The 130,364-nt window shown below is 44.0% G+C and overlaps 1 protein-coding gene across 1 annotated transcript; it reads right to left on the reverse strand.

The window, feature by feature from the left end:
* Positions 1-38,151: 38,151 nt before the first annotated feature.
* PLB1 (phospholipase B1) lies at positions 38,152-117,403 on the reverse strand. The gene is made up of 57 exons (XM_069955085.1): positions 117,258-117,403; positions 106,860-106,906; positions 103,278-103,338; positions 103,019-103,077; positions 101,832-101,872; positions 101,602-101,645; positions 99,852-99,906; positions 99,705-99,756; positions 99,047-99,124; positions 96,753-96,815; positions 94,609-94,691; positions 93,731-93,797; positions 91,928-92,011; positions 91,474-91,539; positions 90,855-90,938; positions 90,518-90,584; positions 88,570-88,628; positions 88,364-88,437; positions 87,603-87,646; positions 86,821-86,929; positions 86,309-86,369; positions 85,097-85,177; positions 83,618-83,683; positions 82,181-82,281; positions 80,534-80,615; positions 80,248-80,352; positions 80,027-80,122; positions 76,429-76,500; positions 76,138-76,203; positions 75,754-75,814; positions 75,597-75,655; positions 75,319-75,392; positions 74,674-74,717; positions 73,935-74,043; positions 71,182-71,233; positions 69,921-70,001; positions 69,332-69,397; positions 68,331-68,431; positions 66,091-66,172; positions 63,628-63,732; positions 62,886-62,981; positions 62,691-62,762; positions 62,198-62,275; positions 61,418-61,481; positions 61,276-61,334; positions 60,943-61,010; positions 59,752-59,795; positions 58,269-58,368; positions 57,596-57,647; positions 57,245-57,325; positions 53,063-53,128; positions 52,754-52,848; positions 49,693-49,774; positions 41,393-41,491; positions 40,109-40,204; positions 39,917-39,991; positions 38,152-39,169 (listed from the first exon to the last, which is right to left on the reverse strand). The coding sequence occupies exons 1-57, from the start codon at positions 117,388-117,390 to the stop codon at positions 38,945-38,947; spliced, it is 4,386 nt and encodes a 1,461-aa protein (XP_069811186.1). The 5' UTR covers positions 117,391-117,403; the 3' UTR covers positions 38,152-38,944.
* Positions 117,404-130,364: the final 12,961 nt, after the last annotated feature.

Genomic DNA, 130,364 nt, shown 5'->3' on the forward strand with positions numbered 1-130,364 from the left:
GCTGCCCATTTCTAGACAGATGACTTGTCTGGGATAACCAATTAAATTGCCATGGAGGCTGGTACTGCTATGGGGTCACTGTGCTGGCATTATGAGGAGGACACTGTGCTAGTACTGTTATGAGGACATTATGCTTGTAGTCTTATTGACCAACTGTGCTGGTTCAGCTATGGGTACACTGATGGTGTTATTGATGCACTGTGTTGGTACTGTTATGGGTGCACTGTGCTAGTACTGGTATCGGGGTGCTGTGCTAGTACTGGTATGGGGGCATTGTGCTTGTACTGGTATGGGGGCACTGTGCCTGTACAGCTATGGGTGCATTGGGCAAGTAGTGTTACGGATGCACTGTGCTGGTAAGGCTATGGTGCACTATGCTGGTACTGAGTGATGCAGACTTTGTTGGTAGGGTTATTGATGTGTTGGTGCGGCTGTAGGTGCATTGTGCTAGTACTTTTATAAGTGCACTGTACTGGTACAGCTATGGGTGCACTGTGCTGGTACTGTTAAAGGTTCACTGTTCTGGTAGTGTTATGAATGTACTGTGCTGGTACAGCTATGGGTGCACTATACCGGCTAGCACAGTGCACTGTGCTAGTACTGTTATTGAGGAACTGTACTGGAAAAGTCTATGGGTGCACTGTGCTGGTACTGTTATGGATGCACTGTGCTATATAGCTATTGGTGCACTGTGCTTTTACTGGTATGGGTGCACTGTGCTGGTACAGTCTATGGGTGCACTGTGCTGGTACAGTCTATGGTTGCACTGTGCTGGTACTGTTATGGGTGCACTGTGCTGGTACTGCCATGGATGCACTGTGCTGGTACAGCTATTGGTGCACTGTGCTTTTATTGTTATGGGTGCACTGTGCTGGTACTGTTATGGGTGCACTGTGCTGGTACTGTTATGGATGCACTGTGCTGATACTGTTATGGATGCACTGTGCTGGTACTGTTATGGGTGCACTGTGCTGGTACTGTTATGGGTGCACTGTGCTGGTACTGTTATGGATGCACTGTGCTGGTACTGTTATGGATGCACTGTGCTGGTACTGTTATGGATGCACTGTGCTGGTACTGTTATGGATGCACTGTGCTGGTACTGTTATGGATGCACTGTGCTGGTACAGCTATTGGTGCACTGTGCTTTTACTGTTATGGATGCACTGTGCTGGTACTGTTATGGATGCACTGTGCTGGTACTGTTATGGGTGCACTGTGCTGGTACTGTTATGGGTGCACTGTGCTGGTACTGTTATGGATGCACTGTGCTGGTACTGTTATGGATGCACTGTGCTGGTACTGTTATGGATGCACTGTGCTGGTACTGTTATGGATGCACTGTGCTGGTACAGCTATTGGTGCACTGTGCTTTTACTCTTATGGATGCACTGTGCTGGTACTGTTATGGATGCACTGTGCTGGTACTGTTATGGATGCACTGTGCTGGTACTGTTATGGGTGCACTGTGCTGGTACTGTTATGGGTGCACTGTGCTGGTACTGTTATGGGTGCACTGTGCTGGTACTGTTATGGATGCACTGTGCTGGTACAGCTATTGGTGCACTGTGCTTTTACTGTTATGGGTGCACTCTGCTGGTGCTGGTATGGGTGCACTGTGCTGGTACTGTTATGGATGCACTGTGCTGGTATACAGCTATTGGTGCACTGTGCTTTTACTGTTATGGGTCCACTCTGCTGGTGCTGTTATGGGTGCATTGTGCTGGTACTCCTATGTGTGCACTGTTCTGGTAGTGTTATTGATGCACTGTACTGATACAGCTGTGGGTGTACTGTGCTGATACTGTTATTGGTGCACTGTGCTGGTGCTGTTATGGGTGCACTGTGCTGGTACACCTATGAGTGCATTCTGCTGGTACTGTCATTAGAACACTGTGCTGGTACTGTCATTGGAACACTGTGCTGGTGCTGTTATGGGTGTACTGTGCTGGTACGCCTATGAGTACAATGTGCTGGTACTGTCATTGGAGCACTGTGCTGGTACGGCTATGGGTGCACTGGTAACACCATATGAACTAATACTATTATTGGTAAGCTGTAGCTGGTATTGCTATGGAGACTTTGTTTCTGGTAATGCTACACTTTTTTGGCCACTATTCTTGTGTCATGTGCACAGTTAGTATGGGTAAACTGTAAATGCTGCCTCTTAGCAGTACCATTCAGAGTAACTATATCCTGCCGCATGAAGTCTTCACTGTACTGAGATCCTATTCACGAAGATCAGGACCGACCATCTATTGCTTTGTGCAGCCAGTGCGGGGACTGAATGCTATATAGACTGTGTGGAGGATGGATGAGTAAATGTCATGAAGCTAAATCCACCCACACTATATCTCCTTTATGAGGTGATGTATTGTTTACAGAGATATCCTTGTGTACATCATGTCCTTTATTGGGGACATGTTGTATATTCGCCTACATGTATAAAGAGGAAAGTTTACGTTGTGTGGCTGATGCATCCAATAGGCAGTGACAGTCCATTATCAGTATTAAAGGTCCACATCAAACCCACTCAGCGTCACATACAGCCTGGGGCGGAGGTGACAACCTTTACTGCACCACAGTCTTGAAACTATAGTAAGTATAGTTTATTACTATGCAGGGGCGAGGCTGTAAAAACCACTCAGAAAGGAGAGGAGTGTCTGCTACCATTACTGTTGGGCGCGTGGTTGTATCTCCCAACAGCGATAAGACAACTAAGAGGCGGGGCTTTTATATTATGATAAAAGAGGCGTTACTGTTTTCAGGAGTGTTGGTGGGCGGTGTATTGCAGGGCTTAACTAGCTTCAAGGAGTTTATAGTAAAATAGTTCAGTGTACAGTATTAGTAAATGCACTCACAGGCCCTACTGCCAGCAGCTCCCTGTGTACCTCATAGAGCTAAAATCAGACTCCCCTCCTCCAAGCTGTGCTGCCCTGCATTGTGGTGAGTCTGTCCATAAGATGGCCGACGTAGAGGTGCATGTAACCATGCCCCGCCCTCTGTGTCCTCCATAGGAATATAAAGGTTTAGTGGGGGGACACTGGGGGAGGGGCATGGTCACATCTTCTTGCAGAATCTACACCTGTATTGGAGCTGGTTTCGATTTATGCCATAATTTACGCCTGCTAGCCTGCAAATCATGATAAATCAGGTGCGAGAGGAGGCCACAGCACTGGGATTAACAAAAAGAGGATCCATTGGCACCCTGCCCTGCCAAATACTCTTGTGGCCACAGGCAGTATTATACCTCTGGCCACAAGAGGCCACTTTTACCTCCAGCGAGGGGGTGGCGCTAACTATCAGGAGAGGGGGTGGCGCTAACTACCAGGATGATGGAAAATGGGGGGGGGGAACTACCAGGGAGATGCCTACATAGTGAAATACTACATACTAGGGGGATACTACCTACTGCTGTGGAATTATCTACAAGTGGGATGCTACATGGAGGGGCCTGAATACTATAAAGATCACAGCAGGGAACTTAACTTCTATTTAGGGCACGTAGGGTCTTAACTACAATATTGGGACAGTGGGTCATAACTACTATATTGGGGCACAGAGGGAGTGTAACTACTGTAGGAGGGCACAGGGGGGAGTCGTAATATGTGAGATCACAAGGGTCGCCTGTATTATATGGAGGCAAAGTGAGGCTTAACTACTATATGGATGCACAGAGGAGGCCTAAATACTATATAGGGGCACGAAGGGGTATAACTACTATATGGAGACAGAGGAGTGTAACTACTATATGGAGCCAAAGGGGCCTTAGTATTATATGGGAAGAAATAGGAGACTAACTACTGTATAAGGCACAGAGATGGCCTAACTACTATATGAAGGCAGAGAGGTGCCCGATTATGTTGGCACAGAGGGGGTCTATCTTCTATATGAAGACATGGGGGAGCTGGGGCTTAACCACAAACACGGGTTGTGTGTGGCATTAAAACTTGGCTCCATTTAATACAGTGGAATTAAGCTTCAATACCACAAACAAACGTGGAAGAAAAAAAAAGTGGGGCGACATAGACGTACATTATGAGCCTGACTTTTTCCTAAAACACAGCTGGGAAAGGACTGTGCTGCAGTGCGTTTCCTCTAGCTCATTCTCCCGAACACTCAGACCCGGACCAATCAAAACTTTTGACATTCAAAAGTTTTCCAAAATGACAGGTACACTTTAAGATTCTTCATGTTGTAGTGCTGCCCATTATGTCCAAACACCAAGGTCATCAAGTCCCCTGTAAGACGGAGGCTGCTGCTGCAGGAGCCCACAGCAGGGTCTTTCATCCTCCTCGCAAACCAACAAGTATACGGACGGACCACAGTCTGACTGCTATAGGACAGGACCCTCAGCTCAGTAACATCCTGAACCCTGGGCCGGCGCCTGGCAGTAGGAATCCTTTGTCTGCGGCTTATTACATAATCCATGCTATCATCTATTTCAGGAAATTGGCTCATTCATTACGTTCACGCAGAGCTAATCTCCTGCACGCCAATAAGAGAATGACCCCCATCATGTATCATGTTAATGCTGCACCCCCCACTAATATACAGAGCAATGTGAGGAGGGTGAGGGGCCGGCGGTATTACAGAATATTATATCATCTTTCATGTGGAATGTTCTGTCTACACACTATAACCCAAGGCAAAACCTGTAGAGATATAAACAGCTTCCATTTCCTGCACTAAAGCTACTCCATTATATATGCACAGCTGGTATAACATAAGCAGTGGTTATATGTAGTGATATGGAGCATGCTGGTATAACCTGGATATCTGCTGTATATAATTATATATGTACAGCTGTTATAACCTGGGTATCTGCTGTATAAAATTATATATGTACAGCTGGTATAACCTGGGTATCTCCTGTATATAATATATATATTTACAGCTGGTATAACCTGGGTATCTCCTGTATATAATTATATATGTACAGCTACTATAACCTGGGTATCTCCTGTATATAATTATATATGTACAGCTGGTATAACCTGGGTATCTGCTGTATAAAATTATATAAGTACAGCTGGTATAACCTGGGTATCTCCTGTATATAATTATATATGTACAGCTCGTATAACCTGGGTATCTCCTGTATATAATATATATTTACAGCTGGTATAACCTGGGTATCTCCTGTATATAATTATATATGTACAGCTACTATAACCTGGGTATCTCCTGTATATAATTATATATGTACAACTGGTATAGGTTATATATCTCCTGTATATAATTATATATGTACAGCTACTATAACCTGGGTATCTCCTGTATATAATTATATATGTACAACTGGTATAACCTGGGTATCTCCTGTATATAATTATATATGTACAGCTGGTATAGGTTATACATCCACTGTATATAGTGATATGGAGAATGCTGGTATAACCTGGGTATCTCCTGTATATAATTATATATGTACAGCTGGTATAGGTTATACATCTCCTGTATATAGTGATACGGAGCATGCTGATATAACCTAGGTATCTTCTGTATATAATTACGCATGTACAGCTGGTATAACCTGGGTATCTCCTGTATATAATTATATATGTACAGCTGGTATAACCTGGGTATCTCCTGTATATAATTATATGTGTACAGCTGGTATAAGTTATACATCTCCTGTATATATTGATAGGGAACATGCTGGTAATATGAACGCTTAGCCTATGACCTTCTATACTGTATGGTCTATAAGAAAACCTTTCCAAGGAGGGCAGCACTATCCAACATAATGACGAGGTGATGGGGTACAAGGTGTATGGCAAAATTTACTGATCCAACCAATAATATATAAAGGAGTTCTCAGCACACAACTTAAAGTGAATATTAAATGTTTTATTCAAACATCCAAAAAAGGTGTAAAATACATCCAAATGTTAGGTAAGGTTCCAGTCCTTACAACGGGACCATATTCAGGCTTAAGAATGGTCCCACTGTGAGGACTGAAATCTTCCATCACATGTGGATATATTTTTCACCTTTTTTGGATATTTGAATAAAACACTTCCTATTCACTTGAAGTTTATATTATCTATATGGAGCTTTACTGCATTATCATGTTCTTCAGCATCTCGGATTCTGAGATGTCATTGAACGTTGTCAGGTCTCCAGCCCAAGAAGAAACAACATGTGCCATAGTACTTAGCTGCCTGTCATATGGAAAATGTGAATGGTAGAAACTTAGGCCTTATTCACACGTTCCGTAATTTACGGATCCGTATTTCCGTATCCGAGTTAGTGCACATTGAAGTCTATTGGGCTATTCACACGATCAGTAGCAGAAATGGATGAAAATCAATCCGTAAAAAAAAAAGGACATGTCCTAGTGCGGACCGGGTGCGGACCCAGATTTTTTCACGGATGCTCTCATTGACATCAATTGTCTACGGATTGTTTGCGGATTGCAACATGTTTGGCATCCGTATTTCCGTAGAAAAATATGGATAACTCATGCTCCTATTGTGCACAGCAGTATATAGAAGTGCTGGGATCTATAGTTCTCCGGATCTCCGGGCGGACAGCTGACGGAATTCCGCGGACATTTTCCGCGAGAATTCCTCAGTCTGAACCTGCGGCTGCATCAGACCCCCTCCTGCGGCTGCTTCAGACCCCCTCCTGCGGCTGCATCAGACCCCCTCCTGCGGCGGCATCAGACCCCCTCTGCGGCATCATCAGACCTCCTCTGCGGCGGCATCAGACCCCCTCCTGCATCATCAGACCCCCTCTGCGGCATCAGACCCCCTCCGGCGGCATCAGACCCCCTCCGGCGGCATCAGACCCCCTCCTGCGGCATCATCAGACCCCTCCTGCGTTAAGGATGCGATCTCCTATGCGATCCTCCTGTGCCGTTCTGCCTTCAGTGCTCTTAATTGATTCATTGATACTTTCCTAACCACATAGTAAACACCAATTTATTGAGCTAATTGGTAATGATGATTGGCAGCTGGGCTACAAAGGTACAAGTACCAATTACCTCAATAAATTGGGGTGTTTACAATCAACACCCCAATTTATTGAGGTAATTGGTACTTGTACCTTTGTAGCCCAGCTGCCAATCATTATTACCAATTAGCTCAATAAATTGGTGTTTACTATGTGGTTAGGAAAGTATCAATGAATCAATTAAGAGCACTGAAGGCAGAACGGCACAGGAGGATCGCATAGGAGATCGCATCCTTACCGCAGGAGGGGTCTGATGATGCCGCAGGAGGGGGTCTGATGCCGCCGGAGGGGGTCTGATGCCGCCAGAGGGGGTCTGATGCCGCAGAGGGGGTCTGATCATGCAGGAGGGGGTCTGATGCCGCCGCAGAGGAGGTCCGATGCCGCCGCAGGAGGGGGTCTGATGCAGCCGCAGGAGGGGGTCTGATGCAGCCGCAGGAGGGGGTCTGATGCAGCCGCAGGAGGGGGTCTGTTGCAGCCGCAGAGGGGGTCTGATGCCACAGAGGGGGTCTGCCATTCATTCACTGCTCAGTTGAAGTCTGGTCCAGCAACGGATGGAATACGGATGGAATACGGATGTCCAATCCGCAATTTCTCACGGGTTGTTTCAGGACCAGAAAAAAATACTGAACGTGTGCATAAGGCCTTAGAGCAGAAGGAAATCGGCTTATACCAGAGATTATAAAGATGACATTTATAGAGACATGTCACCTGCATGTGACCGGAGAGGTAATCATATCGGGATGGATACAGAGATGACAAATGACAGACAGATAGCTGAGATATAGAGAGAAAATAAATATGAGAGCGATCAGGTGGGTGGATAGATAGAAGATACATAAATAGCTGCTCTCATCCTTTGGATAGATAGATTAGAGTTTAGATGAATAAATCGTTAGAAAATTCGTAAGAAAAAATTGTTATTGCGATCATTTTTAAGATCACTGAAGCCCATCCCACACATAGGGTGAATCTTTGAAAGACTGTTTATACAAAGCGATCTGCGAATTTTTCACGAACAACTATTTGAGAACATGTTGAAAGATCAAAATGAACTATTTCTTGCTGGTCGCTTGATCGTTTGCTGTGTTTACACGGAACGATTATGGCTCCAATGCAATCGTTATTACGAAAATTTGAACGATAATGATTCCGTGTAGACGCAGCAATAGATTAATAGATAGATATGATATAGATAGATATTAAATAGATGATAGATGTGAAAGGAAACACGCACAGGTACATACTGAGTACATCTCGGCACTGACAGCCCGATCAGCCTATCATTGGTCACGGTGCTCTCCCATCTAAGGGGCCTCTTAGACAAAGCGATTTTTAACGATAAATGATCGCAAACAAGATTATTTATTGTTAACCTGAAATTGTTCCCCATATTACATGATCATTCCTTCGATCCCTTATTCCATCTGATCCCAGCAAAAGAATGAACGATGTGCAATTACACTGAATGATTGGTGAATGAATGCAGAATTACAACAAACGAATGAGGAATGACAGCAAACGTTTAACAATGATTTTAGGGTCAGATCTAATAGGACCCTAAATCAACGACATATAAATGATTTTTTAATCCTTGCCTGCAATTACACAGAATGATTATCGTTTAAATTTGACCTATATAACGATTTTCCGCACGATAATCATCCTGTGTAAAAGGGCCCCAACTCAGTGATTGGCTGAGTGAGCTGTCACTGCCAAAACTGCAGAGTCCGCCTCAGAAGTAACAGCCAGTGTCTAGTGGGGTCCAGAAGATATCACAGGGGGAGCCTTAAAGAGCGAGGTGGGTAAGTATGGATTTTTTCCCCAGCATAGTGTAAACTACGTTTACTACCTGGAATGCTCCTTTAAGAAATTAGCCCAGGACAGTGAGAAGGCCTACTCCTATGTATGTGCAAGAAGAGAGGAGAAGTTTAGCCTGTGGGGGTAAGATGAACAAGGACCCCATAACGTCTTACTAGGACCTGTATGGTGCTGTATAGGCTACCAGATCATGAGCTCTACAGATCTGCACCCCGCAGGTGGGAATTACTGTACCAGTGAGATGGTCCTTGATACAAGCAGATGTGTATCCCTGCTTCGAAGCTACACCATGATGATGGACAGAGGACTGTGAGCTGGAGGCAAGGGACTAGTAACCAGCACTGTGACCTGCAGGACTCCCTGTGCTCAAAGCTACAACTACCACAGTCTGGTGAATGGACCTTATTTACAGCCGCAGAGATTCCTGCAAGAAATATGCAGCGTGTGAATGTTCCCTTAGTCTCTCTGATGACACAGACATAGACGGCCTGCAGCAGCTGTGGAGGGAAAAACCATTTCACACCACGTTTCCAATGGATTCTGTGCGAGGCCCCCTGTGCCAGATACAGGGAGCCGAGACTGGTATAGTGTGACGCAAAGCGATGCAGCCGAGAACATTGCATTTTACAGTCCCTAATACCATGTCCAGCCCTTAGTCTCCTTATAATATGTATTTTCGGTTGAACTTTAAAGTTTACCTGTCGTTTAATTTTTTTATGCAGAAATCAATAGTACAGGCGATTTTAAGAAACTTTGTAATTGGGTTTGTTCACACTACGTTGCTGATGGCAACAACGGCCGTAGTTTTTGTGCAGTGCAACACAGCCTATTGAGCAATGTAATCCCGGCCGGAGCGTACACACATCGTGTGCGCTCCGGCCAGGATCTGTGTGGGCCGGAAAATAACTGACAGGTCAGTTTTCTGCGGCCGGAATTTAGTGAATTCTGACCGCAGAAAGACCTGTCAGTTCACACAGTGAAGCGAGCGGCTCCAGCTCTGATGCGGTGCACGCTGAAAGAGCTCTGTGGCCGGAAAGATCATCCGGCAGGTACTTAAGTACCGGCTGAGATGATCCGGCCAGAGACCGGCCGTTCCGTAGTGTGAACATAGCCTTATCATGAAAAAGCATTTTAAATCTCTCCCCCCTGTCTTCATTGTTCTCTATGGAGAGGTAAGGGGTGGAGGGAGATGAGGAAGCAAAAAAAGACAACAAAGAGTTGTCTCCTTTCAGTACTTATCAGCTACTGTACGTCCTTCAGGAAATTGTGTTTTCTTTTCAGTCTGACACTGTGCTCTCTGCTTCCACCTCTGTCCATGACAGGAACTATTCAGACCTGAAGCAAATCCCCTTAGAAAACAGTTCCTGTCTCGAACAGGGGTGGCAGCAGAGAGGACAGTGTCAGACTGAAAAGAAAACAACATTTCCTGCAGGACATATAGTAGCTGATAAGTGTGGGAAGACTTGAGATTTTTAAACAGAATTAAATTACAAACTTATATAGCTTTCTGAAACCAGTTGATTTGTAAGAAAAAGATTTTCTCTGGATAACCCCTTTAAATGCTGGTATGTGTGTGATGGTCAATGCTGATCTCTATTGGGAAATCCTGAAGGCAATTCCTGATAATTTCCTGAAAGTAAAAACAAATTTGTCAGGAAATCCTGATGGTTTCCTAAAGCCTTTTGATGCGTTCTGATCAGGATTTCCTGAAACTGAAGGTGTGCCTAAAGCAGCGACTTAGTACATCCCTGGTAGGCTAGGGTGGAATAGCACCCACACTGGTTGTCGCCAAGCTCTTCCAGGAATGCATACAATTCAGAAGGTACTCAAGAAGGAACTTTATTAGGATTTTTTGGGTACATTATTGCGATAAGAGGTGCAGCACTGCAGGGGTTAAAGCTGGCACTGCGGCAGCGGCCAGCTGATTCCAGCAGTCACCGTGTCAGATATTTCCAGCCGCTCAGGGCCCAGGTTGCTTCAAAGGCCGAAAGCAAAACAAATCAATATGTCAGATTGAGCCAAGTCATTAATTAAAGCCTATGTAATTCCCAGGCCAACAGTGAGGTCAGGGGCCCGGGGCCCCCGGTGCACACAGCCTGCTACTTGTAATTAGGAGACTTGATGGAATTTGTAATGCATTGACTCTGTGGATGGGGAAAGGCGCACAAGGGGGGGGGGGGTGTCACTACAGGAGGCGAAGCACAATCTTGTTACAGGAAAATCAATGCTTTGAATAGTAGAGAAGCGACGTGAGGATTGTTAAGGAGCAGCCCCTGGAATCCATCTTGTCTCATAGAGGAGCAGAGGATGGAGGGGCTGCAGCTTCCCCCCACCTCTAAGACACCTGGGAAGTCTCTGTTCTAAGAAGTAAATAGACATTGTCTGTAGGGCGGTGCTTACTCAACAATAGTACACATAATAATGAACATGGGATATAATACAGGCGTCTATGAGAAACTATACGTGAGAACAGAGGAGGTGTATGTTTACTACTGGCCCATATACCCATAGGGCCCATATACTAATGAAAATGTAACCAGAAAATAGGCGCTGTGAACTAATATAAATTATTTAATGGTGCATTGACAGTTAAGTACCCGGGTCCCAATACCACCAGGGAATGTAAACTGTATTCTGCAATCTATCACTGACCACCAGGGAATATAAACTGTATTCTGCAATCTATCACTGACCACCAGGGAATATAAACTGTATTCTGCAATCTATCACTGACCACCAGGGAATGTTAACTGTATACTGCCATCTATCACTGACCACCTGTGTCTGGTCATCACTGACCACCAGGAAATAGAAGCTGTATTCTGTGATCTGCTACTGACCACCAGGGAATATAAACTGTATTCTGCCATCTACCTGTGTCTGTCATCACTGAACACCAGGGAACAGAAGCTGTATTCTGCCATCTACCACTGACCACCAGGGAATATAAGCTGTATTCTGCCACCTACCACTGACCACCTGTGTCTTGTTACTGCTGAGCAAGATACATACTGCCATCTACCAGGTCATATAAGCTATTGAATCCCTGTATCATGCTCCACCCCTTCCTGCACTAAGCATAAGACAGGGCCTAGGAAATGTCCTCAGGCAGGGCAGTGTTATCAGAATCGGTGCTCCACACACAGTATAATGCCCAAAAAGTGCCCCCACACAGTATCAAGAGCCCCAATACATACGGTAGTTATCTTATAACACTCTTACCACCATACAGTGATTACATATGGCCTCAAAAATGCTCTAAACAAAACAGAAATGTATTACCAATGATACCACTACATAATACCTAAATAATAGCGCTACACCATGACCACTATCACTACAGACCCTATAAGAGTGAAAACAGCTGGGTGTGTACTCGAGCGCTGTCTGTGTGAACTAGCTGCGTACTAAGGACAGATGGGATAACCTGAATATCCCAATAGCCTTCCCCTGGCTGTGAATCTTCTCTTCAGAATCTGCCAGCGAAACATTTTAGGCTCCAGCACATACAGTAGTTAGGTCCCCTGTATCCCTATATAGTAGTTAGACCCCTCTGTGCCCCCATAGTTTTAAAGTGCCCCTGGGCCCCCACATAATAATTAGGTATATTCTATGCCCCAATATAGCTGTAAGGTCCTTATATAATATAGGCCCTTTGTGCAGTTCCCACATAGTATATGCCCTTTCTGAAGTCCCCATATAGCAGGGGTGGGGAACCTTTTCCATGTCAAGGGCCAGTCGGGCATTATTAAAATCATTTGAGGGCCGCATGCTGTGCGCGGCAGTTAGTAGCATGGGTTTGCAGCACCCAGGGCAAGGCAAAGTATTGTTTCCCTAGTGTCCCTGCTATTGTAGTTAACCCCCAGTGATGTTCCTTGTAGTGTAGTTAACCCCCAAGTCATGCCCCTTGTAGCCTAGTTAACCCCCCAGTCATGTCCCTGGTAGCCTAGTTAACCCCTCCAGTCATGTCCCTGGTAGCCTAATTAACCCCCCCCCCCAGTCATGTCCCTGGTAGCCTAGTAAACCCCCTCCCCCCCAGTCATGTCCCAGGTAGCCTAGTTACCCCCCCCCCCCCTCCCCGGCAGTCATGTCCCTGGTAGCCTAATGTCTAATTAACCCCCCCCCAGTCATGTCCCTGGTAGCCTAGTTACCCCCCCCCCTCCCCGGCAGTCATGTCCCTGGTAGCCTAATGTCTAATTAACCCCCCCCCCAGTCATGTCCCTGGTAGCCTAGTTAACCCCCCCCCCCCAGGCATGTCCCTGGTAGCCTAGTTAACCCCCCAAGTCATGTCCCTGGTAGCCTAGTTAACCCCACATTGCCTGTCCCAAATAAAAAAAATAAACATCCCACATCCCACTCCCTGGTGGGGAAGAGAACGGCACTCACAACATCCGTCTGTGTCCGGCAGCTGTCACAGACACAGGAAGATGCTGTGAATGCTGGCTCCTACCCCACCAGAGCGGCGCTCACATCACAGGGGAGCCGCGGGCCGCATCGGGGGGTCTCATGGGCCGGATGCGGCCCCCCACCGCTGCCATATAGTATCAGGGCCCATTGTGCAGTCCCCATAAAGTATCAGGCCCCTGTGTGCTGCCCACAGTGGTATATACCCCTTGTGTGCTAGTCCACCTACCATATCCCCATGGTAGGCATCCTCCATAACAAAAAAAACCTAACACATTTATATTCACCTGATGTCCACGCATCTCCTCTTCTTTGCAAGCGGCGTTCAAGTGGCATCATGGGGCAGCAGGGAGAGAGCTGTGTTTTTTGACTGGAGGCAAAACACTGCCTGCAGCCACATGAGTGACTGAAGGTTGAAGGAACCAATGACTCCCGCTCTGTCTGTGTTGCTGCATTCGATATAAGCACTCACAGTTATAGTGCCAGGTGCAGCAGTGGGGATGCTGATGTTGGCCCTGTAGGGGGCGGCATTGATGGGTAAATAGATTGGCTTAAGAAGTTGGATGCAGTGGGCGTGACCTGGCTGCTGAGGTGGATGGACGTGTAGTCCCTGTGCTCCGCTTCAAGCTCTGTTTCTAGCAACAGTAACAAGCAGTTACCGGACAAATTTGGTCCTCAACTATCTCTCCCGACATCATGCCGATGTGCAAGAGGAGACAGATCAGGTCGAATAAACCGATGAAATTCTACTTTGTCCGAGATATGGCACATATTTAAGATGGTGGTCGCGCAACTCAGAGACCTGCTTCCCCTGCTACTGAGCCTGGCAGCCCAAGCCTCCACAAAGACACTCGCCCGCTAGATAGTAGACGTTCTACTTTGGACCTTGCTTTACAAATAATCAGGTCAAACCGTAGCCCTTCAGGCGATGAAATAGACTTACCTTCCTCCTCAGCCACAGCCGCCATGTCACCATGCAGCCCTTGTATTACAAGCTGCGCCACAGCTCATACCAACCCAGCTCTGATACAATCGCCATCTAAAAGCCCAGCTAAACAGAGGCTTAGACTATCCTCAGATATTCAGGCTTAGACTATCCTCAGATATAACAGGTTATTCAGCCCGAGACCTACAATCTGAAGGCTGTAACCGGGACTTAGATGCCTTATCGTCCATGGCAATATCTGATAAACCACCAACAGGCACAGAAATATGGCAGATGTTTCTGGCATAACGGCAATCTGTACAAAGAGACGTGAAAGAGCTAATTAACCCCTTAAGCTCCACAGTGGATAATCTAGGGTCAAGAGTAGACTACATAGAGACAAAATTTGAGGAATTTGCTGATTCCCACAACAAACTAATAGACACACAACCAACTGGAAAACAAAGTCAAGGCACTAAAAAATAAAATGGTGGAACTTGAGCAATGCAGCCACCAAAATAACGTTAAGATCAGAGGTGTCCCTGAGTCGGTCATGCTACAGGATATTCCTGCCAGGGGCGGATTTACTCTACTATAGGCCCCCGGCTGTTCACCAAGCCTGAGTCCCCCAACCCACTGTAACTATGTCAGCACAAGCGTGGTGCTCATAGTACAGCATAGATAATGTCATGATGCCCTGAATTGTAAAAAAAATTGCTGTAGAAAAGCCACATTTTTTTGCAAATCATGGCAGAACTGTAGCCAGGAGGCATTCCACCACTAAAAGCATCAGTATCTTTGGGGGGCCATGGGCCCCCCAGGAGCTCAGGGCCCCGGGCTGCCGCCCGTAACGGACCTATTATGATCCGCTACTGATTCCTGCCTATTTTTAAGAATTAGGCAGCACTCCTATAATCTTCTGAACAAGAATTGGAAGTGGACCGTGCCCACAGGGTACTGAAACCAAAGCACCTTGCTGATTCCATACCTTGTGATACTCTGACCAGGGTAGATTTTTTCAAAATCAAGGAGAAGCTCATGGAATACTCAAGGAAAAACGATGGACTTTCAGCACCATACCATTATATTACTATTTTTGCAGACCTTTCAGCGACAACTATGCAAATGCGTAGGAAACTCCTGGCTATAACTGTTGCACTGCGGCAACACAACATTCCATACCGCTGGGGCTTCCCAGTGAAACTCTTGATCCGTAAAGATAACACCACCACTGTGATCCACTCACTGGAAGACGGTCAATCCATATTGGCCAAATGGAATATTGACCTGGCAGTGCTGAAGAATACTAAGACAACCCCGCAACATTATATCGAAAAAGAATGGTCTGTGGCTCGTTAGATCTGGTAACATGAAAAAAGAATGGCCACAATTATTTCACACTATATAGCGCTATACTGTGTTATGTTAACAATTCTAAATACTTCTGTAGGTCCAAGTTGGATCCACTTCTTTTCCCCCTTTATTGAATGGTTCTTTAACAATACCATGTTTTACTTGTTTGTTTTTTCTATGCTTTTCTGTTACTGTTAATGCTACAATCCAGGTGCATTGCCCAGATTTCTTGTTGTTGCATTAGATATTACATAAGTGGAGTTGTCCTGCTGGGAGACAACAAAAGCCACGATGTGAATATAAACCTGCGATACTATTGGCAACAAAGGTTGTATATTTTGTATGGTTATGAAATTTATGAGCATTAATGTTAAGGGTCTAAACAGTCCTCAGAAAAGATCTCATTTGTGGAGGGAAGCGAAATCGCTAAGTAGTGAAGTGATTTATGTACAAGAGACACACTCCAAAAAGATGCATTTCACTTGAAACACCCTAATTATCCCCATGTTTTTCACTCTCACTATACCTCAAAAACAAGAGGTGTCTCAATAGTTGTTAAGCATTTACCCACACAAAATCTATATGTGATACCACGGGGAGGTTTATTATTTTACTATGTACCATTAATAATGTTCCGTTAACTCCGCCATATACTCCTTGGAGGGGATTTTAATATTGTTGCAGATAGGAATATAGATTCCACTTCTAGGAGTAACAGAACACCCCATTATAGAACATTCACGTCTATTTTGGTACATCTTTGTTCCTTTTTTAAAGAAGCCATAAAAACTGGCTCATTTCATAAAGAAAACCTATAGGCATTAATAATAACATTACCGAAATCGGGCAAGCCTACTGATGAGACAAAGAATTTTAGGCCCATATCGCTACTAAATGGAGCCTTGTCTGGAGAGCTGAACAATACTAATGGCACCAAACAAGGTTGTCCATTGTATCCCCTATATTTATACTAACAATTGAACCATTACAGGGGTTACTATTAATGGAAAAGAACATGTCATCTGGCTGTATACGGATGACATTATTTTAACCCTCACTAACCCTTCCAGTTCAATACCAAAAGTTATGTCATTAATAAAGCTATTTGGAAATTTTTCATACTATGATTTGAATACACAAAAGACACAAGCACTCCCTATTATTATACCCCCTAGGGATATTGCTTTGTTGAGGAGACTGGGGTGGTTTAATTGGCAAACAAGACAAATTAATTATTTAGGTTTACAACTTAGTGTGCCATACTTATCTTTATATAAGACTAACTATGTACCTTTTCTATCAAACCTGTCTTTAAATTCTTGGGTACAACAGGGGATTAATACTGTTAGTGAGCTAAGAAAATGGAATTTTACAACAATTTAATACGCTAACTAAATACATACTTCCCGATTCTGAATTTCATAAATATTTACAAATACGTAATTTACTCTCACACCTGGTACCGTCAGGCCTACAATGAAATAAGTTAATATTCCTATATATGTCTAATAAAACCAAAGGTCTGAAACCAGTTTACATAACTTATAGAGCATTTAATAGCTTTGAGAAACCTGTTATTGTTGTTATCGTGGGAGAAAGACTTGAACCTTTGTTTTTCAGCTGAAGACTGGACAGTGGCTTTTAAAGCCTTACATTCTAATTTATGCTGTAGCTCCCATGTGGAAGCTGCACTAAAAATAATTTTACGTTGGTACTATACCCCCAACCGTATAGCATCCATATACCTCACCTTGTCCGATAGATGTTGGAGAAAATGTAATAATAGAGATAATATCCTCCATATTCTATGGGATTGTCCCGTTATTCTCCCATATTGGACAGCATTTCGCATCATTTACAAAGCCTTATTCCCTTTATACAGGACATGGTCTTCCCAACTAGTATTATTGTTTATTGGAATAAACCATTTACCGTACAAAGATTCACACCTTATATGTATCATCTTTATAATCATGATAAATGATAACTAGACACTGGAAAGATTATACCACTCCCACAACTGTTGAGGTTTTACAAGCAATTAACCAAACATATGCCTATGAAAGTGTAATAGCCAAAGGGAAAGTGGAATATGAGGCATCAAAAAATTGATAACTTGGAGGAATTCCCCATATTTTAAAGCTTAAGCTGATACAATACTCTCACCCCCTCTTACTCGCTGAAGATTGACTTACTTATTATCTGTATAGAGGTATATCACAAGGATAATCTATCCTAATAAACCAATAGATCCTAATACGACCAAAAATTTTGTTATTGATATTGGTTATTGCATTACCAATATTGCACTGACAAGCTTATATGTTTCTTCTCATTATAGACTTTGTAGTCTGATAGAATTTATGTGTTTTTTGATTGTGATTCCCACAATTTGATTGTACTCTACTTCCTTATGCTTTCTAATGTTCGCTCAGAAGATACTTTGTTTATGTTATTGTGCCCGCTAGGCGCTGTTTTTTTGTGTAAAAAAAATTTAAATACCAATAAAAGCTATTGAACCAGTTGGATGCAGCACTAAGGCTGCCTGGAAAACATGGAAACAACTTTTTTTTTTAAGTATGAAATAATATATAAAATCTGCACAAAATAAGTAATGTGTAAAAAAGTAACAGGAAATAATGTATAAAAAATAATGAAATAATAAATATTAATAAAATAGTAAAATAAAAAGATAGATATAAAACCAAAAGTGAAGACAACAGCTAGGTACGGCGCCTCCTGCTGTCTTCTTACAATTTATCACTTAACAGTAATAAAAAGTATAAATAAAAGTGAGAGAAAAAAAGACAAAGAAAATTGGATTTCTTCTTTTATCTGCTGTTTGGATGTAATTCGTTTTCGCTGCCTGATCCAATATAAACAACGTCAGCGCCAGATTGGCAGATGGGGCAGCGGGCGGCTGGCACCGGCCTGGGAGATGGATTCTGTGTTCTGGGTTAAAGTGAAGACATCGATGTGGAGATTAGTAATGGTGGTGTTATAAATCTCAGCAGCGGGGCACCATGATGCCTCCTGAAGAATCAGTAATAAAACGTCCACAGAGGTCAGGATGGCGGCAAACGGTGAGGTTGTGCTTGTTTACCAGAGGCTGAGAAATATTATATGTCACCTTGAGCAATGTTTATATGGTTTGTGGCTCTCAGACTGTTAGACCCTGAACGGTTTATAAATGAATACTATCTAAGTGTCAGGTCTTACTGTCATTCTGGAATTTTTTTCCCTGAACTTGGACTCTTAAAGATGACCAGAGCTCCACATGCCACCAGTGATGCTGCCAGTGCCACCACCGGGTATTTAGTATCTTGTCTTGTCACCCATTTACCACAGGCTATTAAACAACAAATTTACTATGTAGGGATCAGAGCCTGCAGTAATGTCCTGTACAGCCCTTGCTGTGTGCTTCCACATGGTGAAAGTGCCTTTTCCGTAATACGGCATTGGATGGAGCGTGCTGTACTATAGATCTGTACAATACACATCCATAACATGCTCATGTGCAAAAGGTCTTACACAGCGTCAGATTCAGGGGAGACAAACTGGGCAGCTAGGGCATCTCTGAAGATGAGAAAACATGTAGCAAACTGAGATCAACCATAGTTACATATAGTGGTTTTATATAGGAAGCTGAATTGCAGTATTATGTGGGATTTGTGAAAGGGTATGAACAGAATGCTGCATATAATTTGAATACCTTATGGTGGTATTACAGGGACCTTCTAGGAAGTATTATTTGCAAACTGCATGTTATTTGCATACTATACGGAAGTATTCTATGGGCAGGGGCGGAACTACCACCATAGCAGCTGTAGCCGCTGCTACAGGACCCTTAGCCTCAGGGGCCCTCAGAGCTTACTGCCTGCAGCACGCGGCAGCCGGTGGCCCGGTAGTTCAGTGTTCTGATTGACAGCGCGAGAAGCTATAGGCTTCCCGCCCTGCCTATCACTCTTGTGACGGCAAGCAGCGTTTTGCTTGCAATGACAAGTGTCGGCCCCACCCGATGAGCAGCTCCTTGGTGGATTCCCGGGCAGCGCTATCACTGAGCTTAGTGTGCACCGCGGCGGCTAAGACTTTCAGTACAGGGAGCCTTCTACACGCGCTCCCTGTACCAGAAGTCCCAGCTGCCGCGGCGCACATTGAGCTCAGTGACAGCGCTGCCCAGGACTCCACCAGGGAGCTGCTCATCAGGCAGGTAAGAGAGAAGAAGAGACCCACGACAGGGGAGTGTGTTGTTAGGCGAGTTGTGTTGTGTTTTGTTTGTTTTTTCTTTTTACACTGGGGGCTACCTATATGGGGATGCACAACATTGGGGGCTACCTATAGGAGGATGCACAACACTGGAGGCTACCTATATGGGGGATGGACAACATTGGGGGCTACCTATATGGGGATGGACAACATTGGGGGCTACCTATATGGGGGATGAAAAACACTGGGGGCTGCCTATAGGGCGATGGACAACACTGGGGGCTATCTATAGGAGGATGGACAACACGGGGGCTACCTATAGGGGAATGGACAACACTGGGGGCTACCTATAGGGGAATGGACAACACTGGGGGCTATCTATAGGAGGATGGACTACACAGGGGGCTACCTATATGGGGGATGGGGATCAACAACACTGGGGGCTACCTATAGGGGGATGAACAACACTCTGGGCTACTTATAGGGGGATGGACAACACTGGGGGCTACCTCTAGTGGGAGGGGCAACACTGGGGGGCTACCTATATGGAGGATGGACAACACTGGGGGGGCTACCTAGATGGGGGAGGATGGACAACATAAGGGTTCTACCTAAATGGGGGATGGGGATGGACAACACTGGGGACTACCTATATGGGGGATGGACAACATAAGGGGGCTACCTAAATGGGGGATGGACAACATAAGGGGCTACCTATATGGGGGATGGACAACATAAGGGTGCTACCTGTATGGGGAATGGACAACACTGGGGGCTACTTATATGGGGGATGGATAATATAAGGGGCTATCTATATGGGGGATGGACAAAATAAGGGGGCTATCTATATGTGGTGTCCCATCATGGGTGTTTCTACTTTGAACACCCCTCGCAAAAACCTGGTATCCAAAAGTGAAGTGGTAATGAAGTCATATAAGTTTTGCCACTAGATGTCAGTAGTATGTGTATTCAGGTATATATGTTGCACAGCTGTAGTCATGAAAGGGTTATTGTTGTGTTTGTGATCTGTACACCAGTGAGAGTTGTTGCTTTTTTCTACTTATCTCTATCCTCCTTTCTTCTGGCACTCTCTTCTCCACCATTCACAGGAGCTGTTACACACACCCTGTAGGAAGTTGTCACATGGGGAGAGGAAGTGTAGACCCACACTTAGGTTAGTTCCTTTTAGTTTCTCAGTGGAGCAAGACACACAGATCAGGCTTCCCTGCTGAGTTAGCCAGGAGCCTGGCTCTGCCAGGTTCCCTGTCCAGGACAGACCAGCTGTAGTGTACCGTTATGAAGAACACAGACTTTCTTTTCTAAAACAACACTTCTACCTACGATGCAGTGCTAAACATCTACAGAGAGGACAAGTCAGGGATCACCCCAACCGACGCCGTGAACTCTAAAAGTGCAGGACAGTATCCTAGACAGAGGAACTGATCCAGATAGAGTACGTAGGCTCTTGGCTGCTTTACTCTATCTCGTAGTGGGCTACCTATATGGGGGGTGGACAACACTGGGGGCTATCTATATGGGGGATAATTAACACTGGGGGCTATATATATGGGGGATGGGCAACATAAGGGGGCAATCAAAGTTTGATATGGGGCCCAGCCATTTCTAGTTACACCCCTGTCTATGGGCTCTATACGGGGTATTAATTAGATGCTGCATATTATTTGGGCACTGTATGACAATATATTATTATAGACTCTCTGGGGGGTATTATTTAGATGCTGCATATTATTTGTGCTCTATATGGTGGCATTTTGCAAGCTCTGTGAGGGGGTCATGCATATTATGGGTGCTGTACTGGGTGGGATGGGGAGTGGGGCAGGGGCATGGTCTGCATAGCATGGTCTACAGCACTGAACTCTGACCCAGGAAGTCTCCCTCACCTTCCAAATCATAGCAGATCCACTTAAGGCTAGGGCTTGCATCAGGGGACCAGACTGTGCAGGTAATCTCTTCATAGCTGTAACCCCTCTCTCCCCGGACAGAGAGCGCTGCTATACTGTGCTCACCCTATACCCTGCTCATTCCTTCCTGCAGTCTCTGTAAGCCCTTGTGTTTCCCATCCTCTCTTTTCCTGCTATAATGTGCCTGCACTTACACTCAGTCATTCACACTGCTGGATAGAGAAGTTTCTGTCACTGGTCTCCTGCACAGCTATGTGATTCTTACTTCCCGATTGGTCCATGCTTAACACACACCCCTTCCCCAGCCCACCTCTGACAGCAGCCCTGTGTCTCTATTCTAGCCTGTTGTACTACGCTACTACATTATGGGGATCTGCAGTTCCATCCTGTATTTACAAACTGCTGCTGTTTTTCAGGTTTATGCCATTACTATACATTATACTCCACATGCTGACTGCTATACTGTACAGTAACTTATAAAATCACATATTTCGCTGTTTCTAAATGTTTGTTTCATTTGCTTTAACTGTTATTAAGAATAAAAAATCATTATTTTTGGGGTGTGGAACCAGTTGTCTGCATTTCACTGATTTCTTATGGGAAAATTTGCTTTGGTTTAAGAGTGGATTTGGATTACAAGAATGGTCCCTGAACGAGTTATGCTTGTAATCCAAGGCACCACTGTGTATGTATATAATTATTATTATTATTTTTTTATTTTATTTTATTTTTTTAGATTACTTGGATCCTACATATTATTTGGGCATTATATGTGTGTATTATGTAGGCGTAACAAGAACTTGTTTGGATGCTGCATGTTATTTGAGAATGATATGGCAGTATTATTAGGGCTTCTTAACATGTGGCCCTACTACGTGGTGGTATATTGTGGGCTCTACAAAGTGTACTTAAATTCTGCATATTATTTGGGCATTACACGGCAGTATTATGTGGGTTCTCAAGAAGAAAATTATAAGATCCTGCAGATTATTTGGACATCATATAGTGAATGCAAGTGGTCTCTCTAGGGGGGTATTATTTGGATTTTGCACATTATATGGGTACTTTTTGTCAGCATTATATGGCAGCATTCTCTTGTACTATATGGCAGTACTGTACCTCAATGTGTTGTTATCTGAAATTAAAGTGTCACTGTCGTGAAATTTTTTTTTTGCAGAAATCAATAGTCCAGGCGATTTTAAGAAACTTTGTAATTAGGTTTATTATCCGAAAAATGCGTTTTTATCATGAAAAAGCAGTTTGAAGCTCTCCCCCTTGTCTTCATTGTTCTCCTATGGAGAGAGCTAAAGAAAAGACCAAAACAGGACAACAAAGAGTTAATCTACAAATCCCTCACGGGATATCTCCTGTGACAGTCACCAGTGACCTGTCTGAGCTTGGATTACAGCTGTCACCCAGCTCCGTGCCTGTAATCCTCTGTTATCTGCTTTCTGCTGCCGGCTAACTCCCTCCTTCCTCCTCCCCCCTCCCCTCTCCCTAGAACAGACAGGGTACGTCTCCTGCAACAAGTCACAATTTTCAGATTTTTCAGAGTGGATGAAAAAGAGGAAGGAGGGGGGGACCTGGGAAAAGGCTTTTTACATGCAGATAATGGCAGATTTGGCTAATAAACCCAATTACAAAGTTTCTTAAAATCGCCTGGACTATTGATTTCTGCAAAAAAAAAAAAAAAAAATACGACAGTGACTCTTTAAATATCTTACATGTTGAGCAGAGGGCCCCCCCCTTTACCTGTTATTCTGTTATTTGTATAGGACAAGACCTATTCTTGATTCTCTTTTCCTCCCTAACTAATTGATTTAACCTTGTGTGAGTCTTCACCACCACCTCTGGCATTCTGTTTATGAATCCACTTTGTTCCTCTACACATTTCTATATGTATTCCCTCTGATAGCTGCAGGTGAAGTATCTGATCTGGAAACAGGAACATTGTATATATATATAAATAAATTATATATATATATATATATATATATATATATATATATATATATATATATACATATACACTCACCGGCCACTTTATTAGGTACACCTGTCCAACTGCACGTTACCACTTAATTTCTAATCAGCCAATCACATGGCGGCAACTCAGTGCATTTAGGCATGTAGACATGGTCAAGACAATCTCCTAGGGACTTCCAGTTCCGGCGCATATGGGATGGCAGCATTGTGAGTGAGCTCCTCCACCCTCCGCTCATAATATCGCTCCCCGCTCTGACTCCTGACATTACCCGCCCTGCCGGACCACATCTCTGACTTCTCTAAGAGCCGGGGAGTCGGAGGCACCACTTCATTAAGCGGGGAACCAGTTATACACCTCCCCATAAGCCCTCCTTCATTTACCTCACAGCTCTGTCACAGGGACACCTAAGATGGCGCCGACACGAGGTGCTGCTGCTGAGGCACACACAGAGGAAACACATACCTCACAAACCCCAGTGCCGGACCTCTGTGACACCATAATACCAGGACTAAATATGTCCTGCAAGGCACTGGCAATTCAAGTGTCCAAAATGATATTAAATTACATAAAATCCTCTCTTGAGGCCACTATAGTTTCCTCCCTAGCAACCATACAGGGAGATATAGCAACGCATACCTCACAGATTACTGAACTTCAGGAGAGAGTCAGCCTGTTAGAAGATGAAATACATTCTACAAAAATAAAACTACAACAGAATATGAATGTCACAGCTTCATTACAAACTAAGACTGATGATCTAGAGAACCGCTCTAGGCGCAACAATTTACGTATTATAGGTTTACCTGAATCCATTCCAGCCATGCAATTATATGCTATATGTTCTCTAGAAATTCCCCAAGCCTTGGGTATCCCCGGTCACATTACTGTGGAAAGAGCTCACTGTGTGGGACCCCCACCAGCGAAACAAAAGCAAGATGCAAATAAAAAAGAACAGAAACCCAGACAAGTGATTGTCAAGTATCTGAATTATAATGATAAAAACAACATTTTACAAAGCTTTAAAAAATCTACAGTTGATGTTGCAATTCGTGGCCACAAAATCCTCATGTTTAATGACTACTCCGCAGCAGTGGTTCAAAAACGTAAAGCTTTTGCACACATTTACTCAACATTGGTGAAAAATCAGATACGATTTGCTCTTCTTTATCCTGCCATACTGAAAGTTTTCAAATCGGATGGTTCAGCCTCTCTTTACAGTTCTCCTGAGGAAGCCATTTCTTCCCTTAAAGATGTAAAGGGTCTCACTCCACCTATTCAAGACAAGCACAAGAGACGACGTTTGGATTGTCCTACTGACAGAAAAATGGAATGATTATGAACTCTGTCTCTATTCTGTTGGACGCTATGCTGCTCATTAAAACTGAGTATTTTTTCTCTATTTAGCCCTATATATGTTGACTAAATACTATATTAGGGACACCTTGTTACTACATTATTATTTTCTTTAGTCTAGGTAGTAATGCATTTGGTGGTGTGTGTGTGTGTGTGTGTGTGTAAGTATGTATTTATGTATGTATGTATATGTATATATATGTATATGTATATGTGTGTGTGCATGTATATGTATGTATATGTATAATTCCACCTTGTATGGTTTTAGGTTTAAGTACAACTTCTTTAAGTACTAATCATTATATACTGGCTCTCCCTTTTATTTTATTTTATTTATTTGCTTCCCTGTGACAACTCACACATTTCTCAGGAGGGTAGGGATGTGTATGTCTTTAATTTTAATATATACTCATTTAGTGGAGCGGAGGTTGATGTGACCTCTCCACCAGTTATTCCTTTCTCTTTATTTCTTCTCGATAATGCGGAGTTTGCGAATGCTCCGAACATTGGACAATACAAAAAAGTGAAGTCCACATCTCACTTTATTCGCTTAGTTTATATTGTTAACTGTTTTATTCTTAGGTATATCACCTTTAGTTGTCTGAAAATGCTACATGCTATCCTCTGTTTCTGCCTGAAAGGGTTACCCACTATGTTATTGTGCTTCCAGGGTCTCTTCTTAACACCTCCTCTTCTATTAATATTTTATGAAATTAATCACTTGGAATGTTAAGGGACTACGTTCCCCATCTAAGAGGACTTCTATACTTAAACATCTTAAGAGACTTAGGGCCGATATAGTATTATTGCAAGAAACATTCCCCTGACGTCCTCAGCAGCAGCACGAATGGGGAGGATCCTATCTCCCTGCAATGGTAGGAAAGATGGTACCAATAAAACCTTTAATTGGGTAGCCTATAATAGCCGGGTCCAACCCCCTTCACATTGTGTTTTTTTCTGTCCTCCTGTGGGACAGGTGGTATGAAGAGGATAGAAGATACGGTGATGTATTTTTTTGTTTATTCTATTATGTTGCCTCCTCTCTGCGCGGTCGCGCAGGGTTGGGGGTAATTTATTCATTGATGGTAGGAGGTTTCTCCTCCAGTATTTTATTGCCAGTTGGAAGAGTATGTAATATCATACCTTATGATTTTCATGTTTTTTTTGCGCGATAATCAGGCATCAGCTGGGCTCCTGGGCTACCGAACAGCGCATGGCGAAAGTCTGCGCTGGGTAGTGACGTCACTAGTTACGTCCGCTGATTGAGTCTCGGGTAGCATAGCTACGCGCGACGCTGAAGCGCCAGGTGACTGGGTGCGCGTGCGCACCACAGACGCGACGCCATGACGTTACGACGTCATGTGGCGTCCGACGCCTCGTGGGCACGCGCAGATGACGCACGGCGCAATTACGTCAGGGAATGCGCCCTTCATTCCCATTTAAACCAGGCTTAGGCACGGTCATCATGGGCTCCTCGGCGCTCTGGTCTCTATTCCTTCTAAAAGTAAGTTATCCTTATTGCTCAGATCTCTCTGATCAATTTTTTCAGGAGGGTCGATTGGCTCAGGTTTTATGCCTGGTGTTATTTAACTGAATCGGATTATTTTAGACTGAAACGTTTTTGGGTGGGTGCTGTTTATGGTTCACCAGCTATTAACCGTAAAGGCGGGGTAGTTATTCTTACATTATCTCAATATCAAGATGATGAAGGCAGGATATGTCATCTTCTTATTGACACTCCAGCGGGCAAATATAGCATATATAACGTTTATGGTCCCAACACTCAGAGACCTGATTTTTTAAAACAATTGGAAAACCTCATTCTGCAAGATGACAATAATCTTAAAATAGTTGGTGGAGATCTAAATACTGTTCTTAATACAACTGAAGATAGAAAAAGAACTAAGACCCCTACTGTATATACTTCATCAGATAATATTTTATCCAACTTCCTTAATTCTACCTCCCTATCTGATTCTTGGCGTCATCTACACCCAGATGGTAGAGAATACTCTTTTTACTCTCACTCCCAAACGGCCTGGTCAAGAATAGACTACTGTTTAGTGTCACCGGACTCTCTTGGCAGAGTAGAAGACTCTGAAATTCATGATATAGTAATTTCGGATCACTCCCCTGTTAGTTTACAATTAAGAGACATTTTTCAGAAGGGATCCAATATTATTTGGAGATTTCCTTCTCATTTAGCTAGTGATGAATTATTTATCAAACTATTAAAAAATGGTGGTCAGACTTTTATTCTAACAATGCTCAACATACACAATCCCCAATACTTTTCTGGGAGACTGCAAAAGCAGTTCTAAGGGGCCAAATAATTTCTTATGTGGCTGCCCAGAAACGTGAAGCACGTAAAAACTATCTTCAACTTTCCCAAGATCTGCGCTCTACATACATTCTTTTCCTGTCTTCCCCTACAGATGACAATAAATCTAAATGGACAGCAGCTAGACAAGCTTTCGAAATTGCACAGGAAAAACTCAATGCTATATATAGAGATCAATACATATCCCGTTTATTCCGCTATGGTAATAAATCAGGGAAAATGTTAGCTAACCTTGCTAAAGGACGTAGACCTACTACACATATCCCTGCTCTCAAAGATACAGCGGGTAATATACAAAAAGATCCTAAAGTCATATCACAACTTTTACAACAATTTTACCGCTCACTATATTCCAAAGATAGGCTTGATCTAGCTGCTGGTAAGAACTTTTTAGAGTCATTAACTCTACCGTCTCTTGATACCCCCTTCTCTTGATTCTCTCAACGCCCCAGTCACATTGGAGGAAATTACTGCCGCTATCTCTACACTTAAAAATAACAAAGCTCCAGGCCCTGACGGCTATAGTGCGGAATTTTATAAATCTATGTCTTCTGTCATCTCCCCCACTCTTCTTTCTACTTTCCAAACTATTCTGACTGACCATCACATGCTCCCCTCGGGAGATTGTGCATATATCAAAATACTACACAAACAGGGGAAGGATCCGACATCTCCTAATTCGTACAGGCCAATCTCTTTAATAAATGTAGACCTAAAATTGTTGGCAAAGATTATGACCAATAGATTGGCAGACATCCTACCATCACTAATAGGCAGCCATCAAGTTGGCTTTATAAAAGGACGTTCTGGTGTCACTAATATAAGAACGGTACTAGCGGCCCAGTCTGGTGTCCAATCTGGGGGTCGTTCCAGCCACTCTCCAGGTCTGTTGGCAATTGACGCCGAAAAGGCTTTTGATAATATCAGCTGGGAGTGGCTGGACACGACCTTAACAAAATTTGGTATCACAGGTCAATTCAAAGATTTTATTTCCACAATTTACACATCTCCAAAAGCTAGAATTCATACCCCGGGTTTCCTTTCAGATAGCTTTCCCTTACAAAAAGGTACCAGACAGGGTTGCCCCCTATCCCCTCTATTGTTTAATTTGGCGATGGAGCCTCTTGCTAGATATCTTATTTCTTCTGACTTTTTCTCAGGCATACGGGTTGGTTCCCAAGTCATCAAAGTTACATGCTTTGCTGATGATACTTTAATATATTTAGATAACCCAGATCTACATGTTCCGGCAGTATTAGATGCCTTAAAATTTTTGGGTTCCTTCTCTGGGTATAGAATCAATATACATAAAAGTCAACTTCTTTACCTAACTCCACATAAGAGGTCTACTTCGGGTCCTGCGGGGGTCTCCATCGCTAAATCCTATATTACTTATCTTGGAATCCAGATTGGCAGAACTCCCTCCTCACTATATTCCCTTAACTATCGCCCTATAATTAAGAGAATAAAACAAGATCTCCAGAGATGGGAATCTTTACCATTGTCAATTCTAGGCCGTACCCACTTAATCACAATGATGTGTTTTGGAAAACTGTTATATCCAATGCAAACAATACCCCCTTTACTCAAACATTCTGACGTTTCCCTACTCCAAACATATTTCACTAAATTTATTTGGCAATCAAAGAGACCTCGTATTGCCTATTCCACTTTCTGTCTCCCTATTTCTAAAGGTGGCGCTCTCTTTCGCCGCTCTCTTTCGCCATGCTAAAGATTGGATTATGGACACGTCATATTTCTCCAATATTTTAATTGCGAAAGCTTTAGCAGCACCTTGGCCTTTACCCACCCTGCTACATGCTAAATTACCAGAACTCCCCCCAGAAATTAAGAGCAGTGTTATCTTTAAAGACACCATTGCCACATGGAAGGCGATACGAAAATTATATGGTTTACCCTTTTGCCTATCGAAAAGATTTCCTCTGTGGCATTCACCACTTTACCCACCTGACTCAGACAAATTGGACTACTCAGAGTGGCAGAGTGCACATGTTTCTTCTGTTGGGGATCTGCTGGATACTAATTCCAACACTTTCTTATCATGGGATATCGTCAACACGATTTAAATTGTCTTCATTTAATTTACCTCAATACGATTCTATAATTGAATTTCTTACTTCCAGAGTATGGGACATAGCAGAAGCAGAAAGTGATATAGAATTTGATAATCTATTCCCAACACCACCGCTACATAATTCTTTATCACATACATATGGAGAACTTAGATCACGCTCTCAAAAGAATTTATCTAGACAATTTTTTTTTTAAAAATGGTCCTCCGTGATTTTTTCAGAGGATCTGACCCAACAAATATTGAGAGGATCTCAACTAGTGCATTCTGCCACTCCCAATGTGGTTCTACGTGAAATACATTTCCGCTTTATACACAAGGCTATATATGCCTTTAATATTCCTTTTTGCAACTCCCACACTTCTCACATAAACAGTTGCCCGAAATGTTCACTTCCTAAAGCAGACTTGTTTCATTGTGCCTGGGCCTGCACGTGAGTGCAGGAATTTTGGGACTCTGTGCGGCTCTATCTTTTGTCCACTTGGGGCCATGCCATACCACTTCTCCCTCTTAGTTATCTTTTTCATTTTATTGATATAGACTCTACTACTCCCTCTCCTAAATTACTTACTTCTAATTCATTTAACTCTATTAGTTTCCCTGAAATGTTTATTAAGACACTGGATACTGGATACTCTACCAGACATTTCTGAGGTAATCTCCGCTCTGAAGGAGATCTTTCATTGGGAACTTTTGGATGTATTGCGCACCAAAGAAAAATCAACAAAAACATTTATGTCCAAATGGACACAATTTCTAATTCATGATTTTACTATAGAAGAGAGAGACTCTGTCATTAATCAATTTAAGGACACTGATTGGTATTGCATGGCCGCCCAAAAGGGAACTCTGGGAGCACTCCAAATATCTTAAGCTTTTCCCTTTCTCTGACAATTCTCTCCATTCTATTGGTAGCATATTTGAATATCTGACATCTATACCATGTTTTAAGGTGATATTATAGGTTACTGTTTTTCTAACTATGTTTTTGGTAAGACTACCTTGTATTGTATATGATAATATGTCTTTTAAGGTTATTACAAAGGCTCATAGTATCTGTATGATATTGTAAACATACAATCCTTTGTTGCCTGTGAGCGACTTTCTTTTTGAATATGTAATGAATTTTCAATATGTATGTTCAAATATTACATAAGCCACTAATAAAATATCGTTAAAAAAAAAAAAAAAGACAATCTCCTGCATTTCAAACCGAGCATCAGTATGGGGAAGAAAGGTGATTTGAGGGCCTTTGAACGTGGCATGGTTGTTGGTGCCAGAAGGGCTGGTCTGAGTATTTCAGAAACTGCTGATCTACTGGGATTTTCACGCACAACCATCTCAAGGGTTTACAGAGAATGGTCGAAAAAGAAAAACCATCCAATGAGCGACAGTTCTGTGGGCGGAAATGCCTTGTTGATGCCAGAGGTCAGAGGAGAATGGGCAGACTGGTTCGAGCTGATAGAAAGGCAACAGTGACTCAAATAGCAACCATTAGAACCAAGGTAGGCAGAAGAGCATCTCTGAACGCACAGTACGTCGAATTTTGAGGCAGATGGGCTACAGCAGCAGAAGACCACACCGGGTGCCACTCCTTTCAGCTAAGAACAGGAAACTGAGGCTACAATTTGCACAAGCTCATCGAAATTGGACAGTAGAAGATTGGAAAAACGTTGCCTGGTCTGATGAGTCTCGATTTCTGCTGCGACATTCGGATGGTAGGGTCAGAATTTGGCGTCAACAACATGAAAGCATGGATCCATCCTGCCTTGTATCAACGGTTCAGGCTGGTGGTGGTGGTGTCATGGTGTGGGGAATATTTTCTTGGCACTCTTTGGGCCCCTTGGTACCAATTGAGCATCGTTGCAACGCCACAGCCTACCTGAGTATTGTTGCTGACCATGTCCATCCCTTTATGACCACAATGTACCCAACATCTGATGGCTACTTTCAGCAGGATAATGCGCCATGTCATAAAGCTAGAATCATCTCAGACTGGTTTCTTGAACATGACAATGAGTTCACTGTACTCAAATGGCCTCCACAGTCACCAGATCTCAATCCAATAGAGCATCTTTGGGATGTGGTGGAACGGGAGATTCGCATCATGGATGTGCAGCCGACAAATCTGCAGCAACTGTGTGATGCCATCATGTCAATATGGACCAAAATCTCTGAGGAATGCTTCCAGCACCTTGTTGAATCTATGCCACAAAGAATTGAGGCAGTTCTGAAGGCAAAAGGGGGTCCAACCCGTTACTAGCATGGTGTACCTAATAAAGTGGCCGGTGAGTGTATATATATATATATATATATATATATATATATATAATGTTCCTGTTTCCAGATCAGATACTTCACCTGCAGCTATCAGAGGGAATACATATAGAAATGTGTAGAGGAACAAAGTGGATTCATAAACAGAATGCCAGAGGTGGCATATATATATATATATATATATATATATATATATATATATATATATATATATATATAGTGACAATCTGGGGGTTACTCACTTGCTGGGATCGCCATCTCCCGAGCCTGAGACGGTTGGCACATCACAAATTGCAGTCCAGTCAGTGCTGTATGCTTTATACTGACCTCAGTCAGCTTTATTTATCCGTTCAAAAAACACAAGACATAGGCAACACTGCCAATAAAATAAAACCTAGGCCGTCTAGCCACTGACTAACACCACAGCTTCCCTAGCTGTCACTTATGAGCCTAATGCTCAATATCACCAGCTCCACTGGTCTTACCCAGACTTCTTGTCTGCAGCTCCCACAGGCCTAGCACTGCCTGTGTTCTCCCACACTGGGAGTCTTCACCTGGGAGCCATCACCTGGGAAGCTTTGGAGTCTCTAATAGAACTCCACCAGGTGGTTTCAGAGCCTCATTAGCTCTTGGGCTGGAGTGGAGTACCTGGACCAGGAGCTCCACCTGAACTCCAATTCCCACTCCAGAGGCATAGAACTGCCTCTTACAGCCCCACCATGCCACATATCCTCCCCCCCTGACAAAGGCCATAGGACTTGTCACTTTATTAACACCCCCTCCTGGGTCAAAGGTCCTACATTGGGGTAAGATGTGACACCATTCATGCCTCATTTTCTTTTTCTGGGGACACACATCACACTTTTCATGAGGTTTTTGTTTTCCCCGCATTTTCCATAACACAGAACCACCGTACCCCACTTTCTCACTTTGCCGTTCATTTCTTTCATGACCACGTCCATAAGTGGAGACATACATAGGACGGCTGTACTGAGAACCACTCTCAGCGTGCACACAGTCCTTGTTCTCATATGTAATTTGGGTTCCCTTATTGGTAACATCCAGGCTGTTACCCTTGGCAACATGAAACCTCTCACTTCCAGCTACATTGGATGGGACTGTATGAGTGACACTTGGCTCAGACATTGACTGACAGTTCTCACTACCTCTCACTTCAGACAGGGCAACATACAGACTGCATTCACTTTCAGTCTCCAAAGTGAAAGTCTTCATACCAGCTCCTTCATGCACATCTTGGTACTGAGGACATGATTCCTCCAAAGTTACCTCTTCATTATCCACATCAGCCTCAGTAACTTCAAGACTCCCTGTAAGAGGTAATGTGTGAGCCAACACAAGCTCTTCATCCTGACCTTCTCTGGCCACCATCTCATCACCTGCTACTTGAGGCATGTTCACATTAGCCACAGGAACAGCTTCTGGGACCTGACAAAGAAGAGATTCTATAACAATAAGCGGTGGCTGTTCTACTACTGTGTGACCACCACTAACATCACTGGATGCTGCTACTGTGTGACCCTCACTAACATCACTGGATGCTACTGTGTGACCACCACTAACCTCACTGGATGCTACTGTGTGACCACCACTCAGGTCTATCTGGCTCTGCATTCACTGGAACTAACGCTGTAGTACACCCATCATTTACCTGCTTAGGTTGTGGGACATAGTTATGGGTTAAATGCATGTTAGGCAGCAAATCTGACATTACCTTACTGCTATCACACAACTGCTGGGTGACATTTTCAATAAACATTGCATGCAATACATTATCATTAAGTTCATCTGACTTTTCAAGTCCATGTTCAGACTGTGCAATAATCTCATCAGACATCAGGATGGTCTTGTCAGCCACAGAATTCTTCTCCTCACTTGGTAGCATTGCTGAACATTTGGACTTATTTTGGTCACAGTTCACACAGTAAGACAGTGAGGCTCCACCCACTGGTAACTCTGGGACGTGTGTATATGGTTCTCCTGGCTTCTGGCCCTTTAAATCCAGCTGAAACACAGTCTCTGTATATCTCTCTTGCTCCACAGAGACACAACCTCTTATAAGGCTTCAGGCTCTTTAAATCCAGCCACAAACTTCATGTGCCATTTTCTTGCCCACAGCAATCCTCCACCATATGTGACAATCTGGGGGTTACTCACTTGCTGGGATCGCCATCTCCTGGGCCTGAGACGGTTGGCACATCACAAATTGCAGTCCAGTCAGCGCTGTATGCTTTATACGGACCTCAGTCAGCTTTATTTATCCGTTCAAAAAACACCAGACATAGGCAACACTGCCAATAAAATAAAACCTAGGCCGTCTAGCCACTGACTAACACCACAGCTTCCCTAGCTGTCACTTATGAGCCTAATGCTCAATATCACCAGCTCCACTGGTCTTACCCAGACTTCTTGTCTGCAGCTCCCACAGGCCTAGCACTGCCTGTGTTCTTCCACACTGGGAGTCTTCACCTGGGAGCCATCACCTGGGAAGCTCTGGAGTCTTTAATAGAGCTTCACCAGGTGGTTTCAGAGCCTCATTAGCTCTTGGACTGGAGTGGAGTACCTGGACCAGGAGCTCCACCTGAACTCCAATTCCCACTCCAGAGGCATAGAACTGCCTCTTACAGCCCCACCATGCCACATATCCTCCCCCCCTGACAAAGGCCATAGGACTTGTCACTTTATTAACACCCCCTCCTGGGTCAAAGGTCCTACATTGGGGTAAGATGTGACACCATTCATGCCTCATTTTCTTTTTCTGGGGACACACATCACACTTTTCATGAGGTTTTTGTTTTCCCCGCATTTTCCATAACACAGAACCACCGTACCCCACTTTCTCACTTTGCCGTTCATTTCTTTCATGACCACGTCCATAAGTGGAGACATGCATCGGACGGCTGTACTGAGAACCACTCTCAGCGTGCACACAGTCCTTGTTCTCATATGCAGTTTGGTTTCCCTTATTGGTAACATCCAGGCTGTTACCCTTGGCAACATGAAACCTCTCACTTCCAGCTACATTGGATGGGACTGTATGAGTGACACTCGGCTCAGACATTGACTGACAGTTCTCACTACCTCTCACTTCAGACAGGGCAACATACAGACTGCAGACACTTTCAGTCTCCAAAGTGAAAGTCTTCATACCAGCTCCTTCATGCACATCTTGGTACTGAGGACATGATTCCTCCAAAGTTACCTCTTCATTATTCACATCAGCCTCAGTAACTTCAAGACTCCCTGTAAGAGGTAATGTGTGAGCCAACACAAGCTCTTCAGCCGGACCTTCTCTGGCCACCATCTCATCACCTGCTACTTGAGGCATGTTCACATTAGCCACAGGAACAGCTTCTGGGACCTGACAAAGAAGAGATTCTATAACAATAAGCGGTGGCTGTTCTACTACTGTGTGACCCTCACTAACATCACTGGATGCTGCTACTGTGTGACCCTCACTAACATCACTGGATGCTACTGTGTGACCACCACTAACCTCACTGGATGCTGCTACTGTGTGACCCTCACTAACCCTACTGGATGCACCACTCAGGTCTATCTGGCTCTGCATTGTAACACGGTCACCCACACCAGGCTTACTGTCATAGACACAGGGGGCGCTCTCAGATAAACCACGTGCATACGGCTTCCTACCAGGCCAAGCACATCTGGCTATCTCCATGCAACATTTCAGTCTACAACCATATTCACACTGGTCACTTTTTCCCCTTCTTTTATTTCGGAGATACCTATTGGGCACAGCACAGCTGTTGTAGGAACATAGTTTAGGTGTGAGAATACACAACACATTTTCACTATGTTTCCTCACCACATGCATTCTCACTGTACCACGCTGGGAAAAACGCGCCCCACAAACCCAGCATACATACCGCTTACTGCCACAGTCACTTCTCACATGCTGTTTGACTTTGTAGGTCACTCTCTTGGCATAATATGAACCCATGGGCTTGTGAGTCGGCTTACCCTCCTTGTTATCTTCAGCAGATATTTGGTTGCCACTAGCAACCACATTGGCCTCACTTGACTCAGTAAAGGCCACCAAACTCTCTGTTTTGCTCTCAACCACAGCACATGCATCCCATGCAATACTCTGGTCCTTACACACCATGACCTCTAGGGGCAGCACTGCACCTTCATCACATGCAATCATCTGGTCATTATACACCATGACCTCTAGGGGCAGCACAGCACATTCATCACATGCAATCTTCTCGTCATTACACATCATGACCTTTAGGGGCACACTAGAGCGAATCCCCTCTGCTGCTTTTTCTGCTTAAGAGGTTAGTTCACACTCTGCATTCATTGGAACTAACGCTGTAGTACACCCATCATTTACCTGCTTAGGTTGTGGGACATAGTTATGGGTTAAATGCATGTTAGGCAGCAAATCTGACATTGCCTTACTGCTATCACATAACTGCGGGGTGACATTTTCAATAAACATTGCATGCAATACATTATCATTAATTTCATCTGACTTTTCAAGTCCATGTTCAGACTGTGCAATAATCTCATCAGACATCAGGATGGTCTTGTCAGCCACAGGATTCTTCTCCTCACTTGGTAGCATTGCTGAACATTTGGAATTATTTTGGTCACAGTTCACACAGTAAGACAGTAAGGCTCCACCCACTGGTAACTCTGGGACTTTTGTATATGGTTCTCCTGGCTCCTCCCCCTTAGGCAGTGGTACAGTACACTTTACTGGGGACTCTCCCTCCCACAACTGCCAGAAATAAGGAAAGTCTCTGCCAAGTATGAACTCCACCTGAAGCTCCGCACAGACCTCCAGCACATGATTTACTGTCCCATAACAAGTTTTAAAGTCAATTAGAATAGTCTTACCATACGGCTCTGGTCGACTTTTCACAAACAGTATAATATCCGGGTGGACCCTGGACACCTCCTGGCGACAATCCAGGTCAACCAGCAGTGGGATTCCACCCACCAGCAATTCACAGGTTTTTGGTTTAAATTTCTCTGATCTCCTGACCAGAGGACAATAAGATGCACAGACCCCCGCTCCCCTGCACCTCCAACATGGCTCCCATTGCTCAGTGACTGCCGCTTGCTGTTGGGGTTGGTTGCTCTTAGCAACAACATCATGGCGCCTCTGCAGAAGTGACTTTTTAACACTTGGGCACTGGGCAAAAGCACATCCAATTACACAACAGTCCATTCTCATACATCCCCAGCGCGGCTCTGGCTGGTTGGCTTTAGGGACGGCACCCTCACGCTTTTTATCTGGAGAATCAGACCAGGATGCAACTGGGACCTTGGTACAGCAACCACTGGGCTTGGACCCCTGTGCTTTCTGGTTAGCAGCCCCCTGCAGTGCAGTGCGGGGTGTAGCAGTACATGCACTTTGTACAGACGCTCGCTTATCCAATGTCCTTTGCAGTTGGACCTCAACAGCCTCCCGCTCTGCTTCAAACTGCGCAAGGTTATAACCCATTTGTTTGGCCATGTCTTCACGGCGCTGTATGTCCCATATGCGTCTGACATAGTCCTCTGCTAGACCCATGGCAACTATATTCTTTATGCAGCAGAAACACCAGCTTCAAACATAAGCAATACTGGCCTTATCCAGACAAGACAGTCTCTGTATGTCTCTCTCCACAGCAACACAGTCTCTGTATGTCTCTCTCCACAGAGACTCAATCTCTGTAAGGCTTCAGGCTCTTTAAATTCAGCCACAAACTTCATGTGCCATTTTTCTGCCCACAGCAATCCTCCACCATATGTGACAATCTGGGGGTTACTCACTCGCTGGGATCGCCATCTCCTGGGCCTGAGACGGTTGGCACATCACAAATTGCAGTCCAGTCAGTGCTGTAGGCTTTATACGGACCTCAGTCAGCTTTATTTATCCGTTCAAAAAACACCAGACATAGGCAACACTGCCAATAAAATAAAACCTAGGCCGTCTAGCCACTGACTAACATCACAGCTTCCCTAGCTGTCACTTATGAGCCTAATGCTCAATATCACCAGCTCCACTGGTCTCACCCAGACTTGTCTGCAGCTCCCACAGGCCTAGCACTGCCTGTGTTCTCCCACCCTGGAAAGCTCTGGAGTCTCTAATAGAGCTTCACCAGGTGGTTTCAGAGCCTCATTAGCTCTTGGACTGGAGTGGAGTACCTGGACCAGGAGCTCCACCTGAACTCCAATTCCCACTCCAGAGGCATAGAACTGCCTCTTACAGCCCCACCATGCCACAATATATATATACACTGGTTATAATGGATCCTATTAACATCTTGATCAATAGCTGGTATATAACGCCTAAGAAAACTGCGATTGGCTATATACATGTCATGTACAGTGAGCACCCCCTAGAGGTGACATGGATATCTGCACTACCTGTGGGCTGTAAAGACAACATAGCTTACTAGGTAAGTTGGTGGCACAAGGCATGCTGGGAATTTTAGTTTCACAACAGCTGAAGAACCACAGGTTGGAGACCATCAGTAAGTAGACAATAAAAATTTTATTATTTTGCTGCACAGAACATCACAATATTATACAGGATCCTTAATCATGTGATCTATTCTCTATATACAAATTGATTTCATTGCAGACCATTGGAGTGATCAGACTAGGTGTGACCTGGAGGTGCTGTGCACCCACAAATGGGCCCACAAGGGGTTCTGAGGGGCAGGCATAGACTCCCAGCTCACTCCTTCACTGGGTACGGTTGGTAAGGAGATGTGTCCTGGGTCATCTGCTTCCTTGTGGGCAGTTTTGTTGAGGCAGAGCTGCTGTTAGGTCATTGTGCAGCTCTGTCATCCCCAACCTGTTGCACAACAACTCCCAGCATACTGAGGGCTGTAGGTTGGTTACACTGATATAGCTTAAATAAAATTGTATGGATTATCTTATGTTGATGGTTGATATAAATTATAGCAAAAAATTGAGACTGCGTCTCCTGTAAGGCTGGAAAGCTGCAAGCCCCACAATGCAGCGCAGTACAGTACAGCATAATAAGTGTTTAGTGTCTCATTACAGCTCTAATGTACAGATTTAATGTACTAACCAGCAGAATTGTGAGTGCAGCTCTGGAGGCGGCCAGAGTATAAGACCTGATACATAGATAAATGGTGTCCTGTGAATGGTATAACATATCTCCGTGAGTGAATTAGTCAGGAGATTGCGATGAAGCTCCTGATCACGAGATTTGTCATTCAGGATCTCATTGAATATTATATACAGAAGTTTTCGGAATAAGTTCTCGATCTCGTGGATGTCACATGACCCTTTCCACTCAAAAGGAGGAGCCGCTTTCACTCATCCGCTTTTTCTTTTTAGATCTTCTGCGGTTTTTTAGAGACATTGCAATCCCGACTACGGCGCATCCCAGAGCCACGCCCCCGATGGAAGCCACAATCACCGACCACATTGGCACCTGACTGCTGTCATCTTCAGAGGGCGACGGCACCTCAACCTGTGGAAGCCCGCTGTTCTTCAGGGTGAAGAGGTACGGGTGATCCTGAGGGACAGATACAACATGCCAATCGATTAGATCTGTAACTTTCTGATCTGTTTTGCAACATCTGCAGGACCCCAAGTCTGTTATTTAAAGTGATCGCATGAACCAGTTAAAGTGATAAAACTTACGGATTTAGCTGAGCTGGAATGAAAGAGTTGGCACTGCTGGGCTAGTGATGATGTGTGTGCATGATCAATCAATTAGATCCGTGTATGTCTAATCTGGGTTTTAATTCTTCATCACTTTCGCAATCTCTGCTTTTTTAAGTTAATGGAAACATTTTTTTTTTTAAATCGCAAGGTCTCATTTACACTTGAGTATTTAAATCACAGGTGTCAAATCTGCAGCCCCCCAGCTGTTGCAAAATTACAATTTCCATCATGTCTGGACAGTCGCCCAGGTATAATGGGAATTGCAGTTTTGCAACAGGAGGAGAGCTGCAAATTTGACACCTGTTTAAAGTGATCACATGACCTAGTTACAGGAATAAAACAAAAGGATTGAGCTGAGCTGGGATTAAACAGATGGCACTGCTGAACTAGTAATGATGGGTGTGCATGATATAGGAAGAAAAAAGCATAGAAAGCTTCCCTAGGATTCGTATTTGTTCTAAATATTGGAGTCAATGCATTTAAGTGGTTTTATTCATTTTTTTTAAGCGCATATAATTTCTTCCCAATACACAGCATTCTGGTACAATTTCAAGCCCATAGAACTCAATGGGTTGAATTTAATAGCAATACTTACGTTGGTCGGACACTTTAGTTTGCTGCGGCTGTGGGTGAAGTTGTTGTAGTTCAGCTTCTGGCTGACTGGTTCTATCTGAGGATGAAACAGAGAAGGATACGATTTAGCAGATGTCTAGGCAGATATTTATTATTACTTATCAGAGAAGGTTATCAGACATAAGCCACTTTGTGCGCCCCCTGCTGATCTCACCATATTGTTCCACAGGGCAATGGCCATCTCAGCGTGTCCTCTCTCTGAGAAATGAAAGCAATCGACAGCGAAGAAACTTATGTCCGGCAACCCGTCCTGTGGTAAGGAGAAAGAGGTCACATGTTATTGTGCTCTATACCACTGCACCAAAACTAATCCAGAGCTCAACACCACTGCACCAGGACTAATCCAGAGTTCTACACCACTGCACCAGGACTAATCCAGAGCTCTACACCACTGCACCGAGACTAATCCAGAGCTCTACACCACTGCCCCGAGACTAATCCAGAGCTCTACACCACTGCCCCAAGACTAATTCAGAGCTCTACACCACTGCACCAAGACTAATCCAGAGTTCTACACCAATGCACCAAGACTAATCCAGAGCTCTACACCACTGCACCAGGACTAATCCAGAGTTCTATACCACTACACTAGGACTAATCTAGAGCTCTGCACCACTGCACCAGGACTAATCCAGAGCTCTACCCTACTGCACCAGGGCTAAACCAGAGCTCTACACCACTGCACCAAGACTAATTCACATCTCTACACTACTGCACTGGGGATAATCCAGAGCTTTATTGCACAGAACAACCTCAGTTCTTAAAGGGGTTGTCCGGCGATAAAAAATTATTCACAGAATAACACACATTACAAAGTTATACAACTTTGTAATGTATGTTATGTCTGTGAATGTCCCCCTTCCCCGTGTCCCACCCCCCCCACCCGTGTACCCGGAAGTGTGGTGCGCTATACATTACCTGTCACGTGCCGACCACGGTCTCCGATCCTCAGCAGTGACGTCTTCTTCGGGAGGCCGGCGGATCTTCCCGAGTGCCGGCCGCCCTCTGCAGCGTCATCCGAAGCTCAGCCGCGATTGGCTGAGCATAACTGTGCTCAGCCAATCGCGGCTGAGCGGCTGATGACGCGGCCACAGTTATGCTCAGCCGATTGCGGCTGAGCGGCTGATGACACTGCAGAGGGCGGACGGCATTCGGGACAGTCGGAGCTGTTCGCCGGCCGCCCGAAGAAGACGTCACTTGCTGAAGATCTGAGACTGGTGTCGGCACGTGACAAGTGAGTATAGCGCACCACACTTCCGGGTACACGGTTGGGGGTGGTGGGACACAGGGAAGGGGGCCCTTCACAGACATAACATACATTACAAAGTTGTATAACTTTGTAATGTGTGTTAGTCTGTGAATAATTCTTTACCGCCGCACTACCCCTTTAACTGTATTGTCACTCTATGATCCCTACTGCTCCAATAAATTTACTTACCCCGTCCACAGGGACTGCAGTGCTGGTGAAGAATGGCTGAGCCACTACAGCAAAGTCCTCCCGGTCTTGGAACTTCTCGGCCAGCGCACCCACATGCACCTGTATGGAAGAAGAGTGTAACATATTATATATAATATATATGTAACACCCCCTAATGGAGCTTCCAGTGTAAGGAGGGGGGTTTTGGTTTGTTTCACCTTCTCACTCAGCGCAGTGCCTCCACCTGAGTCTTGACAAGAGCTTGCTTGGTATGCAGGAGGTTGTCACTCTTCTGCCAGGGGTTGACTCAGGAAACCCCCACCTAGCTCGGTACACACTCAATACACTATAAGTGATATACTCACAGAGAGAAGTAACATGGAAACAGGAACCAATTTAATGCTTGGTAAAATCAATACTGGGCTTGACAATGGGGTATGAATAAACAGGGAATGGATATGATATAAAAATAAATGTGGCAACACAGAACTCTCCCCCTGAAAGTGAAACACTTCAGCAGCAGGAAGGGGGGTTGTTTGGTAAACAGGGTGACTAGTGTGAGCACTCTGACAATTTAGACTCTAGGAGGTGACTCTCATCACACACAGTCACTGCACACCAAGCCGGCACATACATCCACACTGACTATATGTAATAAATGAGGCTGCAGCCATATAGTAAGATAAATGTCTATACGCTGGGGCCCAGTTGCCGCGGACGTTGGCGCGCTTTAGAAGTTGTTGGTGCACTTAATAACAAAGGAGTTGCAACTTGAACAATCCACCAGGTCACAGCTCTTGTGAACAGAACAGATCCAACAAGGTCTAAGCTGTGATTCTTTAATTGTCACTGTCCAGCCACAGCTTCACCAGCCAGGATACAAAGGGTTACTCACTCTTTTGCTGCTGATCTACACCCCAGGCTCAGTCCAGGTTTCCAACATGGAGCAGCAGCATTTAGGAAGGATCTCACAGAGGGAGTGGGTGGCAGGATTCTCCTCACTGGACACACAGGAGCTGGGGGGTCCTGTCTGGGCTCAGTCCTTCCTCTCTCAGCTGTCAGGTCTCTCTCTGTTACCCCTGACACAGCCAGCACAGGAGGTGGTCTCCTCTCCTCAGACCATGCTGCCCACCATGCACTGTCTCTCTCTGTCTCTCCCCTTCTTCCTCCCAGCGCAGCATCACTTCCTGCTCCCCTCAGCTCACTGTCCCAGGGAGAGATGGGAAATGTAGTTTGTGTGCCTTTCTCATAAGCTGCACCTGCTGTTCTCCCTAAATCCTCTCCGGGGGTTACATCCTCCCCCTGGGGAGCCAGCGTGGGTGCAGAAGCACTAAAAGTTGGCTCACCACCTGAAAAGTGAAATAGAGTTAAAGCATCCTGACCAACTCTACACTCAGGCACACCCCAATCACTGCCACGCCACACATGGTTGCAGTTGGACCCTATGCTATTTGAGTGTAATGATGTAATTCTAGGGACCTCGATAGCATGACCCATATCATCATAAGTTAGCATCATGGGGGGTCTAATATCTCTCTTGGGGCGAGTGTGTACTGTGGGGGTCCCTTCCTCCACCCCTGACTCTTGGACTTCGTGCTGTGGGTCAAGTTCTACTTCATTGGCTTCTTCATCAGGCAACCTTTCTTCCACAGTCTCCCCCAATGTAAGATGGGAACAGTCAGGGGAGTATTCCATTGGTTCATCCCCATCTGGTGACCAATCTTCAGCATCTTCCACAACAGTAGAAGGGCCATCGACCCAGCTGTAATCCAGTCCCCAGTCATCAGTAGACTCACTTTCACTGTCCTCAGGGTTTATCACTGGGCTGACTGGTTGACACAGCCGATTACTCCTTCTTGGAGGCTTAGCTTTACCCCGTACTTCCTCAGTCACAGGACTTCTGGAACAGACATTTTCTCCAATAGGTAACAGATGCTGGCGGTGGTAAGTCTTGGTAGTCCCTTTATTTCGCTCTGGTTTCACTCGATAAGCAGGGATGCCTGACAATTTCTCCACTACAATAAAGGGTTCTGAGCGCCATCGATCAGCTAATTTGTGTTTCCCATGCAGACCCAATTGTTGAATGAGGACTCTGTCTCCAGGCTGCAAAATGTGCTCTCGAACTCTTCTATCATACCGAGCTTTGTTCCTTTGGCCTGAGCGATTTGAGGCCTGTTCAGCCAGCTGGTAAGCGCTCTTCAACTCTTCTCAAAGTTGTGACACATACCTAAGGTATGTCCTTCCTGATGTCTGATCAGTAGACACCCCAAAGCAGACATCTACAGGAAGTCTGGCCTCTCTGCCAAACATGAGGAAATAAGGAGAGTATCCTGTGGACTCATTCTTGGTGCAGTTGTAGGCGTGGACCAGCTGACTTATATGCCGGCTCCACTGCCCTTTCTTTTGCTGGTCCAGAGTACCCAGCATATTGAGTAGGGTGCGATTAAACCTTTCAGGCTGTGGGTCCCCCTGAGGATGAAAAGGAGTTGTTCTGGACTTTTTGATTCCACATATTTCACATAACTCCCGAATCAGCCGACTCTCAAAGTCTCTTCCTTGATCAGAGTGGATGCGTGCTGGCAGCCCGTAATGCACAAAGAATTTCTCCCACAGAGTCTTGGCTACCGTAGTAGCTCTTTGATCTTTAGTGGGGTATGCTTGAGCATATCGGGTGAAATGATCAGTAACCACTAGTACGTTGCTCACGTTTCCTTCATCCGGTTCAATGGACAGGAAGTCGATACACACCAACTCGAGTGGGCCATCACTGGTAAGATTGACAAGGGGAGCTGATCGAGTGGGCAGAGTCTTCCTCATTATGCACCGCTCACAATGCTTGCAATACCTCTCGATGTCAGCCTCCATTTTCGGCCAGTAAAATCGATCAGTAATGAGACTAGTTGTCTTTTCTATGCCCAAGTGCCCATGATCGTCATGCAAAGCCCTTAAGGCCAGTTCTCTGAATTGAGTGGGTAACACCAGCTGTTGAGGAACTTTTCCTTGTTTACGTGGAGACTTCCGATATAGCAGTCCTTTTCTCACAACTAAGGACTCTATCTGACGAGCAAGCAGCATTGATTCTTCTGTCTTGAGAGCACTTCGTTCTGGCCTCAATCCCCGTTTCACTGACCAACGCACCACCCCTACAGAAGGGTCCTCTTGTTGTGCCTTCTCAATCTGATCCCGTGTCAGCTGCGGTAGGGAATCAGTCTTGACCCTGGTCAAATGACAAAACATGGGGGGAAGGGCTTCCTCTGGAGCTCCCAAAAAATGAACACAGCCTTGCGCTGGAACAGTCTTGGCAGTCTGAAAGTGACACATAGCCTTAACCTCTGGGGCAGGAACTTCAATCCAAACGTCTTCTCCAGATCCTGGAGGTTGGCCAGGCAAGCGAGATAAGGCGTCGGCATCTACATTCGTGCTGCCAGGACGATACTTCAAGCTGAAGTCATATATTGCCAAAGCAGCAAGCCACCTGTGCCCTGTTGCATCAAGTTTGGCTGTAGTCCTTACATAGGTCAGAGGGTTGTTGTCAGTGTGAACTTCAAAGTGGACACCATAAAGGTAGTCATGCAGTTTGTCCACTACTGCCCACTTTAGCGCCAGAAATTCCAATTTGTGGACTGGGTAGTTGCGTTCACTGGGAGTCAATCCTCTGCTGACGTAATAAACTGGGCGTAGAGTGCCTTCATAATCTTGGTACAATACTGCTCCTAGTCCCTCAAATGAAGCATCTACATGTAGCACATAGGGCCGACTGGGATCCACATAGGCTAGCACAGGAGCTTGTGTTAAACAAGCTTTTAGCTTCTTGAACGCTTCTTCACACGCCGGGGTCCACCTTTCTCGAAAAGGTTCACTGACTCGGAAGTATGTTTTTCTTTCTGATTTCTTTGATTTTGCTTGGCCACGTGGAGGGGGATACCCTTGAGTGAGGGCTGTTAAAGGCTTGGCAACCTTTGAGTACTGTGGTACAAATCTCCGATAATATCCACAAAATCCCAAGAAGGACCGAAGCTCCCCAAGCTTGGTGGGCCTGGGCCAGTTGACTACCACTTCCACTTTAGCTGGGTCAGTAGAAATCCCATCTCGACTCACAATGTGTCCGACATACTTAACAGAAGTCTGACAAAGTCGGCACTTTTCCAACGACAGCTTCAGCCCATTGACCATCAGACGATCAAGTACCTTAAACAGTCTCTGGTTATGTTCTTCAAGTGAACGCCCAAATATGATCAAATCATCTAGGTAGACCAAAACTTCACGGAAGTTCATATCTCCCACCACCTTGTCCATACATCTCTGGAATGTTGCTGGAGCACTGGAGACTCCCTGAGGCATTCTCTGGAACTGGTAGAAGCCGATGGGGCAGATAAAGGCTGTTTTTTCTTGATCTTCCTCACTCATGGGGATCTGGTAATAACCACTCCGCAGATCCAACACAGAAAACCACTGGCTCCCCTGAAGACAGTCTAATGCTTCGTCAATTCTGGGTACAGTGTATTGATCAGGGACAGTACGGCTGTTCAAAGTGCGGTAGTCCACGCACATTCGAATATCTCCATTTTTCTTTCTCGCTATTACAATAGGTGAAGCATAGGGACTGTTAGACTCTATGATTACTCCTGTCCCTAGTAAGCCATACAGGTGCCGTCGGACATCTTCAAAATCTGCAGGGGCTAATCTTCGTGACCTCTCACGGAAAGGCTTCTCATCTGTCAGCCTAATGTGATGCTGCACTCCTCGAGCCAATCCAAGATCCCAATCCCCTAAGGAAAAGGCAGCCGCTCTTTCCATCATTCCTTGTATCACCAATTTACGCTCTTCTGTCTTCAAATTGCTGCCTTCGAAGCATGAGTCAAAACATTCAGCACAAAGCTCCTTCTTTTCTTCTTTCTCTTTCTTTACATATGCTTCCAAGCAGATCGGGTGGATCGTAAGGGTCTGTGAGTAATTCTCTCCCCCAACTTCTCGGCACCACTGTGCTAGGGTACGGAAGATGTTGGCATTGGTCCCCACTATGATTGGTATCTCTTTTGAATCAGCTTCTGCTTCAGGGCACACCAAGGCCACAATGGGTATTTCTTTCTCCACTCCCACTATGGCTTTAGGGAACCGAAGGGAGACTGTTACATATCCCCGATAGGGGTAGCTTTGCTCGCTGAGTCCCCAGACAACTAATCCAGATAGTGGTTGCAGTGGCACATCAGGCAGATATCTTTGGTACCATTTCTCAAATATAATGGAGACCTGAGACCCACTATCCAGTAAGACTGTGCACGGGTGTCCATTGATATAGGCCGGGACATGGGGAGCAGGTCCCATTAGGCCTCCTGGGAGTAGTCTGTGATTATGGACTTCTGGAGTGGCTGAGCAAACCTGGGTGACTAAATGGGGGTCAGTACTGCACTCTACTGACCCCCTTCCCCGTTTTTTGACTGATAATTTTTCTTTGTGAGGGGGGAGGGTGACCTCTTGGAAGACCACTTCATAGAGCAGTGACGAGCCATGTGATCAAAACTTCCGCACACAAAGCATCCCTCTGGATTCTTATCTCCACGTCTGGTAGAGCTACTGCTAGCCCTCTGTTGGGGACTTTGTTGTCTCTCAGAGACCTTGTGGGTAGCCTGCTTCAACCGTTCAACGTCTTTTGTATGAACATTTAAGAGCTGAGCAATCTGCTCCCCTTGTTTCTCAACAATTTTTAACAGCTCTTCTTCACGTTGACTTAATTGAGGTTTGGGAGCAATGGCTGCTACTTTTTTCACTGTTTGCTCTCTGGCCATTAAAGTAGCTTCTTCTTGCCGAACTTGCTTAAGCAGCTGATGGAAAGAGATTGGAATCTTGTCCCGGTCAGTGCATCTCAGCCTCTGAGCAATCGGATCATTAGTCAAAGCACCCCGGAGCATTTGATCAAGACGGCAGTTGTCCACTTCCTTAGAGTCAAGTCCGCCTTTGGACACTACTCTGTAGATCAGCTTGTCCAACCTATAGAGGTAATCAGACATCTTTTCCCCTGCCTCTTGATACGTGATCCGAAGCTTGTAGAGGAGGTCTGTGGCATCCTCAGGTGACCCAAAAGCATCTTCAAGAGCAGTCATGTAGTCCTGAGATGTCACTTGGGGTTTACCTCGCCAAGCAGCTTGCACTATTTCCATTGCTGGTCCTTTCAGGCTTTCTACTATCCTTTGCCTCTTTACTGCATCAGAGCACTGCCATTCTTCCAAGTACTGCAAAGCAACATCCCTCCAAGTTTCATATCCCTCTTCCCCAGCTGGGGTGGGAACTAAGCCGGAGAATGTCCTCAACCTCCTGTAATTTCCTTCTGGGTTCATTTTTGCAAACTGACCCACTAGTCTCTCCATGGCGGCAACCAGCACATTAGTAGTGGGAGTTTCTTCAGCCGTGACTCTGGGAGGAGTGGGGGGCAAGCATCTACCAGACCCTCTCCGCTGTGGGCTCAGCACTGGAGGTATGCCTTCTGCGGTGGGCTCCAGTGGCCAGACAATCCTCCATCGTCCACCATATTCTTGTGGAACAGCAATAATGGCAGGGAAGTACGCTCTCTCTAATAACCTCTCAGTTGTGATAAGAGCTGTAGAGATTACACTTCTACTGGTACTACGACGATCAACAACTCTGGGTTGGATAACTTCCTGCAGTCTGCTTGCTATTCGTAATATATTATCATCTGAAGCGCCATTAAGCTCTCCATCGATGGCAAAGCTATGTTCTATTGTTGTATTAGTTTCTATACACCATGTTAACACATCTTTTGCAGTAATAAAGTCTGTGGCAGCTGTACTTGACTGGGCTTTCTCAGCCATGTTCGATCTCAGCAGTGCCTCCAATGTAACACCCCCTAATGGAGCTTCCAGTGTAAGGAGGGGGGTTTTGGTTTGTTTCACCTTCTCACTCAGCGCAGTGCCTCCACCTGAGTCTTGACAAGAGCTTGCTTGGTATGCAGGAGGTTGTCACTCTTCTGCCAGGGGTTGACTCAGGAAACCCCCACCTAGCTCGGTACACACTCAATACACTATAAGTGATATACTCACAGAGAGAAGTAACATGGAAACAGGAACCAATTTAATGCTTGGTAAAATCAATACTGGGCTTGACAATGGGGTATGAATAAACAGGGAATGGATATGATATAAAAATAAATGTGGCAACACAGAACTCTCCCCCTGAAAGTGAAACACTTCAGCAGCAGGAAGGGGGGTTGTTTGGTAAACAGGGTGACTAGTGTGGGCACTCTGACAATTTAGACTCTAGGAGGTGACTCTCATCACACACAGTCACTGCACACCAAGCCGGCACATACATCCACACTGACTATATGTAATAAATGAGGCTGCAGCCATATAGTAAGATAAATGTCTATACGCTGGGGCCCAGTTGCCGCGGACGTTGGCGCGCTTTAGAAGTTGTTGGTGCACTTAATAACAAAGGAGTTGCAACTTGAACAATCCACCAGGTCACAGCTCTTGTGAACAGAACAGATCCAACAAGGTCTAAGCTGTGATTCTTTAATTGTCACTGTCCAGCCACAGCTTCACCAGCCAGGATACAAAGGGTTACTCACTCTTTTGCTGCTGATCTACACCCCAGGCTCAGTCCAGGTTTCCAACATGGAGCAGCAGCATTTAGGAAGGATCTCACAGAGGGAGTGGGTGGCAGGATTCTCCTCACTGGACACACAGGAGCTGGGGGGTCCTGTCTGGGCTCAGTCCTTCCTCTCTCAGCTGTCAGGTCTCTCTCTGTTACCCCTGACACAGCCAGCACAGGAGGTGGTCTCCTCTCCTCAGACCATGCTGCCCACCATGCACTGTCTCTCTCTGTCTCTCCCCTTCTTCCTCCCAGCGCAGCATCACTTCCTGCTCCCCTCAGCTCACTGTCCCAGGGAGAGATGGGAAATGTAGTTTGTGTGCCTTTCTCATAAGCTGCACCTGCTGTTCTCCCTAAATCCTCTCCGGGGGTTACATATATATATATATATACATATATACACACACACCCCAGTGAATATGTCACATTATCTGACTACAGATTACACATCCTATTATCTGACCAAAGAGTACACGTCACATTGTATGACCACAGAGTACAATTAACATTGCATGACTGCAGAGTACACGTCACATTGTATGACCGCAGAGTACAATTTACATTGCATGACTGCAGAGTACACGTCACATTGTATGACCGCAGAGTACACGTCACATTGTATGACAGCAAAGTACACGTCACATTGTATGACCGCAGAGTACACGTCACATTGTATGACCGCAGAGTACACGTCACATTGGGTGACCGCTCACCTGCAGATCTCTATTGAATTTCTTGATCTCGTTCAGTTCGGGGGATCCATCAGGGGGGTTGATGAAGCAGGGGCAGGCGTTCCTAGCAGTAGAGTGATTCAATGTTTAGTGCAAACTGATGATAAAGGACATTCTCATACTTTAAAATATACACAGTCCAGTCAGAGATGAAAAAAAAGATATGATTACCAGCTTTTCAGGCGTGACGGTCAGCATGGCTCCAGATATTTGTGCCACCTACTACCTAGCTGCTGTCGATGTTGCACACGCCGGTTACTCTATATATTAGATGATGGTCATAACAATAGGACCCCAGAGTGTATGCACAGCAACCCTCTAAGCAGCACAGAACATTGTCTATATGCCAGGTATCCATTTCCTTAGCTTTGTCCTTGTGGTGCCGACGCTCCAGTGACATCACTGGAGCATCGGCACCAGGACAAGGGGAGTGCGGCCTCTTTTGATCGCAGAGAAAACCCTTCCTGTGGCCACAAGAGTGAAGAGAAGAGGAGACGCCCGGACCCAGGTGAGTATAAGTGTTTGTTTTATTGTGTTATATACTATATGGGAGGGGGAGCACACAGGGGTCTGTTTAACTGGGGAGCGCACATCGGGGGTCTATATAACTGGGGGGAGCACACAGGGGGGCTATATAACAGGGGGAGCACACAGGGGGGCTATAGACTACTGGGGCTTCACATAGGGGTCTATATACTACTGGGGGCAGCACACAGGGGTCTATATACTACTTGGGGCAGCAGAATGGGGTCTATATACAACAACTTGGAGAGCACACAGGAGATCTATATCCAAGTGGGAGAGCACACAGGGGGGCTATATACTACTGGGGGAGCACACAGGGGTCTATATACTACTGGTGGGGCACACAGGGGGTCTATATACTACTGGGGGAACATACAGGGGATCTATATACTACTTGTGAGGCACACAGGCAGGGCCGGGACAAAGGGTAGGCAGGCATAGGCGATGGCCTAGGGCACCATCTAGTGGTAAATTACAGGGGGCGCAATTTGAATGTCTTTAAAAAATTTTTTTACTAGGCTACTATACTTCTGATGGTCGCCCCTCCGCTCACATTCCTCCAGCACCTGTCCTCACTCTCTCTCCCTCCCCCCGGGCAGATAGTGATCGCTCCTCCGCTCTGCCCTAAAGCAGCTGCAGGCTCCAGCCCTGCGCTGCCGAGCGCTGCCCCTCCACCTCACATTGCATCAGCCCCTGTCGTCACTCTCTCTCCCTCCCCCTCCCCCGGCAGACAGTAAATCCCCCCACCCGACCTCACCCGTGGCACTGCATCCCTTCTCTGCTACTGAGGACTCTAGTCCCGCGGCGGCAGACATCTACCCACACTCCTCCTCCCTCTGCCTGGCTCTGGACCTTCTGACCAATGAGCTTCTTACTAATATGTCACATGGTGTCTGGAGCCAAGGAGGAGAGAAGTGGAGTGTGGCAGGGGGAAGTAACCTGGTAAGCTGCTTCCAGATCAGGCAGTGGGGGCTACACTAAGGGGGTGTATGAAGACTATATACACTGGCTATACACTGTGGGGCTATAATATGTGAGGGGGTATATGGAGATGTATATACACTGTGGGCTATACTATGTGAGGGGGTGTATGGAGATGTATATACACTGGGGGCTATACTATGTGAGGGGGTGTATGGAGATGTATATACACTGGGGGCTATACTATGTGAGGGGGTATATATAGATGTATATACACTGGGGGCTATACTATGTGAGGGGGTATATAGAGATGTATATACACTGGGGGCTATACTATGTGAGGGGGTGTATGGAGACTGTATATACACTGGCTATTCACTGTGGGGGATATACTATGTGAGGAGGTGTATGGAGTTTGATAATTTCCCCCCTAGGTGTATAATATATATATATATATATATATATATATATATAATTATTTTTATTTTGTTTGGGGGGGGGGGCGCCATTTGCCTTCTCTGCCTAGGGCACCAAAACTCCTTGTCCCGGCCCTGCACACAGGTGGTCTATATATAACTGGGGGAGCACACAGGAGTCTGTATACAACTGGGGCAGCACACAAGGGGTCTATATAATACTGGTGGGGCACACAGGGGGTCTATATACTACTGGGGGAACCACACAGGGGGTTTATATACTACTGGAGGAGCACACAGGGGTCTATATCCAAGTGGGGGAGCACAGAGGAGGCCTATATCCAAGTGGGGAAGCACACAGGGGGGCTAAATACCCCTGAGGGAGCACAAAGGGGGCCTATATACTAGTGGGGGAGCACACAGGGGTATATACAGCTGGGGGCAGCACACAGGGGGTCTATATACAACTGGGGCAGCACACAGGAGGTCTATATACTTCTGGGCGGGAGCACACGGGGGGGCTATATATAACTGGGGGAACACACAAGGGTCTATATACTACTGGGGGAAGCAAACAAGGTATATACTATTGGGGCAGCACACAAGGAGTATATATTACTGGCGGTAGCGCACAAGGGGTATATACTACTGGGGGCAACACACAGCGGTCTATTGTTTTGGAACACGTGTGGAGGGGGGGCCCCAGACATAACTTCGCTTGGGGCCCCAGAAATGCCAAGACCACCCCTGATCACAGGGGGAGTAATACTATATGGGGCTGATCACAGGGGGACTCATTTTATATGGGGCTGCACAGAGGGGCCTAATACTATATGTGGGTTGCACAGAGGGGGCCCAATACTATATAAGGCTGCACTAAAGGGGTCAAATACTATATGGGGGCTGCACAAAGGGGGCTTAATAAAATAAAGGGGGCTGCACAGAGGGGCCTAACATTATCGGGGAGATTTATCAAAGGGTATAAAATTTAGACTAGTGCAAACTGGCTACAGCAACCAATCACAGCTCCTCTTTTCTTTCAGCAGAGCTGGAAGCTAAGCTGTAGTTGGTTGCTGTGGCCAGTTGGCACCAGTCTAAATTTTCCACCCTTTGATAAATCTCCCCCTATATGTGTATGGCCAACTTCCAGATAAAGGTAAAATTGTGTTATGGACACTTACGGCTTCAAGATGCTGCAGCCAAAGGTCTCTGCGTTTACTGTACGCAGCCCCTCGACCTCCATAATTTGCACTAGGTTAATGAAAACACGAGGAATCTAAAAAGCCAAAAAGAAATAAAGGGCATCATAGGAGAATAGCAGTGTACATTGGATGTCATCACCCAATATCCTATCAGTGGTCTCCAATTTCCAGAATTCCTGGAAAGCGGGAGGTCCACAGATTGCAGACCACTACTCTATATCATCCTCATTGTGCATCTGCGATAGAGAATATATGACATGTTTTCAGACATGACTCTATAGGCCACACCTCTTTGTAGAATGTATTCAGCGCGGTCTCGATATGCTTCACATGATTGGTCAGAGAATAGCGCTCCTGGAAGACAAATGTATTATGATTACTACAGTAAAATATTCCCATCAGAGTTCCATATAATCTGGCATTCGTTTCCCCACAATGTGAACAATTTCTGCAATTCTACACAGTCTGACACATAGGGGCAGGCCACACAGGTAACAACCAATTGTCAATTTGTTAATACAGAGAACAGAACAATAAAAAGACCTTGTTGTATACAGACAAATATCACTAAATCACAAACTGATATCAATTGATACGGCAACATGTGAATACAAAGCACTGTAGCATGTCACTAAAACATAACTCTTATTGGAGGAATTATAAAAAGAAATATGTGGCCCCAAATCGATGTGGATTCAAAACCAATGCACTTATAGATACCAGACCGTTATACTATATTTTTGTCTGTAACTAATCAATTAAATCAACCGGTGTAGCCCAGATAATATCCAACATTAGCTGGGTTCACACTACGTATATTTCAGTCAGTATTGCAACCAAAACCAGGAGTGGATTAAAAACACAGAAAGGCTCTGTTCACACAATGTTGAAATTGAGTGGATGGCTGCCATATAACAGTAAATAACGGCCATTATTTCAATATAACAGCCAATGTTCTAAAATAACAGCAAATATTTGCCATTATATGGCGGCCATCCACTCAATTTCAACATTGTGTGAACAGATCCTTTCTGTGTTTTTAATCCACTCCTGGTTTTGGTTGCAATACTGACTGAAATATACGTAGTGTGAACGCAGCCTCAGGCTAGGTTCACACTCTTTATCTGTGCGGCTGTATTTCGGGCGGTAAATCATCGGCCGGATTTTTCCGGTGCATGCGTACGCTGGAAAGTATACGATATACGGCTGCACAGTGCACACTATGTATGAATCTACGGCCCTATCGTAAACGGACCCGTAAAAAATGAACAAGACCATTGTTTGCGGCTGGAAATGCGGCCGTGGATTGACAGGCGGTCCGTGCGGAGTACTTTAAAAATAGCCGGCAATGATGCCGATGCCGATGCCTCTAATAGTTAATATATTAAATTAATAAAACACATTTTCTTTGTAATAAAGTCCCTTTCGTTGTTTAATAATTTAATTCTAACGAATCCATCATTTTGCAATTAAATATACTGTTAAAATAAATATATATATAAATAAATGTATATTTATATATATATTTATTTTTTGACAGTATATTTAATTGCACAATGATGGATTCGTTTAAATTAAATTATTGAACAACAAAACTGATTTTATTTAAATGAAAATGTGTTTTATTAATTAAATATTAATTAGTACAGGAAGCTCCAGTAAGCCGTTAATTCATATGCCGGCAATAGAGCATTCTGTACTAATCATCACTTTACTTTAATTAAAACATCAAATGTTTCTTCTAATTATGTTATCACAATAGCATTATTAGAAGAAACATTTAGAATTATATGTGCGCTCAGCTGATTGGCTGATCGGCTCAGCGTACATATAATTAGCGGGTCCGCAGTACAGTGACTTCATTGTGCTGCGGACCAGCGAAGAGGACACATCGGGGTGAGTATACAGTTCTCCCCACCCCCTCCCCAGCACTGCACCCCTCCCAGCAAGGAAGGGGGGTCACTTAACCCCTTCCTTGCTGGGATGGGTGCAGTCTGACATCAGTCTGGCCCCCAAGGGGTTAAGGGGGGATGCAATACATCCTCCCTTAACCCCTTGGGGGCCAGACTATAAGCAGCGATCTGTAAAGATGCTGCATACTGTAAGGTGCACAACACCGCTCACAATGATGGGTGTTGTGCTCCTGTTTGTGTGTTTTTTGTGTGTTTCTCCCTTTTTGTTTTTCAGATATCGGTATCCTGTGGATTACGTCAGATTCCGTGGACTACGTCGATGACCAGCGGTTGTTTGTTGTTGTTTTTTTTATAAAATGGTCAATGAGGGGTGTGGGGGTGTTTTTATTTGAATAAAATTTTTTTTTAACTTGTGTCTTGTCTTTATTTCTTTACTTTATAGACTTAGTAGTGGAAGCCGTCTTATAGACGGAATCTATTACTAAGTCGGGGCCTAGTGTTAGCCAGGATAAAATGGCTAACACTAACCCCCCATTATTACCCCAGTACCCAATGCCACCAGGGGTACTGGGAAGAGCCGGGTGCCAGTGGTCCCGGAGCGTCAAAATTGGCGCTCCTGGACTGGGCGGCAGCAGGCTGGTTAAATTTAGGCTGGGGAGGGCCTAAACCAATGGCTCTTCCCACCCTGGTGTTACCAGGCTGCTGTCGTTTGGTTTTTAACCCGGCTGGTTATAAAAATAGGGGGGACCCTATGCGGTTTTTTTTTAAATAAATAAATAATTAAAAAAAAAACGCATAGGGTCCCCCCTATTTTTATAACCAGCCGGGTTAAAAACCAAACGACAGCAGCCTGGTAACACCAGGGTGGGAAGAGAACAAAAAGGGAGAAACACACAAAAAACACACAAACAGGAGCACAACACCCATCATTGTGAGCGGTGTTGTGCTCCTTACAGTATGCAGCATCTTTACAGATCGCTGCTTACAGTCTGGCCCCCAAGGGGTTAAGGGGGATGCAATACATCCTCCCTTAACCCCTTGGGGGCCAGACTGATGTCAGACTGCACCCATCCCAGCAAGGAAGGGGTTAAGTGACCCCCCTTCCTTGCTGGGAGGGGTGCAGTGCAGGGGAGGGGGTGGGGAGAGCTGTATACTCACCCCGATGTGTCCTCTTCGCTGGTCCGCAGCACAATGAAGTCACTGTGCTGCGGACCCGCTAATTATATGTGCGCTCAGCCGATCAGCCAATCAGCTGAGCGCACATATAATTCTAAATGTTTCTTCTAATAATGCTATTGTGATAACATAATTAGAAGAAACATTTGATGTTTTAATTAAAGTAAAGTGATGATTAGTACAGAAAGCTCTATTGCCGGCAATATGAATTAACGGTTTACTGGAGCTTCCTGTACTAATTAATATTTAATTAATAAAACACATTTTTGTTGTAATAAAATCAGTTTCGTTGTTCAATAATTTAATTTAAACAAATCCATTATTGTGCAATTAAATATACTGTCAAAAAATATATATATAAATATACATTTATTTATATATATATATATATTTATTTTAACAGTATATTTAATTGCAAAATGATGGATTCGTTTAAATTGAATTATTGAACAATGAAAGGTAGTTTATTACAAGGAAAATGTGTTTTATTAATTCAATATATTAACCATGAGAGGCATCGGCATCGGCATACTGCAGAGGATCGCAAACCCCGGTAATAGTAATTCATGTAAACTGTTTCCCTGCTTTCCCAGAGGTGTTTGCATCAATTTCTTAAGATTTTATTTGTTATTTTTAGTTGAACCAGATTTCCAAGTAAATGACCGTATGTTTTTAGCCGCATGTCTATTTTTTCCCACGGCCGTAGTTTTAGCCGCACATTTCCAGCCGCATAAAAAATACAGCCGCACACATACATAGTGTGAACATAGCCTCAAGGTGGAAAAAGGGGTCTTGACGTGTTTCCCCACAACAATCCTGGTTCATCAGGAGACCCAATACAGCCAGCAAAGGCAATCAGCCCAGACATAAACTGGTTGGCAAACTAACCATACATGGGTCCACGAAAAAAAAAAAAAAAACAGAAAATGCCAACCATATAGATTTAATAGTACTAATCACAAGGCAGTATTGATACATCAGCCCAGTGGAGATGAAAAAAGAAAAGGTTGACATAGTCCTGGCTCGTTGGAGCCATTTACTGCGCCCTTTTTCCCCTTTCAGAAGATGTCGGACCCTTTAAGGGTCTCTTGATGAACCAGGATTGTTGTGGAGAAATGTGTCGACCCCCCCCTTTCCACTCATATCATTGGATATTATCCAGTCTACACCGGTTGGTTTTATTGGTTAGTTACGGACATATTTATAATATCACTGTCAGATGATTATAAGTGCATTGGTTTTGATTCCATTATCAAGTTGTGTACAGACAACCGTAAATTTGCTCTACAGTTTTCTAAAGAAGCAGTTCTTAAAGGGTTACTGCCGATGGTGCTACGAACCAGAGGAGGTCACTAAATATATATTGCCCCGTTTTACCTACCCGATTCCTGCAGTACTGACACAGGTCATTGCCACCAATAAAAATTGTGACCAGCTTCCAGTCCTCCTCAAAGTTAATGTCCTAACAGGAAGAAAAGAAAGAAATATGGACAAACTCCATGTGTAAGGTGCCGCACAGGGGTCAGGGGAGCTGTATGCAGGGTCCACAAATTGCAAAGCTGTATTAGTGGCTCCTGTATTGAATGAGAACTGAACAGGAAAAAGTTCCCATAGCGATCAGTTGACAGGATCCCCCATAATAAGTGACACAAGCAACAACTCTCTAAATTTCCCCATCACTATCTATAGCCATTTGTAAAATAGCAAGTCTTATTAAGCTAAAAATACTCACTTTGCTTTCTTTCATCTTCTTTACTAGATTCTCAGCTTGGCTTGGGATATTTCTATATTAAAAAAGGAAATAATTATTCACAACAACGTAAGCATCATACAGGCAGTAACTATCGAATAAAGATTATATAGGAATTCATCCAGATCCAGCAGTATTATAGTAGTATATTATTATACATAGGAGCAGTATTATAGTAGTTATATTCTTGTACATAGGGGCAGTATTATAGTAGTTATGATGTAGATAGAAGAAACAATTCCAGCACTCACCAGGTACTTAATAGCAGGTTTATTCTTTCTTTATTTCATGCACATATGGCATCGAGGAGGGAATAGGTGCATGGCGTGTCTCTAATGGCGACGGCTGTTTCTGGCCACAAGGGCCTATCGTCTAGCTCTCGGCTAGACAACAGGCCCTTGTGGCCAGAAACAGCCGTCGCCATTAGAGACACGCCATGCACCTATTCCCTCACCGATGCCATATGTGCATGTAATAAAGAAAGAATAAACCTACTATTAAATACCTGGTGAGTGCTGGAATTGTTTCTTCTCTCTACATTATAACTACTATAATACTGCCCCTATGTACAAGAATACTACTACTACAATACTGCTCCTATGCACAAGAATATTTCTACAGTACAAAATAGTAGATTTAGATGTGTTATACTTACTCAGCTTTTGCCCCACCAACTGCTACATTGAACATTTGATTTTGGGTGCCAGTTCCAGTGGAGAATCCCTTTATATTTGGATTGAACTTCTTCAAAATGTCTGTAAAGAATATGGAGATTAATATAATATAATATAATATAATATAACATAATATTAATACAGGATATCAGCAATAATGATCTACATTTTATTATCAGTAGAGATGAGTGAACTCTGAGTATGCTTGGGTTCATCTGAACCTGAACCCTCAGCACTTGATGTTTTCCAGGCAGCCTTAAAGTGACTCTGTACCCACAATCTGTCCCCCCCCCCCCCAAACCACTTGTACCTTCGGATAGCTGCTTTTAATCCAAGATCTGTCCTGTGGTTCATTTGGCAGGTGATGCAGTTATTGTCATAAAACAAAATTGCAGCTCCGTGCCCTACGGGCGTATCTGTGCCCTAACTTTGCACCACCCCTCCGTCCCTCCTCCCCGCCCTCCTCATCGTTAGGAATGCTCCAGGCACATTGTTTCCTATTCCCCACCTGTGTTACCACAGCACATGGGCTGGATCATTAAGACACCTGTGCAATGTTCAAACAGAAGTAAATGTTCCAGCGGCATTCCTAATGATGAAGAGGGTGGGGAGGAGGGACGGAGGGGGTGGTGCAAAGTTAGGGCACAGATACGCCCGTAGGGCACAGTGCTGCAATTTTAAAATTAATTTTTTATGACAATAACTGCATCACCTGCCAAACGGACCCCAGGACAGATCTTGGATTAAAAGCAGCTATCCGAAGGTACAAGTGGTTTGTGGGGGTCAGATTGTGGGTACAGAGTCGCTTTGAGGCTGCATCCAACTTCATCAGCCACCAGTAATCAAATACCGATAGTTTGGGTTCGGACAACCCAAACGTACTTAGTGTTCGCTCATCTCTAATTATCAGTATTCCTCTATATTTTTATTCAACTCATGTCTATCACATAGTTTATATGTGATAGTCATGATCTCCAAGAACACAAAAACTAGAAGTGTTATCATGGGGACACCCGTTGTAGATTAAGGCTATGGTCACACGTAGTATGAGTCTCAGAAAAGATCATCCCGGAATGATCTTTAGCACCACTGAGTTCTGATGCGGGCGCATCAGTGCACGCCAGCATCAGAACTCCCCAAAGCACACAATGGAGCGTGCGGCCTGAGCCGCTCGCTCCATTGTGTGAACTGAAAGGGTTTTCTGCGGCCGCTATTCCCTGAATAGCGGCTGCAGAAAACTGACATGTCAGTTTTCTATAGCGCCGCAAGGGATCCCGGCCGGAGTGTCTGCAGAACTATGTAAGTACCGCAGAAATAACAATGGCCGTGATCTCTGCAAAACTTACGTAGTTTGAACATAGCCTAAGCCTGTATTTATTTTCAATGACCATGTCCTCATAATATCTACTGGGATTTTCAGGAAAATTAGATTATCATCACTAGCAGGTTAATAGAGTATCTCACTTGGAACTGTTGTGTACGTTTCCAGAGCTCCATCTCCTCCGATACTGTAATTAAAAAATATATATTTTAGTCACATATACCAGCAGTAAAGTTACTGGATGCAATAGAACTGTGTTACAAATTGACTTTGACAATGACTTTGCACACATTAGGCATTTTAGACAATTCTGTGACAAAGGGGTGGGGCTAACTGAGAGTAGGCATGGCTTTCTTGAAAAGGGTGGGGCTGATTTACTAATGTGTTTTCATCAGAAAAGTGTTGATTTTTGTGTCCATAATCCCTGCTTTTTTATTAATCGTGTGTAACACAAAAATGCCAGAAACCCAACACACCCGTCATTTAGTGCTTTAAAATCGAAAAGTGGGTGTGTCCTTCAAAACCGCCATAATCATTACATTTATTAAGCAATATTTTGGAAGGGTTTTAATATAAAAAACAGCCAGACAATAATATGAAATAAGCCCCTGTGTGTTTGGACTAAATGAAAGAGCCAGCATGGACTATTGATTTAGGACTTTACGGTATAACCAATCACTGCCTTTTGTGTTTTGCTTTATTTACTGGGGTTCTCCAGGATTAGAAAAAGCACAGCTACTTTGTTGCAAAAACAGCACCACCCCTGTCCTCAGGTTGTGTGTGGTATTACAATTCAGTTCCATTTACTTCAATAGAAAACCATAGAAAACCCACACCCAGACTGTCCTATCTAATGGTAACATAAAATAGTGACAGAGAAGCTGAACAGAATGATGTATTACTGACATTGTTCTGTGCAACTGAATTAGAAATATCCATATCCATGTGAATAACATGGACAATAAGTAGTCCTCTCCATTATAAGCATGAGCCCAGTAGTCCTTATTATTCATGAGAAGTAGAAATTTCTGCCCACCAGATTCTTGACTGGCAGTTAGCTATCCATGTTGTGTATAGGCAGTCACCTGTCAATCAGCAGCTGGGGGGTGGGAGGAGGGGTGTGGCAAGAATCCTATTCTCCTGCATATTAGGAGAACAGCTGAACTAAATTATGTAAGTAATACACCAATCTGTTTAGCATTTCTGTCACTAGTTTATGCTGTACTCATTTAAGGCGGCATAAACGTATTGATAGAATCCCTTCAAGGATAACCACTTTAGGGGCTAAATCATGTCTGGCCAGTATAATATATTGTGCATCCTACAACACTCACCTCCAGGAAATTCCTCTCGACTCTACAGCAAGGTTTATCAGAGATGTAGATCTGGCACCAAAAGCCGCCTTAAAGACAAAAAAAAAGGAATAAACCAACAACCCCCCACCATTCACACTGGTGAAATATTTTTCAATCCATCAATCTTAGTCACTTTTGATCCATTTAACTGTATACTCCACTAGGCACACAATACTTCCTGTAGTTCACTCTCCAGCTTTGCCGTATAGACATGGTCAGCAGAGTCATCTCATGATCAATAAATATTTACTAGTAACAATATAAATGCAGATAAGCCCCTTTTAAAATCGAATGGCAAAGTGAGTGACTTACAGTCAGTGAATCACCCAGAGCTGCCACCACCTTAATATCTCCTGGACGGAGCTGATGGACTGTAATAAGAAAGAAGATGGTGACAACAGGGCACAAGCATCAGGATAATATATTTTCTTTATACGTAATGTCGTCCTCTCACCTGACTTGGGAATACTGCTGGACGTTGATGTGAAGCCGCGACAATCCAGATCACTGCCCCAGTTCTGGGAGGAAAGACCAAGTTTTAATAACCTATTGAATATGCTGCATCTATATACAGTGCATAAATGGCTGATGCTGTTCACGTAAACGTTGTAGGTTTTTCCATGGTGTTTCTGGATAAGAAATTATGGATGCCTTCATTCGTAAACAGCGCCACCCTTGTCCTGAGTTTGTGTGCAGTACTGCAAATTAGTTTTTTTGAAGTGAATGGAACAGAGCTGTAATACCACACACAACCTAGGGACAGGGGCGGCGCTTTTTTTTGGGAAAAAAAAAGGGGGCTATGTTTTTCTAAACTTCAATAACCTCTTTAAGAGGATCACCAAGTTACATAGTGTGGTCAGTGATCTAAGACCCAAATCAATTGCCATAATAAAGGGGACACAGCAACCAAATTTTAGCTGAAAAGTTAGACAAACCTGCGAATTTCTGGAGGACCTGACAATAATCTTATGTGTATGGGGGCCTCCCAACTCCCACCTGACAGAAGATGTTGGGGGAGGAAAGGATGGGCATACTAAATTTCATCTCCCAAATCTGTTGTTCTCTTATGTCTATGGTGAGGGAAGGAAGAATAGCTGTCAGCTGAATGACACAGCCATTGAATGTGTAAGGGAATCTGTAGATGGCACCCCCCTTTAAATATTCACAAAGCAAACTCCTTGATAATCCAATAAGTAATATAAAGTAAGATGAGGAACAGAAAGAGGAACGTTACATTAACAGGGCTGGGTGTGGGCGATGGCGTAGGGTACTTGTAGTTGCTGTTCTGGTATGTCCTCAGGTATGGCAGATCCTGAAAAAAAAGGAAATGTTAGAAAAAAGTAGAATTAGCTTAAAATATATCTAACCTGTACATTATCACACCATGAGGTGGGCAAAGACAGAACCAGGGCTAGGACTAAAGGTATCACTTAAAGGGGTCGTCCAGTTTAGAAAACCCATAGTCATATACTCTAAGTGGTATACAGAATCCTCATCAATTGTCCAAGCTGGATAGTGGCTACAAAGAACGTCCCTCACCCTGGAAGACTTGTCCTGCCCTGCATTACGCAGACAGCCACTGATATGAATGGGCACGTTGTAATACCTCTTTCGCCCTGTGGTGGTGCTGCAGGGAGGAACACCACTTCCTTCCAGGTTTCCCCACAGATGACAGCACCTGGTTATACTTATAGGTAGAGTAGATATAGAGGACTGAGGTCTCTCACCTTTGTAGGACACTTGAGATGGATGCTCTCGGTAAAATCCAGGGTGTCTGTCTTCTGCTGAAGAGGCTCAAGCTGAGGAATAAAAGCAGGAAGTGTTAATGGAGAAAGACCCCCCCCCATGGGAGGAACGAACATTAATCAGGAGAATGAAGATACATTATCCCATACAAGCCATGAAAAACCTGTAGACTTTACCATGTTGTTCCAGAGCATCCTAGCTAGCTGAGACTGAGCTTTCTGGCTGAGATGAAAACAGTCAGGAGCCAGGTAGGAAATATCGGGTTCTCCAGTCTTTGAAAAGATGGAAAACATAAAAAACACTGGATAAGATGAGCTGAATTATATTATTATTATTATTATTATTATTATTATTATTATTATTATTAGTAGTAGTAGTAGTAGTAGTATTATCATCATCATTAATATTTCTTCAATGAAAATTATTTTACTCAAAGGTAGAAGGTGTGGTAGGTCAGAGAGAGTGCCCCCTAGTGTACAGCCGTGCATACAACATTCAGTTTACAGCTGCCTTTTCACCATCAGGGAACGGAGCCGCTGCCATGTGACAGCTGTTCCATCCAATCATAGGATCAGTGCAGGAACAGGAAGATCTGTGTGACTGGCTAAGAGTTTTAACACAGAGAACAGAGCAGGAAAAAGACAGTGCCTTAGGATGTGTAGTGGCCGTGTTGGGTTACTGCACTCACCTCTGACATAAGCGGAGGGTAAGCTGCAGTAACCCAGCATGGCCACTACACAATGTATGGCGCTGTCTGCTTCCTGTTGTGTTCTGTGTGTATATACAAGTGCCTCAGCCTGACCTTTATTCTACTGGTCAGATATTGATGGACTTTTCTGGGGATAACAAGGGCTAAGACTGTGTATAAGACACAAAATACTAAACATAGATTCACACACAACAGCCGGGACGGATTACCTGTAGATAAGGAATTTTTGTGTTTCGGAAAAATGGCTGAAGAACCACGGTGAAGTCTTCTCTGGTGTCGTATCTTCCAGAATCAATGAAGTGTTGGATACTTTGCTATAAAACAGCAGAAAATGTGAAGTCAGAAAAAAAACAAAAGTTGGAGGATAGTTAAGTTATTCCTTATGTCTGAAATGTAATGTCCACCAGAGCAGTTATGTCACCAGTCTCTAGGGGGCTCCAGTGAGGCACACACCTTGTTAGACATGTTATATGCTTTTTCTTACGCTACCTCTTGGTTCGCTTACTTGAGACCAATATTTGGCACCATTAATTTGACACAATTTGGCTCTTTTCTCTTAGTCCTGTTCCCTCTCTAGACACCTATTATAACTGGCAAGTGTTCAAAACACACGATAAATGCCACACAAGGCAGATTTGTCTGTTTTTTAACACACATTTTTATTTAAAGGGGTTGTCCAGAAATAGAAAAAGTACAGAATACTTTGTGAAAAAAGAGCGCCACCCCTGTCCTCGGGTTGTGTGAGGTATTACAATTCAGCTTCATTCACTTCAATGAAACTGAGCTGCAAAACCCACACTAAGAGTGTTGCTGTTTCTGGAGGAAAGTGGTCATCTGTTTCTTAACCTGGACAAGCCCTTTAAAGAAAAGCACTTTGAAAGTTGTTTTTTTTTTTTGCATGGTGCAGCATAGGTTATCATTAGAGAATACTGTAGATTTTCATGTGTTTTTTTATGCCTTGTGCTTACCTGTTTTTGCTGATGGGCAGACCATACTGTTTCCTATTTCCTTAAAGTATTTTCTAATGCTGCCTACATTTCCCATAAAGCCTCTGGCTTTGCAGCAATAGGGGCAGAGTCTCATTAGTACAGTTCCCAATGAGATCATCTGGCCTGCTGGTGATACAGCCAGATAAAACTCCTAAGTTGGTTGGTGTCAGTTCACACTACGTGCAGGTTTGATAGAGCTGGGTAGGGAGGGGAGCAGTTTGATAGGTGATGATGTTATCGTCACTGGAAGTCAGCTTACTCAGGACAGAGCACTTCCTGAGACACATGTCATTTAAGGCTGGGTTCACACTACGTATATTTCAGTCAGTATTGTGGTCCTCATATTGCAACCAAAACCAGGAGTGGATTAAAAACACAGAAAGGATCTGTTCACACAATGGTGAAATTGAGTGGATGGCCGCCATATAACAGTAAATAACAGCCATTATTTCAACATAACAGCCGTTGTTTTAAAATAACAGCAAATATTTGCCATTAAATGGCGGCCATCCCCTCAATTTCAACATTGTGTGAACAGATCCTTTCTGTGTTTTTAATCCACTCCTGGTTTTGGTTGCAATATGAGGACCACAATACTGAAGGCCCTATTCCACGGGTCATTTAGAGGAGTAATATCGTTCGTATTCGGCCGATATCGACCGCTACGAACGATATTCGTCCCGTGGAATAGAGTGCAACTATCAGCCGACATCGTTCATGTCAGCTGATCGTTGCAGTCGCTTGTTTTTCAACATGTTGAAAAACAAGCGACTGATATAGCAGAGATCTGCTGCCGTCGCTCCGTTGAATAGGAGCATCGGCAGCAGACGCTGCTATATCCTATGGGCTGCCCGGACGATCAGCGATCCCCCGGGCATCCCCCCCAGCAGCTCCCCGCCGCCCCCTCCCGCACTCACCCGCTCGCTGACGCCGCGTTGAATAGCGGCGGCAGCGAGCGGGGAACGAGGAGCAAACGAGCGCTAATAGCGCTCGTTTGCTCCTTCAAACGACTCGTGGAATAGGGGCAGCCTAAGTGGTGTGACTGCTGATCACATGATGCAGCTACAGTAATGAAACCTATGGATGCAGCTGAGCTGGAATGAAACAGATGGAACTGTAGGACAAATGATGGCCAGTGTGCATTATATGGCAAAAAAAACACAAAAATCTAAAGGGCTTCTATAACATATTGCAATGGATCATGATATAATGTATAAGTGATCCCCAATCTGCAGCTCTCCAGCTTAGGGCATGATGGAAGTTGTAATTTGGCAGCAGATGGAGAGCGGTAGTATGGCAGTAGTATTAGTACTGGGGTACCTTGTATTAATGTCACTGCATATAATAGCATCAGCTCTCCTGACATGTCTGTATATACTTGTATGCCAATAAAACAATTACTCCAGAACATCTCATTGTGGCGATCCTCTGTTATTCCTCATGGAAGTGTAATAAACTCAGCATCACTACTCTCCTAGTCAATAGGACGTGTCCCTTAGGGGAACAAATCACCTAGTGGTCAATGTAGTCATGGATTTCCAGGAGGAATAAGAGATGGACGACACAATGAAGAATGAAAGACAGACAATATCCAGAATTGTAATTTCATGGGGAATATATGTATATGTAGGAGAACTAACAAGTCCATATGTCCTAATATAAGGGACTTAACGGATTGTGTACCTGATAGGCATAGTTGGTGCTTCTAACATCTTCAAACTCTTGAGTATTGGGCTGGACGCTCAGCAGACAGGGACACAGCATGCTGGGAAGAGACACAAGCGATACAGGTTATACTTACTCACACCTACTGTCCTTGTCAGGACTATGCTACCGTATATGTGTCCACACTACTGCTCTGCTACCTGACCGCTCCGGAGTTGACGCGGGACCGGGATGAAGACGATGTGGAGGAGAAGCCCTGCTAGGTAATGTATGCTGCAAGGGCGGCAAGGACATCGGTAACGATGTCCCTGCAGCCCTTGCTAAACGATCATCAGGCCGTGGAATAGGCCCAGTAAACGAACGCCGATCTAGCAGATTGGCGCTCGTTTACATCGTTGATCGGGCCTTGCTCGGCCTGTGGAATAGGACCCCTAGACACTATGCTGCAGTATAGAGGCACCTGCCACAGTGTTCAGGCCTGGGCTGGTTTTAGAGGGTGGCGAACTAGACAAATGCCATGGTCTTCTATTTTCTAGGGGACCCCTTAGGATACCAGGAGTTAAGTAAAATCACTCAGTATTATATAACAGTGTATGGTGCTGGAATTATATGGCAGTATTATTATATTTAATATTGCCTGTTAAATATTAAATAATAGCTGCATATAGCAGAATTATCACTGTCATCATATGACGGTATTATTCAGGCTGTATATGGCAGCATTAGCTCTGCACTATTTAACAGTATTATGTAAGCTGCATTTGGTGACATTAGCTTTCCACTATATTGTGGAATTAAGTAAACCACATATGGCATAATTATCTGAGCACTATATAATGGTATTATGTAAGCTGCATATGGCAGCATTAGCTCAGCACTATACTGTAGAATTATGTAAGCTATATATGGCAGCATTAGTTCAGCACTAATTTATAGTATTATGTAAACTGCATATGGCAGCAATAGCTTGGCACTATATTGTAGAATTATGTAAACTATATATGGCAGAATTATCTTGGCACTATATCATTGTATTATGTAAGCTACATATGGCAGAATTATCTTGGCACTAAATGATAGTATTATATAGGTTATATATGGCAGCATTAGCTCGGCACTATTTTGATAATATTATGTAAGCTGCATATGGCAACATTAGCTTGCCACTATATAATAGTATTATGTAAGTTGTATATGGTAGCATTAGCTTTGCATTATATGATGCTATAATGTCAGCTGTGTATGGCAGCATTAGCTTGGCACTATATTGCAGTGTTACTATTAAAAAACACTGTGGGGGACATTTATCAAGAGAGTCTTAAATAAAGCCCCGCCCCCTCTTCCCCGGCCAGATTTCCTAAGAGACGCACACCTCTTAGTATGGTTGGCTGGCCCTGTGCCTGGTGCGGGCTTTGTGCAAAAATCTACACCTGCTGAGAGCTAACGCTATGTTCCCACTCTGTAAGACACTGGCCATTCCGTGAACCGGCCGGGCCACGCAACGGCCAATGTCAGAAACTGCAGTACTGGCCGGATGACTTTTACTGCCACTGAATTCGGATGCGGGCGCATCCGTGCGCACCCGCATCCGGATTCCATGCTGCACACAATGGAGCTTGCAGTCAGAGCCACACTCTCCATTGTGTGCACTAACAAGTTTTTTTTGGCCACTATTCAATGAATAGAGGCCGCAGAAAACTGACATGTCAGTTTCTTGCGGCGCCGCAAGGGATCCCGGCTGGAGTGTATATAATGTGTATACACTCTGTCCGGGATTCCTTAGGAGGCAGCACTACGTTGTTACAATGGTCGTGATTATTACGAAATGTACGCAGTGGGAACATGGCCTAACAATGCATTTATTTCAAATAGTATTAAAACCAACATGGTAGTATCTGGAGGTGGGTGCTGTAGCTGATAGAAAGACTCATTTCTAGAGATGAGCAAACCTCGAGCATGCTCGAGTCGATCCGAACCCGAACTTTCGGCATTTGATTAGCGGTGGCTGCTGAACTTGGATAAAGCCCTAAGGCTATGTGGAAATCATGGATATAGTCATTGGCTGTATCCATGTTTCCCAGACAACCTTTAGAGAGTTCAGCAGCCCCAGCTAATTAAATACCGAACGTTCGGGTTCGGATCGACTCGAACCTGAACCCTGTTTGCTCATCTCTACTCTTTCCCCTCAGTACAGGATAAACTCTCTTGGCTCCACAACAATGAATCATCTAGGGGCCACCATCCAGCAGGTCCGTTACCTTGTAAGTAAAACTGGGCAGTTCACTCGATCATCCAGCACGGCCTCTCTCAGCGGGATTATGTTCATCACCTCCACTAAGTTGACAAAAGCTCTGGGAACCTGACAGTGGAAGAGAAATATACCTCAGGTCAAGTAAGAGACAAAAGTCAGTGACACAGTGTATACAGATTCATCTGCTGGGTGTTCACACACGGCGGAGATGAGCAAATGTCCAGACACAGGCGGCCCTTCCATTATACCGCCTGTCTCTGCTCACACCATCTCTAGGCACTTTGGTATTACAGTGTCCATTACATGTCCGGCCATTGACAGCAGCCACCATCGCTTATATGCAGTGGTGTCGTGTACAAAAAATCTGGACTGCATTGTGGACTGTGACACACTGTCTCTAGTGAAAAATCTAATCTTAAATCCAGGCAAGAGGTGCCCAACCCTATCTCATCTATATCCAGACTAGAGGTGCCCAACTGTATCACATATTGTATAAAGGCTAGAAGTGCCCATTTGTATATCATCTTGTATCCAAGCTAGAGGTGCCCAACCATATCTGATATTGTATACAGGCTAGAGGTGCCCAACCATATCTCATCTGTATCCAGGCTAGAGTTGCCCAACCGTATGTCATATTGTTCACAGGCTAGAGGTACCTGACCAAATCTCACTTTGTATCTGTGCTAGAGGTGCCCAACCATATCTCATTTTGTATCCAGACTAGAGGCTCAAATGGGGTCCTAGAGGGCCCTCCGCACAATTGTATATGTATAGTTTTTTTTTGTCATGCAATGTATAATGTCATATGTCACTGCTTCAGTCATCTGTGTAAGGGTGTATCTAGGCTGGGTATAGCAGGCATTATCATAAGACAGCCCTATGGGCCTTTGTTAGGTCTCAACCTCAAGTGGAGGTTTTCTCTACAGCACCACAACAGAAAGCATTACACTGTGTCCATTCACATCAATGGACTGTCTATGGACTGTATAGAGCTTTAGAGGTAGTTACCTGCTGGTGCAGTATATCGAGAGCCCTCTGGATGTTGGTGGTGTAAGATGATGCTGAGAACACATTCTGAGAGGGAAACAATAAAAAGAAAGGCTGAGATACACTGTATATCGTAGAAGTATTCAAACTGATTTAAAAGGGTTATCTAGCTTTGGAAAAACATGGCCACTTTCTTCCAGAGACAGCACCGCTCTCGTCTCCAGTTTGGGTGCAGGTTTTGCAACTCCGTTCTGTTGAAGTGAATGGAACTTAATTGCAAACCACACCTGAACTGGAGACAAGAGTCTTGTTGTCTCTGGAAGAAAGTGGCCATTTTTTTTCTAATGCTCGATAACTCCATTACAGAATCGCCCTGCTGACTGTTTCCATGTGCATTATATTACTAATTTCTAAGTTCTCTCAGTTCTAGTGTTCTCCAGACTGTAACTCCCCAGATTTTGCAAAACTACAGCTCCCATGATGCATCATGGGAGTTGTAGTTTTGCAACAGCCAGAGAGCCATAGATGAGAAATACCCCTTTTAGAAGCCTTTTAAGCACTGCTTTTGGGCATTAGACTCTATTGAAGATTCTCAAGCATCGGGACTTACGCTGTCTGTACAGGAAGCACACAGGTCATTGGCCCCGATGAAAACTGTGATCACTTTCCAGTCATTGTTAAAATCGACTCTCTGCAAAATAATAGAGATTTTTTTTATATTATGATATTAGTAATTAATTACTATGACATATAGTTACAGTTATTATATATTTCACTATTTATTATTTACTTTTTTATTATTTAAAGGGAAACTCCACCCAAAACTGAAACTGTACTCTGGTTTACTGTAGTGCTTCTATGATCTGTGGATTTCCTGGTTTCTAGTGGAGTTTAGCTGTTTATGCTTTTCAGATCTCTCTGCATCCCACTGCATCCCTTATTTTGTAGTTTTTACCTTATACTTGTACTTGGATTTTTATATACTTTCCCCTCCCCTGAGGAATCTAGTAAAATAGGAGAATTGCGTTGGGAGTGTGAGAAAACATTATAGGACTAGAGTATCAGGGTAAGTTTGAGGTAGGGGTGTCCTGTTAAACCTGAGGTAGCAAGGTAGTAACTTGTACACCCCTAAATCTGTGAGCCTTAATTTGGGGCGGTGTAGCTCTCTCCCCATCTTTGGAAGTTGATGAGATTGTCTGTCATCATCAATCTCATATACGCTTGGCACAGCAGAGATTGCATTCATTCTGAAGAGGGAGAGGCACCTCTGCCAGAGGAATATATCCCCAAGAAAAAAATAATGGAAATCCAACATGCCCGACCAGGATCAGAAGGACACCATACATATAAGATGTTCGGCTCATCTCACAAAAATTCGTAGGTTCAGCAAAAACAGCACCACGCCTGTCATCAGGTTATGTGAACTTCAATGGAACTGAGCTGCAATACCACACACAACCTAAGTACAAGAGTGGTGCTGTATCTGGAAGAAAGCCGCCATGTTTTTTTAAGCTTTAACCCATTATATCTTATGTCTATACCCAGCTTTAGGCTTCAATAATGAAAGGTTCTCTTAACATTACCACTGTAGTTAATGCTTTCTGGAAATGCTGGGTGCTGTAGTTTTGCAGCAACTGAAGAGCAACTGGTGAGAAATCACTTTCCTACTCATTTCTGTGATTATACATATTAGCTCTGCTCCAGAAGAAAGAAACATGAACCAATGTCCAGTAGGTGGCAGTAAAGAGAACATTTTTTCCATTCTGAGGGAGAGCTAATTTGCATACTTTTTTTCCTAGAGAGCATTGGACTCTTTATCTCTCCACAAGTTAAAACTGCACCCCAAAAGCACAGATCATGTAGTAACGCACATTGTCTTGCTTCATCTGATCAACCAGAGCTTGAGCCTGGGCGGGCATATCACTGCAAAGAAAGAAGACATTTCTTTAGAGATTACATACAGTATATAGTGTTTTTACTGAATTCAACTGCTTGTCAACACCTTACCCACTATGCTTGATAGCAGAGCATTTGCTAAATAGGGGCTAAACCAGTGGTGGGAGTAGGAAATGTAAGGTAGTGAGCACACTTCTGAAAGCATCTTTCGATATGATGTGAGATCAGTACAAATTCATAGTTGCCAACAGTCCCGGTTTTGCCTCGACAAAACCATGTCCTGGGTATGTCCTGAGAAGCCCTGCCCCCTGCTGGCGCGAGTAAGGTCACTCATGAGGAGCAGGGAGAGCAGTCGATGGGGGACTAGAGCAATCATACAGGTGAGTTATGTATAGCAGGAAGATAATGAAGGGAGTAGTAGTTTGATGATGGAGGGGCAGGAGGATAAAGTCGTAGTAGTATGATGATGGAGGTTTTAGTAGCATGATGATGGAGGGACAGGAGTATGAAAGTGTAGTAGTATGATGATTGAGGGGCAGGAGGATGAAGGAGGTAGTATGATGGTGGAGGTGCAGGAGGATGAAGGGGGTAATAGTATGATGATAGAGGAGCAGGAGGATAAAGGGAGTAGTATGATGATAATAGAGAAGGATGAAGGGGGTACTATGATGATGTAGGGGCAGGAAGATGATAAATGGGTAGTAATATGATGACGGAGGGGCATAAGGATGAAGGGGATAGTAGTATGATGATGAAGGGGCAGGAGGATAAAGGCGGTAGTAATATGATGATGAAGGGTGTAGTAGTATAATGATGGAGGGGCAGGAGGATGAAGGGGGTAGTAATATTATAATAGAGGAGCAGGAGGATTAAAGGGGTAGTAGTCGTGAGCAGCGTGGCCTTCTAAGGAAACCTGTAGAATGTTGCTGTTGGGTTGTAGGTCCATATTAGACAGCCAAACATTTCCAAGTGCTAGATTGGCACTCGCTTACCAAGCCTATACACGATTTGATAATTGGGCAGCAAGGGCTGCATATATGATGTTAGCAATGTCCATGCAGTCCTTGTTTTTTACATAAAAAATAATAAAGAGAATACTTACCAATTATCCCCTGGTGTTCTGCAACCTTCTGCCTGTGTTCTCCGCTCACGCTTCTGGCCCCATCTCATCAGTGACAGGCTGCTCAGTCAATCACTGACTGAGATGGGACAGTACAGCAATTGATTGACTCAGTGGCCTGTCATTGAAGAGAAGAAGCATCAGGATGAGCAGGGAACACAGGCAGAAGGTTGCGGGACACCAGGGAAGCATGGGTAAGTATAAACGTTATTATTGTACCTACACGTAGCAATAATTTTAAAGAAAATGTAAACTACAATGATCAGCTGGTGATCCTTTCTTCTACTGATCATTGTGCTTATTACACAAAGTGATTATCTGCCGAGTTGGCCTGATTCAGCAGATTATTGCTCTATGTAATAGAGCCCTTAGGGCCTGACAGGGGACAACTGATGCCAAAAGGAAGAAGAACTGAGGAAGGTTGTGACCGCTGAATGAAGATGATCTGAGAAGACCTCTGCTGCTTGGGCTTGGACTGTGTAACCCAGGAGCAAAGGCTGATTGATGGGGGCCATGATTTCAGAGCTACAGCTAAGGGTCCTAGGTGGACAAATCGATTTTTCATTTTCTCAGATTAACGATAAACGATTGCAAACGATTGCTTTTGGTAATTACCTGAAATCGTTCACCACAATACACAGAACAATAGCCGTTAGTTACAATGGCAATTACGAACGAACCATGTGCACATACACAGAAAGAATTGCGAATGATTAGCGAACAATTAACAATGATTTTAAGATGTGATCAATGACATACAAACAAATTTTCGATAGTCGTTTGATCGTTGACTGCATACACACAGAGACATTATCGCTTACATTCAAATAATATAATAATTTTTACACGATAATTGTCCCATGTAATAGGGCCCTAAGACTGGTCTGCTGTAGTGCCACAGCCGATAGGGAGCGGATATAGCAGGAGCCTCCAGCCGAAGATGGCTGAAATAAAACATGATCTTGCCGGAAAACTGGCTAGGCCATTGGTGACGCATTTCGGTCACCAGGTGCCGACTGCTTGTGTGCCTTCATCCTTATAAGAGACAGCAGCGACCAGGGTGGGAAGGAAAGCTGGACCACAACCACTAACCCTGGTCAATGCTGGCCACTTTATGCTGAGCCTGCAGCATACTGTAGATCTCTGCTGTATACTGAAGCTATAATGGATATATCATTTACTTTACTAATAAACGGGATGTATGCTCTAGTTCCTCTGTTCCCAGAAGCAAGTAGATGGCGGCGGCAGGTAATGAGAGGTAATGAAACCTGTGTGCAGTAGTTTCCTATCTATTACATAATGGGTGTTTATCATTGTTTTACTGCAGGCTGTAAAATATACATTTATCTGTTGTATATATCACAGTCTGCTATAACATTAAAGCAAAGTACAAGGATGTATAGAAAATCCCAAGATAATCCAGTGCACAGGAACAGGAAGAGCCGCACCATTGAACATGTAGAACAAGTGTTCTAGTGCTGCCCTATACAGGGGCGATGTCAACCCCTCCGATGGCCAGGACACTCGGCACTACATAAGCAGTTCTGCAGCTTCTACAAATGTTAACTTAATAAGAAAGAAATGATGGATAAAAAGTGAAGTTCTTACTAAGCTTTAGCCCCGGGAACGGCCTTATTGAGAAATGAGCTGAATGAGCTGCTATTCCCAGCCTCTATCGAGTATCCCGTAACAAAAGGGTTAAACTCTCGTAGAATATCTAAAAGACACAGAGACACATAGTATGATAAGGGTTAAAATAACAAAAGTCATAACATTCAAAAGTGACCATAAACTAAATATTATATGAGCCTAAAAGAAAAATCATTTGGTCTTTATATGTTTTTTTATATTATTGGAATGACCTGTTCCTTGTATTCGTTGCCTTGTAAACTCTATAACATCGGCAGACTTTATAGTGGTGTGACCCCAATGGAGGACCATTTTTACATAGTTTGCTCCATTAATCAATCAATACTCCAGGCTGCTGATACTGTTGTAGTCTGAAGTGGGGAAAATGGGGTTGTCTACTTTGAACAACCTCTTTCCCTTTGTCCTATTAGGGCAGTGACCACCCACCATGAGCTCATTGGAATAGTCCAAAGTGGCAAACCCATAAGCCTGAGCGCAGTTCTAAAAACCCTGGCCTGTATACTGTATGTATTACTTGCTTGGCACTACATATGTATGGCTGCCATCAAATACTACTGTACATCTCTTCTGTAACAGCCTTTTCAGGGGAATAATTTCCTGATGCAACTTATGAGGCCATAGCAGTGTACTTCCAGATGGCAGATCTGCGGCGATCAGTACATCATTATATAAGTATCACTTGCTGTACTGTACTTACTGGGTAGGGTGGTGACTTGGTCTAGAGTAGAATCCCCTCCAATGCTGAAATACATTGACATAATGCATCATTATATGTCAGACATTACATGGCACAGTAATTGTTGAATGGAGTCCTCCTGTCCATCTTAAAATGCTCCTATTTGTTGCATTAAATTTTTGAAACAATATTAAATCTGAGTTGGAATAATATTTAAATACTTTATATATTTTTTTAAATAAACCTTTCACTTGTGTATAGTTCATTAAAGTATCCCTTATCCTGACTGGTTCGCCAATTGTTCTATGTAGGGATGGTCCGAACCTGCCGAGGTTCGGGTTCGTATGAACCCGAACGCTCGGCATCAGATTCCCGCTGTCTGGCCGCTCCGTGCAGCAGGTGGATACAGCGGGAGGACCGCCTGGAAAACTGGGATACAGCCTATGGCTATGGCTGTATCCCAGTTTTCCAGGCAGTCCTCCCGCTGTATCCACCCTCTCCACAGAGAGGGCAGACAGCGGGAATCATTTCCGAGGGTTCGGACCATCCCTAGTTCTATGTATTAGACAGCAACAGTAAAAAAAAAAATTCCCCAATACCATTTTTATGAAGATTTTTGACATTCTGTGTTGGGGTCAGGTTTAATTTATCATTTAATAGCTGTACCTCCATGATAATCCACGGTATTGTTTGATTACATCCAAGACATCGTTGGGATTGGAGCCAATTCCATTACCAGCCTGAAACACATTATCACACAGTCATGACAGCTTATGGTGAGAGGGACATGAGCATAGATCACCTCTAAACACGGATGCACAGTACAAATATGTATTGCTGGCCTTTTAACACACTGGTTTTCCTATGGATGCTCATTGGCCTGTGGTATAAAGTAACCCCACAAACATTGGTCACTTTGTATTAAATTGTATTCAATTACGTACAGTCAGGGAATCACCAAGAGCCGCAACAACGGTAACGTCTCCTGGTCGAAGACTGTGGACTGCAAAAAGATGTAAGATCATAAATATTCTACTTAGATTTACTCCATAAAGTAAATCAGTACAGCCAAACTGCATAGTACAGGTATATGGGTCTTACCTGAAGTGGGTTTTGAAGTAGATGGGCTGCGTTCTACACATTCCACCTTGCTCCCGTACACCTGGAACACAAAACAGTAAGTGAGAACATTTCAGAAAATTTATTAGTGCAAAAAGTTTCCTCCAGGTGTCATTTTATGGTTATTCTTAATACCTAAAACTGGGCCAACACCTTGGCAGCCCATGATCCATTCACTAGTTTTAAGATGATCAGCCTAGGTACTGAAGCTGTGGTGCATGTGGTCCAACCTGTCTACATGTCACATCTCGAGTGTTACTCTAAGGCTGTGCCATTCATACGGGTACTTTCGTATAATTTTTGAGGAATCAGGAAAACACTTTGTAGAGACACTAATGACCAAGAGCCCAGACCATCAATACTCACTGGGTCAGTGGTAACAGTGGGATAGACATAGTTGCTGTTCTTTGCAGTCTTCACAAATGGGTCCCTCTAAAAGATAAAAAAAAATTAACAATATTTACTTGGCTCATGGCCTTTAGGTTGTGTAATTTCACCAATTAATATCATGTTTCAAGTACATGTCCACATGTCCACAAGATGGTCCCATGTCCTACATACATATAGTTTTCATTGCCTTTGGCCCATAATGACAGAATTTTTTTTTATAACTCTACTTATATTAATAGAAGTTAAGTCTAAATCCAGCATGCCTACCTCTGGGGGGCAGAAAATACTGATGTTCTCATCCAGTGACTGATTATCGGTCTTTTTTCCGACAGGTTCGAACTAAGAGACAAAGAAAGAATGTGGGAAAGTTATTATATGACCCTTTTAACATGTCCCTTAGCAAGAGCTTGTCAGACCTGCTACTGTCTTCATCCCCAGTCTAACCCATCCAGACCCTATGTCCAACATTGAATCCCTCAACTTCAGCTTTGCTCATGGTGTGGATACCACTAGCGCCTCTTGGACTCAATAAAGGAATTTGTTTTTTGAGGAGTTCTATGTAAACTTTTAGCGGTGGAGTGGTATGTCTTGTATATATATATATATATATATATATATATATATATATATATATGGCAGGTTTGGTGATTTGTTGAAGATTAGATTCTAGAAGTCACTATGACTAGAGATTTGCGGACTCTGAATTTAATCGATGAGCCATACATTTAAAAAAAAAAAGTAATATAAAAGTTGTCCCTATTTCCATGTGTTCTGATTCCCGGAGAAGTTTGATATGACACAGTCCTTAGAGACCTCAAAGTCTTGTACCAGACTCCAGGAATCAGAACATTTTGTTTGCTGACCTTTACTGTAGATATGCTTATCCATAACTCTTTCCATAGCTCTGTGATGGAAGGTCTAGTCCTGCCATCATTCATTTATGCAGTGGCGGATTAAATGTACCCTGGGCCCCGAGCTGTCCACCCAACCTGGGCCCCCCCCCCCCCCAGTCAATCCGCCCACATTATGATCCGCTACTGCCCCCCCCACACGCTGTCCCCAAAAAACACTGCCTGCCTCCCCTCCCTGCTGACCCCAATAAACATAATGTTTGGTCCCTTGCTGTTACCCCCAGTAAGCATTGTCCACGGCACTTCCGCTGCCCCCAATAAACATATTGCCAACTCACCCGGTCCCCTGATGTTGCGCCCCCCCCCCCCCCAAAGTCACAGCAGCACAGAGGATGTCGGGAAAGGAGAGGGCTGATCTTATAGAGGAGGTCACAGGGTCACAGCAGCACAGAGGATGTCAGGAGAGGAGGGTGCTGATCTTTTAGGGGAGGTCAAAGCAGCAAAGAGGATGTCAGGAGAGGAGGGTGCTGATCTTATAGGGGAGGTCACAGCAGCACAGAGGATGTCAGGAGAGGAAGGTGCTGATCTTATAGGGGAGGTCACAGCAGCACAGAGGATGTCAGGAGAGGAAGGTGCTGATCTTATAGGGGAGGTCAAAGCAGCACAGAGGATGTCAGGAGAGGAGGGTGCTGATCTTATAGGGGAGGTCACAGCAGCACAGAGGATGTCAGGAGAGGACGGTGCTGATCTTATAGGGGAGGTCAAAGCAGCACAGAGGATGTCAGGAGAGGAGGGTGCTGATCTTATAGGCAAGGTCACAGCACCACAGAGGGTGTCAGTAGAGGAGGCTGCTGGTCTTATAGGGGAGGTCACAGCAGCACAGAGGATGTCAGGAGAGGAGGGTGCTGATCTATAGGGGAGTTCCCAGCAGCACAGAGGATGTCAGGAGAGGAGGCTGCTGGTCTTATAGAGGAGGTCCCAGCAGCACAGAGGATGTCAGGAGAGGAGGGTGCTGATCTATAGGGGAGGTCACAGCAGCACAGAGGGTGTCAGGAGAGGAGGGTGCTGATCTATAGGGGAGGTCACAGCAGCACAGAGGATGTCAGGAGAGGAGGGTGCTGGTCTATAGGGGAGGTCACAGCAGCACAGAGGATGTCAGGAGAGGAGGGGGCTGGTCTAAAGGGGAGGTCACAGCAGCACAGAGGATGTCAGGAGAGGAGGGTGCTAATCCTATAGGAGATGGTCCCCCTTTTCCCCTTATAGATGGTCCCCCTCTTTCCCTCTTTATAGATGGTCCCCCTCTTTCCCCCTTTATAGATGGTCCCCCTCTTTCCCCCTTTATAGATGGTCCCCCTCTTTTCCTCTTTATAGATGGTCCCCCTCTTTCCCCCCTTATAGATGGTCCCCCTCTTTCCCCCTTTATAGATGGTCCCCCTCTTTTCCTCTTTATAGATGTTCCCCCTCTTTTCCTCTTTATACATGGTCCCCCTCTTTTCCTCTTTATAGATGGTCCCCCTCTTTCCCCCCTTATAGATGGTCCTCCTCTTTCCCCCCTTAATAGATGGCCCCCCTCTTTTCCTCTTTATACATGGTCCCCCTCTTTCCCTCTTTATAGATGTTCCCCCTCTTTCCCTCTTTATAGATGGTCCCCCTCTTTCCCTCTTTATAGATGGTCCCCCTCTATAGATGGTCCCCCTCTTTCCCCCCTTTATAGATGGTCCCCCTCTTTCCCTCTTTATAGATGGTCCCCCTCTTCATAGATGGTCCCCCTCTTTCCTCCTTTATAGATGGTCCCCCTCTTTTCCCCTTTATAGATGGTCCCCCTCTTTTCCTCTTTATAGATGGTCCCCCTCTTTCCCTCTTTATAGATGGTCCCCCTCTTTCCATCTTTATAGATGGTCCCCCTCTATAGATGGTCCCCCTCTTTCCCCTTTTATACATGGTCCCCCTCTTCCCTCTTTATAGATGGTCCCCCTCTTTCCCCCTTTATAGATGGTCCCCCTCTTTCCCTCTTTATAGATGGTCCCCCTCTATAGATGGTCCCCCTCTTTCTCACTTTATAGATGGTCCTCCTCTTTCCCTCTTTATAGATGGTCCTCCTCTTTCCCCCTTTATAGATGGTCCCCCTCTTTCCCTCTTTATAGATGGTCCCCCTCTTTCCCCCTTTATGGATGGTCCTCCTCTTTCCCTCTTTATAGATGGTCCCCCTCTATAGATGGTCCCCCTCTTTCCCCCTCTATAGATGGTCCCCCTCTTTTCCCCTTTATAGATGGTCCCCCTCTTTCCCCCTTTATAGATGGTCCCCCTCTTTCCCTCTTTATAGATGGTCCCCCTCTATAGATGGTCCCCCTCTTTTCCCCTTTATAGATGGTCCCCCTCTTTCCCCCTTTATAGATGGTCCCCCTCTTTTATTCCCTTTATAAATGGTCCCCCTCTTTATAGATGCCCCCCCTTGCACAGCAGTCAGTAAATAAAAAAAAAAAACACAACTCACCATCCGTTCCCCCGTCGATCCTCTCGGCTCCTGGTCTGTCCCTCCGCCTCCGGCTGATGTGCGGCTGCCGGGGGTGTCTCGTCCTATCCCCACCAGCGCGCATCACACAGCTCACTATGCCGCCTGGGCCCTAACTTCCGGTACAGAGCGTCTTTAATGTGCGCTCCCAATACCGGAACTTAGGGCCCAGGCGGCACAGTGAGCTGTGGACGAGACACCCCCGGCAACTGCACATCAGCCGGGGATTATTGTGACCGCAAGCCAAATAATGCTTGCGGTCACAAGAGTGCAGTGGCGGGCCGGGCCACAGCGGCGTGGGCGGATTATAATGTGGGCGGCGCGGCATGGGCCCCCCCGGAGCCTCGGGCCCCAGGCGGCCGCCCAAACCACCCACATTATAATCCGCCACTGCATTTATGTATATTTATGTATACTCCTAGTAGACTCCATAGTCTTGCAACAGACTTCACTGGGGAATTAGAACACTTGGAAAGGTGAGGATCAGTAGGTTTAAACTCACCATATTTTTCCATAAACCTCGTGCACCCTGAGAATGAGCCTTTTCCCCGAAATGGAAACAATCTGGAGCCATGAAGGATCTGTCGGGCACGCCTTTCTATACAGAACACAGATATAAATCTATAGATTACACTTAAACCAAGATATTCCAAAGAGTGGGTGACTTGACTATGAATCCCTGTGAGTTGTAAAATTTGGGATGTTCCCATTTGAATTACTTACATCATTCCTCGGTATTACAAGACGCTCCAGGAACGGCTGAATGACGACGGTGAAATCTTCCTTGGTGTCGTACCATCCAGTTTCCACCAACTGGCGAGTTTTTTCCTGGAAAAACAATAATGATGATAATCCATACTGGATTGTCCACTTGTATGCAACAGATTGGATACAGATTATATCCAATTATATCTACTCAAGAAGTGACAAGAGAACCATAAGGACTTCATGGAATGTTTAGTGTGTGAGCATACCCCAAGATGTGATTTTTTTTTTCATGGTTACTCACTTGGTACTGCTTGTTAAATAATCTAAGAGTTGAAATTTGAGTAGAACCTTCTGGGTTATCGACCACACACCCACAAAGTGCACTGTGGAAAGACACATGAATATCGTTCAGTCATTCACCATTTTTACATTATAGACAGGATCGCCCACACTATGGAGGAAGCCACTGTGGATGGTTGAATGAATAAGCACACCTCATTTGTTACCAGTTTGCTCAGGCATTAATACAGTATTTTCTTCTATCAGTCATACAACTGAGCACCCCACCATTACCACTGGGCTGTTTCTAGGGTTAGAATCCCACTCCACCTACTGTAAAGCAAAGCTTGCCATCGGGTGGGTGATAGATGAGCAGAATGAAGGAGCGGTAGCCCCTCGGTTGCAGTGTTAATTTTATTTGGAATAGGCCAGAGAGCACCACTGCGCCTCAATTTGGCCGACTGGTGGGGGTCCTAAGAACAGGTCAACAATTAAAAACGGAAAAAAAGAGGACTCACGTATCTCATATTTAGGATATTGTGAGGAAACCCAGATCTTTAGGGAAAAAATAAGGACGATGCAACAACTTGACTGGAGACATCATGAAGATGATGGACAAAAGAGTGAGAAGGTGGAAGATGAACATAAAGGCTGAGAATCATAGGGAGCACCCAGTATTATGACCACTGACACAACATCACATTGCTGTATTAGATGAACTGTATATCAAAGTTATAGATATGTTACAGATATCTGGGACATCCCACGACTCTTCTACAGGTTAACCATTCAAGATCAGAAAACGCCTGTCAATAACTGAGACCTCGGTATCTGCTCCTCATCGGGTCAAGGTGTTCATCATGACAATGGTATCCGCAAGCAATGGCCTTCAGTACTGATAATGGCCATAAATATGTATGATAAATCCTTGTCTTGTTGTGCTTCATCCAACTTCTTTATATATCATACACTTTCACTTTATATACTGATTTAATTTTACATGAACATGGATATTGAGTTAGTATACCTAAAACTAAGGCTGGCCATATGCTTTCTCTATTCTATATGGGAATCTCTCCTGACCCTCCATACACCTGCATATTCATCTTGGCTATGCAAGCATGTATTCTGAATAGGAGGAGGCTAGAAAGCTGCTGCCAGACACCTCCGTCCCTTTCTGATTCCTCCATCCCTTCCTGATTGAAAACAAAAGGATCAGGATGTTAAGAGCCAATTTGGTATTTTTCCTCTTCCTTAATATCTGTTGTAGGGGTATAGTCAGGAGGCCAGCACACACATAAGGTGGCCAGCACACACATAAGGTGGCCAGCACACACATAAGGTGGCCAGCACACACATAAGGTGGCCAGCACACACATAAGGAGGCCAGCACACACATAAGGACCATAAGACCAGCACACGCATTAGATGGTCTGCTTTAATGTGTATGGCTAGTGCTAGGTAGACGGGTAAGGGCCCTAATCTGAATCCCTGTACAGCTCCCTCTGCGATGGGGCCAAGGCCTGAAGCACCCATTGAGCCATGGATATCCAATTGTTTTTATGGTTTCCTTGCTATGCTCATGGAAATGCAAGTCCTGGGTTGACTGGTTTAAAGGACCATTTTTTTAAATTTATTTATCAGTGACCTAAACCTTCACAACACTAACCTCATGAGCAGCTCCGGGCAGTGAGTATCCTTGTTGTCGTAGAGCTCTTTCAGGGGCAAAATGTCCAAAACAGTCACCAGGTTTACAAACATCCTCGGGACCTGTGAAGAAAAAGCATGGATGGAAGCAAAAATGGAGAATAATAAGTAACATTTGGTTGTATTTTAACATGATGCACAATGGGGAATACTTTACCCATGTACCAACCATTGGTCTTGGTCAGGAAGCAAATACAGTGGTGCCTTGGATTATGAGCATAATTGGTTTTGGGACCATGCTTGTAATCCAAATCAACCAAATCAACCATTGAAATTCAGACAATTGGTTCCACACCCCCAAAATAATGAATTAAAAAAAAATTCTGAATAACATGTAAAACAAATGGAACAAACATTTAGAAACTGCTGAATATGGAGTATAATGAATAATAAGTGTATAAACCTGAAAGAACAGCTGCAGTTTGTAGATACAGAATGGAGCTGTAGATCCCCATAATGCAGTGCCATAGTACAACAGGCTAGAATAGAGAAGCAGAGCAGAGGTCTGTGTGGTCACATGACAGCAACGGCGAGGGTATGTGTGTTTAGCATGGACCAATCACAGAGCTGTGCAGGAGGACAGTAACAGAAACCTCTCTATACAGCAGTGTGAGTGCAGGCACATTATAGAAGCAGTGTGTGTAGTTGAGTGTGAGTGCAGGCACATAGCAGCAATGTATTTAGCTGAGTGTGAGTGCAGTCACCTAATAGCAGCAGTGTATATAGCTGAGTGTGAGTGCAGGCACATTATAGCAGGAATGGAGAGGATGGGAAACACAAGGGCTGACAGAGACTGCAGGGAGCATGAAGGAATGAGCAGGGCAGATGTGGACACATACATGCAGTACTCTCTGTCCGGGGAGAGTGTTAATGTCGGCTGATCGTTGCGTCGTTTGTCTTTCAAACATGTTGAAAGTTAACGACCAGGATAGCAGCGATCGCCTGCCGGCGCTCTGTGGAATAGGAGCAGCAGCAGCAGACCGCCGGTATCTTCTATGGGCTGCCCGGACAATGTAGCGATCCCCTGGACAGCCCCCCCCGGACTCACGCGGTGGCAGCGAGCGGGGAGCACTTGTTTGCTCCTCACTGTCGGCCCGTGTAATAGGGACTTTAAACCAAACCAATGCTCTTAAACCAAGTTACAATTTTGCAAAACGCTCTCAATCCAAGTTACTCCTAAAACAAGGTACCACTGTAAAATGCATATTACATGTGATATCCCAGTAAAAAGTGTGCTACACTGATGAGACTAGACTATGAGGTCTACTAGGTGGCTATAGGGGCCACCAGAATTCTGGATCTTCATCCATGTATTTATTTTACAATGAGCGAAAGCCTGGACAGTCCAGTACATAGGGATCTTGTTGTACATTGTGCTGCTTTAAGCGTTGTACCGTACCTCTTGCTGCAGATAGTCCAGAGCCTGCTTAATGCGGTAGACAAACTGTTCTGGAGAGTGATAAACCTAAAAAAAAAATAGGAAACAAATGAGGTCTTCTCGCTCATTTTTTTTTTTTTTTACTTGTGACACTTTTATAATCTGTGACAGATCTATAGAAACACGTTTTCAGGGCTCCATCAGACTGACCTTTGGGGTATCAAAATGGGATGCCAATATGTGTCTCAATGTATTGACGATGACTCAACTATGACCATGTCCGGTCCATTTCCTGAATGTGTATACTGTTTGTACAGATTAACTACATTTGGTCTATTAAAGTCTATGGGTCTGCTGGCATTCTATCGGGCTGTATATTGGGATTGCACAAATGTGAATGGGACCTTAGGGTATGTGCAAACTACGGAATCCCGATGGATCACCCGTTGCGGATTCCGCAGCTCGCCCCCGCTCGCTGGCGGACGGGGGCATCTCCGCTGGTCCCATGGGCTTCATTCTGTTTTGCCAGATTCTGCCGTCCACCCGAAGAATGAACCCACTCATTCATTGGGCGGATGGCGGAATCTGGCAAACCATAGAATGAAGCCTATGGGACCAGCGGAGATGCACGGGTCCGCCAGCGAGCGGGTGATCCACCAGGTTTCGTAGTGTGCACATGCCCTGACTGTAAACTATTTTGCATTAATACAAATGGTAGAATGATAGAATATACAAGTATATCATGTACCGTCTACATTTCAAAGGGCTAATATATACTGATAAATGTGTATCTAAATAAGGGACTTTCGTTTTCATAACATTCCATGTGATGACCTGTGGAGTCATTACCCGCTAGGATACTGATAGAACAGGAGTATTTCTCATATCTGAAGGATACTATGGCAATTGATGAGTGTGTTTGTCATATATTGAAGAAGTTATCTCTTTAAACTTGTCAATGATCAAAAAGCAGCCGCCAGGATTATGGGAATGAAAATTCAATAGATGATGGGCCATGATGTCCCTACAGTCGTGTTACTGTTATCAGTGAATAGATAATACCAAAATAAACCTTAGGCTTACAATACAGTGCAATAGCATAGCCCTGACATCAGTGTAGTGAAAAACGATATATGGCCAGGTTCACACTACGTAAAAAACACATCCGTATTTCATGCTAACATACGAATTCTAGGGGCTCTACAAGACCTGGGGCGTACTACTAAATTTTATTGTTAGGCTTTGTATGAATGGGACAGATAAGAAATGGTGCCATATTACAGAGATATATTCTCCTGTAGTACAATCCCAGGTGGGGCGGATGTCTCCACACATGTATGTATATGGAGCACATAGAATGGTTATGAAGCTGCAGGGGCTTCATGTGTCTCTGTGCAAACTAACGCACTATAGTCAGAAAAACACAGTTCTTTACTATGGAACGTTCATAAAAACTGGAAAAATAACATTTTTTCATATAAGGAAAAGAAAATCACATACCGGATTCTTGCAGATACCACATAAGTCATTTCCTCCTATAAAGATAGTCAGGAGCTTCCAGTCCTCTGTATAGTTTATTAGCTAGACAGGAAGGAATACAACAAAGTTACCAGATACACAGAGCTGTTGATGTTGTTGTTGTTGATGTTGCTGCTTGTTGTTACATTTTCATAATATGGCTGTCACTAGGTGGCAGTGTTCCATTGTTCTTAGTGGCCGCAGAACATGGGAGGTGTGAGATTTCTTTGCTAAAGCTTTAAAGAGTAATGGAGATCAAGGACAAGGCTGATGATGTGCATTATACATTTTACCAGGAGTGCCTGGCTGCCATTTTTTTCCATTTTTAAAGAAATATCATGCCGAGTTACTAGTGAGGAGGCTTTACCCAGTAAGGCTATGTTCAGACCTCATATTAGACCAGCCGTTCCGTGACCCGGCCGGTCTCTGAAAAGATCATCCTGGCCGGTACGGCAGTACCAGCTGGATGATCTTTCAGGCCGCAGAGTTCTGAATAGGGTGCATCCGTGCGTGCCCGCATCAGAACTCTTCATTGCACGCCATGGAGCAAGCGGCCGAAGTTGCTGCTTGCGGCCTAGCACAAGACCACCCTGAAGTGACCGTAAGCTGTAAATCCTTTAAATTGTTGCTGTCATTATAACTTTTAAAATCTAAATCAACAGTAGATGTGATATAAAGCAAGTTTGTTATTTACAGTCATTATTTTTTTATGATGGAAAACATGGCACTTCCGTTTTCTGACAGTTTTTTTTCTCAAGAAACCGGAAACAGCCAGAAAACAGGAAGTCTTGAGTTTCCCAGGCCATCTGATCGCTCACAGAGAGAAGACAGTCATGTGATTGATGGACACAATGAGCCATGACTCTTTTTACTGGCTGGTATTGCTGTGTCTGTTTTTTCAACCAGCCCTAGTCAGAAAATCTGCCTTCTGGAGACTGGACCTGGATTTCTGGTAAGTATAGCTGTTATATAGCTGCCTTCAGGAGACTGGACCTGGATTTCTGTTGAAGTTCAGCTTTGTTTTACAGAATGATAACAACACAAAAAATAATGAATGTATATTGCTTTATATCACATCTACTGTTGATTTAGATTTTGAAAGTTATAACAACAGTGACACTTTAAGGATTGTGGTTGGCACAGATGAAGCACAGTACCATGTGTAATGGGCAGGAAACCCTCATCGATACTCACTTTATTATTCTCCATTTGTTTTAGCTTTGTCACCAATAACTTGGACTGGTCCAGCATATCACTGAAACACAAGAAAAGGGGCTCAATAGAAAAGTGATTTGTAGATGGAACTACTAAAAACACATGACATGGCTAAATGTACAAAAAGTGCATTAAAAATTGGACTTCAAGTAAGCTACTCAATAGGTATAAACTAAGACCAGGTAGTCTAAAGAGTTTCACTACCTGACCCCTTTGTTCTCAGAGTGATAAGCTTGTGGCAGAGCTGCCTGGTGGCGGCTTACCACTCGCTGTGAAGAAAACAGGAACTTTCAGCTGTTACAAATGTTCATGTGTATGGAACACCAGGAAATATGACTGTTGGCAAAAGGCTATTGAAGTTGTATAGGCACCTTAATGTACATGTGGTAACCAGTATAGTGGCACTTCCTCTTGTTTCTTTTGGAAAATAGTTGCCTCAGTAAAACAGAAAAAGTTTGCCCCTTGTTGTGACAATATAGAGCCATACATACTCAGCCTTAGCTCCAGGAACGGCCCGGTTTAGCTTTGAATTAGCTAAATGATGAGACCCCCTTTTTGTGGAGTAGCCCTGTATATCTGGGTTGAACATCCGCAGGATATCTGTAAGAGATAAACTTTTTTTGTAATGTTGTAAATGTAATTTCTCACCTACCATTTGGCTTCTGGTAATAGCTCCAATGTCATGTGGTTGGATAGACAAACTAAAAGCTCTATACCCAAAGGTCTACAGAAAAGGACATAGAGTAAATCTTAGCTCGGTCTCTTAATCGCTTGAGCCCATAGTTACTGCGTTGTCTGGGATAATAGTTAGGAAGCCCTTCAATGTACTTCGGCAAGAGAAGGTCTCATAGAAGTCCCAATGGGTCTCTTCTTGGTGCTAGTTCATGCCACCCGTTTAACTGGTACAAGAAGATATAATTATTATTTTGTACCCAACCAGTGTCGGGATATCTGGGGCCCATCAGAGGAAATGATCCTGGGGGCCCACCAATGAAGAACCAGTGAGAAACAACATCAGTCAATGTTTGTGCAGGGTCTAAAGCTGGGGGCCTACCGGAGGATTCCGATACTGTACCCAACCAACGTCCCCTGTAAATGAGAATAGTGGTGTGATCATCCAGCTAGTTCTCATTTTCTATGTTCACAATGCGCTGAACTACGCACACTGTAAAGTGTTGGTAAAGGGGGGATAAACACAACATTAAAGTGTTTTGTTTTTTTCTTTGTGGAGTTACCGTGTACAATGTAAAAAACAACTTCCATAAGTACCTACTTGCTATTGTGGTTACATTAGTGAGATCTTCGTCCCCACCAATGCTAGGAGGAAGAGTAAGTGGTAATATATAGTCAGTACAGGGACAGCAAATGTGTGCAACAGATTTGTGAAATGGTTACATTATGGTGTTTAAAGAAGTCAGTTGAAAGTTTTTTTTTATCAAAGTATTATAATGCCCCCCTAAAAGATATACAAATCACCAATATACACTTATTATGGGAAATGCACATAAAGTGCTTTTTTCCCTGCACTTACTACTGCATCAAGGCTTCACTTCCTGGATAACATGATGATCTCACTTTCTGAATAAAATGGTGATGTCACTTCCTGGATAACATGGTGATGACACTTCATGGATAACATGGTGATGTCATGACCCGACTCCCAGAGCTGTGCGGGCTGTGGCTGCTGGAGAGGATGATGGCACAGGGATGCTCAGTGTCCCTCCAGTGCCCTGTGTCCCTCAGTGTCCCCCTGCCATCATCCTCTCCAGCAGCCACAGCCCGCACAGCTCTGGGAGTCGGGTCGTGACATCACCATGTTATCCAGGAAGTGACATCATCATTTTATCCAGGAAGTGACATCACCATGTTATCCAGGAAGTGAAGCCTTGATGCAGTAGTAAGTGCAGGGAAAAAACACTTTATAAACATTTCCTGTAATAAGTGTATATTGGTGATTTGTATAATACAATACTTTAATAAAAAATTTCGTCAGACATCTTTAAGGAGACCTTGTCAAATCATCATATTTCTTACCTCCAGGATAATCCACGATACTCAGTCAACACATCTAACACATCGAGGACAAAGGCACCGGCACCATTACCTGCCTGTGATAGGGATGGCAGAGGGTTATACTAATAATTAAAATGCTAAAGGAGAGTTATGGTTATAGTCTAGGTGATATAGAACATGCTATCTCATAATTCTATGTGGAAAAGTTATAAAATGGCAGGACTTACAGTCAGCGAGTCTCCTAGAGCAGCAACTATTTTAAAATCTGCAGGCCTCAGGCTGTGAACTAAAGCCAAAGTGGATTATTATAGATATAAGTGGCATATAAACATAATCATATCATGAGAATAAAACATATATTAGAAACCTCACACACCATTTGTTCCCAATTAGGTTTTTGTTTGTTCTTTTTGGATGTCGGGTAGCTAAAAGCTTGAACCTATTTGTGTTGTGTTAGGGTACTATTCCACGAGGAAATTTTACGATGATCAATGATAAACAATCTCAAATGACCGCTATGGCGAATGACCTGAAATCGTTCACCCAATTACATGGAACGATGATTGTTACTTATAATAGTTCTTGTGGTCGTCCTGTCATCGCTACTGCGTTCGTCGCTACTGTGAACGACCGAATGACATCTTAATGCATGCAAACAATTTGCAAATGATCAACGATAAAAATAGGTCCAAATTCTATCAAACGACCAACGATTTCTCGTTGGTAGTTTAATCGTTGTCTGCTATTACACTTAACGATTATCGTTCAAATCCAAACGATCTAACGATTTTTCAAACGATAATTATCCTGTGTAATACCACCCTTGCTTTCTTCCTAACCATGATATATTTATGGCAGCCCAAGCTATAGGCCCTTACAGGGGTCCTCTCCGATTCCTGGAGATCTCCTGGGTGCGATGTCCTGACAAGACATCCTGGGCCCTGGCGTCAAGACATTGTGTAAGGTGGTGACCACACTAACAGTGGGTCTGTAATTATTTTGGGGTCTGGAGTGGGGTCTGTATTTATTGTATGGTGAAGAGTATTTATTCTAGGGTCTTGTCTGAGATTGATATTTATTCTTGTCTGGAGTCTGCATTTATTATAACATATGGTCTGGGGTCTGTATTTATTCTATAAATTGGCTTTTTTCTCTCTAAATTGACTCTAAACACCAATCTGGGGTTTGTATTTTTAGTGGTCTGGGGTTTGTATGTATTCTGAGTCACAAATTGAAGACCAAACAGCACTTAATACAACAAAAGCAAGGTCTAGCCTGGGGTCTGTATATATCCTGGGTTGCAAATTTATTCTGTGATCAGGTCTGGGGTCTGGATTTATTTTGTGGTTGGGTTATGGTCTGGGGTCTAGATTTATTCTGGATTTGTTTTGTGGTCCAGCCTCAGGTCTATTCTGATCTTGTCTGGGGTCTGTATTTTTCTGCAGTTTGTATTTGTTTTGGGGTAAGGTCTGGGGTCTAAATTTATTTTGGGGTCATGTCTGGGGTCTAAATTTACTTTGGGGTCTTGTCTGATTTTGTTATGAGGTTCAGCCTCAAGTCTGTATTTATTCTGGGGTCTGGTCTATGATATTTATTTATTCTGGGGTCTATATTTGTTCTGCAGGGTTCTGGGGTCTGTTTTTATTGTGGGGTCAGGTCTGGGGTCTGTATTTATGCTGGGATCTGGTCTGGGGTCTGTATTTATTCTGAGTTCTGGTGTGGGGTTTGTATTTATAATGGGCTTTGGTCTAAGCTCTGTAGTTATTCTGAGGTCAGGTCCAGGGTCTGCGTTTAATATGGGGTCTGGTCTGTATTTGTTATGTGGTCCAGCCAGGTCCCGGTCTATATTTTTGTGGTGGTTCCGCTGAAAGAAACTTAGATCAAAATAGACCATTATGCTAAGCTAGGTAGAATCATAAGGTGTGGATGTTGTACCCATAATAAGAACCCTTAAAAGGTGTTTCCGCCCTTCTCAGCCCTCTTAGAATACACCATTTAGCAGCTTCCTTCATCCTCATTGGTCACTATGGATAATAAGTCCAATCTGTCTGACAGTTCGGTAAGTGTGGCCAATGGCTGTCTGGGCATGCTGGGAGTTGTAGTTTTGTAACAGGTGAAAGATCACTGTCACATTAACAGAGCATTTACATTTACACATCACAGCCCAGAGCTTACCTGAGTTTGGGACAGTGGCTGATGGGGAGAGATTTGAACAGGTGAAACTGGAACCATATTGCCTTGACTGTAAGGATGAGACGTGTACTTCAGTAGGTACAGTATCAGCTATCACAGCTAAAGGTATACATAGTATAACAATTCCTACCATGTTATACATGGATTAGAGACCTATAGGAATAATGCCCATTATTAGGTAGGTCACATGCCCATAGGTGTCTCTGGAGGCTGGTTACAGGTTATATTGTACAGCAGACAGTATATGAAATGATGTGTAAATAAGCTGTTGCTTTCCCTAGAGCAGTTCAATATTAGTCCATATCCAGTCCATACTTACCTGCGCCTTACTCTCTTCAACCTGCATCATGTCCTCCAGCCACAGGTACGGACTGTTCTTATGTGTGTTCAGGAAGAGGGAATCCTGTATACAGAACGTTACATGAGACGTTACACTATCGCCTTGACCGTCTTAGGCCGCATTCACACTGGCATAATAATACAGATAGAGGTATTTTGCAGTTTTAAGTCATCAAATATGTGGTCAGTCCGCAACTTGTGGCCACAATAAGGACACACAAGGGGTACGTTATTTATCTTAGACTACATATAGTAGGGGCCTGCTCTGTGTTTGACACGAGATGTGGTGCATTACTGATGACTTCTCGCACAGCTTTCATAGTGGTGTTTTTTGCAAAACATATGTAAAACAGCTGCATTAGGCCCAGTATACTGTATGTACAGCAGTTCTTTATGGCCATAAATAGCATATGAAGTGTGTGGTGTTTTTCCATTTAATTAATTGTGTATTCTGAGGACTGATATGAATTTACACTACAAAATAAATCTCAAAACACTATGTGTGACCATAGCCTTAAAAGTGGGTGACAAAACCCAGCAAAAAACTCTATAGTGGCAGTCCACTGTACGCCAACACCCCTCCTTATGTCAGAGCTTACCTGCTGGGAGCACTGGACTTCATAAACATCCCCATAGTTTTGAATGTTCTTCTTCTCAGAATCAACCTGTAATATTCATATTAAATACATTCAGATTCTCACCTCTTCATGCTAAATTGCAGTAATAATTCTGTATAATTTATATGTGGACATTGTAAATGCACCTTCAGTTCTCTAATATTACATTGCAAGGGTAAACATTGCAAGGCTAGTTCGTCATAGGAGTACTGTGTAGGCCTAAATCACCATCTACATTGAAGGCCACATCTATATACAAGTCTACAGAATGATGATTTTCTGATCCCTAATGACAAAGTATGACAGGAAGTGTTGCCATAGGGAACAGGAGCAGAAAAGCAGCTGGAGCCAACTATCACAGTTCTGGACACTAGCTGGACACCAATGTACTCCGTTAGTCTAGATCTGTATGGCAATCTTAATATGCAGTACTTACCATGCGGAGCACAGGGTGTAAGGCCACAGTGAAGTCCTCCCTTGTGTCGTATCTCTCTGAGCTTATTAGTTTCTCAAGGGCAGACTGTAAAAGAAGGACCATAAATTAGTGACCCCCATATGTCCCCAACAATCTCTAATGCTGGGACCACTACCGATCACTAGAATTGTTCCTGATTAATCCTTTCCTCTTCACTGTATGACCATGGTGTATGAATGGAAAGGTGGTCGAGCATGTGCACTTCATCTCCATGCAATGTCTATAGGGCTGAGGGAAACAGCTCTACTGGCAGGGGTGTAGCTGAGGCGTCTACCCTGGCACCGTCATCAACTTAACAACCCACAACCATTTATGCTACTGGGGTGATGCCCATCTACTAACCAGAGTAAAAGGCTGCTGGAGATAGCACAACTTCTTGATATGGTAGTACCTACTGTATGGGCACTATAGCTGAGAATGATGATGTTGTTTGATGATGTTATTTGATGATGATGATGATGATGATGATGATGATGATGTTATTTAATCACTTTTATGGCTGGGACTAGTGTATGAGCACTATTATGCTGTTGGTGCAATTGTGTGAGCATTACAAGAACTGGTGCCCACTATTTGGGCACTTCAAAGTTTAAAACTTTCTATGGAAATTGCACAGGCAAGAAGAGTTATGAGCATGTCTATGTGATTGGTACTGTTATATTGGCACCACTATTATTGGTCAATTCCATACGGCTCTTGTACAGAAAAAAGTCTGGTAATATTAGGGTCAGGTTTTTGGTGGTGGGCACAAAACAGAATCTTTGGCCCCTGGTAAGTGGAAGCCTAAATTCGCCCTGTACATGGGACATGAGATGGGATCAACCTGGGCTGGATGTTCCCAGTAGTTCCGATGTGATTGGAGATGACCCCTATAGTAAGTGCATCATACCTCAACATAAAAGCTGCCTATGTCGTGCCATACTGACATAATGTACAATATTTACTGGTTACTAAGATCTAGACTAGAAGGACACCGGACTTTGTCTTAAGATGTTCAGATAAAAGTCATTAATATTATCTCGGCCTCGGGTGACTCATATCATTCCTGATTCTGGCGATAATGGCGGATGAGTCTTTATCTCCCCGAGCGGCCCCGTGCTGAGATGGAATTCTAGATAGATGGATATTATGTAATGTGTTTATGTGATAATCCTACATTTATCAGATGGGGCCAGAGAGCAGGATAGCGAGGGCAGTGCGGGGTACGGTCACAGGATCAGGCATGGAGGATATGTATCATAGCTTTAGCGTTAGGCACAGGGCTGTATTAACAGCTGCTGCTGCCCTAGGCACTAAACCTGAAGACGCCCCATCTTCACGCACCTATTGGCGATACCAGACCTGACCAATACCACCATACCTCCCACCCCCCTGGAAAAGAAACCAGATTTAATGGCAAGTCTGAACAGGAGGTGGGAAACTAAAAAAATAAAACAAAAAAAATAGTTTTTTCTGTCCCCCTGCTCCCTGGTGCTGCCCCCCTGCAAGGTGCTGCCCTAGGCACCGGACCACGGGTGCCTAATGGTAAATACGGCCCTGGTTAGGCATGATGGGAATTGTACAGGCTACAAGTGATGACCATTACTCTAAGTTACAGGAGTCAAACTTTTGGCCCTCCAGCTGTTGCACAATTTGTGACAATATGTAATATGTGAACATGGCCTTGGTGTTCTTGGTATATTTAACTTAAGACACCCCCCCCCCATTCCCTTCCAAAATAATATGACCTGTTCTGATGGGTCACTGATAGTCAATTCTTCTCACCTGCAAGGTGAAGCGGAACATGGCTTTCTGGAAGTCTGAGGGTTTACTGAAACACTCACAGGATTTCCTAAAGATAAATGTAAAAACCATGGGGTATAGAAGAGAAGTTTGCACTTTAGAGCACACCAATGATCCAATATTAGGCTATGTTCATACAATGTATATTTTCTATTGCAAATTGCAACACCAGCCGTGATTAATAGAAAATGTACAGTGTATTGAAGTTAATGGAATCACGGCCGGAGTTTATACACATAGGGGGACATGTATCAAGCGGCAACAGCGTATTTTGGGCGGAAAGTGCCCATTTGCAAAAATTTTATTCACAAAATGTCCATTTGCGAATAAAATATTCGCAAATCGGCACTTTCCGCCGGTACGCCAGGGGGGCGGGGTGGGGGTGTGGAGGGGGCGAGGTGGGGGTGCGGAGGGGGCGGGTAGAGGGGCGCGGACTAAGAGTACGCGCTATTCAGCATTTTTTAGCGGAAATATAATCAGGAAACCTACTCCAGCTTTTCGCTGGCGTAGGTTTCCTGCCGTGCGCACCGGCGCAAGACACCGGCCGTTCCGTGGCCCTGCCGGGTCATGGAGCGACCGGTCTCTGAAAAGATGATCTTTATGGCCGTAGAGTTCTGATGCGGGTGCATCAGCGTGCGTCCGCATCAGAACTTGCTAGTTAGAAATAAATAACAAATTTACGTAACTTTCTGAAACCAGTTGATTTGGAAGAAAAAAGATTTCCGCTGGACAACCCCTTTAAGCAGCTGCTTTACATTGTCAGCGAATGTTTTCAGAATCTACCAGACAATTGTCAATGTTTTATGTTTGATTATAATACCCAGATGATCTATTATAGACAATTATAGACTATAACCCACCTGATTTCATCATTATCCGGATACGACAGGTAGAGGCCATTCAGTAGTGTCAAATCCACCAAACTAATAAAGGTTTTTGGCAGCTTTAAAATGAGAGAAAAGGTAAGAAATTAACACGGATGAAATGTAAATGTAGAATCCAGAAGAAATAATGTCGACCTGAAAACCATCAGCAAGCAGACTGATGACTATTGAAGGATCGTATTATGGCTCAGCTACATAACAGACAAATATTTGACGCTCCTTGGAACAACATATAAAGAATAACAGAACCATCAGCAGCAGCTTCTTGATGGTTTCCACATATCAGCTGGAGAAATCAAGTGCGACCTCAGTGGTAATATGCTGTATGGGCAGAAGCAGCGAGTTCTGGACACCATCACCATCAATACTTCCAGCAGGAGACACTGGAAAGATGGAATTTAAACAGATCCATCAACAGCAGCTTGTTGATGGTTTTCACAGAGCCTAAAAAAAACATGTTTATCATGGCCCTTTTACCAAACACAATTTTAAAAATCTACACTGAAAAAAAAATAAAGTGACAGATCCATTAACACCAGCATGTCGACGGTTTCCTCATAACAATTGAAGAAATCAACTGTTAACTTAGTAACATGTTGATAATTTCCTCATAGAAAATGGAAAAATTAACTGTTTAGTTTTGCTCCTTCCCCAACATGCATTAACACAGTCTTATTAAAGGGGTATTCCAATCAAACATAACTTTTAATGTTGCTGCCCATGGTGCGACTAACAATTCTTTCCATATTCGTTATTATCTATTCAGTCTTCTTCCCCCAGTTCTCAGCTGCTGCTTACTGCTGAAAACATCTGAAAAAAATCTGTGTTTAAGCCTTTCTCTCTGTCTCCCCCTCCTCTCCCCTTCCTTCTGAGACAGCTGATGTAAACAAGTCCCTGGCAGGCTGTATCTGCAACACTGTAGCTTCTTTGTAATGATGGGAGGGTTATTCTGAGGTCAAATTGCTGATGAACTAACTGTGATTAAACCTCCCAGCATTACAAAGAAGCAACAATGTTGCAGATAAAGCCGGTCAGGGACTTGTTTACATCAGCTGTCTCAGAAGGGAGGGGGGGGGGGAGACAGAGAGAAAAGCACACAAACAGATTTTGGTGTTTTTAGCAGAAAGCAGCAGTTCAGAAATGGGGGAAGGAGATTGACTAGATAATAAGTATAGAAGGAATTGTTAGTCTTAACATGAGCAGCAACATATGAAAAGTTATGTTTGAGTGGAATACCCCTTTAACCCCTTAGCGACCCATGACGTATCTGATAAGTCATGGTGCCTCCGGGACCCCGTTCTGAACGGCACCGCTCCCGGCTGCAATCTGCAGCCAGGCAGTGCCTCTATTAGCCGGCGCGGGTCCCGTTGCCGCGCCGGCTAATTAAGCCTCTAAATGCAGCTGTCAAACCTGACAGCTGTATTTAGAGGCTTCGCTTTCCCTGTCCCTGGTGTCTAGTGGGACAGATCTCCCCCCCGCGATGCGATCGCGGGGGGGAGATCCGTTCTTCTGCCCGTGCAAGGCCTCAGTGTCGCAATGACGCAGATCCTGGCACGGCAATACATTGCTATGGCCTGCAGCAGGCCATAGCAATGGATCACCGATCTGATGGATCATTGCTGTGTATATACACAGTATTGATCTCTATGAGAGATCAGTGCTGTGTATAAACAAGTCCCCCAGGGGGACTTCTAGTTCATGTAAAAATAAAAGTAAAAATGTTTTTTTATTAATAAAAAATCCCCTCCCCTAATAAAAGTCAGTTTTACCATAGGGCGAATGGCGTAAATGCAAAAATCCCCGAACACAAAACAAATTCATTTTTTATTTCAATTTAACAGCGCACATGATTTTTTTCCGGTTTCGCGGCATATTTTATGGAAAAATAATGCCTGTCATTGCAAAGTACAATTGGTTTCGCAAAAAATAAGGGCTCATATGGGTGTCTAGGTGAAAAAAATGCAAGCGCTATTCACTATTAAACATAAAGTGGAAAAAGCAAAAGTGCAAAAATGAAAATTGGCTTTGACCTTAAGGGGTTAATCTACACTAAGTAAATAGAGTAACAGATCCATTAACAGCAAATTGATGATGGTTTCAGCTACAGGAGAGGTTATTACCTGTTGATGTAAATAGTCCAGAGCCGCCGTCAGTTCTTGTATTGTGTTTTCTGTGTGGTCTTCCTGCATGAAATGAAATTAAAAAAAAAAAAAAAAAAAAAGTTGCATCATTCCTAAGTTGATCTTAGATTTTTACATTTAATAAATCCAACATTGTTTTGCTGATTGCGTATCTGACTTCTATTCTGCCATATTTCTTTATCTCCGCTCACCTTCCTGTCCTGTGAATTCAATGTCAGAGCTGCAGTATAGACTGACACATATACCAATACTGGTTTGTGGAAAGCTGTGTGGTGCCCCCTCAAATATGCCGTAATGGTGGCCACTAGTTGTTGTCATCCAACATGTATGACCTGCAGTTAGAGGCCGAGAATCCTCAGACCCTCAGAATGATGACACTTTCTACTAATAGTCCTGTTTCCTTGTCATTTGTCACACAAATAGTCCCTGTCGGCTTTGTTATTACATTCTGATGCTATCTGCCAGTTCCGTGGATGAGGTAAAATGATCAGATCCATCATGGTCTGAATTATCTCCTGGCAAGCCTTGAGGTTTTCTTAGATCTTAATAGTAATACAAGATAAAAACTCAGCCACAATTTAGAAATTTCTCTTTTCCTCTCGCAGGATTTACTGACGGCAGAGAGAGAAGTTTCCTCCCGGGTTTTGTTTGTTATTCTGTTTAATCCTTGGTTGAGAAATTTGGCTATGACCGAGAAAGTGACCTGTTCAGGGGTGTAGTTAGGATGCATGGGGCTCCATAGCAAAAAACTGTAAGGGCCCCCCTCCCCTACGCACAACACAAAGCACTGCATATATATAGGCTTGGTAATGTGTTCAAAAAATTAAATCTCTTGTGACCAGAGGCCTGCAGCTACAAAAGTTACTAGCAGAGCAGAGAGCCAATGGCTGCTTGTTCTGTCAGTCCACTGTATTTAAACTATAAAGGGCCAAGTAGGAGCCCTTATGCTTAAATACATACTGTAGGTGCAGGAGCAGAATACCTTCTGCTTAACCCTTTAACCCCTTATGTACTGCAGTATGTGAGTGACCCAATGTTCTCTTACATGTTGCAACACAAAAAAAGAGTTTAAAAGGAAGACAAGGAGATCTCTGTTTCACTGCTCCTGCACTGATAACCCATGACCTCTGGATGGAGCTCGCACATTTTTCCTACTTGATTGCAGCAGCCAGAGAACAGAGGTCAGGGGTTATCAGAGCAGTGAAGCAGACATCTTCATGTCCTCTACTTATTAACCCTTTTTTTGTGTTGCAGCATGTAAGTAAACACTGGGTCACCTATACACTGCAGTACATAAGGGGTTAAGCAGAAAGACCCAGGACAGCTCTTATTTTCCCTGTGCATCCCTGGGCCCCCCTCCCCCACGGGCCCCATAGCAGCTGCCTACCCTGCCTCTATGGTAGCTACGCCACTGGACCTGTTGGGATACCTGCAGGGCCGTATTTACCACTAGGCACCCGTGGTCCGGTGCCTAGGGCAGCACCTTGCAGGGGGGCAGCACAAGGGAGCAGGGGGACAGAAAAAACTAATATTTTTGTTTATATTTTTTTTAGTTTCCCTCCTCCCGTTCAGACTTGACAGTAAATCTGGTGTCTTTTCCAGGGGGGTGGGGGGTATGGTGGTATTGGTCAGGTCTGGTATCGCCAATAGGTGCGTGAAGATGGGGTGTCTTCAGGTTTAGTGCCTAGGGCAGCAGCAGCTGTTAATACAGCCCTGGATACCTGGTGGTGTTTAATGTGCCTGCAGCACCACCACTGGAGAAATGTAGCATTACAAAGTGCCCATTCACATCAGAGGGTTTTCTGTGTAATTCAGGACAAGACGGGTCCTCTAGACTCTAGAGTCTAAAGAGAGGTGCTCTTTGTTACTGCTCTCCACTGTATTCCAGAGAAGATGACCTTAAATAGAGGACCCTGCTCTGTTAACACAGAAGTACCTAATAAGGTGTATCACCAAGAACATATCTACATTACATGGGCAGAATATTGATTTTATTAATAACTGTGTAATGCCTCATTCCTCCTAGGGAAGGTGAATACTTTCTGCTGGATTCCTTCACAGGAGGTCCAAGCTATAATGTCAAAAAAGCATCATCCAACATGGAAAGACATTTGGGGTTGGATATTTTACACATACCGTATGTTCCATTCTTTCTGTGGCCCCTGTTAGTGTTCAGGGCCCTCAACTGCTTCTAATGAAGTCCTGGTGATATTGACTACTGTGTGTTGAGTCCATAGATACAAGTTGTGATTTTTGGAACAAACTTTTTGTACCTGAATACAGAAGCCACAAGGATCTTCAGCCGTCACAAATAGTAAGATCATCTTCCAGTCATTGGCGAAGGAGATGGTCTAAGAGGGAGAAAAAGTGTATTTTATCATAGTAGAGATTTTAGAGGTCGGTACGTCTCTTAATGATCCAAAAAAGATCACAATTCATTCAGTGGAAAATGGCCTGTGGACAGGGACAATCTATTCTCACACAACCCCTGTATAGTAGGTGCAAATACAACTTACTTGGATTGATAAAGAGCCCTCCTGGTCTGCCCCCGGCTGATTCGCGGCTGCCGGGGTTGTCCTGTCCTATCCCCGGCAGTGCGCGCATCAGAGAGCTCCCTGTGCACCGGAAGTCACAGCCACAGGCGCACAGTGAGCTCTCTGATGCGCGCGCTGCCATGGATAGGACGGGACAACCCCGGCAGCCGCGTATCAGCCGTGGCAGTGCAGTGGTGGATTATAATGTGGGCTGCGTGGCATGGGCCCCCCCGAAGCCGCCCAAACCGCCCATATTATAATCCGTCACTGATAAGAGTGGAAAGAAGATGAAGGAGAATAAGAAAGAAAAGGAGAGCAGTAAGAACAAGGCAAAATTAAAGAAGGGGGGAAAACAAGTCAAATGAAAATCCAGTGTAGTGAAATCTCATGGACTTACTGCACTTTGCTTCAGGCTTTCCACTAGACTCTTGGCTCCATCCAGCAGGTTCCTACAACACAAACACCAATAGAATGAATCCCATAGTCCCATAATATCTAACCCCAATAATAGAAATAGCATTAATAATGTGTGCTTATTACTTACCCCTCAGGGGTTGGGGACATACTAGATATGGAGTGATGCAGTTTTTGTCCAACATCTATAAAAGATGATAAAAAGAAAAAAGTATATATACACTCCTTCATTTCCCCTGTTGTGGTACTGCACAGAATAATAACAGTCTCTACCAGGTCTACCTTCAGATGAGTGCTGATTGCTGGGGGTTCCAGCATTGTGACACCTTATATATTTGTGGAAACACAGCAGGGGGAGCTGAGCAGATTGATATATAATTCCAGGGCAACTTGTCATTTACTTTACTCATTCTGGGCTTAGTAGTCAAACAGGCAGGCCTATTCAGTGATTGACAGCTCTCTACATGCACATCCATTGTGGTCAGTCTCTGAGCAGGACCGCCCACATGACCCAGAATGAGCTGAGATTTTCATCAATAAATGACAAGTTGTCCTGGAAATTTTTCCACAAAAATATATAACAATCTGCCCAACTCCTTCTAATGGTGGCAGATGAAAATTTCCCCCAAAGGGTTTATATAGTTGACCGTATGGTAATCTCTAAAAATGTAACCCAAAAACAATAGTAAAACCGTGTGTTCTTTCCATTCCACCCCACAAATGACATTTCTTTATACATTATATTTGTATGTAGAAATATAATGCAGCACAAAGGAGTTAATGGCTATCTTGAGGGTGACACATGATGTCTTAGTTTAATATAATCTGTAGATGAGAAACATCAATCTGATAACTAATATCACTGTATAAAGTCCCCATATTATCATCCTGTTATTGTGTAATACAACAGATAAAACAAGATAAGATATAGAGATGAATAGATACAATATACTTTACTGCCTATTGCTGGCTATATACAGAAGGATGCTTCGCCAACATGGAAGTACATGTTTAGCTGGCACAACACTTTTGCCTTGACGCAGCATCTTGGGGCCACAGTGCACCAGTACAGACCCTCACACTGGTCTCCGTACTTTGTGTACAGGTGCAGAGCGGAGCTTCAAGGAAACTTGTAAATGGAGCAGGGACTCTTGTCGATATCTGACTCGACTCCCATCCTCCAATTGATTAACAGTAAGCCAGTGCTGCTTTATGCGTTGTCTGCTTACAGTTAGTAGATTCACTGGGCCAGGTGCTCTGCACCAAAACTGGGGAATCTGTGCCACCTCTCATAAGCAAGCTTTGTACCACTTTGCTTACTCCTAAAAACTGAATGCTGTACCAGGTGAGGCACATGGAGCAGAAGGTGGCCAAGAAACCCTGTGTTGGGCCCAGTCTGTCTAAGCTAAATATGCATAAAGCCGCGTTCCCATCCCAACAAAGATAGCTGTAATTGAGGGATTGGCTAAGTGAGCACTTCCAGCCATTTCCACTATGTCACGATGGCACCAGGGAGTGGAGACCATTGGGACCCATACAGAAGGCAGGTCGCTGCTGCAACCAGGGATTGACTAAGGGTATTTCCTTGTGTCAATAGTAAGACTGGGAAATGCTGAGTAGTGGGACTGGGCACCACCAGAATGGTATCATCTGAGAGATGAATGTAAATTGACAGTAATGCTTCAGTTCAGTGACAGTAAGCACAGTAAGATACACAAGAATATTAAAAAGGTTTCAGAAATGTTCAGTATACAGTGAATATTGGACATCTTCTCAGTCTTCCCCCACATGTCATGATTTGCAATATCAGCGGCACAAAAGTTGACATCTGTGTAGTCATGTAATATGCTCATATATAAAGGCACAGGGACAGAACTTACATAGTTCGGTGATCTGGCTGGCTTTCTGCAGAGTATCTTCCAAGCTGCTCATAAACACAATAGTAATAAGGAAAGAGATCAGTTGGCTGTGTGCCCGTCAGTCATTATAACTAATGTTCTGATGACATCATCACATCATGGTTATAATTCGGCTATTTCTGTATTATGATTATCAATTATAAGACAATTGTGATGCAAAGCCAAGACTTTAGCCGAGTTCATGAACTCACCTTGAGACAAGATCTGCACTGTGATCGCCCGTATCTGATCTCTATGGAGTACAGAGGACACTATTATTATTATTGTCACGGAAACACATTAAACTATAAAGATAATAGTAGTGTTGATATCAAAGACTTAGAAGAAATAGAAGCTCCATCTGACTCAAATTATTACAATGAAAGGATGAACCATCTAGAACGATCCATAAATCTACTGATGTGTTTATAAAAAGGATCACAATAGTATAAGCCATTGACCCCTTTTAGGATCCTTAAATGGTTTCTCACCAAGACATTTGTGGCATAAACATGGGATTACATTGAGCCCATTGACTGAATTACGCATGAGACAATATAAGGTCAAAGTCTGTAGAGACATGGGAAGGCCCAGGTTGCGTTGTAAATTGGGAAATCTCCACAACAAGATGGACGGTGACAAGAATTCCAAAGTTGTCATTGAAAATTTTGAAGAGTAAAGGTGGCCATTCACTACCAGTCTCCCGTCCTCCCCACACACATAAACTTTGGGCAAAGCCAATGTTTCTGTGTTATCTATGGGAAAGGTTGAGAACAAAAGGATAAGAACAAAATGCATTATGCCGAATCCTTCTCTTCCCCAACATCATATGGAGAATTTTTAGGCCGCCAGACTGTGAGCTTAAGCTGCCAGCGGTGTTGCGTTATGGACATCTTTACAGAAGAGAAGAGCTTCTCAAGAAACACTGCTTGGTCACACGTATTGGTCTAAAGTCTTCTCCAAGTCTAAGGACATCCAAACCATCATTGGGCTACGTCTATTATTGCAGCTTGGCTTTACTGCTGTGATGGGACAGAGCTACAGTACTACTCACAACCAGTCGGTAAGTAGGAGACTTTTTTGAAAGAATGCAGTTATGTTTTTCTAACTCCTTAAACTCTTTCCAGATGCTCTCTTTCCTCTTTCCATCAATCCACATTTCGCCAAAGAAATTGATCTTCTGGATTCATCTTTCAGAAAAATCTTAACTCCCTTGTGAGAGTTATGGGATTCTCTAAACAATGCGGCTCAGCCTAGAATGCATCAAATGGACCAGGACTTCAAGGGTCCATGTTTAGGTATGTGAATTTAATAGTCTTGTTCTGATCATTCTACCATGTAATTCATGCCACTTTTTAAAAAAAATATATTTTCCTTGCTCAGTGTACTTGTTACTCACAATTTTCAATCTTCGAAGTGAGAAAATCTCTTTGATGTCTGAAGGCTTCAATGAATGAGCTGCAATAGGCAAGGAAACATTAGATGTCCTGGCAAGAATCTGAGTTTCCTAAAGGCTATGGACACCTGTGCACTAACTTTTTTATTGTTTGTTTCTTAAAAAAAGTTTTTTTACAGGTGTCTATAGCTTTTAGTGTTCTTGGTATCTGACACGTCCCCTATTGATAATCTAAGACCAGAGAGATCCGAGCAGCACTCACCTGACGTGGGATCCATGGCCAGTTTCCTGTCTGTAATAATATTACACGGTAACAGATATCTCTATGGAAAATAACAAGTGTTTAATGATGCTGCAGTAATATCAGATATATCAGCCGCAGCCTTTGTACAATGACCCTCACCACCCAACACCGGTGCAAATCAGTATCTATGTTAACGGCGCACTGACAGAGACAGAGCACATTACTTCAGTTATCTTAAAGATTACTTTATTAGTTACCTCAGGCCATGGGTCTCTAAGACTGTACCACACATAAGAGGCTTAGATACATGGGATCAACAGACAATATTATGCATTAGAGGCTTAGATACACTGCATAGTTGCCAACAGTCCGGTTTGGCCGGAACTGTCCCGATTCTGAGGAGACAGCCCTGGCAAAACCATGTCCCAGGAAGCTCCGCCCCATGAGAAGCCCCGCCCCTTCCAGCGCGAGTGATCTCACTCATTTAGAGCAGGGAAAGGAGTTCCTGGGGGACTAAGGGAACCATACTGGTGAGGTAAGTAGAGCTTTTTTTTGTTTTAAATACAGATAAGGGACAAGAAGATGCTGAAGGGGGTACTGGTATGATGATGAAGGGACAGAAGGAGGATGAAGGGGGAAGTAGTATGATGATAGAGGGCCAGGAGGATGAGAGGGGTACTACTATGATGATGGAATGGCAGGAGGATGAAGGGGGTAGTAGTATGATGGAGGATCAATAGGATAAAGGGGTAGTAGTATGATGATGGAGGGGCAGTAAGATGAAGGGGGTAGTAGTATGATGATGGAGGGGCAGGAGGATGATAAAGGGGTAGTACTATGATGATGGAGGGGCAGTAAGATGAAGGGGGTAGTAGTATGATTATGGAGGGGCAGGAGGATGATAAAGGGGTAGTAATATGATGATGGAGGGGAAGGAGGATAAAGGGGGTAGTAGTATGATGATATGTGGTGCAGCTGTATCACATGGGTACAAACTACCAGTATGTACAGTCAGTCAGTAGAATGCTATCTCTGAGTCTCAGCCTGCTCTGAGTGGGGTGTGTAATATACTGGGGACCTAAAACTGGGGTGTATAATATACTGGGGACATGAAACTGGGGTGTGTAATATACTGGGGACCTAATGGTGGGGTGTGTTATATACTGGGGACCTAATACTGGGGTGAGTTATATACTGGGGACCTAATACTAGGGTGTGTAATGCTCCTTCTGTGTGTTTCTAACCTGAAAATTTTGAACCCACACCCATGATAGGCCACACCCCCACCAAGACCACACCCACAATAAGCCACACCCCTTTTAACACTAAAGTGTCTTTGGAGAAATTTTTCAAATGTTGGCAACTATGTACACTGCCTAACCAACAGTATCATATATGAGAGACTTGAATATGCTGCTCAGCAGAGTGTGGCATGAGATTCTTGGATACACTGCTTAGTCATGTAAGACTAAGGACCATATTACACTGTAAACAAGCCCCCATCTTGTAGATACGCGGCTCGGCAATCACACAGAGAAAGCTGCAAGTACAATTACTAAATCATCAGTTATCAGCCGCATATCCCTTATTACTCGGGGAGAAGTGCACCCACCGGCTGATGATTTTTCAGCATGTCAGCATTAGATAGTTATACACATTAACCATAGATACAGTTGCCCATTAACTAGTATCATACATGATAGGCTTAGATACAGCAGCTCAGTCAACACTGACTCATTGTAGGATTGGATATCTTGGTATGATACATAGGAGGCTAAGATGCACTAGCTCACCAGATAGTAACATATGGTAGGCTTAGTTGCCTTAGCTCATCAGACAGTATCATATATGATGGGATTAGATACACTGGCTCATTAGACTGTATCACACATGATAAGATTAGACAGTTTTAAAGGTGATGGGATTACATATACTACCTCAGTAGACAGTATGACGAATGATAGTGTTAGATACACCAGCTCACCAGACAGAATCACACATGATAGACTTAGGGCCCTATTAGACCACTCAGGCCACCTGTTTGCTAGCTGATCACTAGTCCTATTAGACAGGTAGATATTACACGCGGCGGCAGCGAGCAGGTGAGAGCGGGGGGGGGGGGGTAATCGCTGATCATCTGGGCAGTCCATAGGGGATAGCAGCGGTCTACTGCCGACGCTCCTATTCCACGCAGATCGCTGCTATCACAGTCGTTTGTCTTTCAACTTGTTAAAAGACAAACGACAGCAACAATCAGCTGACATGAATGATGTCGGCTGATCGTTGTCTTCTATTCCACGGGACGATTATCGGCCGAATTTCAAAGCTATAATATTCACTTTTGAATCAAGATGCCACCATTGAGTTCTCACTGTATTTATGCCAGCATATTCAAGCATATAGCGGTTTATACATTTGTCTGTCTTTCATTATATTTTGAGCACAAGAGTATGATTGCCATGTCCCATTCTCCTGGCATCAGGGGCCTTTTCTAGAAAGTTTCCACCATTGGGATGTTGTAGTACCTCATGTATTCCTCTGCCAATGGAACATGAGCCCAGCATTAGCCCTTGTAAAGAGGAGAGTGCTTAGTTCTGGGTATTGGTGGTTAGTCTTAGAAAGAGTTCCTGAGAAGTTTACCTCAGGGCCCAGCCCTTGTGATCAGGTGCTTGCTCCTGCAAAAGGCTCTATTTTTTTCACAAGAGTCTCCAACAGAGAATGTCCTGCTAAAACCCTGAGATGGGCAACTACCATTAAGGTGATCAGAGCCTGTCTACGTCTGGAGTGACCTCAAAGTATTCTTGGGAAGTCCTACCGCTGTCCAGGTCTTTCACCAGTGGTTGGCAAAGAGCAAGTAAAGCCAAAGTACTCCACCGAACCTTGCTCAATCTCCTCAAGTAATCTTGAGGGATTTTCTACACCCGGATCTCCATGATCTGGGCCCATGTTCCTGAATCTGGCACTCTGTGATCTCTTCCGGCAAGAGGCGATATTCTCTAAACCATAGCCATAGCCCCCTGATAGCCCCCTATCTTCTGTAAAAGTAGCAAGTCTGAAACTGCTAAAGAGACTTTTCCTATTCAAGTAACCTTAACCAAAACCATCACAAGTATTAAAGTATCACTGGCAATCATACTCAAGTGCAAACCGCTTACTCTGAACTTGTGTGAAAGTATTGAACTGTACTGTCACCTTAAGAACTATTCCATTAAAGTTTTTAAATGGTTAAGTTATCCTGGACTCTGTGGTTCATCTCCACTGCATCACCACCACACTACAGGAAACACCAGTGACCATACCTATAACTTTAACGGGTGTGTGTTTGGGACCCAGGGAGGGCATAGACCACTCTGGCCCATTGACAAGTGCCGAAGCAGTACCGCAACCAGCTCTAGCTAACACCACCTGGCTGCCATGGGTTACCGCACACAGAAGTTCTAGATACACTGACACACTAGACAGTACCACACATCATAGGCTTAAATACATTGGCTCATTAGGCAGTAACACACATCGTAGGCTTAGATACACTAGCTCAGCAGCATAATATTCTATTTACAAATCACACAGTTACTGACAATTAGCCTTCATTGTTCTTACCGGAGTTCTCGTTGCCTTTACATTCAGTGTGTTCCCTGTTGGGACTCCTAAAAAAAAGGAAAAGTACAAGAAATAGTTCAGTAAATCAGAATCCCTCCACGTATATCTTGTGCTAAGTGTATATACACTCTACCTTTTTTCTAGGTAGTTAAGATATATTTGTTACGGACATCTCCTGCTTTTAGTTTCTGGAACAGGAAGTAGCTATCTGTACCCTTGTCAGCCATGTCAGCCCTCATGCAGCTGCTTTATCTGTCACCTAGACCTCTGGAGTATAGTGACATACTTAGAAAGGTTGAAAAGAAGACAAAAGTCGATCAAGTTCAACCTACAGAATAGGCCTACTGTGTTGATCCAGAAGAAAGCAAAAACCCCTTATGAGGCAGGTGTCAATTGCCTGCTGCCTGACTGTGCCGGAAGTAATTCATGACAGAGGATACAGGTCACTTCCGGCACAGTCAGTGTCTGTATACCACGCTGCCCGCCCCGGAGGATGACAGGAGCGCGCGCTCTGCCGGGAGAGGAGCTGCTGGGACCGGCGGACAGGTGAGTTACTGGTTTATTGTTTTTTTCGGTGGGGCCACGTATAATGCCGGACACTGGGTGCCGTTCCGGGACCGCGGGACAGCACCCCGAAAACGGGACTGTCCCGCGGAATCCGGGACAGTTGGGAGGTATGATAGTCCCAATGCTCTTATAGTAAAAAATCTGCTGCTCTGCTGATGGTGAAACCTTCTTTCCTCTAGATGCAGAGGATGCCCCCTTGTCATGGTTACAGGCCTAGGTGTAAAAAGATCACCAGAAAGATCTCTGTACTGTCAATTCATATACTTGTAGATTGTGATCAGATCGCCCTCCTCTGCACCCACTCCAGTTCAGCTCTGTCCTTCTTATATACCGGTGCCCAAAACTGTACACAGTATTCCATGTGTGGTCTGACCAGTGATTTATAAAGAGGCAAAACTATGTTCTCATCTTTAGCATCTCGGCCTCTTTTGATGCATCTCATGATTTTACAAATTGTGGCAGCCGCTGCCTGGCACTTATCACTAAAGTTGAGTTTACTGTCCACCAATACCCCCAGGTCCTCTTTGGAAGCAGTTTTATTATTTAGCACATGACTGTACTTATTATTTCTATGGCAAGTGCATAACCTTACATTTATCCACATTCAGTTTAATTTGCCATTTCTCTGCCCAAACCTCCAGCTTCTCCAAATCCCTCTGTAATATTTTGTTATCCCACTCTGTGGTGATTTATTTACCCCGCTTAGTATCATCTGCAAAAATGGAGTAGCCCCTCTACAAGGTCATTAATAAACATTTTAAAAAGTGGACCCAATACTGACCCCTGTGGTACCCCACTAGTAACTGTGAGCCAATGTAAGTATGTTCCATCAATGACCACCCTCTGTTTCCTATCACTCTTTTTTCCCCTAGTCCTAGTATCCTCATTTTATAGACCAACCTTTCATGCGGCACAGTAACAAATACCTTTGAAAAGTCCAGATACACAATGCTCACAGCCTCCCCCAGGACCAGTCTATAACTCACCTATAACTGACCTTTTCATAGAAGCTGATTAGATTAGTCTGACAGGACCGATCCCTCATAAACACCATGCTGGTGCTATGTGATAAGATTATTTTCATTGAGATACTCCAGTATAGGATCTCTTACAAAACCCTCAAATACTTTACCCATGACTTACAGGCCTGTAGTTTCCAGGATCACTCTTTGACCCCTTCTTGAATATTGGTATTACATTAGCTATGCGCCAGTCCTGTGGAACAATCCCTGTCGTTATAGAACCTTCACTAGGAATAAGGGTCTTTCTAGCACAGTACTTAATTCCTGCTAAACTCTGGGATGGATGTTTTCTGGGCCCAGTGATTGATAGATTCTGATGTTTCAAGCCATTGCTGCACTTCTTGTTGTGGCAGGTGAGAGGATTTACATCATCCCTACTCATGTTATCTGTTACAGTTTTTTTCTTTGTGAATACAACTGAGAAGAATGTTTTTAGTAGATTGGCCTTTTCCTAGGCTTCCACCTTTTTTACACCCAGATTATTTTTGAGGGGACCAACATTTTCAGTTTTAAGTCTCTTATTATTTATATAGGTGAAGAACATTTTGGGATTAATTTTACCTTATGTGGCAATCATTCTTTCTGTTGCAATTTTTGCTTCTTTTATTTGTTTTACACACTTCATTCTTCTGCCTATAAATGTTTCCCCACTATCTTCTTATTTTAGTGGACCTATTGCTTGGGTTTTTTTTTTTATAGTTTATTGCATCCATAACAACTGTAGTTAACCACGTTGGTTTTCTCCTGTTTCTACTATGTTTATTCCCATAGTGCATCTACTTAGGATGCACTTAAACATGTCCCATTTCTCTTGTGTACTTTAACTTCTCAGGGCACTGTCCCAGTCTATCACCAAGGTCCTCTCTTACTTCTCAGGGCTATGTCCCAGTCTATCACCAAGGTCCTCTCTTACTTCTCAGGGCTATGTCCCAATCTATATCAGTAAGGTCCTCTCTTAAAGGAGAATAATTTTTTTATATGTTATTACTGATGGAAAGTTATACAATTTTCTAATGTACATTAATTATGGGAAATGCTCCTATACTGCTATTTCCCTTAATTTAGTGTATCAGGAAGTGTTAGAATTCTCTCAGAAGCAGTGACGTCACGACGAATGGTGAAATTCCTATGGAGTGTCCAGCAGGGGGCGCACTATATATAGAAGTCAATGAGTACCATTGACTTCTATATATAGTGCGCCCCTGATGGACACTCCATTGGAATTAACAATGGATGTGTATGTAAATGTAATATACAGTGTTTTTGATTGAATACATTTATGGAATACTTTGGGGAGCAAGTGTCCTTGTTCCCCAAATATTCCATAAATGTAATCAATCAGTACATCACAGTTAGCCTGGCGAACCGATGCCGCCCGCCGCTGCGGGGCGGGGAGTCAGCCATCAGATAGTGTAAAGTTTGCCCGAATCCCGAAAGAAGCAGGAGGGGGGAGCGGAGGGGGATGATAGCTGCACAGTGATGAGCCGCTCCCCCTGCGCAGCATCAGCGGCGGCGGCGATCTCAGCCATATAACCCAGCTACTACACCTCCCATCAGGTGATGAGCAGGTGATGAGAGTAGTAGTTGAGTGTTGTCCAGAGCGGCGGGCGTTCGGTAGAGGCGGCGGTTCGGCGGGCTTACTGTGATGTACTGATTGATTACATTTATGGAATACTTTGGGGAGCAAGGACACTTGCTCCCCAAAGTATTCAATAAATGTATTCAATCAAAAACTATATTACATTTACATACACATCCATTGTAATTCCAATGGAGTGTCCATCAGGGTCGTACTATATATAGAAGTCAATGGTACTCATTGACTTCTATATATAGTGCGCCCCCTGCTGGACACTCCGTAGGAATTACACCATTCGTCGTGACGTCACTGCTTCTGAGAGAATTCTAACACTTCCTGATACACTAAATTAAGGGAAATAGCAGTATATGAGCCTTTCCCATAATTAATGTACATTTAAAAAAATTGTACAACTTTCCATCATTAATAACATATAAAAAAAAAAATTTTGGCCGGATTTCTCCTTTAAGGCCCTATTACATGGAGCAATGCTGAGAAGCAAGCTTGCTTCTCATTCTCCGCTTGCTGTCAGTGCTATTACACCTGCTGACAGCGAGTGGGTAAGAGTGGGGGGTGGGGGGGCCGTGGGAAGCTGCAGGAGGGGCTGTCTGCGTAATTCATAGGAGATGGTGGTGGTCTGCTGCTGCTATTACATCGAGCGACGGCCAGCAGACCGCTGCTAGTGGCATTGTTGTCTTTCAACATGTTGAAAGACAACGATCAGCTGACATTGTGCATGTTGGCTGATAATTGCCTTTTAACATTACCTATTACACCAATAATCGGCCAAATTCAGCTGATAATAGATTGGTGTAATAGGGCCTTTAGTTTTTAGAAATTAATCTTCCTGTAGTTTAACGTTTAGTTGCCCCCCCTGCTAAGCATTTTATTAAAGGATAAATAAACACTTATTATGTTGTGGTCACTATTACCTATCTGTGCTTCTCCAGTTGTAGAACTATAATACCCATCATGCCCTGATAGCCAAAGCCTAGGGAGCTATACTGCAGCGAGTCATTTGCCTCCAGATACTTCTACATGTTACAGATATTATACTTCCATGTTATATATTATTTATTTAGGTTATAATTTATGTTATATTTTCTCCATATTTGATACTATACTAATATTAAAAATAGAGCCAAAGTTTGTTACTTGAATACTTGTATATCTATATTCCTCATCTTTTACATGCATAGCCCCTATTGCAACACCACTCATTGGCTAAGACTAGGAGATGACCATGTGATCTGAATATATCTTATATTTATAAGATCAGCTATGCCAAATGGAGGCTGTGTATTTTGTCTGTTGTCCAGCTAGAAATGACTTTGCATAGAGACTTGTGAGGGAAGCTCTATGAATAAATGATGTAGTAGCTACTACCATTCAAGAGCTTCCTATACACAGGTCCCCAACTTGGAGGGCTGTATAAAGTGCCCGGTGTCTATTGGAAAGGGCTCTGGGTGGAGCATTTTAAGAGACTCTCTAGCTACCAATAGGTTTAAACAATATTGAGTTCTGTTAAAGGGGAACTATCAGCAGGTTAGACGAAGCCCCCTGTAACGTTGGGGACGATGAGGAGAAAGGTTTGTGTCTTATCTTCCTCCTCAATGCCAGTCCCATGCTGTTAGGCATGTTAAACCCCGCTCCAGAGTACCCTTAGGAGCACTACCGCTTCATTCGGACCGCCTCCTCCATAGATTTTCATTAGAAGGGGCAGGCTGGATGACGCAGCAGTGCTCCTAAGGGGGCTCCGGAGCGGAGACAAATACGTTCCTTTCTCAGTGTCCCTGGTGCTATAGGGGCATTCGTCTAACTTGCTGATAGTTCTCCTTTAAAGTATTCATTTCTACCTTGAGGCCCTATTACACAAAATGATTATCGGTCTTGGCCAATTACCGACCGTTCAGGCCAATAATCGTTTCACGTAATCGTTTCGTGTAATAGCACATGTCAGCTTCTCGTCGCTGGAGCAGCAATAGCAGCAACAGACCACTGCTGACTTCAATGGGCAGTCCAGATGATCTAAGGATTGTTCGGGGCAGCCCCTTACACTGCCCCCCATGGCCCCCCACGCTGCTCCCCGCTAGCTGTCTGTGCGTGTAATAACACAGGCTGTGAGCATGAAACGAGGGGAAAGCGAGTGCTGACCTGACAGGGTGCTTGCTCCCCCAAGAAAATTGTGCTGTTTAATACAACTTTAAGAGCTTACATTATATAGACCTTAACTTAAAGGGCTGTATACTGCACCTTGGATCCAGCTGGAAAGGACTTTTAATGTACCGGGAGGGAAGCGCTAGCTGTTAATAAAGGGTTAAACTGTTGGCTACTTCTACTTAAATGGGCTATCCAAGAGATCCAAGAGAGAAAAACATGGCTGGTTTCTCCCAGAAACAGCACTTCTCCCCCACCCCCACCCCAGTTTGGGTGTAGTTTTACAGCTCAGTCATAAACATAAATGGAACTAAAGTGCAATACCACACACAATCTGAGGACAGGGGTGGTGCTGTTTTTCCAAGTAAGTAGCTGTGCTTTTTCTAATTCCTGATAACCCCTTTAATAGCTTCAAGAAGAGCATGGGTCTCCAAACTGTGGTCCTCCAGCTGTTGCAAAACTACATTTCCCATCATGCCTGGACAGCCAAAACCAAAGCTTTAGCTATCCAGGCATGATGGAAGTTGTAGTTTCACAACAGCTGGAGGGCCGCAGTTTGGAGACCCATGCAGTAGAGAGCCTCCAACAGGTAGGGCTGTATGAGGTATCTGGTGTCCAGCTGGAAAGGACTTTGGGTGAAGCATCAGGAGAGAAGCTCTATTTATAAAGGGTTAAACTATTAGCTACTACGACTTAAAAGATACCAATACAGGGCCCCCAAGGCTTGAGTGCTGTATACTGCGCCTATTGCCATACTCGAAAGAACTTTGGGTGGAGCATTGTCAAAGAAGCTCTAAAGCCTGGTGAATGGTTTAATGGTAAGTTACTACTACCTAAGAGCTACAGCGCCCCCGAGTTGGAGGACTTTATACTGCGGCTGGTGTCCAACTATTAACAACTAGCTAAGAGCCTCCATTAAAGAGCCCCATCTGGGGCAGTGTACTGTGCCTGGCGTCCTACTGGTTAATCATTGTAATGTATGAACTGTATGTTACTGGCTCCTGGTTGGGGGGTCCTCTCTTTAAAGTCTGTGTTTTTAGAGCCCACAATTATTAATTCTTTAGAGGCAGCTACACTGTTTACCTCTCAATAAAGTTTCTGTCCAGGCTGCAATCTGATTGGCGAGTCTTTTGGTTACTTAGGGTGAGCTCCGTCATGTTCTCATTTATCTCCCCCTTTTCCACACTTTTCTTGCAGCTCAGTGAAGCAGTCTATAGCATTGATGGCGTGATGTTTGTGGTTAGTGATGGCGGAGATGAGACACGGCCGGTGAGATCAGTGAATACCATGTAAGAGTTAATCAGTTTACACACTGCTTCCATTTCCTGGTCACTTTTCAGAACTGCTGGAAGGAGCCCAGGTTTTATAAATGGTTTCTATATCGGGAGATGCACCGTGTGATACAATTTCCTGAGAAGTGATTAAGGGGCAATAAAGAGTCTCAGAGATGAAGCTTGGATACGTTTGGGTGCATTCAACCCTCTGTTCGCCTGTGCCTTCTTGGTACCTATAGTGGTTGTGAAGGTAGCCGTCACTTAGGTTCCATAATCCACCTCATTATGCAATAATTTCTATATCACACAGATTGCTTGCTGCACAGACCCTGTGTGACACCGTACAGCAATACCATAAGGTGGACACTAAAGGCCCTTTTACATGGGCTGATTATCGGTAACTTGCGTTCCTAGGAACACTTATTTAGGCGGTAATTGTCCCATAAAAAAAAAAAGACAGCCAAAAATCTGTATAAACAAGCAATGTATTTAAAGGGGTAGTTAACAAAAAAAATCTTTTAAATCAACTGATGCCAGAAATTTGTAATTTACTTCTATTAAAATATCTCAAGTCTTCCAGTACTTATCAGCTGCTGAATTTTCTGCTGGAAGTGGTGTATTCTTTACACGCTTACACAGTGCTCTCTGCTGCCACCTCTGCCCAGGACAGGAACTGCAAAGAGCAGTAGCAAATAGAAAACCTCTCCTGCTCCCCAGACTTGAAAGAATACATCACTTCCTGTAGGACATACAGCAGCTGATAAGTACTGGAAGACAAGATTTTTTTTAAGAGAAGTAAATTAGAAATCTCTGGCACTTTCTGACACCCCTTTAAATGGCTGACTGATTGATGCACCAGTGATTCGTGCGGCCTGGCTGCGTGATTCATCGTGCTTTGTTAAGGCACCACAATCGAGTGCCAATCTTACTATCATGCTGTGTAAAAGGATCTTTATACACAACAGAGATTAGTATAAAGTGAAGTTGTAAAGAATTAAAAAACAGCTCCACCTGTGTCTGCAAGTTCTATGTAGTATGGCAGCTCAGCCCTATTCCTTTTAGTGAAGCTATGAGACACAGCCCACGGACAGGTCAGGGGCTGTTTGTGGAATCATGCGTTTTTAAACCTAGGCTCCTGGGATTCTTTGAAACTAAATGGTTTTATGGTCCAAATAAACCTATATACAAAATGGAACATCATTGCCATTAGATATGGCCAAGATTTAGGAGTCTCCATGGTGACAGACTACAAACAAATCCTGTGTAGTCTGATCATCCAGCCATAATCCCCTTGCTATACATTGGTAGATTAGCAAGAAGAAAAGGCCACATAGCTCTTTATAGAAACTATGGAAAGTACTGTAAATTATCACAATCTTTAGCTGTATTGCTAACCGCCATGTAACTTGTAGACTAGCTGCCATGATGTTTTACATACATTGTACATACAGAACAGAGAATGCTGTTTCACTATACCCGACCATAGCACATGCTATAGTGTAAATTCAGTATCCCCCTCCTTATCCATAGACTTCAATAGGTCACATATAACTTGATCTCTCCCCTTCAAGAAGGATTTTAGTTTTCTTTTTTCCAGAGTGAATTCTCTGGTAAGATATATTACAAAATTCCCATGTTCATCTGTCCCTGAAATGTTTCCTTCTCTGTGATAAGTAATTAGTTCCGGTGTCAATCGCGTCTCATATCTGGCTAAACTCATGTTATGTAAATCTGTATTATATTTCCTATAGCGGTTATTATGCAGTATATTCTGCATTTGACAAGAGTACTTTACAGCCGGACAGATTAGATGTGGATGGTTCAGTGGAAGGTGAAGTCGGTCCAGGGGTTAATATGTTTATATGACACAGATACTGTCAGGTATCGATCGTTCTTACAATTAGTTCCTATAGACGAGTCCCTGTCTCTGACATTCATTACTGGAATGTTACAAAGTTACTGAATTTGAATAAACACAAAGATTCATCATGCTTAACCCTTTCATGACATCAAAGTTTTAGGTGAGGTTATATGGTGCTGACACTGAGCCATACATGATCAGTGGCCAGAATTGGAGGTAACTCAGATCCCAGCTCTTAAAGCACAAAGATGCAGCAGTCAATTGTGACTGCAGCATCCAGGTAGTTAGGAGCTGCCTGCTTTTGGCATCAATGTGTCTTGGCAGCAAGGGAGGCTTTGTCACTTTTCTGCTCCTTTACACCCTCCAATGGGTAGGTGTAACAGGATATCAGCAATTTGACAGTACATTAGCTGGGCAGAGTACTAAACAAGTCATCATGCAATCAGTCAAGTTCCCTAGGGAGACTAAAAGAGGATTAGCTAAATATACAATGCGTAATTTGCACAAAACCCTAACCTATATATGTAAACCTATATTACCTTTTTATATATATATATATATATATATATATATATATATATATATATATATACTGTAAATTTAAAAAAAATATATAATACATATTTGGTATTATAGTAGAAATGTTACAACTATTACAACATTATGTTATTTATCCAGAGCTGTGGCCATCACCCTCTGAACACCGTTGCCCCTTCATCTTCTAAGCTTGTAGTCAGAACCTTCCTGGCACTTCATTCACTACAGTCTTATTGTAGTAAATGGTAAATTTTGATTCTAGACTCTGAGATCTGAATTTGTCAGCAGACAAGGGAGGATGGTGCTCCAAGATCCTAGCTGTCTGGACACAATCTTCGACCAATGTTGTCTTCTGCCATCTTTAAAGGACAACCTTCCCTTTAGATTTTTGCTAACTAACAAGGTGATGTTGATCCAGAAAAATGCACAACAATCTTATATTTAAAGGAACTGTGTTTAGTTATGAGATCCCCTGGCAATGATTGGAGCTTTAGATGGTGATCACTGAAATATGCTAACTATAAAGACTTTCTAATTCAGAGGGCCCAAATAGGAGACCCTTTTGTCAGGTGGTGCCCCAATAGCAGACACCTCCTTTAAATTTCAGGCTCCTTCCTTTTAAATACAATTTTAAAATATAGAGTTATATCTTTTGGTTTATGGTAAGATTGTATTCGTCTAGCAGCTAGTAAACAAGAAATCCAGATTGCATCCAAATAGTAGAACAGATTGACCGAATCATCCAATACCAGAATTGAGTTATAAGTTGTGCTATACCTGCAATTATGTAACTTCCAATAGTGCAGAAAACCCATTAGTTTAAAATTACTTGCATCCTCTGAAGGTTGAATGTCTACCAAGAACGACCATCATTAACCATTTAATCTATAGGTAACAGGATGGACTGACTGGGAAACACAGGGATCTGGTAACTTTTAGGCACAGCTATGGGTGGATGTGGTGATCCTCACAACTTATACAATATCTGATGGTCTAGAAGATTAGGAACATCTACAGACCCCTCACCCGATCTATAGATCTTACTAGTTCACTGGATAAGTGGGCTGACATAAGTCAATATCACACTCATAAGTCAATATCACACTCATAAGTCATGACTCAGGATCCAGGGTAGTCTTGGCCCCAAAGAAGAGGTGCATCATAGAAGCTTTATCTGGACTGATCCAAATTTCTAGCTTTATCAAAGACCAATCCCATGTCAGTAATATAATTTATATATATCCAGTACACTATATCATTGGTTGTCAGTCTCCTCTCGGACACCATGCATTTTCCCTGCTTCTATTTCAGAGCTAATACAATTATATGAAAATATAAATTATTAGCAGAAAGTAGCAAAAAATTAACTACAATGGACATTATCAATCCTCTGTTACTTACCATTCACAATCACCAAGAGCGTGAATAAGAAGCACAAAGCCCCTGCAAGTTGGACCCCCATGGCCGGACCGTCTCTGAGGCTCCTGCGATTCGAGGCCGCTAGGTTATGTATATAGCTACAATGGAGAAGCATGCTTCCTAGATCTCCGTCTGCTTTTATAATCCTAGTGTGTGACTGATAACCAGGCAACCATAAATTGTGTTATCATCTTCACCTTTGAGAGCTCGAGGCCGGCCTAATGTATAATAAAAAGCCATAATGAGCACAAACATTTCAATGCCACACTTATAAAATCTTATGTGACATGATGAGTCCCCTGGCAATGACTGTCACTGTGTCTTAGAACAATGCATGGCAAGGAACCCGACCGCTACGGGGTGAAGACTCTCTACAGGCCAGGGAAGGCCACAGTCTGCTCCATTTACATATGATAATAATTCAGCAAACAACATCACAAAAATCACAGCAAATGTTCCTTCATGTTAAGTAGATGAAAACAATACATAACCCAAATGAAATAGGAGGAGGGTCGGAGCGGCCCAGCAGAAAACCAGAGGACTTAGGCTCTTATTCTACAAAATAAAACCCCATTTGGAAAGGACTGTGAGGACTATTTCTTACGTTATAATCACAGATAACCTAATAGATCTTTCTTATGATCCATTTTGTCCTGTGTACAGTAATGGCCACAAATACTAAGCTGCACTGAAAGGGGAAGTGTTCATGTTCTGTATAGATGGACGGGCCCCTCAGAATCATGTCTACAGGGACAAAGACTTCTCTCGCAACTACTTGATCCCTCTTTCCTCCAACCTCTGCAATATATTTAGATGATTGGACGTTCTGGATGATCCCCCTGCCAGTGTCATTTAGATGCTGCCCTTCCTGCTGCTCAGAGCTTCCTTTCCTTTTTTTCCAACACATAAGAAATGCTCAGCCAATTACTGGATGTAGAAGTGACCTTTCTATATGTTGAGATGGAGACAAGAAAGATCTGATCAACATCTGGTCTGGCACCATCTAAATGACAGTTTCCAAAACAGATATTGGTGATAGCAGTGAGGCCCATCTCACCCTTTATTGCTGCAACTCAATGTATAATTATATAAAACTAAAAAATTATGCATTTCAATTTTTTTGAATGAAGTTATATCGTAATGTAATCTTTTCTGACCGCAATGAAGAAACAGACATCCTAATGGACCCTTTTTTAATTTTAAAGGATTTTCTTTCAAACATAATTTTGTCCATATATTGAATATATGTAACTTTAAGGGATCAACTGTGACCTCATGAAAATGGGACATCCTCATCATCTCTTGGGCCAGACTCCAGGGCTAGCTGTATCTATAACCTCTGTACTTTAGGTAACTACATCCCTGGTTAAAAAGCTCATCAATCCAATCAAAGTTTATTCACAATTTCATAAGCCAATTTGGTGGTCTTCTCAAGGATACACACTGCTACTCCCCTTAGACCCAAATCAGATGCCTCTCACTTGTCAGCCCTGCTCTGTACTAACAAGTACTCCTAAACCGTGCCTGACCATATCTAAATAATACTGATCGTTAGGTGCCGGCCATCACACTCGGCTCCCGGTACTGCCTCCTGTCAGTGCTGACAGCAGCAAATATTACCTATGCACCTATGACTTATCTCAAGAATAAAAGGGTCAGGCAGTGCCAACATAACTGATCTTCCTTTCCCCAACATCATCTGGCAGGGTAGTTGGGATATATTCTTTTGCAGAGTTGCAGGGAAGCAGCAAGCCACATCAGAAGAGCCATACCTAGAACTAAGACTGTGATGGAGTTCCTTTATGTGAAGTAGAGGAAAATGTGTCATGAAAAAACACAAGAGTTAAAAGGAAAAAGATGGTTAAACCTATGAAAGAGAAACTGGAAAAACAGGCTTCATAACATGATGGTCAAGGTTAGTGATCAGCGACAAGGGCATTATATATTTAGAAGCACTCAATCTGCCAGTAGTAGCTATACCCTAATGCCTTGCTTATTCTCAGGCTTCTGTACTGTCTGGGAAAAGTCAGGAAGTAAGGATCTTGATTGAGACATTATCACCATAAGGGAGTATCCAGTGTCATGGTGACTTGGTTTGTTGGTGCTGATGGTGGATGTGGTGGAGGCTCCACGTGGGATGTGGTGGAGGCTCCATAAGTCTATACAAGGCCTTAAACAATCCCAAAAAAACTTGTTGCAAATGTTCTTTCAGGTCAACAAAGTGCAGTGTTATGTAATGGCACAGGAGAGAGTTGACGTCTTACATCGGGAAGGAACTTCTGTTGTTTCATCTTAAGAAAACATTTAGCTATAAATTGTCTCTTATCGTTTCACCTTTAGAGTAGTAAAGAAGGGATTATGTGCCATAAAAAGTCTTAAGAAACAGTAAACACTACTCATAAATCGGTGCAAGAAGTTATCGGACTGCACTGTTTCCACAAAAGAGTCAATCTACGCATGAGCTACTATTGGTAAATTCAAAATATATACGTAAGGGGAGATAGTGTCTGGTGGACACTAGATCGGCCATGTTTGATTTCCAGATCTTTCAACAAACTAAAACTCAATGCAAAGTAGCATCAATGGGTAGAGAGAAGAGTTGGCACACCATTTATTGTCCATGTCCCAGATATACACAATTGTATCTAAATATTTTTATGCACAGTTTCAAGATTTATGCCCTTCCTCTGGCTGTGGTGGATAAGGCAGACATCTAGGATGAAAAGCCAGTTCTGTATGAATATGGCCATGCTGCGTAGTGTCCAAACATTATATAGATGCGTCATAATATTTTACTCAAGCCACTGCTTTTCAATGTTCTGGTATTCTCCATTCCTGAGGTGGAGCTCCCCTTCCCTATACACGTGTATATACTTACATCCATGGCTATATATTCGTGTAGCAGATGGGGTACAGCTTAATTACCCAATAAAATGTAGAATTATTAGTGGGGATAACAGAAAAGACGTATCGGCCTATACAAAGAGCCTGACTACTTTTGTCCCAGCATACTGGGATAGTCTCTATACCATGTATCATGTGGACACTGTATAGTGGGGATATTGTGGCACTGGATAGTATGGCTGGATCATTTAGGTATTATGTGTATTTATGCACTGTATTTGCTAGATTTAAGAAGTCGTCTAATGAAAGACCCATAGCAACCAATCACAAGGCAGCTTTAATTTTTCAAGGGCAGAAGAAGCTGAGCTCTGATTGGTTGTTATGACAGCTTCATATACCTCCCCTCTATGTCCTTGGATGAAATTTATTAGGAACTGTGAGATTTATTAGACTTTGTGCAGAACAGCAGTAAGGCGGTCACCCATAACAACCAATCAGATTAAAGTTATCAGAGGCCTCTTCAAAAATGAAAGCTGGAATCTGGTTGCTATGGCAGTCTTACAGCAGGAATGTACTTTGTTCCCCTTAGTAACCAATCACATCGTAGCATTCATTTTACCAAAGCTCATAAATATTTAAAAGCTGAGCTGTGATTGGTTGCTGTGGGCAATAAAGGAAATGCCTACTGTAAGACAGCGCCACCAGTCTCCCCCCCCCCCCCCCCCCCATGTGTGTGTGTGTGTGTCTTGTTTAGACAGTGTATGGGTTGGGGTTGTGAAGCTGTCAGGACATGCTGGGAATTATAGATTCATTGTAGACATTATAACCCATTATAACCCTGTTTGAATATTGTATTACGTTACTGAGTGAAGAAGTGGCGTGATATCTGATTTTTTTTTATCTGGGGTAGAGATAACTTGTTCCATCACAGATATCTGCCTTATCATCCTGAACAACATATTTCAAGGCTATTGTGCTTCTAAATATATAACACCCTTATCAGAGATCACCATCCTTGACTGTCTTGTTATAAGCTTATTTTTCCAGTTTTGGGCTATGTTCACACTACGTGAACATCCGCCTGTTCCGTGACCCCGGCTGGGTCACGGAATGGCTGGTCTTAGCCCGGATCCTCACAGCCGGTACTTAAGTACCGGCCGGATGATCTTTCCTACGTGGAGCTCTGATGGAGCTCCGGCCGTTTGCTTCACTGTGGGCTATGGGAAGCTCTGATGCGGGCGCGTGCTGATGCGCCCGCATCAGAGCTTCCCATAGCCCACAGTAAAGCAAGCGGCCGGAGCCGCACGCTTCACTGTGTGAACTGCCAGCATGGACCTGTCAGTTGTTTGCGGCGCCACATGGGAACCGGCCGGAGCGTATACGATGTGTGTACGCTCCTGCCGGATCCCATAGCAAACAATGCTATGTTCCACCCCGCAAATCTACAGCTGTAGTTCTGCGGCGAGAACTACGGCCGTAGATTTACGTAGTGTGAACATAGCCTAAGGCTGGGTTCACACTACGTATATTTCAGTCAGTATTGTGGTCCTCATATTGCAACCAAAACCAGGAGTGGATTGAAAATAGGGATGGTCCGAACCGAGTTCAGTTTGGGTTCGTACGAACCCTAACCCTCGGTAATGACTCCCGCTGTCTTCCCGCTCCGTGGAGCAGGCGGATCCAGCGGGAGGACCGCCTGGAAAACTGGGATACAGCCATAGCCATAGGCTGTATCCCAGTTTTCAAGGCGTTCCTCCCGGCAGGTTCGGACCATCCCTGATTGAAAACACAGAAAGGATCTGTTCACACAATGTTGAAATTGAGTGGATGGCCGCCATATAATAGCAAATATTTGCTGTTATTTTAAAACAACGGCTGTTATGTTGAAATAATGGCCGTTATTTACTGTTATATGGCAGCCATCCACTCAATTTCACCATTGTGTGGACAGAGCCTTTCTGTGTTTTTAATCCACTCCTGGTTTTGGTTGCAATATGAGGACCACAATACTGACTGAAATATATGTAGTGTGAACCCAGCCTCAAGGGATTCTTTATGAAAAGAAAAACATCTCCAGTCTCTGATCCAATGTGTCCAGATTAGGGGTTAAAGGAGAAAATGTTTTATTAAATGTACAATGTACACTTATTACGGGAAATGCACATAAAGTTCTTTTTTTTCCTGCACTTACTACTGCATCAAGGCTTCACTTTCTGGATAAAATGGTGATGTCACTTCCTGGATAACATGGTGATGTCACTTCCTGGATAACATGGTGATGTCACGACCCGACTTGCAGAGCTGTGCAGGCTGTGGCTACTGGAGAGGATGATGGCAGGGGGACACTGAGGGACACAGGGCACTGGAGGGACACTGAGCATCCCTGTGCCATCATCCTCTCCAGCAGCCACAGCCCGCACAGCTCTGGGAGTCCGTCGTGACTTCACCATTTTATCCAGGAAGTGACATCACCATTTTATCCAGGAAGTGACATCACCATTTTATCCAGGAAGTGAAGCCTTGATGCAGTAGTAAGTGCAGGGAAAAAAGCACTTTATAAGCATTTCTTGTAATAAGTGTATATTGGTCATTTGTATGACTTTTGGGGGGCAATACAATACTTATATATATACAATTTTTGACTGACTTCTCCTTTAAGCATTCTATGTTAGTTCTATGTTTTTTTTTTGGAACTGTACAAGACTAGTATTATATGGTGGTATTATTTTAGCTCTGTATGATGATATTTTTTTGGGCAGTTCATGACTGCTAATAGAGCATTATGTGGAGGTATTATTTGTGTACTGTATGGTCTTATAATGTGGGCACTAACATAATTGGCTGAGTATTTTACTATGTTATTATATCTAACCTGCGTATGTATACTACTACCATTACGCTACTTTATGGGAGTATATCGCAGCATTGCAACGTAGCGAGATGAACATGTTCATTCTTCAGCGCGGACAGGGCAGGAGCGCGCGCCTCCCATAGACTCCCATTATGAGCGGGAGGCTAACGGCATTCCGCGGCGGACAATTCCGTCGCGGAATTCCGCTACCTTTCCTCAGTGGGAACGGGGCCTAAGGCTGCTGGACTAGATACATTGTATTTGTTAGCAACAGCTGACAAAAGAAGATTCTAAGTAGCAAAGTAGCAAAGCTGAAGAAGAGAAGTGTAGTCAGGTGTAGTCAGGCATGCCAGTGTCAGAGCAGGCAGAGGAGTTCACAAACAGGAGACAGACAGGAGATCTTCTTGTAATGATAAACAGTCATGAGGTCAGGACAGACAGCAAACAGACAGAAACAGTCAGGAAGCAGGCTAGGTTAGAAAATGGTCATTCAGAACAGAAAAACACTTTTCCACTTTTCAGGAACCTATGAACCTTATTGGTCGACAAAGGAACAATGAGAGAGGAACCCTCAAGTAGCCTGTGGTGACATTGACTGAGGGAGAGATTTGGCCCTGCAGAGGAGAGCCCTGGCCATGGAGAGGATAGCACTGGCCATGGAGAAGAGAGCACGAGCCATGGAGAGCAGAGCACTGGCCATCGAGAAGAGAGCACTGGCCATGGAGAGGAAATAGCTGGCCATGGAAAGTAGAGCACTAGCTATGGAAGGAGAATACAAGGCATGAAGAAGAAAGCACTGGCCATGGAAAGGGAAGAACTGTTCATGGAGAAGAGAGAACTGGCCATAGAGAGGAGAACACTGGCCATGAAGCACCAGTTATGGAGAAGAGAGCACTTGCCATGAAGAGGAGGGCACTGGCCATGGATAGGAAAACACTGGCCATTGAGAAGAGAGCACTGGTAATGGAGAGAAAAGCACTTGCCATGTAGAGAACAGTAGGGACAAGTCAACATGGACATGCTATTTAATGTACTGCCTGGAAAATTGGTATTTTTTCTTTGTTGGTTATTTATTCTCTGTTCCTGAATAATAATTTAACTCTATATGGTACTATTATCTGACCAATGTACAGCAGTGTTATTTGGGTACTGTATGTTGGTGTTATAAACTCGAAACGTCAGACCTTAGAATGGTTCAGTACACAGCAAGATGTAACCTTTGCACCATCCGTGCGATGGGCTGTGGATTATTTGGGGACTGTATGGTGGGAATATTTGCTCTTTGTATGGCAGTGTGTACATTATATGGCATTATATATCTGTCTTATTTAAGGTTTTTGGAAATAATTAGACAGTAAAATATTATTAGGCTGCATAATGTAGGTTATATAGTATTATTTGACTGTTTTTTTTATTTTTTATTTTAGAATGTCTTTTAAGTATAAATATGTTTTGTGAATGTTCACACATCTTTTCTAATACCTTTGTATCTATGTACATACAATGGATTCTTTTAGTTAAACTGAAAGTAATACAAGAGCGACTTCTAAATGACTGGTTCTCAGCTAATGATCTCTGGAAAACTATCTCTCAGGGCAATTTTGCAATGTTGCACTTTTATCACTCCGCTGCCTTATCAGACCCTTATCGATTCCCAATCACTGACATCAATATCTGAGAAATGTTAAGATTTATTACTTTGGCAAACGGCCCGCCAGAGGAAACATCCAGATAATATCAGTCATCTTTAACCCCATCCTCACATGCATTATAAATCTGTGTGTGTGCTTCACTGTGGAACATTCATGATACGTTACTACTATAATACTGCCCCCTATGTACAAGAATAACATTACTATAATATTCGGTTCAGGGAAGAAACAGAGTGCTGCACCTCACACCTATGGCTGATACTAGTGCCGCTTGGCTAAATAAAAAACACATCAGAATTTTGTGTATGAATTGATCAAGCCATACTGCCCCATGTACCTCGTGCCGGTATCTGATACACATGGGTCCCTACACTAAGTCCACACCGTGCCAGTCAGTGGCCACCAACCCCGCAGGCGTGCACAGCCAGGGAACGGGGGCCATGGGACGGCCCTGCGACCCCCATGCCACAGGACCAGACCCAAAAACACCACACCAGAACCCGGCCAGCACCGCCGGCGGAGAAGGTCGCCCCCAAGCAGCACAAGTCTGGATAAGGTATTGCGCTCACCATAGCTGCAGCAAACAGAATGGGAAAAAACAGGAGGGATTAAAACCATGTGCACTCAGGTGTCTCCTGCTAATTGCGGTCATGTGGGTCTCACCAGGAGGAGTGCAATACACGGAGAAAAGAGAGAAACAAAATGCGGTTCAGGGAAGAAACAGAGTGCTGCACCTCACACCTATGGCTGATACTAGTGCCCCTAGGCTAAATAAAAAACACATCAGAATTTTGTGTATGAATTGATCAAGCCATACTGCCCCATGTACCTCGTGCCGGTATCTGATACACATGGGTCCCTACACTAAGTCCACACCGTGCCAGTCAGTGGCCACCAACCCCGCAGGCGTGCACAGCCAGGGAACGGGGGCCATGGGACGGCCCTGCGACCCCCATGCCACAGGACCAGACCCAAAAACACCACACCAGAACCCGGCCAGCACCGCCGGCGGAGAAGGTCGCCCCCAAGCAGCACAAGTCTGGATAAGGTATTGCGCTCACCATAGCTGCAGCAAACAGAATGGGAAAAAACAGGAGGGATTAAAACCATGTGCACTCAGGTGTCTCCTGCTAATTGCGGTCATGTGGGTCTCACCAGGAGGAGTGCAATACACGGAGAAAAGAGAGAAACAAAATGCGGTTCAGGGAAGAAACAGAGTGCTGCACCTCACACCTATGGCTGATACTAGTGCCGCTTGGCTAAATAAAAAACACATCAGAATTTTGTGTATGAATTGATCAAGCCATACTGCCCCATGTACCTCGTGCCGGTGAGCGCAATACCTTTTCCAGACTTGTGCCGCTTGGGGGCGACCTTCTCCGCCGGCGGTGCTGGCCGGGTTCTGGTGTGGTGTTTTTGGGTCTGGTCCTGTGGCATGGGGGTCGCAGGGCCGTCCCATGGCCCCCGTTCCCTGGCTGTGCACGCCTGCGGGGTTGGTGGCCACTGACTGGCACGGTGTGGACTTAGTGTAGGGACCCATGTGTATCAGATACCGGCACGAGGTACATGGGGCAGTATGGCTTGATCAATTCATACACAAAATTCTGATGTGTTTTTTATTTAGCCAAGCGGCACTAGTATCAGCCATAGGTGTGAGGTGCAGCACTCTGTTTCTTCCCTGAACCGCATTTTGTTTCTCTCTTTTCTCCGTGTATTGCACTCCTCCTGGTGAGACCCACATGACCGCAATTAGCAGGAGACACCTGAGTGCACATGGTTTTATCCCTCCTGTTTTTTCCCATTCTGTTTGCTGCAGCTATGGTGAGCACAATACCTTATCCAGACTTGTGCCGCTTGGGGGCGACCTTCTCCGCCGGCGGTGCTGGCCGGGTTCTGGTGTGGTGTTTTTGGGTCTGGTCCTGTGGCATGGGGGTCGCAGGGCCGTCCCATGGCCCCCGTTCCCTGGCTGTGCACGCCTGCGGGGTTGGTGGCCACTGACTGGCACGGTGTGGACTTAGTGTAGGGACCCATGTGTATCAGATACCGGCACGAGGTACATGGGGCAGTATGGCTTGATCAATTCATACACAAAATTCTGATGTGTTTTTTATTTAGCCAAGCGGCACTAGTATCAGCCATAGGTGTGAGGTGCAGCACTCTGTTTCTTCCCTGAACCGCATTACTATAATATTGCTTCTATGTACAAGAATATAACTACTATAATACTGCCTCCTATATACAGGAATATAACTACTATAATACTGCCCCCTATGTACAAGAATAACATTACTGTATTACTGCTTCTATGTACAAGAATATAAAGATTATAATACTGCCCCTATATACAAGAATATAACTACTATAATACTATACTCTTCCATTCTACCTGCAGAGGAATGGAGAGAGGTAAGAGCTTGTTCACACTTGTGTTGCTTGGCGTCCACTTTTTCCGCCGGTGGCGCCTGCGGGGTCCGGGGGGGCCCTTTAGGGTCTGGTCCTGTGACAATGGGGTTGCAGGGCCATTCCGTGCCCCCCCTTCTCTGCTTGCGCACGTTTTGCGGGGATTGTGGTCGCTGACCGACACAGTGATGTTTTTTGGTTAGGGACTCATGTGTATCAGAAGACCTGCACGTGGTACATGAGGCAATATGGTTTGGCCAAATTATATACTAACTTCTGATGTTGGTTTTAAATGTAGCTGAATAAGCTTTCGTGTCAGCCATGGGTGCGATGTGCAGCCATTTCTGTCTTTTTGGCTTGTGCATATTTTATGTATTCTGTCCCTTTTTTCATTGTGGCTAGCACTCGTGCTTTGTAAGACCCATGTGATCCAAATTAGCAGGAAGCACCTGTGTACATAAGGGGAGGATCTCCTAGTATTCTTCCATTCTACCTGCAGAGGAATGGAGAGAGGTAAGAGCTTGTTCACACTTGTGTTGCTTGGCGTCCACTTTTTCCGCCGGTGGCGCCTGCGGGGTCCGGGGGGGCCCTTTAGGGTCTGGTCCTGTGACAATGGGGTTGCAGGGCCATTCCGTGCCCCCCCTTCTCTGCTTGCGCACGTTTTGCGGGGATTGTGGTCGCTGACCGACACAGTGATGTTTTTTGGTTAGGGACTCATGTGTATCAGAAGACCTGCACGTGGTACATGAGGCAATATGGTTTGGCCAAATTATATACTAACTTCTGATGTTGGTTTTAAATGTAGCTGAATAAGCTTTCGTGTCAGCCATGGGTGCGATGTGCAGCCATTTCTGTCTTTTTGGCTTGTGCATATTTTATGTATTCTGTCCCTTTTTTCATTGTGGCTAGCACTCGTGCTTTGTAAGACCCATGTGATCCAAATTAGCAGGAAGCACCTGTGTACATAAGGGGAGGATCTCCTAGTATTCTTCCATTCTACCTGCAGAGGAATGGAGAGAGGTAAGAGCTTGTTCACACTTGTGTTGCTTGGCGTCCACTTTTTCCGCCGGTGGCGCTTGCGGGGTCCGGGGGGGCCCTTTAGGGTCTGGTCCTGTGACAATGGGGTTGCAGGGCCATTCCGTGCCCCCCCCTTCTCTGCTTGCGCACGTTTTGCGGGGATTGTGGTCGCTGACCGACACAGTGATGTTTTTTGGTTAGGGACTCATGTGTATCAGAAGACCTGCACGTGGTACATGAGGCAATATGGTTTGGCCAAATTATATACTAACTTCTGATGTTGGTTTTAAATGTAGCTGAATAAGCTTTTGTGTCAGCCATGGGTGCGATGTGCAGCCATTTCTGTCTTTTTGGCTTGTGCATATTTTATGTATTCTGTCCCTTTTTTCATTGTGGCTAGCACTCGTGCTTTGTAAGACCCATGTGATCCAAATTAGCAGGAAGCACCTGTGTACATAAGGGGAGGATCTCCTAGTATTCTTCCATTCTACCTGCAGAGGAATGGAGAGAGGTAAGAGCTTGTTCACACTTGTGTTGCTTGGCGTCCACTTTTTCCGCCGGTGGCGCCTGCGGGGTCCGGGGGGGCCCTTTAGGGTCTGGTCCTGTGACAATGGGGTTGCAGGGCCATTCCGTGCCCCCCCTTCTCTGCTTGCGCACGTTTTGCGGGGATTGTGGTCGCTGACCGACACAGTGATGTTTTTTGGTTAGGGACTCATGTGTATCAGAAGACCTGCACGTGGTACATGAGGCAATATGGTTTGGCCAAATTATATACTAACTTCTGATGTTGGTTTTAAATGTAGCTGAATAAGCTTTCGTGTCAGCCATGGGTGCGATGTGCAGCCATTTCTGTCTTTTTGGCTTGTGCATATTTTATGTACTCTGTCCCTTTTTTCATTGTGGCTAGCAGTCGTGCTTTGTAAGACCCATGTGATCCAAATTAGCAGGAAGCACCTGTGTACATAAGGGGAGGATCTCCTAGTATTCTTCCATTCTACCTGCAGAGGAATGGAGAGAGGTAAGAGCTTGTTCACACTTGTGTTGCTTGGCGTCCACTTTTTCCGCCGGTGGCGCCTGCGGGGTCCGGGGGGGCCCTTTAGGGTCTGGTCCTGTGACAATGGGGTTGCAGGGCCATTCCGTGCCCCCCCTTCTCTGCTTGCGCACGTTTTGCGGGGATTGTGGTCGCTGACCGACACAGTGATGTTTTTTGGTTAGGGACTCATGTGTATCAGAAGACCTGCACGTGGTACATGAGGCAATATGGTTTGGCCAAATTATATACTAACTTCTGATTTTGGTTTTAAATGTAGCTGAATAAGCTTTCGTGTCAGCCATGGGTGCGATGTGCAGCCATTTCTGTCTTTTTGGCTTGTGCATATTTTATGTATTCTGTCCCTTTTTTCATTGTGGCTAGCACTCGTGCTTTGTAAGACCCATGTGATCCAAATTAGCAGGAAGCACCTGTGTACATAAGGGGAGGATCTCCTAGTATTCTTCCATTCTACCTGCAGAGGAATGGAGAGAGGTAAGAGCTTGTTCACACTTGTGTTGCTTGGCGTCCACTTTTTCCGCCGGTGGCGCCTGCGGGGTCCGGGGGGGCCCTTTAGGGTCTGGTCCTGTGACAATGGGGTTGCAGGGCCATTCCGTGCCCCCCCTTCTCTGCTTGCGCACGTTTTGCGGGGATTGTGGTCGCTGACCGACACAGTGATGTTTTTTGGTTAGGGACTCATGTGTATCAGAAGACCTGCACGTGGTACATGAGGCAATATGGTTTGGCCAAATTATATACTAACTTCTGATGTTGGTTTTAAATGTAGCTGAATAAGCTTTCGTGTCAGCCATGGGTGCGATGTGCAGCCATTTCTGTCTTTTTGGCTTGTGCATATTTTATGTATTCTGTCCCTTTTTTCATTGTGGCTAGCACTCGTGCTTTGTAAGACCCATGTAATCCAAATTAGCAGGAAGCACCAGTGTACATAAGGGGAGGATCTCCTAGTATTCTTCCATTCTACCTGCAGAGGAATGGAGAGAGGTAAGAGCTTGTTCACACTTGTGTTGCTTGGCGTCCACTTTTTCCGCCGGTGGCGCCTGCGGGGTCCGGGGGGGCCCTTTAGGGTCTGGTCCTGTGACAATGGGGTTGCAGGGCCATTCCGTGCCCCCCCCTTCTCTGCTTGCGCACGTTTTGCGGGGATTGTGGTCGCTGACCGACACAGTGATGTTTTTTGGTTAGGGACTCATGTGTATCAGAAGACCTGCACGTGGTACATGAGGCAATATGGTTTGGCCAAATTATATACTAACTTCTGATGTTGGTTTTAAATGTAG

Source organism: Dendropsophus ebraccatus, chromosome 15 (assembly GCF_027789765.1).
Source record: "Dendropsophus ebraccatus isolate aDenEbr1 chromosome 15, aDenEbr1.pat, whole genome shotgun sequence".
NCBI classification, from domain to species: Eukaryota; Metazoa; Chordata; class Amphibia; order Anura; family Hylidae; genus Dendropsophus; species Dendropsophus ebraccatus.

Bases quoted from the DNA above. Each gene is read 5' to 3' on its own strand.
- PLB1 (XM_069955085.1), bottom strand. From the start codon at position 117,390: ATGCTTCTCCATTGTAGCTATATACATAACCTAGCGGCCTCGAATCGC. The intron at 74,718-75,318 runs GTACAGCTATTA...AATGTATTTCAG, and splicing joins TACCGTGGATTATCATGGAG to CATTGGAGGGGATTCTACTC. The intron at 39,992-40,108 runs GTGAGATCAGCA...TTTCATCCTCAG, and splicing joins TTGCCCTGTGGAACAATATG to ATAGAACCAGTCAGCCAGAA.